Source organism: Dermacentor silvarum, chromosome 3 (genome assembly GCF_013339745.2).
Source record: "Dermacentor silvarum isolate Dsil-2018 chromosome 3, BIME_Dsil_1.4, whole genome shotgun sequence".
NCBI lineage: Eukaryota > Metazoa > Arthropoda > Arachnida > Ixodida > Ixodidae > Dermacentor > Dermacentor silvarum.
In genome coordinates, this window is record NC_051156.1 from 60,494,415 (window position 1) to 60,638,593 (window position 144,179).

Below are 144,179 nucleotides of genomic sequence, written 5' to 3' on the forward strand. Positions count from 1 at the left end.
CTTAAGTTTTGACGAAGCTGCGGCGACTGGGTTTGCCAGCGTTGCGATTGGCTGGTGGCACATGTATGTCTTGCAGTACAGATCTGTGTTTGGCGCAATCACGAAAGTACCTAAAGAGTTTCCTATAGCGCCAGCAAACAATGACACGGAGAACACGTAGTCGCAAGGTTGCGCTAGCTTCAACAGTTTCTTCTGAGAAATTTCACACAAATTGCTATGTATCATGCACACTTGCACTATTTTCGCTCAAAATGTTGCGCTGCTCCTTGAAAGAAGGCCGTCTCTTTGTCAGGTATATCAATAGATTCTGCGCTAACAGAGATTTCGCCACTCTTCCTGTGACTGCAAAAAAGAAAGTTAAGCATTTTCATTATTTCGTCGCCAAGTCTCAAAAAGTGCAAAAAGCTTCGTAAATGGGCTCAATGTACTAGAAAACAATGGTTATGAGATGCTCATAGCAGCAGCATGGAGCCAGCGCGAGTGACCGCAAGGAGAGCTCAATCGAAGTACGATATTTTCCGAAGCGGCTTTCAGCATTTGTGAGTTAAGGTTAAACTTTACTGGAAGCTCTCTTCTAGCGCAAGGAATGTTATTTCGCGCAAGACCACGTGGTAATACACCTTGCATTCGCGCCACCAGCGCTCGTTTTTTCGGTAAACACTGATTTCCGGTAGTTGTCTGATGGTTTGAAAATTATGAGTCGCGTTCCTATAGGTGGCTTAGCGAACGTCTTCAGCGAGTGCGTCTTCTGCCCTGCGTACCTTCTAGCGTGCATTTTAAAGGTCTCCTCATCATCAACATCGTCATGATCTGCCTATTTCTTTGTCCACTGCAGGACGAATGCTTCTCCCTGTGATGTGATCTTCAATTATCACTGCCTTGCGCTAGCTGATTCCAACTTTCGCTTGCAAAGTTCTTAATTTCATCACCCCACCTTGTTTTCTGCCGTCCTCGACTGCGCTTCCCTTTCCTTGGCACCCGTTGTGTAACTATAATGGTCCACCGGTTATATGGCCTACGCATTACATGGCCTGCCCAGCTCTATTTTCTTCGCCTAATGTCAACTAGAATATCAGCTATCGCTGTTTGCTATCTGATCCACCCGGCTTTCTTCCTGTCTCTTAACGTTACGCCTAACATTTTAGTTCCATCGTTCTTTGCACCGAACCTTAACTTGTTCGCGAGCTTCTTTTTTGAACCTCCTAGTTTCCGCCCATTATGTTAGCACCAGTAGATTGCAATGATTGTACAATTTTCTTTTGAACGCCAGTGGCAAGTTCCCAGTGAGGATTTGGAAATGGCTCATGTATGCACTCCAACCCACTTTTATTCTTCAGTAAATGCCATTCTCAAGATCAGGGTCCCCGGTGAGTAATTGACCTAGATAAAAATACTCCTGCGCAGACTCTAACGGCTAACTAGTGCTAAGAAATTCTTGTTCCCCTGCCAATCATTGCACGTTACCTTTGTCTTCTGCATATGAATTTCCAAGCCTACTCATACACTTTCGTGGTTAATGTACTTAATTATTTGTTGCCATTCATCCCCAGCGTTGCTAAACAGGACATTATCATCTGCAGCCTGAAGGGTATTAAGATGTTCACCGTTGATCTTGTCCTCAGCCTTCCCACGCTAATAGCTAGGCATGCAGTGAATAGCATTGGAGAGATAGTCTCTCCTTGCCTGACCCCTTTCAGGATAGGTAATTTTCTACTTTAGGCGTGGAGAAGCAAGGTAGCTGTGGAATCTTTGCAGATATTTCCCAAAGGCCTGCTAGCTCACGTTTATTTTTGGCTCATGCTTGAAGTGCCAGAGAGTTCGTTTTGCTTGATTTACTGACATTTTTAGTCAGGAATGTGTGAACACTAAGAAACAGAGGAACCAGGCAGGGGTTATACTAGTCAGACAAGGGCTTCTCCTCCAAGCGCTGTCTGGCAGTTCAAATCCATGCGGGTGACAGAACAAAAATAGAGGAATAACACCAAAAATATGAACAAAAACAACGCATCGTGTAACAGACTGGCACATGTATCTAAAATGCAAATATAAACGGGAATAATAAAGCGATGACAATCAATCAACAGATACATCTGCGTTTTATTTCCATTGGACAATATATTATGAAAGATGCGAAGTAGCCTGCAACACAAATTTGTGCGAGAAGGCAAAGTAAAGAAACAGCATGCAAAGCATGGTTTTTACTATTGCATTTCTTAGTCTACGTGGACCTATATTATTGTGGCGATACACTATTGGCACCACTATCGCGTGGGTACGCCAAAGCACTCGTCCAATGATCGCTTCGTTCTGCGAGGGACCAGTTGAAATGCCTGCGCTCCGCACCGGCTTCCCCATTAAAGCCGCGCTTTTGCAGAGCTCCTTCACCGGTGAGAGGTCGATGTAAACATAAGCGGGCTGCGTGCGACCGCGACTCACAGCTCGCCACAAGGACGACTAAGAACTGCGATCGACTACGTCCGTTTAATCGTGTAGTTTATAGACGTAAACCTGCAATTTACACACAATGTCCCAACCCTATATGCTTGAACCACTTTGTTCCAAAGCGGTAACCGCGGTTAATTTTTTTTAATCAAATATAATTCTCTACAGGGCTCGTTTGTGACCAGACACGATGGAAGTAGCGTGAAGAGAAAAAGAAGGAAAATCTTGAAGAGAAATAGAGTACACATCACAAAACGATACGGTGTCGTTCTTTTCGTTTTCCTCAGTTTTTTTTCTTTTTTTCGTAAGTTCTAAAATTTCGTGTATTTGCGGTTTTAATTTGGGTCAGGTTCAGTCACTTTCCTATATAACGGATCGCGTTTGCGTTCAGTAGCGACTCAAAGTGCGGTTTAGACTAGAATTCGATTCAACGCCCTCGTTTTGGTATAACACTGTAGTTTCATTTGATTGAGGATCTGACGAGAAAAATCTAAGGTGTAAAAACTTTCAGCTCACTGAAGCGTAGTGTTGTGCCATTTCAGGGGATATCTTCGTCACGTTGTTGCCAGATGGCGTTGCAGCCTTTTGGAACATACAAAATGGAGGGCTTTGTAAGACCGTGGGCAATCAGGTATGCAATGAGAGAGGGCTTGAAGCAGTGTTGTGCAGCAGAAAACTGCGGAGGACAGGTTTATGGTTGGACTGCTAGTGGAATCGTAAGTCATATTGTTTTCTTGTTAGTAATTGTGTTTGTTCATTTGAGTAGCCCCTCTTCAAATAGATATCTTGTGCACTCCTAAAATCAACGTCTCCAGCAACATGATCAATTCAAAGGGTAAGTTTGACTATTATATGCAGAAACCCAAAGTAGCGTTCAGTATCCCGAGAGCGAAAAGCAGTTCGAGATGATTAGTCAGCCTTTTGAAACGGTGAAAGATATCTGCGTCAAAGCATAATTTTTTTTTAAATGCGACGCATTACTGGGCGAACATTTGCCACATTTACAGTATCTATCTAGCTAGCTAGCTAGCTGCCTACGTCTTGGTGCTCTCATAGTCGTTTCGTTAACTTGGTATGTACCAAAATTGGCATAGTTTGACAAAGAGCATATGAAGAACATAAATGATAGGTCATGACATGAATGTCATCACATGCGTGTCATGTAAGGTTATGAAACAGCCGCCTACAAGACTTGGTGCTCTCGTGGTCGTTTGGTTAACTTGGTAGGTACCAAAATTGGCATAGTATGACAAGAGTGTGTGACGAACATAAATGATAGGTCATGACATGCGTGTCATGAAGGTCATGAAACAGCCGCCTAAAATGACAATGACCCAGCGAAAAGTATTAACACTAAAAACCATTGTAATGGGTTCCGATGTGGTACTAACTGAAGGGACAGCCCAATACATAATCTATGCTGATGATACTAGTCTTTTCTTTTCAGGAACAAATATTCACGATCTCGTGAATCTAGCTAACGTGACACTAGCTAAAATATGTGGCTGGACATTTAAGAATTATTTACAAATTAACTGCTCAAAAACCGAAGCTGCTCTTTTTCGCTCTAAATCCCAGCTTTATGAGCCCACTCAGTCTTATAATCTCATGTTGAATAATAATGAAATTGAATTTTCTTCTACAGCAAAATCTCTAGGTGTAATGTTTCACGAATATATGAAATGCAATCACCATACGGAACTTTTACAAAACAAACTTTGCAAGGTCTTGGGCGTACTGAGAAATTGTCAGCGTATATTGCCAGTTCCTCAAAAGCTTTCTATATTTCAGGCACTCTTCTAATTACATCTACGTTATTGTAACTTAATTTGGGGTAACGCAACACAGCAATCCATAAATTATCTTTTTATCCTACAAAAAACGCCCTACGTTCTGTTGCAAACCTACCATATAATGCACACACTTCAGAACTATTCGTTAAATATAATGTAATTAAATTGAACGTGCTATACGAATACACTTTATTACTTTCCTTTAGATCTGATATTGTGAAAAATCGCGATTATATACACAGTGTAGCTAACTTGCAACTAAATCCTTCTTCGCGCCAAAACAGACACTCGGAACAATGCATGTGCCATGGCCGCGCACAAACTATGGCTTTCAAACATTACGGTATTGCTTGCCGAAGACATTAAATAAATTTAATATTTCTTATGAAAATGTTCGCACACTCTCTAACACTTCTGTTTTCAGCATGCTGTGTTACACATGTTCATAGTTAAATTTCACTTTTTGTAAATATGTTTTCTGTGGATATCATGTGTTGTTTTTATTGCGATAGCAATTATATGGACACTCAAAAGCAGATTTCTGCCGTCGGCGTCGCCGTCGCCGTCGCCGTGAGGTTCCGTATGACGTCAATGGAGATGAAATCGTCGCCGCGCGCCGCCGAACGCTGTATGTGCGAGTGAAAGGGCGCGAGGGACGCGCTCTTTCACGGGGAGTGAACGCACGGCGGAGAACAAACGCGCGTTCTGCGCCGTGCTTCCTTAAGGGCTGCAGAAGTAGGCGTCTCTTTCCTCCTTTACAATCACCATATATGTAGAGCAAACGCGCCTTCTTCTCACGCACGCAAGGCCGCGGGGGGGGGGGGGGGGGGGGAAGGGAGGCGACGTTTAGCTGCGGCACCAAGTGCCTATTTATATCAGAGGCTCCGGCAACAGTCACCAACGCCGCAGGCATTTTGAGCGAACGCGGGCAAAACGCCGACGGCGTCGACAACAGTTCTGCGTGTTGCCGATGCTGCTGCATGTCCAAGTTTATACAGCTGATAAAGCTAATATCATTACTCCGTATAGCTCTCTACAAATTTGCTATCGCAATTCATGCTTCGCCTTTCAGGTGAAACTGCGTCTTTTTTTATTTGACACCAATGTTGAAATGTACTTTTCGTTTACTGCCATGCTGCCATAGTGAACCGGGGACGTGGGGCTAGTCAAGCTGTTTTTAATGCAGCTTTTTTTCCCTCGTCCCAACCACTTATGTGAAACTCCATGTATACGGTAAATAAATGAACTTGAACTTGAAATAAAGGTTGAGGGTCGAATTCATAGTCATGAGCATGACTAAGGATTCCGCCTTAAGGTCTCTTAGGCGTAGCTAAAGGGACTCCTGAGGACTCATGGCATGAATGTCATGGCATGCGTGTCATGCAGGTCATGAAACGGCCGCCTACTTCTTGGTGCTTTCACGGTTGTTTCGTTAACTTGTTAGGCTCCCCGCACACTGCTTCGCATAACATCGATTCCCACAGGGCGTGGGATCTGCCGGTTTTTTTTTTAATCGGCATTCTTCTGAAAATTGTGTACATCGACATTCCGCGATAAAAGTTAGTTCGGTTCCATAACTATTATAACATTCCACAGCTGCAAAATGGCGAAAATATGTACTTACATATGATTGACTGAACAAGAGGCAAGTCACTTCTGCTATTAGTATCGAAAAGAAAACTTTCAAAAGATGCTCTACAACTGGCCATAAATATATACACGTAAAAAATAGGCTGGCAGATCCCACGCCCTGTGGGAATCGATGTTATGCGAAGCAGTGTGCTTCAATGCTAATCGCTTCAGGGGTGTAGCCAGAAATTTCTTTCGGGGGGGGGGGGGGGGGGAAGCAAGCGTGTGCTTTCCTCTACGTGACGTGATCGATAATAAATATCGGTAGTTTAAGGACTCTATACATGTATATCAAAGACATGGGACCCCCCCCCCCCCCCCTCGCGTGTGCTTGTGCAGAAATTAAGTAAAAAGTAAAGTAAGCTCAGTAAAATACAGTAAGTACGACAGGTACAGTGGGCGTTTGGAGCAACGGTCTCTGATCGCGCCACGGAATGGACCAGTCTTCGAAAACGCATCATTGAGACGACCCTTCCGATCGGAGAAGACATCATTAATTCTTAATCTTCGTTAAGCGTAGATGGCGTCGTGCTCGTCGGGCCCAAGTGCGTTTCACAAGTAAAGGCCGGATATACATGCGAAAATGCATGCGTGACCAGGCTATACCTACTCCGATAGCAATAGCTTGTTCGCTGCGTCTTTGCGCTAGAAAACTTAAATACGCGCAAAAGCGCGTAAGGCTTTTTTTTTTTCGAAGCTTTCGTCGCCCTCCCTCCCTCATACGAGAGGGTTGCATTTCCTGCGGCAAGTGCATGGGCCGCTGTGTCTTCCGCTGTGTGCGAGTGTGCAGCCGCCATTTGCCTTTACGTCAACAGGTTCAGAATTCTACAAAATATTTCACCGCACAGGATAGATATGGCATGTGTACGCATTTTAAGTAGTGCGTGCAACTCATTTCTGCTTCACTTACGCCGGTGCAAACAGGAACCTCACAGAATCTCGACTGGTTGGTGTACTAATGATGCAGGAGTGAACTCCGGTCTTGTTCAGTGCATAGTGCACATAATCAATTTCTCAGGACGCGTGAACTCCGACGAGAACTGTCAGCGCCTGCAACAAGAGTTTACTTACGCTGTACTGCGCACAGCAGTAATCCATGCTTGTCGGCTGTCTGTTTCGTGCAATCTGTTGCGAGTCGGTGGAATTTCGCTGCTGGCATCAACCCCTTCGTGTGTACATTGCTGGTTTGAGATTCCACAACACAACAGCAACTACCAGCCTTGCGTAATTGCTGGTTTGGGATTCAACACAACAGTAACTACCAGCCGTCCGTAGGGGCGCAATCGCAAACAAGATACATTTCGCGCGCAGACTATAAGATCCTGCGCGAGCGCGGCCTAACCGGCACCTGAAGGGAAGCGGCGGAAATGTATACCGGAAATTTCGACCTGGGGTCTTTAACGTGCACCTAAATCTAAGTAAACGGGCCTCGAGCATTTTCGCCTTCATCTAAAATGCGGCCGCCACATTCTCGCCCAAAACCTCAGAGAGTGTGAAAGCCTTCACAAATACCGTGACAGTTTTTTTTTCCATATGCAAAAATGATTCACTGTAAATTACCAACCCAAACGGAAACGCCCAGGAATGAAGTTGTGATAGTAGCACCGGTTCCTTGAATTATGTCAGCGCGAAGGGACGAGAACAAAGGGTGCGTAAGTGGGGCGTGGTGGAGGGGGGGGGTGTTGCGGAAAAAATTTCGGGGGGTTTGAGCCCCCCCCCCCCCTGGCTACGCCCCTGAATCGCATTACCGCAGGCACTCATCGTGCGATGGGTACTGCTTAATTTTTTTGCATCTATATAAACATTATGATTTCATATTTTATTCAATTCTTTACAAATGTTCTTATTTCATTCAGTTCAAAAAGATACATACGTACGTACATACATACATACATACATACATACATACATACATACATACATACATACATACATACATACATACATACATACATACATACATACATACATATATAATGTCGAAGTGGCAAATGTTCGCTAAGAAATGCTTCGCATTTAAAAGAACTTGCCGACATAAGGAGGGTATCTTGACCTGATAGCTTGCGTTGCAGTCTTCCTTACGTAGAGTAGCAGGCCAGATACTTTTAATTTTCCGGCCCTCTCCACATTTTCCAACCATAAACAACTTCTTTTAATATACGCGTTTAATGCAATAAGCATTCTTTGTCTACTTCAGGCGTTTTGAGCCTATCTATCTATCTATCTATCTATCTATCTATCTATCTATCTATCTATCTATCTATCTATCTATCTATCTATCTGTCTATCTAGCCTCTTACGCTGACGCATAAGCCCTAGTTGTCTCCCAGCTTGGCCCATTAGGCATGTGCTCGTGGTTGTGATGCCGTCGTGGTCGCTGAATCTTCGTCAGTATAGCTTCGTCATCCGATTCTAGTCTATGCCGTTGTCGTCACACCATGGTTGTCATACCGTCGTCATACATTCGCTGTTTTACCAACATCGTGATGCCACGTCGTCATTCCGTTGTCACTCCAGCTTCGTCTTCCAATTGTCGTCATGCTGTCGTCGACACGTCATCTTCATCATACAGTTGCCACGAATTCGCTGCCAAACCGCCATCGTGATGTCCTCGTGGTCTGTCCATTGCCGTCAGTCCAGCTTCGTCATTCGACTTTAATCATGCTAACGCCGTCACGCCAGCGTCGTGAGGCCAGCGTCGACATAGAGTCTTCCTGCAGAAGCATAGCAGAAGCACTGGAAGTCTACTAATAGCCACTGGAGGCTTTAAATACGCATGCGTTTAAAGACAGGGTGTGGCGCTACGCTGCTTCAATGCTAATCGCATTACCGCAGGCACTCATCGTGAGATGGGTGCTGCTTAATTTTTAAAATCTAATTAAATATTATGATTTCATGTTTTATGCAATTCTTTACAAATGTTCTTATTTCCTTCAGTTCAAAAATTCTGATATTTCAATTTTCCTACTGAAGTTTCAAGGAGTGAGTCAGACTTTAATAAGCTTGACAAAAATTGAAACCGCCGTATCAAGTACAAACAGCGGCCGCCGTTCTCCTCTGCCACTGCTTCACTGAAGTTTTGCTTTCGTTTCACCGGGCAGTTTACCATACAATGGACAACTGTTTCTCGATACATTACATAACGCTACCGTTGCATGTAACGATGGCTTTGTAGGACGTTAGCGCACTTATGCATGACTCGAAACAAAAAAACGGCATCTGCAGCGCAGAGGAGCGTTTAGTATGTACGTAGCAGCACAGTTTCGTAGCAGACCCCTAAGAATTTTGAAGATGGTACAGCAGGTAGCGCCATATTATATCCTCGCACCCCAAATCTCCCAGGCAGCAGCCAAAGCCATATCGCCTTACTGCTTGCCTTAATGAAGAAATGGCGACAGCCGGAGGCCAGCAAGTGGGCGCCACGTACAACTATTGTTCCCGCATCTGAAGCGCCGCGGGTGGCCATAGCTTCTTATTCTGGAACGAGCAGAAATCAAAACGTTGTGTCCAGATTCATGCGTGGCTCAGTTACAATAGGAAGCAATGATCGATATCCAGATGTGCCGACGCACAATGCATAAGCTTCCACAGCTGCAGAACTATGACGGCTGTGCTGGAGCCCCACCCCCTTACTTACGTTGTCCTCAGAGCACAATTGCATTTCAAGTCCCGACTCTTGACCACTTTAGGTTCATTTTTCGCTTTCTTTTCTTGCGGTAGACCACTTCATGAGGAATGTGAAGAACAGAACGCGCCAATAACATGCGCGGGATTTCTATTTTGGCAGCCCTGGTGGTATTTGCCACCCATGGTAAGTTCCCTGGACAACTGTGCGTACTACTGTTTGCGCTTTTGGTTATATGGCTAGGTTTGCCGTTACAATTTCACAGTTTCGCTTTGAGTTATGTCCATGTGAGTAGCTTCTCAATTAGGCCTTAACGCTCAGCACAGCATGATCGCCTCTCACTAACCAAACAAAATAAGTTGTCCCTGTGCCAATCGCGTAGCTCGAGTGGCTAGCCAGAGAGGACGCCAATCAGGCCACCACCGGGCTGCACCATCGCAACCGCCGCTTCGTTAAGGCTTCCGGAAAATCTATGGGACCTCGGCGAGCCATGTCGTCCTCAACTATGGTCTTTTAACGTTGATCAAAATGTTATTACACAACGATTTCCGCATCCAAGCTGTAGCGTTGACCGCCACGGCTGAGGATATAATCCGCGACTTCGTGGTCAGCAGCAACACGCCGTAGCCACTAAGCTTCGGAGAGCATTTCTTGTCCTTCTTTAAGGATGTTAGACTCACCGGATTGCCATCGTCGGACAAGCACCGACACTGTAGCACATGGCTGAGTTACAACTGCTACCGCACTTTAAGGAACCACGCAAAGCGCGTGACCTGTCACAAGTCATGTAAGTCACTGTGACTCACATTGGCTTGTGAGACTGGTAAAATTAATAATTTAATTGCTTTGATGTTCGCGGATATCACATCGCAGTTGCTCAGACTACTGTGCGAAATGAATTTCTTTCGAACAGCTGGATGAAGTTGTAGACACTTGGGCATTGCTTTCGATAGGTGCAGTTGTACCTCTTGGACTAAAATACTGTTCCACCTCGTCGGTACAGAGGCCTTGTAGTTGTATTGTAGTAGGAGCTTTTGAAGACATTGATTTATGACGGTTCCTAACGGTCCTTTTACATTTGAGCAGCATGATGCTAATTGCAAAAATATCGTTATTCTACAGCTTTCACATATGCTACGTCTTCTTCTTCTTTCTGGGGTTTTCCATGCCAGAACCAGATCTTATTATGAGGCACGCCGTAGTGGAGGGCTCCGGTATAATTTTGACCACCTGGGGTTCTTTAACGTGCACTACAACGCAAGCACACGGGCGTTTTTGCATTTCGCCGCCATCAAAATGCGGCCGCCGGGGTCGGGATTCGATCCCGCGACCTCATGCTCAGCAGCGCAACGCCTTAGCTGACTGAGCCACACCGGCGGGTCATATGCTACGTCGAGCACTCGCTCTAAATGTGGAAATACGGTACAAAGGGGTTGCTTGCAAAGGAGACACATACATCGTGTCTGAACGTGAGCGCAGTTACGAACTGCGCTTCTAAGGCGCCAAGACGCGGTTTCGGCTTTCCCCTGTGGAGATACAATGCAAAAGCAGCTAATTCAGTTTCAGTAGTACCTGCCGATATTACTCGTATACAACAGCTTTATTTGCTATTTTCCACAGTCTCCACAGTGCCACAGTCTCCTTTGTTTCTATATTATGTATCGCTGGACTAATTGTTCATGTACAGCTCTAACGCATGTGCACTACGACGAACGACAACGCCTATGACGGCACTGCATCCGGTTTTAGAAGATAAGGATGGCGAAATTTTTAAAAAATGACAGGGTGGCGTAAAATATTTCCCTGTCGAACATCATCAATCACCACACCAATTGAGCACGAAATACCAGTGCAGACTGACGCCTTTAAATGGGTGATGTGTACTGACCGCTTGCGATGGGTAGTGCACCTATAAAAGTGACATCAGCGCTGATGTCGACTACAGTATATTTGTTTTCAGTCTCTTCTCTTATTATACTTCGAAGTGGCACTGAAGTTGTACTTACAGACCACGCTTGTACCCACGAGGCAATTTTGTAGCCATTCAACTAAAAACAACGGAAATTGGCGTAGTTGGTGCTAGTTCATATTTAAGGGACGCGCGCACAACAGGGACAAAAGAAATCACACAGGACGAGCGCCCAACTTCACAAAATTTTATTCACAGAAAATGCTTGTTTAACTAGTACAGAAAATGCGTAGGCCCAGCTTATCCCACGTCAAGACGAGAGAAACAAAATTACAGGAGTACTCATCTTACGACGGCCGTTAAAGGTAATGCGATTGGCATTCGAGTAATGCAGCGGCATACCGTATTGCCGAAGTCGCGTTTATATAACATATTTTGAGGCTTGTTTCTTCGGTTATATGCGACATACTCCGGTATCGCCCCACTTTTCTATGGAACTCGCTTGCCAAGGTCGCCCATGAGCCTGGCTGCATGACGACTCTATGACGCTGACACAGTGATTCCATTCTGTACTTGCGCTGCTAGAAGCAATGGCTAGGAGAGATTCACTGATGCCGATTTAACTACCTTCTGCGGTGCCTGTGGAGTTCGAGCCAGGGAGATATCGGTTGGTCCACGTCGACGACGCTGGCATGACGGCTACAACATGACACGGCAGTTGGATGACAACGCTCGAGTGACAACAGTAGAACGAGCAGGACGACATTACGATGACGGAATGACAGCAAATACCACGACGATGGCGTGACGTCAATGGCATGACGAGAGTCGGGTGAAAAATATGGAATGACGACGACGCAACGACTGACCACGAGCACATACCTAGTGGTCCGAGCTATTAGATAACTTGGGCCACTGGGTCGGTGCAGATGGCATGATGGCGACGGTGTGAGGAGAGTCAGACGACGAAGCTGGCGTAATGATAGTAGAATGACCAAGACCGCATCACGAGCACACGCCTAGTGACCCAAGCTGATAGGCGACTAGGTTCACTGGGTCGGCGTGAGAGGCTATATATAATGTTACGACAAACCCCATCTCATGATGACTCTCTACGGCAATGCGATTAGCATTCAAGCAATGTAGCGCCACTCCTTATTCCTAAAGCCATGCTTATGTCTAGTTTCTAGTGGTCATTCTGCAGTCACGCAAATTTTGGGCTGTCCAGAGAGCCCACGATGCGATGCTGGAGCTTGGTCTCCCCCTCCCGACGTGGGTACGGCCCGCGGCTTCGTCGCCTCCCTGAGAGGGGGCAACGGAGCTTCTCAGGACCTTCATTAAAGTTCTTTGTCTGTCTGTCTGTCTGTCTGTCTGTCTGTCTGTCTGTCTGTCTGTCTGTCTGTCTGTCTGTCTGTCTGTCTGTCTGTCTGTCTGTCTGTCTGTCTGTCTGTCTGTCTGTCTGTCTGTCTGTCTGTCTGTCTGTCTGCGAATACCATTGCTTCGGCTATGTGCGACATACATTGTCCTTGGTTGCGGCATACTTCTCGAAGACACTTGCTGCCCAAAGATCGTCCATGAGTATGACGGCGACTATATGACGACGATGGAATGATTGAAGGACACAGGCGGTATGAGGACGACATGACGAGAATGAGATGGCGATTTCTGAAATGATGACAATGGTATAACGGGGATAGCGTGACGACGACGGCATGAGGATGTGATTGCGACCAGTGCTTACAGTCAGGAGGGCCGCACCCCTCCTCTCCTCCATTTTTTCAGGGGCTCGCCCCCCCCCCCCCCTCGGTAGATCAGCTGCAGCACTGCGGCACCCATTCGACAAGCGCTAGAGGTGATTTTATTACCACTTGCGCGGGGCCATTTTAAATCGCAAGATTTTCGAGGGATGACTTAACAGCGATTAATGGGTTGTTGTGGGCGGAGTGAAGGCCGGTCGCCAGCCGAAACGTCAGTAAAATCCTGGTATTGTGCCTATGTGCTACTATTCGTGGACCTGTTTCACTGCAGGATCCTGGTATTGAACGCCTCACTGATATATATATATATATATATATATATATATATATATATATATTGTAAAGACGACGTGAACTTAACAGCGGGCGCTCTCAAGGCGGTCGCTGGTAGCGAAGCCGACGAGAAAGAGAGTAGAACAGCTGGCCCAGGAACGGGTGCGGTGCCTGTCTTCTTTATTCCATTACAATGGCGCAGTCGACGAAAGCCCAGTCCAGGTGCCCCTTCGGAGTCACTGCGGCGCCCAAGGCATAGTGGCCACCGCAACGAAGCGACGCTTGAGAATGGCTCCAACGTGCCCTCCAGTCATTCAGAGCATCACCATTCTTGGACAGCCTCTCCAACTCTCTTCGAGTGATAGTCCTCGGAAACCTGAGGAGAAGCGCGGAAAACATGTAGCAGTCGTACCACTCGCAGTAATCAACGGAGCACCCTCTCGTCAACTTCAGCTGAAATTGACAACGCTGAGCGGCGGGATACTTGCGGCGTAGCCGAGTGTAAAGACGAAGTGAACTTGGCCGCGGGAGTTCGCAAGGCGGGCGCTGGGAGAGAAGACGACGAGAAAGAGAATAGAACAGCTGGCCCAGGAACGGGTGCTTTCTCTGTCTCCGTTATTCCATTACAATATATATATATATATATATATATATATATATATATATATATATATATATATATATATGTTGTAGCGAAGAAGACTGGCGCCCTGTGTGACTGGCGCGCCCTGTGGACGCACTATCATCATCGGCCCGCCGAGTAGACGGGCTCGCGCTCTCGGTGTCCGACGCTCAACTGAGACGGTCGCGTTTCTGAGTCGTCAATAAACCCCATTACATATTTGGTGGAGCTGTGCTGGGTTCTACTTCCCCAACCCTGGAACTACGCAATCTGACGCTGCCGGCCATCATGCCTGACGACGCCAGCCAAACAACACCTCCGGCACCGCCAACATTGATTTGTCCTGGCCCCGTGCGTCAACGCGATCCTCCCATCTTCAGCGGCTCCGACGAATACGACGTCGAAGATTGGCTCTCGATCTACGAGCGGGTGAGTGCCCCCAATAAATGGGACGATGCTACGAAGCTCAGCTACGCCAACTTCTATCTTACGGGTGTCGCTAGCGTGTGGTACCACAACCACGAATCCGACCTTCGCACCTGGTCAGATTTCAAGGCGCGCATTACGCAAGTGTTCGGTCGCCCTGCGGTGCGGAAGCTCCGTGCCGAAGAGCGCTTGCGCAGCCGTTCCCAGCAACCCGGTGAGAACTTCACCAAGTATATAGAAGATGTTGTAGACCTTTGTAAGCGCGTCGATCCATCGATCACTGAGTCTGACAAGATACGTCACGTGATGATGGGAATCGAAGACGACGCATTCCAAATGCTCCTCTCGAAAAGCCCGCGGACCGTGGTCGAGGTCGCTGAACTTTGTCAGAGTTACGACGAACTCAGGCGGCAACGTCTGCTCACTCGACGTTCTTCTGTTCCCGATGCTCCCGTTGCAAGTTTAGCTGCTGTCACTAACAACGACTATCTGCTCGGCGAAATCAAGGAATTTATACGCTCCGAAGTCGCCCGCCAGCTATCCCTACTCACCGCTGTCCCCGGACCTACGCCGTCCTTGGCTCCTCCGTTGCGTCAAATGCTCCAAGAAGAAGTGTCCGAAGCCATACAGTCTCCTCGTGCAGCGCCACCATTGTCTGCACCTCTAAGCTACGCCGAGGTTGCAGCACGGCCACCCCCATCGACTTTTTCAGCGCCACCGTTTGCTGCACCGCCACGTCCAATCCCTCCAGTGTACACCACCAGATCACCAGCTAGCACGGAACCCTGGCGTACACCCGACAATCGCCCCGTGTGCTTCTTCTGTGGTATCCCTGGTCACGTGGCACGGCTCTGTCGCCGTCGCTTATGGCTTCAAGGTCATGACCAACCTGCCTCCTCCTACGTTTCGCCAGTTTCGTCCTTCTGACCGCCACGTGATTCGCACTTACCGTCCACGCGCAACGTCATTCCTTCTGCCCGTGATCGTCGCTCGCCATCCCCTCGTCGCCGCTCACTTTCCCCCATGCGGCGGCGTCTGGCCCCATCGGAGCAGGAAAACTAGCTACCGCAGTTCAAGAGGCGAGAACTGCGTTCCAGTCGAACCACACAAGGCCTCGCAATCTTCCGACGAACGTAATCGAAGTATCTGTTGAAGGAGTCGTCACACTGGCTTTAGTCGACACAGGCACCGCCGTTTCAGTAGTTACGGAAGAAGTTTGCCGCAAGCTTCGAAAAGTAATGACGCCCTTATCTGCGCTGTCACTCCGGGCTGCAAGTTCCCAGTGCATTACCCCTGTTGCCGCATGTACCGCCCGCATCGTCATTCAAGGATACACGTATACAATCGAGTTCGTCGTCCTCTTATCCTGTTCATACGACGTCATCTTGGGGTGGGACTTCCTTTCCGATCATCAGGCCGTCATTGATTGTTCTCGCGCCGAAATTGAATTTTTTCCGCTTCCCGACACCCGCTCACATGAACTTGACGATCTCGGCGACAAACTGGTCGTTACAGAAGACACTACGATCCCTCCGCACTCTTCGGTGATTGCGCATGCCTCCTCTACTTTCGCCACTGACACTACTGCCCTGTTTGTCCCATCGGACATTTTTGTTCGCCGACAATGTTCCCTTCCCTTCGCTGTCCTAACTGTCAGTGGTGGCCTGCACGAGACTACTCGTTTCCAACGCTAAGGCCACGCCCCTCGTCTTACGTCGTGGCGAGTGCCTTGGACGTCTTCAGTCTGCCGACTCGGTTACCATCTTTGACGCGCCTCTTGACGACACCTGTTCAGACGTGAACTCGTTGACCTATAGCTTGCCTTGTTCCCAGCCTAGGCACGACGTCTTCCATAGTTCAGTGGATGCCCTCTTGAGCCCTACGCAGCGTTCGCAGCTTCTCAGCCTTCTACGGAAATACCAATCTACGTTCGACTGTCAACACGCCCCATTAGGCCTTACATCGACTGTACGTCACGAGTTCGACACCGGCACCCACGCACCACTGCGCCAGAGGCCTTATCGTGTATCACCCGCGGAGCGCCATGTTATTGAAAACCAAGTAAGCGAAATGCTTGAGCGTGGAGTGGTTCAACCTTCTAATAGTCCCTGGGCATCGCCTGTAGTCCTAGTTAAGAAAAAAGATGGCTCAATTCGATTTTGCGTCGACTACCGCCGTCTTAATAAGATAACTCGCAAAGACGTCTACCCTTTACCGCGCATCGACGATGCTCTGGATTGTTTGCAAGGCGCGGAGTATTTTTCTTCGCTCGATTTACGAAGTGCCTATGGATCCTGCCGATCGCCCGAAGACAGGCTTCGTGACCCCAGATGGCCTATATGAATTTAACGTTATGCCGTTTGGGCTTTGCAATGCCCCTGCTACATTCGAACGAATGATGGGCAATCTGCTTCGTGGGCTCAAATGGAAGACATGCCTATGTTACCTTGATGATGTCGTCGTCTTTTCTCCAGATTTTCCCACACATCTGTACCGTCTCGAACAAGTCCTGCAGTGCATCACCGAGGCAGGCCTCCAACTCAACTTGAAGAAATGTCGCTTTGGAGCCCAGCAGCTTGCTATACTCGGACACGTCGTATCCAAAGATGGCATACTTCCTGATCCTTCGAAATTTCACGCCGTCGCCGAGTTTCCGAAACCCACGTCCCTGAAAGAACTTCGTAGCTTTATCGGGCTCTGCTCCTACTTTCGTCGTTTTATCCGGAATTTCGATTCCATCATTGCTCCGTTGACTCAGCTGCTTCGCGGCGACACACGACTTTCTACTTGGACCACAGCTTGCGACGATGCTTTTGAAACTATGCGGCGTTTGCTCACTTCGCCTCCCGTACTGCGCCATTTCGACCCCACGGCCCCCACGGAAGTCCACACCGACGCCAGCGGCGTAGGACTTGGTGCCGTGCTTGCACAGCGAAAAAGTGGGCATGATGAATACGTAGTAGCCTACGCCAGCCGAACACTAACGAAAGCGGAATCTAACTACTACGTCACCGAAAAGGAGTGCCTGGCTATCATCTGGGCCCTTGGAAAATTCCGACCCTACCTGTACGGCCGCCCCTTCGACGTCGTTACAGATCACCATGCTCTATGTTGGTTATCGACTTTAAAGGATCCGTCAGGCCGCCTTGCGCGATGGTCTCTACGGTTACAAGACTTCGACATACGCGTCATTTACCGGTCTAGCCGTAAGCACACCGACGCGGATGCCCTCTCTCGGTCGCCTACACCAAGTGACATGACTTGCATTACAGCCATCGAATCGGCGTTTTCGTCGCCTGTGCCCGTCAACATGGCTGTGGAGCAACGCAAAGATCCCTGGATTGCGGCACTTATGGATTGCATTTCTGACACTTCAACAACACGCCCTTCACGTGCTATCCGCCGCCACGCTTCTCATTTCGAGTTTGGGGATGGTGTTCTCTATCGTCGACCCTACCCCGCTTCCGACGGCCGCAAATGGTTGATCGTCGTTCCCCGCCATCTGCGCACAGATGTATGCTCCGCTCTCCATTCAGACCCGCAATGCGCCCATGCCGGCCTCTTCAAGACTTACGCTAGGCTTCGCTCCCGCTTTTATTGGCGTGGCATGTATAATATTGTGCGACAGTACATTCGCTCGTGCACAGCGTGCCAACGACGCAAGCTTCCTGCTCCTCGTCCTTTTGGTCCTTTACAGCCCATTCCTTGTCCGTCCCGACCATTTGACCGCGTCGGCATCGATCTCTACGGCCCTCTTCCCTGCACATCAGCTGGCAATCGCTGGATTATTGTCGCTGTCGACCACCTCATCCGCTATGAAGAAACTGCGGCACTGCAAACAGCGACAGTCCGCGACATTGCGTCCTTCCTACTGCATCACTTCATACTGCGTCATGGGGCACCGCGGGAACTTCTTAGTGACAGAGGGCGTGCGTTTCTTTCCGAAGTTCTTAACGCCCTTCTGACCGCGTGCCATACCGTCCATCGCACCCGTACAGCTTATCATCCGCAAACGAACGGCATAACAGAACGGTTTAATCGTACTTTGGGCGACATGCTATCCATGTACATGGCATCGGATCATACCAACTGGGACCTCGTTTTGCCATATGTTACGTACGCCTATAATACCGCTTCACAGGCCACAACGGGATTTTCGCCATTCTTTCTCGTATATGGCCGTGAACCTACATGTACGCTCGACACCATTCTCCCCTACCGGCCTGACCCATCAGAGGGCACGCCTCTGTCTGAAGCCTCCAAGTATGCCGAGGAATGCCGTCAGCTGGCCCGTTCGTTCACGGCGGAAGACCAGAGTCTTCAAAAATTCCGTCGCGATGATGACCGACCTCCCTGCACCTACCAGCCGGACTCACTAGTCTGGCTGTGGATACCTTCAAGCACCCCTGGTCTATGCTCTAAACTCCTCGCTCAATACCACGGTCCCTACCGCGTCGTTGAACAGACGACGCCGGTCAACTACGTCGTCGAGCCGCTAACGCCATCTACTGACTTGAGGCGTCGTGGACGCGAGACAGTCCACGTGCAGAGACGTAAACCCTATTACGACCCCCTTGTCCTCTCCTCTCCTTGAGTCGCCAGGATGGCTCCTTCTTCTCCAGGGGGCAGTTGTAGCGAAGACTGGCGCCCTGTGTGACTGGCGCGCCCTGTGGACGCACTATCATCATCGGCTCGCCGACGAAGACGGGCTCGCGCTCTCGGTGTCCGACGCTCAACTGAGACGGTCGCGTTTCTGAGTCGTCAATAAACCCCATTACAATATATATATATATATATATATATATATATATATATATATATATATATATATATACCGGGTGTTCAAAATTAAGGTGCCTAGGGGTACACAAAGGGAGATGATAATTGTCGCTGTCAGCAGCTGAATGAACTAACGTTGAATAATTAACTTTTTATTCACTGTAGTAATGTGCATGTTTGTATTGAACAGTTAGAGGCAGTCGTGTTTCTACACAGTTTCACTTGGAAGAATTCTTCCAGCATGTCTGTGCTCCGAGATATCCGACTGCAAATTTTATATTGTCGTTGGCATGATTACGCATGCAAGAGAGTGAGGATCGACGCATAGCTTCTCCTTGATGTGACGCGGCTGTTGCGTGCGGCGTTTAGTCTGACAACAGGGCGGAGGCACAGGCAAAGATGATAACTGAGCCCCTTCCCCTCTCGGCTTCAAAATGTTACTGTGGCGCGCAGTTCAAATGTCGTTTTGAATGTTAACGTAGATGCCACGACTTCAGATTTTGGTTCTTACGACGCGCTAAACGTAAGCCAAACGCGGTTGTCCTCAGCGAGGTATCGTGGACGCCACGACTTCCGATTTCGGTGCCTACGAAGCGCTAAACGTAAGCCAAATGCGATACTCCTCAGCGAGCCGCAGTGCGCTTAGTCAGTGGACTCGTGGCGTTAATCTGCGGCGGCCGCTGGGTAGCCGACCGCAGCAACCAATAGCAGCCACGTATGGCAATGTGCTTTATTACGAAATAAAGCACACAGAAGCGAGTGAGGATCATGGCTTCTGTTGAAACGAGAGCGTTTGAGAGAAACGTGACTTTGCGCTCCGCTAGCGAGCTTCATGCACCGCGTAGGACAGCAAAGTTGGCTGAGATGTTCACAGCAGCCTATCCTACCCGCGGACTATAGTATTTCACCAAGCCCGAGGGGTGGTTCAGGGCCCCTTTAATATGTTTCGCTCCCCTGTCTGGCCGCTTCTGCTAATACGTTATGTGATCACGTAGCAGAGCAAAACTGATTGTCTAGGTTCTCATACTGTCGCAGTTACTCCTACTATCCACTGAAGATAGCACGCCAGAGACGTTTTCACTTGAAATGACGATGTATGCATAACTAGTTGCAAGTAGTCATGTACATACCTAAACAATGGAACCAACACACTCAGTATAGCTGAAGCTTCTGAGCATCGAGTTCACATTGATTACTTCGGTGAGGCGCTAGATTAGCAAAATTGAGAGGCTGCTCTTAAGCACACTGGCAATAAAAAAAATGACGTCGCAGTGAATTCATTCGCTCAACCGCAATATCGTATGCACACGTCAAAAGAGTTAACGCCTAACCACACCTTCTGAGTGCGCTTTCCACATTTCACGGTACCCTACAAAAAAAAAAGCAGAAGAATGCGAGAAAAATGGCACCCATTTAGAGGCACCAAAATCGCTGACCACGGTAACGTAGATGCCGTCAGCTAAACATTGTCAAAAACATTGTCACTCCGACGACGGAGTACGCTTCTCGTAGCACTAGCGCATGCGCACCGCACAGAGCAAGCAGGGCTTAGCTCAGCTTCAAGCATTAGAGCACATCGAAACCTGAGCAGGCGGAAAGTCTAAAATTGGTGCTTGATGCGAATAACTCTTGGTGACAGTGGCGATATTAGTGAATACTGAGGGCCAGCCCGAATAGCTCGTACAAATGGATATATTGAAAATCAAGCGTCTGTATAACAGATCAACGTTCCGTAGGAAAAATCTTATCGGGCGCAAGCTCTATTATAAGCAAAAGTTAGAAAGAAAAAAACGTAGAGCAAGAAAAGCTAAGGAGGGAACACGGTAACCAACTATCTGTAAAAAAATGCTTTTCGAATTCTGCTGCGCACAATAAAACGTCCTCTTAAATTGCCTAGCGGTTTTGGTTTTCATAGTATTTCTTTTTTTTTTACAGCATACGGTGGACCTCTGAACAGACTGTTTTGCCCTCCATTATGCAACCCACGACCGGTGAGCAATTCCGCACATTACATTTCTTTACACTCTGTTTTCTTAGTCTAGCGTGCGACGTAATATTGTGTGCGACGTAATATGATCTCGCGATGGGGTTACACACAAAATAAAGCGGCCAACGAAAACAAATACCCCCAAAAAAGCACAGTAAATGTCAACGTTCGTATTTCTTTATTACTGTCCTTAGTTTAGCTAGTCGTTCTTTCCTCTTGCTTCCGTAAACTCTCTGCTGCTGAAACTTGCTTTAATTATTCGTACAAAATTTTGATCTTTAATTCCTAACTCGTGTTCTTGTAGTAACATTTTGTGACAAAATTAAGGCAGTGATTAACCGACGTTTTGAAATCTGACTGCTTGCTAGATCGCAACGGTGCAGGAAATTCCAGTCAATTTTTCTTTTTTTAAAGCCATCTTTTCTTACAACTTCTGCACTCTGATCTCTGTCCCTTCCTCTAACCTCTATCCACCGCGCAAGTGAATACTGGCGTCATACATACAAGGCAAATTCACATAGGTCGCGAATGCGAGGCTGAAATGTGGTTCCAAACCAATGGGCAGCGTCATCAATCATGGTCGTGCTTTGAAGCGTGACTACATCTCTCGGGACAAAACACCAGTTGCTGAAAATTATGCAGCCGATTCATCACAAATGGAAACAATTGAAAAAAAAGCACAGACAATTTCATTAGAATGACAAAATCTGAGGTCGCAGGCTGTTTGCGTTCATCCAGGAATAATTATGATTGCAATTGCAACATATATAGTATTACCCAAAGGAGATTTGATCAGTAACTTGATCTTTTAACTGCCTTTTCACTAATTAATATATTTCAGCTACGCCTTCTGTGCCACAGAAATCCTTCACGTGGCACGCACGCTGTTTTAATGATGATGAAAGTGCGGTTTTTGTGAATTACTTCAATGTAGTGTTGATTTTGTCTCGACACCGAACGAATGAAAGTGCGGATTTTGTGAATTACTTCAATGTAGTGTTGATTTTGTCTCGACACCGAACGAACGAATGTGCGTTGGTACTAGAGACATATGCATGTGGTACTTAGTCCAAAATCTGGGTAAACTCGCTCCTCTGCATTCGTGCAAAAGTCTTAAGGCTCACCGGTGTAATGCCTGCCGTTACGGAATGCGGGCTATAAGTACAGATGTGTCCGTAAGTGTATTCGTGTTGGATTAAGGCGCAATGTTGTGGCGAATATTGCCACTACTTACGCTTCATCTGTGCAGTTGTGCTCTCTGTGCATGTAGTAAATGCGATGTGATGTGAGCTGGAGCAGTAGACGACTTGGGCAACAAGCCTCGAACGGCAAGCGTTCATTTTTTTCCCACCGAGAAGTTCTCCCTGCGAAAGGAAGATGGTGGTACTGTACCTCCACAAGCCTGTTCTTTATATTTGCTGTATATTTTAAGTCTGTCAGACATTTATTGCTTATGAAAAAACATTGTACATAAATTATTTGTGGCAATTTAAGGATTTAGGTTCTGAGTGTATCTGCTTTTGTTCGCCGTTAAGTGCTCTGAATGGTCCGGTGTTAGCATTAGAGAAAAGCTAAATACAACATATGACAAGAAAGGCGGTAAGCATGCAGCGTGCGGGAGGGGGGGGGGGGGTCCCTCAAGGTAGACGAGGTGAAGGATGGGAATGAAGAGTAAATCGAGTCGATCTGCAGGACACTGTGATGTCGATGCGAGTCTAAAGGAAATAAAGGACGTTTAGGGGGAGCTTGTAATAAAGCGGGTCGAGGAGCTAGAAAATGAGTTCGATATGGAGACTGCACGGAAGGCAGTGGAAGAAAGACTTCGAGCAGCCGAAAAACTGCACCAGGCCGTCATCATGAACGAACGCGTAGACGAGTGGTTTGGCCAGCTGGAAAGAGGTTCGCCTACCTTGACGCTACCCCAATGAGAACGGATGAACGATGGGGTCAGTGCTCCATGTCAAATCCAAGTAAAGCGGAAAAGGATGACGTGGATGGGTCTTAGCCGCCACTCATCGCTTCTCGGCTACCCGCTGTTGCTGCCGTGCCGGCCCGCGCTCATACGAAGCGTCCCGCTATGGACCCTGTGTTGCGCGCACGTCTAGAAAGGCCACCACTTTCGGACTCTGTTCACGCAGCTAATGAGACCGCTAAGCGCGACTGCGTTGGAAGGCGAGCGATTTGGCACTTGCGTTGCGGGCTGTAATTACCGATTCACAAGTGGGCACAAGCGAGCAACCCGACGAGGAAGAACAGGGAGCCCGCGTCCCTGCTAGCAGACTAACCGGAGTCGTAGGTACTTACTCGACCTATCGGCATCGTCTCCCCCGTTGACATCACCAGATGCACCCCGGTGACATCCTGACGACCGCTGGAATGCTGGAAAAGCTCGGAGAGGAGCGTGGCATTGTTTTTTGATTTTATAGCGCTGCAGCGTTTGGCATCGTTGTACGTGATGGCATTCTGAACTAGATTCTCGTGTTTACTTGAAATCGTTGAAAAATATTGGATGTGGTTTAAGGGCCCTATAACGCGCCCCTAAATTTCAGTTACGCGAGGGGCTTCGCATTTCGCCCCGTGGAAATAAGGTCGCCGCGGCTGGGGTCGAATGAGTTACCTCGAGCTTAGCAGCGTAACGCCATAGCCACTGGGCTACCAAATCGGGTGGTGCTATTGGTAGATACATCAAGTATACGACGTTTGCTGTCTTCATAATGCGGTCAATTATAGAACAAAAACTAGAAAAACTGCAGACAGAAAAGCGAGAGCGCCATGCAACGCGAGACGCAGTCAGAGCTCCAAAAAAACGCATGAAAATGAAGCTGTTCTATAGCCGGAGCGTAGCAGACGACAAAGGCGGGTCTCCACACTGACGTCACCGGAACGCCGTTCGCAGCGCCGCCATCGGTCGCGCACGATGCTAATAACAACGCAACGTATTGGCCTGTACTGCTGCGGGACTCGTCTTTTGTGCTTCTCAAAAAACACTCCGCGTGGTTTCCGAAATGCCTGGCGCGCCGGTGCGTGCGAACGCTTAGAAACACGTCATGCGGCAACTGGACAGCTCTCTCGCGCTTCTTTCTAGGCACGCTGCGCCATCTGGAGGCATGTATTTGAGTCCCTCATTACTTAAACTAACCTAAATAAATTTGAGGGGAAACCCACACCACAAATGGTATAGCAGGATAATAGCCAATTAAACGGAAAATGATGGAGGGAGGGGGTAAAAAACCCAGAAGGACATTTAGTGAGTAAAAAAAACAACTGTATATAAAAGACTAAAGCGAAAAAACCAGCGATAACCAAGACGCATGACCAGAAGGAGGCAAACACATACACACAGTCGCCGGAATTCTGCGTCTTGGTTATCGCTGGTTTTTTTTCGCTTTAGAACATGAACCAACCATCCCAGAAATTCACGCTTCTTATATCAAAGACACGACAAAGCATAAAAGTGAGACACGACAAAGCATAAAAATGTCCAACTAAGGAGATCAGATAGAATTCGCTGAACAGTCAAAACTGACCAACAAGAAGATGGTAAGGAATATTCCAAGTTATAACGTGGGAAAGATTGAGAAGCCGTAATATATGGATGCAGCATGCAATCAGTGAGAAGAAAACTTAGCATAGGCCAAGGCAAGATACATGCGCTGAAAGATAAGCAGGCTAATATCAGCAATTTCGATGGCATAGTAAAACCAGCGGAAGAATTCTATACTGACCTGTACAGTGCCCAAAACAGCCAAGCTACTTTCATTCGAAATAGTGGTGAACCGGATGCAGAGGCTCCTTCTATAACTAGCGATGAAGTTAGAAGGGCCTTGAAAGACATGACCAGGGGAAAAGCTGCTGGAGAAGATGGAATAACAGTAGATTTAATTAAAGATGGAAGAGATATCATGCTTGAAAAGCTTGCGGCCCTGTATACGCAATGCCTCACAACTTCAAGTGTACCAGAGAACTGGACCAACATTCGTACTAATCCAAAACAAGGGAGACGTTAAAGAATAGAATAATTATAGACCCATTATCTTGCTTTCAGTATTGTATAAAATATTTACCAGGATAATTTCCAATAGAATCAGAGCAACAGTAGACTTCAATCAAACAAGAGAACAGGCTGGCTTCAGGAAGGGATATTCTACAATGGATCACATCCATGCCATCCATCAGGTAATCGAGAAATCGGCGGAGTACAATCAACCTGTCTACATGGCTTTCATAGATTATGAAAAGGCATTTAATTCAGTAGAGATACCAGGAGTCATATAGGTATTGCGTAATCAAGGGGTACAGAAGGCATACGTGAATATCTTGGGAAATATCTGCAAAGATTGCACAGCTACATTGGTTCTCCACAAGAAAAGTGGAAAGATACCTATCAAGAAAGGGGTCAGGCAACGAGACACAATCTCTCCAATGCTATTCACTGCATGCTTAGAAGAAGTATTCAAGCTCTTAGACTGGGAAGGCTTAGGAGGGATGATAAACGGCGAATATATCAGGAACCTTCGGTTTGCAGATTACATTGCCCTGTTCAGCAACAATGGGAGCGAATTACAACAAATGATTGAGGACCGTAAGCGAGAAAGTGTTAGAGTGGGGTCGAAGATTAATATCTAGAAGGCAAAGTTAATGTTCAATACCCTGGCAAGGGAGCAAGAATTCAGGATCCCCTGGTCAGCCTCTAGAGTCTGTAAAGGAGTACGTTTATCTAGGTCAATTACTCACAGGGGCCCCTGATCATGAGAAGAAAATTTACAGTAGAATGAAATTGGGTTGGAGTGCATACGGCAGGTATTGCCAAATCCTGACTAGGAGCTTGCCACTGTGGTTGAAAAGAAAAGTGTACAATCATTGCGTTCTACCGGTTCTAACATATGGGGCAGAAGTTTCGAGGTTAACAAAGAAGCTCGAGAACAAGTTAAGGATCGCACAAAGAGCGATGGAACGAAAAATGTTAGTGCTAACGTTAAGAGACAGGAAGAGAGCGGTGTGGAGCAGAGAACAAACGGGGTTAGCCGATATTCTAATTTACATTAGGAGAAAAAAAAAGTAGCTGGGAAGGATATGTAACCGGTGGACCATTAGAGTTACGGAATGGGTACCAAGAAAAGGGAAGCGCAGTCGAGGACTGGCAGAAAACTAGGTGGGGTGATGAAGTTAGGAAATTTGCAGGCGCAAGTTGGAATCAGCTAGCGCAAGACAGGGGTAATTGGAGATCGCAGGGAGAGGCGTTCGTCCTGCAGTGGACATAAAAATGAAGGCTGATGATGATGATGATACAAAGGAAAAATACCGAGGTGTAACCGAAATGCAAAAGTAGAAAGTAAAAAGGTTCAAATTAGACGATGACATGCGAGAAAATGGCGTGTAATGCAATGGCATGTATAGTCTCGACAACTCCGTCGTTTGTTTTATTGGTGATATTGTCGAATTATGAGATGTGAAAAAAAGGAACGAACCACTTCAGTTTGCGAGTTGTTCAGCTGTGATAGGGCCCGATCAGGGTTCGGCATGGCGGTGAGACGGGTGACGCAAGTGTACGATCCTTCTTGGCTGTACTCGCCGAGGTTTGTACTGTATAGCTGTAATTGGGCGAAACACGATTATTCCGAGAACAAGAATACAGATAGAAATGATCAGCAGAAAAGGTGTGGGTGAAAAGGAGTGGGAGGGTATCTGGAGTGAATGTGCAAATGTGCGGGTTTATGTGAAGGACAGGAAGTATAGTATGGGTGATGATAAGTCAGGCATTCCGTCTGTCGAGCCCTCGGAGACAACCTCTACCTTTGTTGGAATAATCAAAGCAACTGAACGAAAGCTGAGAAGATAACTAAAAAATTGGAAGAGACAAATATGAGGATGGAAAGACTCGGATGTTACTGGTTCAGGAAGCAGGAGACGTGAATGAGGCAATTTCACGGCATAATCGAATTAATAGTGCTCTCTCCGTCTGTCTGTAAATAATGATTTATAGTGGGTATCCGTTATTGCAGTGTCGTGGTCTCTGATCAGACAGGCAATCTGATGAGTTAAAGCGCATTCATTGAAGTTGTGTAGAGTATCGGTGCATGTTGCACCGCATGCACAATTTGCGGCGAAAGATGCAATCTGCAATAATAAAATGGCAATCGGGCGTGAGCTGTAATGAGATGCGCTATTGGTTTTTCGGTTGCGAAAAGGGGCGGGGGATGCTATTGGTATTTGGAACCCATTTAAAAATGTCTCTGTCTGAGTTATCCCTCGTCCATGCCACACAACATTGATCATAGGATGTGGCACGCATCTTTGCTTTGATTGAAGTGAGTGAAGCTAGAATTACGCGGGATATACCTTTAGATACGGCGTATTTTGCAATGTTTTCCGCGAGCTCATTTCGATCCACACCCTGATGTGCAGGCACAGGATATAGTGCTACGTGTCTCAAAAATGTGATGGATGTGAGAAGGTGTTTGGTCTGCTGAACGCAGACATTGACTGTGGTAAGCTTAGCTAGCGCGGTGAGTAACGATAAACAGTCTGTGTAAATGTGTATGGTTTGAGGTACCGCATAGGTCGAGTGGGAATATAGGTCGACCCCCTAAGTTAAGGTGAAAAAAATAGAAAAAAAATAAAGAACACAACCAAAAATCGCCGAAACGCAATTATTTGCTAGACGGTACCGCTCACCCACCACCGGAGCCGTAGTTTCATTCGTCGGAAGTAGCAGCACTGTCCTTGGAAGCCGACCGTTTGTCGAAGGCCGCTTCGAGTCCAGCTTCTCGTACGAGCTCGACGGCTTCGCAGAGCATTGTACGCACGATCACTGGCAGCGAACGCGCACGAAGTTCCCGCACAAGCTGCGAATGCATCGCTCTACGCCCACGAAATGACGTTCTGCGCGGGTCGCATTTCAGCAGCTTTCCTTTCTGCATTCTCCTATACCGCACACTCTTTTCCGAAACGCCAAACTGGCGCTGAGCGGCCAAGCTGCCGTTCGCTTCGGCAAGGTTGCCACAGGTTGCGAGACGACTCACATTCGGCTAAGGACTATATAAGACGATTGCTGACCAACTTGTTTATTTTTTCATGAAAAAATCTCGACTTATATTCCGGTTTACACGGTAATGTATGGGCGTACACAAGGACTTCTAATAACGCGATGATTTCTGTGGAGTATGAGCTAGTAGCGCCAAGTATTTTGCATTTGCCGAATTTCAAAGCGAAAGCCTCATATGTCTCGTTTTGAGGTGACCTTGAAAAAGTGGAGCCATAACTCGGACGAAAATCGGTAAAAAATTATGTACTAAATTTAACAACTTAATAAGATCATTGCAAAACCCATAAAATTATATATCAATCAATATGTGATTACATGAGGAATATAACTAATAAATGATTGTGATAGTCATTACATTAATTACGACAATGAGCATAAGATAGCGGAAAACGGGTAGAAAGAACCCCCAAGGTGGCAAAGAATGGAGAATTAATGATAAGAATCATTCTTAGAATCTCTCCCAATTAAGCAAGCCACAGTTTCTACCAGCAAACTATATTGCTATATTGTCGCACTCACTACTCCTATGTTCTCATAATACGTTTTAGATGACGCCTGCGAGCCGTATGACCAAGAAATTTGAACAGCTTCGAAACAATATATTGACATGCGTACTTTCTGAGTGATCGCCGCAACTTCTTCATTATGTTACTTCATAACCCAAGCTTTCGTCAGACCTTTTTCTATACAGTCAAACGCCTTTGTAACGAAGTGCTCGGCACCTCCGAAATAATTCGTTATGCAGGTCACTTATTTGTCAATGTGCCGCGCGCTACGACTCACAGTAGAGTAGGCTGAAGAAGTTTAAAAAATACCTTCGTTCCCCTTGAATTCAAGCCGAATCATTGAAGTAACTCGCGCTTTTTTTTGCGCACTTCGTCTGAGAGAATGTCCAACTGAAGCCAACTTATCGTAATGACCATAATAGCCTGCTCCGCGGAGAAACGCAGGAGCTACGCAAAGTAAAGCTGAGATTGTCGAATGCCAATATTGGCTCCCTTGCCGTCCAAATTCATGGTTCATTCTGAAGATGTCCACCAATGTTGCTTTTGTTGATATTCGGGTCCTTTCCGCCCTAGATGGCTTTGAAGACATCGTCGGTCCTCAGTTAGAATTCAATCGTCCCGTTATGATCAACTGCGACGTATCAACATCCGTCGCACAAGCGCATGCATTACAGCAAGCAGCGCGCGAGTTGAGGTATTCCTGGAGCAGTGCAGGACTACTTGTGGCGCCGAAACATTCGCCATGTGCGTCCCTCATGTTAGCGGTAGCGTAGAGCGCATCTCGGTGATGTCACTGGCACTGGCGGCAACGCTACATGCTTTCGGTGTAAAGGAATAAATTAGCTGAAGCAGACGCCTAAATTTCCTTGTTGTACAGGCAAATTCGCTGTAGTCGTCTTCGTTGTAGAGGCATTCACAATACATATGAAAGATGGGAAATGGCCGGGACGTAATCAACCCTTCGTCACAGATGTCATTTCACTGTAGAGTCGTTCGTTGTAGATCGCGTTCGACTCTATGCCGTATAAACCAGAATATAGCTCGACCCCCTTACCTTGTAGAGACATCAAGCATGTCCCCGTTCGTGGCATGCCTGAGAGCACCAATGCCGCTGCGCGCAGCGCTTATTGACGTCGTACTTCTTTCAAATCTTCTTTATAGCGCGGAAAGGTTAAAAGTACAGCAGCTATCATCACGAAAAAAATTATTTTGACATTTCTTAATCAGCTCTACAGCTGCTACATTGAAGATTTCGAGTTTATATTATTATTTTTAAAGTTACCCAATTAATTATCGTAAAAAGTACCCAAGCTCATGGTAAAAATACGTTGGGTTGCTCAAGAGGGCCGCTAACAAGAGTAAGTTTGCATTCTCGTTACTCTCACGTAGATATTTTGAAGTACCACCTTCAGCTGCAGTTCGCTCCTCGAATAGGCAGTGCGCGTGCTGAGTCAGCTCATGTAGTGAACGCGATTGAAATCATGTATCCGGGACCTCGAAGATGTGCGGCGTCATCCTAACATTTCTCTCGCATTTACAGTTTATTGGCTACTGATTTTGTTTAAATAAATGAAGCCTTACCTATCCAAGAAGTGTTAAATAACTTCACCGGCCTTTGTGGAGCACTTCACCTCCCTTTGTGGAGCACCTGCCTTTGTGGACAATCCTTCTGTCCCGCGATGGTAGCCTGCACGGCAAAGGTCGCGTCACGCGGACGCGCGCCAGCAGGTTGGGGAGTGGGAGAGCCCTCTGTGCACGAAAGCGCAAACGCTATGAGCGCTAGCAGCCGAACAACATGAGTTCCCGTGGACATCGGCCAGCAAGCGGTGAGCGCGGATGTCTCCTTCTCCGCTTCTTGTTTGCGCACGTGGTTAGGGAACCATGTTTCCGCCGCGGCTACTCGTACAACCCAGCTAGCTATTAACTTGGAAAAGCCTCTTTGCGTATCGTATTCTCTTTGGGAAAACCCTCAAGGATGTAAACAGGCCTACTCGAAGTGCTGGTCGCCACCGTAATAAATTCTTTTCGAGTGAACACGTGCTTGTCGTCCATTGTTCCCTCGACCTCGCAACGTACTACGGTTTTGGAACAGTCGTGAGCCAACCACGGCGCGCGGTGTGCCGAGGCACGGCCGCTCGATGAAAAACACACGGTGCGGCCTGCCGCGTGGAGCGGATACTGCGTGGCGCGCCTAGTGCTCCGGGCTGCCGCCGCGGCGCCACCAGTAGGGGAACCTCTGGGGAGACCGAAAGCGAGAGCGCCGGAATTATTGCAGCGCATCGCTGCTTGACATGCAGCGCAGCTGCTATGCGCTTGTTGGTTTTTAAAGGGTTACAATAAACTTGCTATAGCGTTATCTATATTGGTAATCGTCCTACCGAATGTGCGCCGGCGATGCTTCAACCTAAATGTAGCAAGTGTTAGTTTTATCTGAAGTGGTTGCTCATGCGAGTTGCGATTTTTCGCGTCATGTTTTCTCTCTTTTGTTGCCGTTGCGCTGTTCACCCTCTATAATGTATGTTTGTGCTACAGTTATTTTTGCAACAGAAGAGTCGCTCATTGACAGGTGCGGTTGTATTTCCGGAATGATTGTTGCTCACACCTTAGAAACAAAAGCATTGTGAACATCAGGGGAGTCATAATTGCTTTATTGCACGTGCGTGAATAAAGGATCACTGTGTTATTGGAATCACAGGCGCAGCACTTTCCTGGCCAGAGGTTTTTGAGCCAAGCGTATGAGACGCTCAACAGATATATTAACATTTCCTGCCCAGTTGGCAAGAAGCGCTCGTAAGAGTGAGACCAGTGAGACCCTTGAATTCGATGCACAGCCGCTCCTTTATCAACGAAGTGACGCCGATTTCACCTGTTTAATGGCCTAAATATTTCTGGAGCGTTGAGCGACAAGGGAGCTTAAAGAGATTTCTGGACCTTGCATGCTCATAACCTTTGTTGGAGCATGCCTTCCAAATTACACATTCCCTTAGAATGGCGTCACTGTAGTGGGGCTTCTTCGTCGAGAAACTGCGGACTTGGTTTCTAACGAACTCGGCAGTCTTGTCGCCTTGCGCAGCACCATTGAGCACCTTCAAAAAGCAGGCAATGTCCGTGTTATTTTCATAAAACTGTGCGCGCTCCTAAGCCTCATCCACTTTTTCTTGAAGGGCCTGCAGTGCTCCTTTCATACGAGCGATCTTCGCTTGGAAGCAGCGCGTTTCTTTTTTTTTGAGCTTATTCTGTCCGCTTAACAAGGTTGAATGTAGTTTTACATGATGCATCTGAGAATGATGCAGTTTCCACACACGTTTCATTCCCTAGTTCGGAGTTGTTGGGCGTCGTGGCTTCAGTGCTGTCACTTGACGAGCCGTTTTGGCTAATGGCAGGCTTGTCTTTTGAAGCAGCATTGCCCGAGCACTCGGCACGCGAATGCGCATTATCGTCTTCTATTTCCAAGCGTGGCCGCTTCTTCCTCGGAGCAGGCGTGCTCCTCGTGCTCATGTAGCTTGGATAACCGGGGAACAATGTCGGCACAGCCGTTGGCAAAAGTATCCTCAACTTCTCGGTCTTCTTGTAGTCCTGCTCCCTAAAATGCAAGGCGCACACCAGGGACCTGTCATTCGGCTGCCATATTGTTCCCTTCCCGCCGGGTCCTTCACGGGAAATGTTTCGCAGCCATGCTGCCCTGCGTTCTGCGTTACTGGGAAACTCGTGGTAGCGTATTTGCGGGTCCTTCGATGCATTCGTGGAACACAACGGCACATAACAGTTGCGCGGAATTTTGCCTAACGCATAAAATATCACACATGTGCAAACTGTCTTGAGTGACCCTCAGTGCGAGCGATTCATGTGGAGAAAAACAACCACTATCTCGACCTACCCGCTGAACGCGCGCTCCTTCCCGCCCGCGCGTTGCGTGGAGCCCTCCCCTACCACTGGCGCCCTCCTAGCGAAATGCGGCGACAACTGTCAACTCCACTTCCACGCTCTCGCCCATTGCCTGCGCCGGGACGCGGCAGGCCGCACCGTGTGTTTTTCATCGAGCGGCCGTGGCCGAGGCATAGTACCATTGGCTCCCTACTCGTATCTACAATATCGCGCCAAACGTGGGGAATTTAGGCTCTTCGAACGAACGACGACGGTCGCTTCGGTGCGAGGAAGGCTTCTGAGTCAAAGTTAAGCCTCACCCAATGTCCTGATTGGTAGCTTGGTTGGGCATGGGCTTTTTGGAATGCTAGTTGACGATGCGGCAGTGTCACCGTCGCGCACCCTCACGTGTAGGGTGCGCGACGCCGGAACGAAGAACACGCTAGTAAAGAGTGTGTGCACAAGTCGGCGCAGTGGCGGAATTTTCAAGAACATGTGTGAATCGTCTGTCATGTCTTTAATCTTTGTCTCTGGGATCCGTGAACAGGAATCTGCTAGCTGGTATCGCATCGAGGCATAGTCCGCTCGGAAGTTGCTTGTAGTGCAGCGAGCGGCGACTACTTATCTAGGCCTGTAGCGCCGCGCTGGAAGCTCCACCCGGGGCGTAGCGTCGCTTATCCACTCGCGAACGCGAAAAGCGCCGTAAGACATCAAGAAAAGGCATTGCTAAAAATGGCGGCCTTGGTTCCGCCGTCAGAGACGATTGAGTGAAGCGTGAGGTTGTGTCTATGTTGATTCCTCGTTTTTACAGCGCAGCAGTTCTTAGTCGAGAGTGCGCCGGCGATGACGGCTGCCGTCACGCAGGAGCAGAGCCGGAGAGGTCACGTGACCAGGAGAGGATGAGAGCCGCGGCGGGGGAGGGCAGGTCACGTGGACAGCAGAGGAGAGGTGCGCTGGAAGAGGCGGCGACCAATCAGGGGGCGCGCTGGGCGGAGGCGACCACAGCGATGTTGACATTCGCGACCGCTTCGCTGGCCCGAACTTGGCGGGATGGGACGCGTCGGCGTCCATGGGCGACGGCGTTCCTAGCGCGTTGCGAGAGATGGGACGCGATCTGGCGAAACAGCGGAGATGTGGTCATTCCTTCGGTCTAAAAGGAAGACTACCACAGCGAAGAAAAGAAACATACGCAAGAATCACAGAAACACAACGAGCACAGCTTTGCTGTTTCGACAGATTTCACTTCGTGGAACTGGCCGCATTCTTTTTGTATGTAAAACAGCTCATGTCTTTTGCATGTCTAGAGATTTTCCAACCCGGCATGCCCGAGCCGCGCTTGCACCTTCAATAAGACAGCAACGCGACGGTGACTGTGGCGTGAAGGCGTCTCGAGTGTCCGTATATTAACGCGAGAGCGGTAAGGGCCCCGTGTGGCAGATAATCCCGTGTCGGCGTCTTCGGAGTTTTCGTGAGCGAAAATTTCTGTATATATTTAGGTATATGTATATGCCACGCCTTGGCATATGACATGCGTTGCGGTTTATATTGCAACCTCATTTTGCCTGTCGCAACAAACACAGAACTCATGAGCTTCACTCTTAATCTGGATCCACATAAGTCCACTTAGTAGCTGGAACTTTTCTGGAAAAAACTTCCAGTTATATATTTGGAACCACGTGCCGCATATGTTATGCGCCGTTCCAGGTACTTTCAGACCTGCTTTTTATATAAAACAATGTTCTAATAAACAGTTAGGAATATGCGTATGAGTTCCCGCTTCTGGAATATTTTTGCTTCCCCTGTCAGTACAAACTGAGGTCATATGCCAAGCTGGCTTGGCATGTGGCCTGCGGTGATACCAACACTTCGAAAGTAGAAATTTTAGCAGCAGTGTGGCCCCGACAGTTCCCAACAGTTGCCTATTAGAGCACAGTTATATATAAAAGTAGGTTTGAGGTACCTGGAATGGCACAGTGGAAACCTTGGATTCGCCTGCCGGATCCTGTTCTGGACTTTAGCTGCATGTAAAAGAAACAAGGTACCTAAATTAAAACACCTATGAAATGAATTATTTACACTGCTTTTCAAAATGAGTAAACTTCATTGAGTGGCTGTATTGCATACACTGAAGACATGTTCGTCTCAAATTTCATAGAAAATGACTAGTCAACAAGAACATATACAAAATAGAATAGAGACTAGACATTAAGTGGCATTCACGCGTATGCCCCTATATTAAAAAACTGGGTAATAAAAATGGCCCAAAAGTGCATCGCATGCAAATAAACTTTCACATCGGCTATGGAAAAATAAACATTAAACAAGGCTATAAAATATGCTGGCTTATCACAGGAAATAAGGTAACTCAAATGCGCAAGTACCCAACTGCCATTCACCGAGTTTACGCATCCCCGTTCGAAAAGAATTCCGTACTCTAAGAATTATACGAGAAAGGCAGAAAACAATGGGCTTACAGAGTTGAATTAAGACAAGACCAATGAAGAATGTAGTGGATGAGTTATTAAAGAGAAGAAAGACAGTGCAAGCCAAAATAAACAATGAAACATTTGCACACGAAAACTTGCCAGAATCATGTGGCAAATATCGCAACAAAAACTGAACACTAGAAACACTACAGTTGGCATATCACAGATGTACGTATAATACAAAGCTAATCGTGACCAAAACACTTTATAAGCCACTAAAAAAGCCTGCCACTCCGGGCAGGTTACTTGCCCCAGCATTGTGTAGTTTGGGATACCTCATCCCAAACACTACCATGAAAGCTAGTGTAAATGTTTATAAACTTTTACGCCCCAAATATATCTGGAAGCATGTTCTACATTTTAAAAAAGTCAACAAAGCAACAGCAAAATATAAAGGTAAGAGACTCTGGAAAACAACTCAGAAATCTTTCAGTAACCAAACAACTCAGCCTTGAAAAATACAAGTGAGCTACCTTAAATAAACAAAAAAAACAAGCCAGCCTTGAAACCTTCAGCCAGCGCTTTGCCTTGGTGATAAAAAAATCATAAAGGAAGGCACGACTTCAGTGTTGCAGCTGACATGCTGCTTCTACCTACCAAACATTTAGCACGTCAATATTAGGCCTGACCGCTTCAGTTTTTTCAACAGAGACTTTACCTTAAACGGCATCGAGTCACTGTCTGAATGGTTCATCCTTCACAACAACTGCCTGCACAAGTGCCAGAAACTGTCCAGAAGCTTAGGGGCATGACAGGTTTAAAATAAAATGTACAGTCAACAGGAGGATGACCGCCTTCTCAGGTGATGATGCAGGTGGTAAAGCCACAATGTTTTCCTTGCAGGCAATCTTGAAGTTACAATTCTCTTTCAAAATGCATGGGCCTGGTGGAGACCTGTTGCCAAGTTGTTGTGCCTTTAAAGAAAAGAGAAGCAGCAAATTTTAACTACACAATGGCTTTAAATTGTGGTGTTCGTGATGACACCCTTTTTTATAAACCTAATAATTTATTTCACTATGATTTCTTGGTTTACTTTCTGTCAAACCTGCAAAAGGAGCCAGTGTGACAAAAATTTTGTTAGCTTGCCGCATCGACGATTGCTTAGTGTGAATGGAATCGCTGCTTTATTTCTGGAAAAACCAGTACGCTTTTCTGGTTGAATGACCTGAACATCAATCAGCTTTTCCAGCCTTCAGGGATTTTTTAGTTAGCAACCAATATATTAATCTTTGCGCACTTCATACTTCATGCCCACTTTCCCACTACAAATAAATGTCCTCTTTACTTCATTATGTGCTTTCCAGTGCTGTTATGATTCTTAACAAAACTTACAGGTAAAACATGATTTTTTTAAGTCTGATTTAAAATCCACCTTTCGATACTTTTTTAGGTATTTGGTGTACTGAACTACAGCCCTGAAGTTCTTTTTTTATCCGAACTATTGCATTCAAGAGATCAGAAAGTGCCGTCTTACCTTAGTAAAAACTGCAGTATCAGCCTTCTTGGGTCGAACAAATTCTTCAAGTCCCATGAGACTTCCTTGGTCGAAAAATCTCTTGCATTTTGCTGAGCTTCCACTTAGCTTCCACAGCCTCCACTGTGTCTCTAAACCTTATTTCTGCTTCAAAGGCAAGCTGAAAGAAATGCACATTGACTGACATTTTATGGCCCACTCAGACAAAAACAGGCCCTAGGATAGCTTCAATTACTTTGATTCTGCTGAATGAAACGATGAGAGAAAATATCACCTTCACACAACTACTCAAGCAGCGGAGTTGATTCTATATTCATATTGACTTAGATGAGATCTTTAAACATACATTCGTATAACAATGCCTTTTCACCCGTGTTAAAGGTTATAAAATGTGAGCCGGTCTGGGCAAATGACCACTCACTTTTTATCACTTATCAAATGGTACAGACAGAGCACAGCTGACTAAACATAAATCCCAGCTTCCAAAATAAAACACTTAACTTTACAGAGCATACTAACACGATTTGAAAAACAATAGTTATCTTACCACGTCAGGATTGAAAAAGTATGACGGCAAATCATCTGGTGCATTGGAGCTGTGGGCTTCTGCAGTTGCGGCCAAAAGCTTTTTCATTCGCCCAAGGTCCATACAAAAGGGGTCTGTGACCATGTCCTCAATTGCCTAGGCAAAAAAGCAAAGCAGATAAATAAGGAACTGTACACATCAACAAAGCATAGATTATAAAATAAGCTATGTTTTTGTGCTTCTGACAAACCACACACAGTAACGTCCATGAAAAAACGCCTGATGTTAACACCTAAAATGGCAAAATGCATTCCACCTGATCGCAGAAAATGTATGCACATAAATGAAAATTGATAGCGTAGTTGAAGAGATGGCAAGCAGCTCATCAACAAAATAAATACAAAATCCTCCTGGAAGCTAGAGCCTAAGGAAATGATGCCGGGGCACAACACAGGAAGTAAAGGCAGTGATCCAATAAAGCGTTTTCATTTGAGAATCTCAAATTGTTTTACACAAGTGCAGCTTCCAAATTGAGGAGGAGCACAGGCATTCCTTACATTCCTTGTCTGCCACAGCTGCGGTCAATAGGCACAAATGCTTGGACTGACAGCCAGCACAACCCTCAATACCTGTTAACCTCTAGTAGTTCCACGAAATATCTCAATTTGCCTGCCGAAAAATGGTTTACCAATGCAAGAAGTAGCAGGTGGTTGCTTATAAGCGTAATATCGTTAGCTGGCACTTTCGCCATAGAGGTAAATAACATGTCAGGCAACGTTTGAACAAGGCCTTTGAATACTGAAATTCTCACCTTCAGTTAAAGCAGTGCGCCAGGACAAGGGATTGGGTTGCTGGAAGCGTGGCCAATTTCTGTAGGCTTCTCAGATACTTTTTCCATCCGAAGCAGACGCGTTTTCCTAGTTGCACTCACAGATCGCATGAATGCTTTATGAAATAGCATGAGTCAATGTTGAAATACATGGCGGTATACACCTCACATGGTACTGGCCTCTCCAAAGTATGCGGGAATCGAGTGCTCAATAAGGAATTGTTATAAATATGCTATTATGCATCTAACATAACAAAATACATAACAAATGTATTTGGAATGTGTTTTTAATGCTGCTACTACATATAAACATTAGTCCTCAAGTCACAGGATGTGATAAATTTTGTGTTGCGGAGCAAAACTTATGTTACAAAGGTGTGTCCACATCAAATCTTATCCTCTAGGTATATACCCTGCGTGGTGGCATGAGCCAAACTATAACTGCTGGTGGGTTAGGCTGCTGCATAAGATTCTCACAAATCATAACTACATGCCTATTACATGTGTTCTCGATAAAGATTTTATCGTTGCATCACATTCTGTGCTCTGGCAAATCTGAAAAGAGGAATTAAACCTTATTTATCCGTCCAATACAAATCTAAAGTTAGCGTTGCTTATGAGCTCCACCTTTTGCTCCAAGCTAATTTGCTTGGAAGTTGCTAAGCGTGTGAGCGCGAGGAGATCGCGAGCGGCAAACACGCGGTCGCACGTTGTGAAGATTCACACCCGCTGTCAGCTAAAGCGACCGTCAATATCCTACTAAGCAACATACTGTAAGGGGGCATGCAGATTACTGGGAAACTAACACGCGAACCAGCAACGTGGTCAGAGTCATAAGTGTTGAGCGGATTCCGGCCCACGAGCACGCAAATTTCGTAAGCGTTGAAAACTGTGCACGTACTAGACCATAGCGAGCAAATGGCTGAACGTTGAACCAAAGCCGCTGTTTCTATGGTGCTACTTGTTAGTCAAATGCACAACACGTGATATCCTCAACAATTATTTCGTAACCAAGTGTCCCGAAAAGCGCGATGTCCACCAGAAATGCTTGAGCCCAGGAAGTTATGGGCTTCGTCCAGAGAGCAGAGTGGGCACCGAAAGACACCATACCTTGTAGAATTCAAGTTATTGATGATTTTAGACGCACTGAAGTAAAATGGGGAGATAAGCTCGCTGGCGAACATTCGTCATTGAAACGTAAGCGCAAACTGAGACAAGCACAAGAGAGGGCAACGAAACCAACGCTTTGGTGTACTGCGCGTCTGAAATTAGTGACAGCGAGACCAGGTTCACAAAAGGCCGTTTGAGCGCCGCAGCCAACCTAACAAGAGGTTCCTTCAAGTTCTGCTTTTCGCTAAGATATATCCTTTGATTGCGTCTTTTAACCTTTTTACGGCGCTGTTGAGCAGGGATTTTTTAAAATGTAAAATGACATCACTAAAAATCCTCCTTAGCAGTTTATAAATGTCAACTGCTGTAAGATAACTTCACAGATACAGCCTAAGTTTCTGCTATTTTATATGCCATGTGTGTATGGGTCAAGGGCATCTTCGCCCACAAAGCGCCAAATTTATATGTGGTGCAATGCACACTTCACTGCAGCGCACCAGTAATGTGGAACAATACACTAGCAAAAAATATACAAGCGCACTGTCTATAAGTTTTACTGGAACCTAAGTGGAACGATAACTCGATCATACAACACCGCCCCCCTTTTTACTGCCTTCCAGATAAGAACGATAAACGTACAGAAAACAGAACGAAGGTTCCACAAGATCCACTTATATGTCTCGTTCCGCTTATTAACAGTTCGGATCTAGATAAAAATATGTGGATCACATTTTTAACTGGAACTTATATGGAACCAGATTAAAAGTATTGGCTGGCCTTCAACTGATAGTAATGACTTAGGTGACAGTAGCACTGAAAGTGATCTCTAAAAAAGCATCGTCCGTTAAATAAAATTTACCTTTGTTCCACAAGGTAGGCCGCCGTGCCGTGGCTAATGACCGTTAGAGGACGCGTTCGTCGCCGAAATCAGCTGCGTGTATCTCATGCACCGTTATTATTGTGCGGTTCATCAAAGCTTCGTTTACACTGATTCATGGAATACGTGCTAACGAAGCTATTTGTCGAATATATGCTTCAGCCAACTTAGCATTCGATTTTTTATAAAATGTAAATATTGAATGCTAGCCTTCCCACTTTTTACGATAAGAATTGTTCGAGACGTCACAAAATTTATGGGAGAGCGCTGTTCCGACGCCGCAGAAACGTTGTAGTCCCTACATGAAGTACCTTAAAAACGTATGCTGATTTCCAAATCAGGCTTACAGAATGTACGTAATTGACGTGCGAAATTTGCCGTTACGTGCACTCAGTAAAAGGAAGTAGTTTGCCCTAAATGAAACCCGTTTGTGTTTTGCGCTTTCTCATTTCCTTTGCAGGAGACGCCCCTGAGAAGTTGCGTACACAGTTGTGGCTTTCTAAGATACGGCAAATACTATGATGGCAGCCGTTGTTGGGTATGTACGACATACACTGTTACTCCACGTGGTAATAATGGCGTAGATAGCATATAACTGCACGATAGCGGGTTCGCTCGGCAGCCGCTGGTGCCACATACTAGTGGGGGGCGAAATGCAAAACCTCCGCTAAGCGTATTAAAATTCCCAATTGGTTGAAATTGTACGTATTATTGTGTAGTAGTGCACAGCAGCGTCATTATATCCCGCTTGGAACCCTCCCTGCGTTAAGCCCTATTATTATTATTATTATTATTATTATTATTATTATTATTATTATTATTATTATTATTATTATTATTATTATTGCTGTTCTTCTGCTTACGGTCATCCGTCGTCGCCTCTGTATCTTGTTTGAGCGCGCGATGCAACTGCACTCTTCACGTCAGGCAAATTTCTAGCCTGTCGCCGTTCTCTCACGTTGTCCTGTGATATCCTCGATATCCGTGCTGTCGTGTGCATATGCTAATGCGTCTTCCCTGCCATTTACGTCGCATTTTGGAGAATTCTTCGTCAACGTCCAACCAGTGAATTCCTTAATCATCACCGATACTCCCGACGACGCAAGCACTGTGTTCCTCGCTGTACTAGACATTCCAACTCGACCGCCATCGGAATCCTTCTTCCATCCGTCAGTCGCAGCGACTGTTCTGCACCCGCAGACAAGTATTTTACTGCTGAGGCCTATGCACCATTGTCGGCTGTGAAAGAGAAAGCGATTACAACTACCAAAGGTAATTCCATATGTAGACTTTCTGAGCTTCGTCAAAGCTTTATAACGCTAAAAACAAAGAAAAATGTAACTGATGGCCTTTGTTCAATTGTACTCATTACCTAGGAGGTTTTTAGGCGTTCCGTATAAAAAGAAATTCCTTGAAAATTTTACGCACTTGTACTTGCACCTGCACTGCGAATAATTTATATGCAGCTTATATCTACCCTCTTAATTCATCGCTTCATTGACAACACGATCACTTCCACTTGAGTGCCGCTCTTAGGCGATATGTGGCTAGTCCTTGCACCACTAAATCTTATTACGCTCATCTTTAGGCTCAGCCAGCGGAATATCTAATCCTTATAGACGCTCTAAACGACACACATTCTCTGCCCCTCTATTCACTCGACAGTGTGATTGGACCAAAATAGGAATCCTTGTTCCATCTGTGAGTCGCCGGTGACCGTATAACGGTCACCGGCGACTCACGGTCTTTCCATCTCGTATAATTCTTGCAGCGCGAACTTTCTCGCGATCGAGGCGGACACCGGAAGAATCGACGAGGCGTCCGAGCACAATAAGTTGCCGTAGGCCTAAGTGGCATTTTGATGAATTGAGCTGAAGCCGAGCCTTGCGGAAAACAGAAATAATTGTTGAAAGACGCTTGCGGTGTGTGGAAAAAGTTGGTGAAAAGACAATAACATTATGAGGTAGCACAGGCAGATTGACCACTTAAAACCGTGAAGGAGAGCGTCTATCATATGTTCAAATGTAGCCGGCGCATTACATAACCCGAACGGCATCACTTTAAACTGATAGAGGCCATCAGGTGTAATAAATGCGGTCTTTTCACGGTCCATGTCGTCAACTGCAATCTGCCAGTACCCGGAGCGAAGGTCTATCGAAGAAAAAATATTTTGCACCATGTAAACAATCGAGAGAGTCATCTATTCGCGGCAGTGGATACACGTCTTTTTTGTTGTTACTTTGTTGAGATGGCGGTAGTCGACACAGAAGCGCCAGCTGTCATCCTTCTTTCTCACGAGTACGACCGGGAAAGCCCAACGGCTACCAGAAGGCTCAATGATATCTCGTGAAAACATCTTGTCGACTTCCTTCTGTATGACTTGGCGCTCAGTAGGGGAGATGCGGTAGGGCCTTCGTTGGATCGGGCTGGCGTCGTCGGTGTGTATCTGGTGTTTCACAACGGACGTTTGACCCAGTGCCCGGCCACCGAGATCGAATATCTCCCGGTACGAGACGACAAGGCAATGACAGTGCGTCCGCATGGTGGGAGGTCAGGAGCGATCATTGACGTGAGAGGTTCTAATACCTGGGTTGTAGGGCCCAAACGAGCAGAGGTAGAGGACGCAGTATCACCAGTCAAGGCAGAAATGTGGTAATCGGAAGCTGGGGTCTAGGTTGCAAAAGATAAGCCCTGAGGTAGCACTTGAGGACAGGCCGAAATTCACTACAGGAAGACAGGTGGCATTTTCTTTTATTCGGACTACCGTGTGGGGGAATGCGACGGTCTACGACAGGAGGACAGTGGCTTTGGGCGACATGACGTAATCGCCGTCGGCGACAGGTGGATCGGGTGAAAGGGAAGTAAGTCACGGCTCGGTGAGGTAGGCGAACGTAATCGGTGGAACATAGTGGACTGGGCGTAGGATTAGGAAGGTCAACGGGACACGATAGGGCGAGTTGGACAACACCCGCAAGCAGTCAATAACGGCCGAACGTGCGGACAGAAAATCAAAGCCTAAGATGATTTCGTGTGGGCACAGCTCCAAGACGTAAAACAAAACAGAAATCTTGTGTCCGGCTAGAGTTTGCTTCCCGATTAGAGGCGGGAAGCAAGCATGACCATGTTCTTTGTGTGGTGCTGTTCTTGTTTTGTTGAGGATGTCAAGACAGTTGCTTGTGGTCTGGAATGCGATGAATGCGAACACTTTATAAAACACTAAAGGGCCAACATGGCGCAGCGCAACACTGGAACAGCTAGTGTCAGGGAGTTGAAATACACACACTAAACACTCACACGCAACTAACTAGGCACCATACCTTACAATATCGTTCTGTTATGGATAATAATTGAGTGTAAATGAGGGTGCTGTGCGGAGGGATAAACTTAGTTGCAAGTCAGTGGTTATTGTCTGCATGTCAATGTGTGCAATTACATTCGAAGTAAAAGAGAAAAGCGTTCATGCCTGAATCTTCGGAGAGCCTTGTCTGATGCCTTCGCAAAGGCGCTTAGCATTCAGTGAGTCAAAAAGGTCATTTACTATTCTGGTGAACGCTTATGTTCCAGAAGATTCCTTGATCTCTTCCATCCCCGATTGCCTATAGAGTTTCAGGCCAATCGCTATGCTTCGGCTGAACAGCTGCAAATCAATTTGCCAAGATAAATATTAACAAATTCCTGGTTGCCCCACTTCCAAATGTGAAAAAACAAAAGAAATCCACTGACTGTTCCAGACTTACCTAAAAAGCCAAACGCACATAATTTTTTTACAAATTATTGGGCTGCAGATGCGGTGTTGCCGATATAGACACTGCCTTTAAATGGCTTTCTTGCTCTTCATGATAGAGCGCCTTGTAGCGAGAGAAATTGACAAGGTGTTCGCCTGCCTGAAATGCATGTGAAGAGAAGTCACTCTATTTGATCTTCTAATCTCAGTGATTTCCTACACAAATGTAAGCTGACTATACTAATGCCTTAGGAGGTGATTCCTGATGCACTTTATCATGTGGCACGTCGCATACAAAATACAGGTAACTTCCATCAGGAAGACAAGGGGTGCTGAATTTTGTGCGTCGCACTGACCATGCTGCCACTCACTCCAAACTGTTGCCACATAGATTTGTTATTTCCTGCACCGTCACTTACTACCGTGATGACCAACGTTCCATGCTTGTGCTGCTGCACAACCGCTTCGAGGACAAGCACTGCCAGGATCCGGCTAGGTTCTGCACCCCTCGTCGCAAAACTTGCGATTGGTTGTACGCATGCCTCAAAGAGAGCCACAAACATGAACACGAATGCATCGTCAGCTTGTTCGTCTAAGCCTTCCCTTGACAAACCGCCGTAGTCAACAAATCAGTCAACATTGTATTTAGCCTTGTTAAATGTATACTACTTCTTCAGTTTAATCTCATCCAAGACAAGAGTCCCACATCTTTGACGGTGAGCTTTGTCATGCATTTGCCTTTGTACAGCTTCCAAAGAAATAGCATTGAAACCGTATTTGCAAGGTATGCCTTTCAGTATCTGCGTCAAACGGCTCATGCTTGGCAATGGAAGCATTCCATGGTCAGCTAACAACTTGTGTGCCTTTGAGCTTGATATTTTAACAAGCATGCAGTTGAGGAGCCATTCTGCACTGTACCTCATGCCAGATGGCGATTTTGCCTTTATCTGGCCAAATGACGTCGTAAGTTACAGTCACTGAAGCACTACTTAAGTAGTCCACACTTTCCTCCGAAAATTTTCGAGCCTCTCTTTTAGCTCGAACACTTCTTCCTTCGTTGTCTCACGGGCCACTGCATCACGGAGAAATGCCCTTTTTAGGTGGCGTATTTTCATTTTGCCAGCGTTTGCCAACTGGCAGCTTCTGTTGTAGCCTTCTACCAAGCCTCAAACAATGAGGACACACTTGCCGCGGTGATAGGACGGCGCAATTCGTTTGGTGTACTTTCACGAATTGTTGGTACACCTTGACTCCTTCGCATATCTTGAACTCATCCACTTGCTTTAAGTGTATTTCAAGATCACCCACACATTTAATGGTGTATGACAGCTGCTTCTTCACTTTGTTGTAGCCGTTCACTACACAACTGAAACCTTCCGTAACGACAACGCTATTCTGTAACAGCAATTGTCTTTCTGCCTGGCTACGTGTGTAAAACACTGCGCATTTTTTCCCAGTCACTTCGTCATCAAGTAATTCAAAGACCCACTGCACTCACGGCAACGTTACCGTAGCTAGGTCCTTCATGGTGAATACTACATCGGCAACAGGACTGCGACTTAGGTCTTATCGGTCAATTTCGCTTACTGCGTCGGAAGTTGCTTTTGACGTATTCGCCTTCACACAAGGCGTCACGCGTTTTCTCGGCGATCTTCGTTTCCCACCTGGGGCTTATGGTTTGGAAATGTGTGCTGGCAATATCGGGAAAAAGCGGCTTGTGTGACGCGAGCAGGAGGTTGCGGACGGAAACAAACATGGCCGTCCGAACACTGCCTTTATTCTTCGTCTTCCTCTTTCCCCGCTATTGCACCGCACTGCTAATTCCCATTTTCCACGTGGTATCATTGCCTCTTTAGCGTTGATGACATGACGGTAGTGCTTACGAACGTCTTCCTCATCAAAGTGCACATCGCACACACTACATTTCTCAATCAGTCTTCTATCTTTCCTGTGTAGAGCATGTTACCACCTCTTGAATTTACTCTTGAACTCTTACCACCTCTTGAACGCGGTTGGCTCTTTCGGCGGCGAAAGCCGCCGAAAGACCCAACCGCGTTCATGAAAGGTTTTTTAGCCGCTCTTACAACCGGAGCAAAACACGTTGGCATATTGCATGCTCGACACAAGCCAGGCTTCACACCTCCGAAGAACAGCGTGAGCTCCGAATACTCAAACCTCCGAATGAACTTCTGCACGACGCAACAAAAGCGTAGCCACAAAACAACCACACGGGACGCAGCCGTACCGCAAAAGGCGCGTAACCGAAAGTGCTGCCGGTAGCGCGACTCGATCGCAGCGCCGTTAGTTCTGGCGACCGCCACGCGGCCCACGTTTTCAGCGGAGCTGTGAAACTGAGTTGGTTCTATTAACGTTTATCGACACTGGGAGTCATGCATCCATTCGGCAGTGTCCATACCGCGTATCAGCGAGCGAAAGACGCGTTATCGATGACCAGGTGAACGATATGCTCGAACGCAGTGTCATCTGCCCTTCTAGTAGTCCCTGGGCATCACCAGTCGCCCTAGTTTAAAAAAAGACAGCACTATACGATTTTGCGTTCATTGTGGAAGGCTTAACAAGATTACTCGAAAGGGTGTATACCCGTTGCCTCATATAGACGACGCCCTTGACTGTTTGCAAGAAGCATAGTTATTTCCCTCCTTAGATCTCCGCTCTGGCTACTGGCAGGTGCCCATGACTGACGTTGACTTGAAAAACCGCGTTTGTAACTCCAGACGGCTCGTACTAATTTACTGTAATGCCGTTCGGTCTCTGCAACGCGCCCGCCACCTTTGAAGGCATTAAGGACGGCATCCAGCGCTGCCTCGATGACGTTGTCTTCTTTTCCCCAGATTTACGCCCCATCTTCGACGTTTACATCAAGTTTTGACCTGTCTACGGAATGCTGGTCTCCAGCCTAACTTGAAAAAGTGCCTATTTGCAGCTCGGAAGCTCACTACACTAGACCACGTTGTCTCCAAAGAAGGCATTCTTCCTGATCCTGCTAAACTTCGTGCCGTATCCGAATTCCCGAAGCCTACTAACTGAAAGCACTACGTAGCTTCATTGGACTATGCTAGCATTTTCGACGACGCGTTCGCAATTTCGTTACTGTGATCGCACCTAGAGCACTGCACGGGCTCGGGCTTACTGCAAGCCCGGGCCCGGCCCGGCCTGTGGGCCGGGCCGGGTAGGGCAGTTTTTTCACGGGCTTGGGCCGGGCTTGGGCACGGCATGTGCTTTTTGACCCGGGCCCGGGCCGGGCTCGGACTTTCTGGTGGTGTGATGTAACGTGCAGCAAGTTATCCTCGCGGGTCTCGACTCTGAAAAACATGTCTTTTTCGGTCTCGGGCCGGGTTCGAGCCCGGCTCGAACCCGGCCGGGCCGAGCCGGGCTGGGCGGGTAACGTAGATTATTTCCGGGCCCTTGTCTCGCCATAAAACTTTTGTTCGGGCTCGGGCAAGCAGCCCAACGTCAAAACGGGCCAGGGCCGGGCTGAAAAAATGGGCCCGTGCAGTGCTCGAATCGCACCCCAAAGCTTCTTCAAGGCGACAATAAACTTTCAACTTGGAAGCCTCTGATGATGCGTTTACCATTTTTCGCCGCCCACTTACGTCTCCGCCAATCTTGCGCCATTTTGATCCAAGCGCACCTACAGAACTTAACACTGACGCCAGTGGTGTAGGCCTTGGTGCGGTGCTCGCGCAACGTTGAACTCTAGTGCGGAATACGTGGTTGCTAATGCCAGTCGTGCCATCACAATACCTGAGCCCAAGTACTCAGGAACAGAAAAAGAGTGCCTGGCCATCGTATGGGCTGTTCAAAATCTCACCCATATCTCTACGGTCGGCCCGTGGACGTGGTGACGGATCATCATGCTCTTTGCTAGTTGTCTAACCCCAAAGACCCATCGGGTCGCCTCGCTCGGTGGGCCCTCCCAATCTAGAAATATGATATCCGTGTCGTCTATCGCTCTGGACGCCGATGCCCTCTCGCGCCTCCCAGCTACTTCAGATGGCTTTACTTCTATTACCTACAGTCATGATGTCTAATCACTTGACATCCTGGACATGGCCTCGGAGCAATGAAAAGACCTATGCGTCGTCTTGATATTAGATGTTTTATCAAACACTGCGGCAGCTTCGGCAACTCCAGCGTTACGCCGACAGGCTCAGCATTTCGCCATCCGCGACGGATTTCTGTACCACCGCAACTACCACAATGACGGCCGCACATGGCTTAGTCGCGCCCTGCCACCTTCGAAACGATTTATGTTCTGCTTTTCACTCCAAGCCCCAGTGTGGTCACGGCGGAGTGTCTAAGACCTACTACACACGGCTTCGCCTACGATACCATTGGCGCGGGGATATACACCTTCATTCGCAAATACGTACACTCCTGCATTGCCTGCCAACGACGGAAATGTGTCTCGCATCTCTCCACGGTATCTCTCCGGCCACTTCCCTGCCCAGTTCACCCATTTGACCGTGTGGGCATTGATGTATACGGGCCTCTTCCATCTACTCGCGCTGGCAACCGATGGATTGTCGTCGCCGTAGGTCATTTGACACGATATGGTGAAACCACCGCCTTACTGTCGCATAAGTAATAGAGGTCGCCTCATTCATTCTAAACAACTTTGTTCTTCGCCATGGCGCACCTCGTAAACTGTTGAGCGATCAGGGTCGCCTATTCCTCTCGGACGTGCTGCAATCACTCCTATCGGAATGCCAAATTATTGACCGCACCACTACAGATTATCATCCACAGACCGATGGCTTAACAGAATGATTCAACAGAACTCTTGGCAGTAGCGCACCCAGGATCTCTACCAGACGGGGTAACAATTTGCACGGTAACATAAAGCCTGCACTCACCCCTTCTCCCAATGAATGCCGTGCGCAACGTCACACAAAATTTCGAGTGAAGCGCACGCCGCACCTGGAACAAGCATGCAAGAAAAAAAAAAAAAAAGCTCGGACGAAACCGCAGCGTTGATATCAGCAACGCCATTCCACACGACATACTAGCTAGTTTGCGCAGTCTTGCTAAGTCTTGCACCAGAATCATTGGTTGGTAGGGGTCACCAAGAACGAACTAATAAATTGCGAAATAGAAAAAAATAACATTTGTTGTTTTAGTACAGCAAAAATATTTGATACGGAATATTTGCTCGTATGACAATATTCTGATTAAAAAGTTTCGATTTTTTCTAGTTTCGGTGTTTGTCCTCTCCTCACTTAGTCGCACTTCAATCGTGCACGATTAACTGATATCTCTGGCCATAGGTTTTTTCACGCTTTTCGTTCCAAGCTTCGCGACCTATTTAGATGGACCTTGTCTGCAACTACCCACATACGCAGCGCGCAAGGTCGTGCGCACGTAGCGAAGCGCTAGCACGAAAAGCCAATGGCTGGCCGCACGCAATAGTTGAGAAGTGGATTGCTAACTTGCATGGTAGTGTTTCTCAGGGTCGCCATACGCCAGATTCTGAAACTGTGCAGCCAATAGACAGTTTTAGTTTCACGTACGCAGAAGCTTTGCGCTCCCTACCATGCAGAACACTCATGTTCGTAGAACTCTCATGTTTGCGTGCGCAACGCTTCTGCGTACGTGATATTAAAACTCTCCAATATCAGCCACCACAAAGTCAAACGACAAGCAATTGAAGCAACAATTGCCTATCTGCCAAGAGAATTGCAATGCAATCAAGGCCGGAGCCATATCGAAAAACGCGCTCTCGTGGACACGCGAGAGCGTCCCGCAGAGCCCGCAGCGGACGCCACATAGCTTTTGGTGCATGTAATAGACCCTGCGTGCTCCTTCGTACTGCACATACGCACTGTCGCCTCCGAGGGTTTCCTGCGTATGAAGAGAGCTGTTGCGGACGCCCAACTAAATCTTGGCATCTTCGATTTTCGGAGTTTTCGCACTGTACTGGCAGACCGCTGACAGCCAGATGGCAGCCAGCTAGTTCCGGTCCTGATAGGAAGTTACGTGGGGTGAGATCTCAAGACAACCCGACGCTACGCGAACTTTGCAAAATCGAACGCCGCCACAGCGTTGACCGCGAGATAAATGTAAACATGCTACCAGCATGGCAGCGACTAGCGTGGGCGGCGCGCGCTCCGCGTAGTCGGCCCATTTCTGCGTTGCCAGCTTGAAAGTATTATATAGTAGCATCCGGGAATACGATAATTTTTGCGAGATTTCGCGCGACTAGGCACAGGACGCGCACTGGGCACCTCACTTTGTACAGTATACCACAACCGGCGTGCGACGCGTCCGATACCAAGATGCGAAATCGCACCTAAGTCATCGCGAAAGCAATGGATGCCTGCTCGAGGATGCCTGCTCGCAGCGATCACGTCAGCCACCGGCAACATTTGACAACACACGAAAAAGCAGGATATTGGGTACTTTTTATATGCATAAATGTTCGTGCCGCCATGCTTGAATTTGATTTTAGAAAGTTGGTTTCGGCTGGTGGTTCTTCTCCTAATTCTGCCCCTACGCTGAACGAACTGGGTCCGCGGCTGGCGCATGAAAATCGACGCGGCCTGTGACCGCAGCGCAATGTTTCACACGAAAAATAGTATTGGTCGATCATGAGAGCAATAATTAAGCTAATGCACGTGTGGCCATTACTCATCTCAACCAGTGCATTCCTTTAACATCAACGACCTATGTTAAAACACATCGGTTCCAGACTGCCACGCAAGCATACGACAGAGAGACGGCAGGAAGAACGCGGCGCTAGCTGCGACGCCTACGATAACTGCACAAAAGGGAAGTATCATCGCATATACGCGAGAGATGTGAAAAGGGATACCGCCAGAGAAAGATATGAACCGAAGAGGCACTGCAATGAGTGGGAATGAGCGGCTACAACTTCGCGGACAACCATTCAAGCATCTTCACAGCTGGAAAGAAGCATTTACGGGGAAAAAAGATTCAAATGGTTCGCCGCCGCTCGTATGGCACCGACTCGCAAGGCGGTGCCATCTTTAGAACATTAGAAGATAACGCTAGAAGTAATAATACCAGAAAATGACCGTAGCCAGTTGGCTGCGCGAGGTAAAAGTCGAGCGCCCGCGTTGCAATCCGTCAAGTCCCCAAAAAGATGGCAGCGAGCGCTCATCGCCTCGTTTTGTCGTCTGCTAGCCACAAAACTTCCAGAGAGCAGCCAGAGCAAAATCGTCCTGGCTTGTTATTGCAGCCCGCGGGTAGCCAGAACCGTCCAGCCCGAGTAAAACGAACGCGCGGCGGAAGTGCGTCGCGCGGTGGGCAGAGCAAACCGAGAAAAACGAAGGCGCTCTGACTGGCTCTGGCAGCCCGCGGGTAGCCAGAAGCGGAAAATCAAAGAGGCCCACTGTCTATAATTGATTATATGTCATCATCATAATCATCAGCCTATATATATGTCCACTGCAGGACGAAGGCCTCTCCCTGCGATCTCCAATTACTCCCGTCTTGCGCTAACTGATATCACCCCACCTAGTTTTCTGCCGTCATCGACTGCGCTTCCATTCTCTTAGTATCCATTCAGTAACTCTAATACTCCACCGGTTATCCATGCTACGCATTACATTGCCTGCCCAGCTCCATTTGTTCATTTAATGTCAATCAAAATATCGGCTATCCCCGTTTGCGCTCTGATCCACACCGCTCTATTCCTATCTCTTAGCGTTAGGCCTAGCATTTTTCGTTTCATCGCTCCTTGTGCGGTCCTTAACTTGGCCTCGGGCGTCTATGTTAACCTCAAAGTTTCTGCCCCATATGTTAGTACCGGTAGAATGCAATGATTGTACATTTTGCTTTTCAACGACAGTGGTAAGCTCCCAGTCAGGATTTGGTAATGCCTGCCGTATGCACTCCAACCCAATTTTATTCTTCTGTAAATTTCCTTCTCATGATCAGGGTCACCTGTGAGTAATTGGCCTAGATATGCGTACTACTTTAGAGACTCTAGAGGCTGACTGCCGATCCTGAATTCTTGTTTCCTTGACAGGCTGCTTATACTAGAAGTAAATATTACTGCTGCAGTAATATTTGGACGCTGTCTGTAATGATTCGTGTTCCTCATGGTGAATAACGTACTGCTGGGGTCCTTTTTTCTAGCGCGTGAACACAGCCACGTGCATTTAGCAACCTCAGAAATAAGTAGGGCGTCTATACACTCGCATATATCAACACATTTCGTGCGCCATAGATGCCGCGTATAACTGACGTTAAGCGACGGTCCTGATCATGAGGTGATCGGTCCAGGCAGCAACTCTAGGTTGCCGTAGATAGAGTTTACGTGTTTCCTATCGGGAGACAATTAGAAGTTTAAGAACAGCTGGGAGGGGTGCCGTTGATATTGAAACGCTTGAAGTACGGAAGTTGCTGGCCACGAAGAAACAAATCTACCTTGGAAAACTTTATGCAGCAGTAGCTACAATTTGTCGCCAAGGTCCCACATAGAGTGCTCTTAAAGAAAAAAGGATCTGTCATGACCTACGTCAACAAATTGATTTTGCCAGACATATGTTTCTGGATTTCTTGAGTTATGTTAATGATGACAGATCTTTTCAAGTAGATTGACGCTATGCAAGTTATTAGGATTTGTAAAAAATTTTGTGTGTTACGTCTATCTGTTATCAACGGTTAGTAGGTGTAATCCGTAAATAAATATTGTCACAGGCGTCATGAAGTTGACGCCTTGTCACAGGCGTCAACTTCATTCATGGTCGAATACGTTTGAGTGCTTATACATGCAAAAGTAGGGACAGCTGGGCAGGTTGGTGTGATAATATAAATATGATTTACATGATCCAAGCAACGCTGATAACAGCTACATATTATCTAGGCATAAAATACCTGAGTAGAGAAACACGATTGTGCTATCGGGTAAACTTGAAGTGCATCAACAGAGATCATACGCGTGAGAAAAGAGGATAAATAAACCTGTGCTGCTGTGCTGCAATTACTACCTTGGAAGCTTTACGCACATTGGCGCTTGTTGTGGCATCAATTTTTCGTAAAATGAAACCTAACCTCACGAAAGAAGAGATCGTAGCAAAGGAGGACAAAAGAATTGTCGGGAATGCAGAAGTCGTACTGTACAAATAGACTGGGTGTCCGAGTGCTTGGCACAACCGTGGACAATTTACTGGATGTAAGAAAATTTATCCACAAAAAGCACACATGTGAACCTTTTTGATTAAGCGCCTTAAAGATTCATTGAACCAATGGACGACTAGTATGATTTAATGAGAGTTTACTAGCCCACAATTATTTCTGGAAAGCTTTCAGAATTATGGCACTTCCTTTTCAGTACTTTGGTCGATCCGGAAAATTCCTTAGGATCAAAGGCTACTGCAAGCAAGGGTTGTGCCTCAGAGTTTTAACTACAGGTTACGAAGGCTCTGATGCACAGACGTACTGCGGCGTTGACCAAACTAAAGTTGTCTTGCACAAAGCGACAGAGGGAAAAGGTAAAGTACATTCCAGTGACTCCTTTTGCCGCTTTATAAAATATGAGCCGACTGTGCGTTGTTCTGCTAAGTTAGATGAAAAAAATTTCTCATATTTTAACCCCTAGAATAGCTAAACACTCGTCACCACCGATATAGGGGCCTGTAGTGAAAGACAAACGCAAAAATTAAAGCCTTGGACTTACTGATAGCTGCATTATAACGTGCTGCACTATCATTTCAAGAATATTGTGCTTTGCGTATGGAAGCAAGGTAAAACCAAGCACACCAGTCGGAGAGCTCCGAGTTAGAATCCTTGGCATCTCAATCTAGGCACGATATTACATCGTGCCTAGACATGATATCGCCAGACTGGCGATATCATGTCTAATTCCACATTCAAGCTTTTACGGCGTTTTTTTCCAAGGTTAAACTCTTTCTTCTGTTCGTTCCAATGTGCTATTGCTGCTTTTTAAATATGGCTTTTACACCGAATACTGATCCATAGGAGTAAAAGCATCAATAGCGCATTACGGCAGCGAACAACGTGCAGTGTATGGCCCTCTTGTAGGGCAGAAGGGCGCTAAGTAAACATTCATCTGTGAAGGTGATACGTAACATGTAACATAACTAGTAGCATGCGAACGTAGCACGTACGTAATTTTTTTCCAGGCCTTCATAAAAAGCACTGCAATCCTCAAATTCATATTTTAACAATAAATCACGTTGATGTGTATCAAACCTGCACCTACTTTGCGGGTAGCCAGCAGAATAAATGACCCCCAAGTATTGCGATAAAATTTATTTACCACATATCCTGCTTCGGAGTTACAAAAGTAAATGTTAACCACAGAAGCCATGTGCCATTAAGTGGAATGTGACGCTACTAAACTGTTGCGGTCAAGGGACAGCAAGGCGACAAATATTCACACTGTAATTGTCAGCAACAGAAGAAATATTTACAGAAATGTTTGGACGGTTAGATACGTCTGTCCGAAAGCTTGTGAATTTTTGTTTTTAATGGAGAGCACAAACTTTGAGATATATCTATGTAGTCGCCATCAGTATACTCTACATTAAACTCAGTATACTGATTCCACCTTTTCTAAACTTGTAAGCATTGATATGCGTACACAACGCGGAAACCCGTCGGTCCGTCCGTCACATAAGACGACCGCTTTCAAGATAGGGCCCGCAGCAGTGAGCAAATCATCATCATCATCAGCCTATATTTTATGTCCACTGCAGTACGAAGGCCTCTCCCTGCGATCTCCAATTACCCCTGTTTTGCGCTAGCGTATTCCTACTTGCGCCTGCAAATTTCCTAACTTCATCATCCCATCTGGTTTTCTGCCGACCTGGACTGCGCTTCCCTTCTCTTGGTATCCATTCTGTAACCCTAATGGTCCACCGGTTATCCATCCTACGCATTACATGGCCTGTCCAGCTCCATTTCTTCCGCTTAATGTCAACTAGAATATCGGCTATCCCCGTTTGTTCTCTGATCCACACCGCTATTTTCCTGTCTCTTAAAGTTAGTCCTAAGATTTTTCGTTCCATCGCAAATAGGGGACCCGTAAAAGAGCGAGGGATTGTGGGATGCGCCGTCTGCTCGCTGTTTCAGGTTCGAGGAAGCGCAGCCGCCGCCACCGCTTCGCCGCTGAAGCCTATTGATGCGCTTGCAGTCCGGCTTTGTCACACACGAAGATTACCCGGCTGCAGGCGCCTAGCAAAACCATGATCGGCTGTTCAGGCGTTGGCTGCTCAAATTAAAGCGTTAAAGGTAAACTCATGTAACTACGGCCTTGCAGCGTCCGTTGCTGAGTCAGCTGTGCACAAGCATCAGAGGCATGACTGCATGCCACTTCCAAAACTGAACCATCAGTGAACAAATAGAAAATGAACGTACACTGGCACTTATCACGCGGCGATGAGCTGTGTAAGGGCCGACACGGAATGATTCCCCAAGATATTTGTTTCTCTAACATAAAACAATTTAATTATGGGGTTTTACGTGCCAAAACCACGACCTGATAATGAGGCGCGCCGTAGTGGGGGACTCCGGAAATTTGGACCACCGGGGGTTCTTTAACGTGCACTTAAATCTAAGTACACGGGTGTTTTCGCATTTCGCCCCCATCGAAATGCGGCCGCCGTGGCCGGGATTCGATCCCGCGACCTCGTGCTAAGCAGCCCAACACCATAGCCACTGAGCAAACACGGCGGGTCCTGATTTCTCGAACATTGACTCAAGCAATGATAACTATTTCAGTACACGCATGCACATATAGAGGTACTATGAAACATGGTTTTACGGCGGAAATTTATACGGGACACAGCGAGATACATGCATAATACTCGTAACCAACTAGCCCACCTTAGTTCCTTGAATACAGATAGATATAATGCGCAGCCGTAATATAACGGCGATACGGCCATTTGCCCATCTCGTTGACCAAAAAGCGAGAACTTCTAACAACGTACAACTTCAAGTAAACCTCGAGTTTTGACCAAGAAATGCCGTTGACAGCACGCAGTTTTCAAACATTTTCAGCACTTCATTTTCTAATTACGCTAGCTGCGCCGTTATTGACAATACCGGTTGCAGCGATGATCGCAGGGCAGTATTTACCAGGCTGCTATAGCCATCGCCTCAGCACCCGATTTTCTATGTAATGCTTCTGTACGATTGATAAAATGACTGATTCACAGGCAGAGCACTCAGTGACGGTGCGACCAAACAGCGGCAAATGTCGTAGAGCTAAACCTGGAAGAAACAAAAAAGGCTGCCGAAACGCAAACCAGAGTTCGTTTATGAATAAAAGCGTATCCTTGCCTTTATTGGCTCGTCATCGTCGCGCCCAGAGTGAACTGAAACCTAGAAATCAGCTGCATGAATGGTGCGACATTTGTGGTCGACAAAGCGGTCGGAAAGCTTCGCACGACTGACAGTTGAAACCGCGTAGAAAAACACGTGCGCCGGGCATGCCCCCGATGCCGCCGCGTCGTCCGTCGAACCGGAAGCTGCTAGCAGACGGCGGGCCCCACAATTCCCTGCGATTTCTCATTTTACGGGTCACCTATTCACATACGTGCTGCCTCTCGCTTCAATGCGAACTAAGCGGCCAAAACACACCTCACACGAAGCCGTCCGCACTCGGCGCACTCTGTCACCATCCCAGATCGTTTCAAGATAAGAGCCCACGCGTCTCGCTTCGACGCGACCTAGCTAAGCGGCGAGAACACAGCGCACACGAAGCCATCGGCAATCGGCGCACCCTGTCCCCATCGCAGATCGCTCTCAAGATAGGAGCCGCGCGGCCACGCCATACGCAGTCGCCGCCGCCGCCGCCGCCGGAGTACGGTTGATCACGGTTCACAATGGTTCCACGTCGATAAATACGGCGCTAAAGAGCGATAGCGGCTTATAATGATCAGAACGTCAGGAGCGCACATGGCGCCGCCACCTGCAGTAGTTTGCATGCGTCATCAATCCACCCTGCGCCGCCGTCCGCAGCAGTTCGTGTCGACGCAGCGCTGTCGTTTCTATTGGTCGCATCAAGTTTACTGCCTTACTGTGGTACAGCAGTCGTACGCCTACTAGAGTGACCTCTATAGAGTAGGCGTGACCTCTAGTAGTAGTGAGCTCTGTCTTTTTCAGTGGAGAAACCGGTGCCGCTACACCCTCTTCCACTTTATTGTGGACTCAGTGCTTGAAATCTTCGGACAGACTTCGTACATGGCTTGTTATTTGTACAGTGTAACACACAAGCACATTTAAGGCAGGTTAATGAGCGGCGCTGTAAGGAAGATTACTCGTCAGTGCGTATTATCATTAAACCAACAATGTAGCATTAAGTCACGAGAAAAAGGCAAATAGCACCAAACGCCATGACAAATGCTTACTCCAAATAACAGAAGCGTCCCACATTCACCTCAGTATTAAACATACAAAGCAAAATACAAATTGCAAGTACAGTCGACACAGTAAATCGTCGCGGTTGAAGATATTTTATTACAATGATAAAGCTCAAAGAACCTATACTATATAGTATTCATATTACTAGCTTATTTGGAACATGAATTGTTATTGAAAATATCATTTACATGAGAATTTAATGGTGCCTCCAAGTTTTCTTGCAAAAGAAACGGCGATCCAAATATTGGCGCCACTGATTTTAATTTTCTTTCACCATATACGCATCTGAAGGGAGCGACCGTTCTCTGCGTGCTTTGTGTTAGGTCTTGGCGAAGGAAACAAATTTAATGGTAATATAAACTTAGAGTAATTTATAGTGTTCATCAAAATCACAGCTTGATGAATTCGGTGATAAAAGAACGGTAAATTTGAGCATTTGTAAACAATTCGATGCTTGGACAATGAGGAGAAGAAAACGTTTTAGTTGCCAAAGCGTGTTTTTGTGATTGTACTATGGCAGCTGTGTACTTTTGTGTGTAAAGCGCGAAATTTCGCTACAAACTAATGTGTTATTCCTATAAAGAACATACTCAAATATAAAGTAGAAAGGCGCAAAACGCGCAGAAAAGTGAGCGATGGAACGCAAAAGGCAAGACAACCTCAATGCAGCTGCACGCACTAAAAAAAAGAGGAAAATTTCTTTTGTAATTGGAATAGAAACAAGCAGATTAGGCTAATTGTTATCGTGTCCCTTTATTTGGTGCCTTATCGTAGAACATGAACGGCGTTTTGCTATTAGAGACCGTTAAGTGCATAGATAACCAAAACGCAGATTTTCCTACCAACAAGGCCGAGCCTCCACGGTCACTCTGTTTTTAGTTCCACCGGATTTTCCGTAATCTGTTTTTTCATGCCAAATTGCATCATATTTCGCAATTCCTAGCTTAGTACACTATATATCAACGCTGGGGCATTGTGGGTGCTAAAACCTAATGTCGTGACTGTCAATGCGCTTCCTCTTTCGTCTAACGATAGTTACATTGCTGGATGTGTTTTTAGAGTCTTCGATTCTGCTCTTCTGGCCTATAGTTATGGTTTCCTTTAATGCTGCGGCTTACGACTGTGCGCGCATGTTCCTTTTAATGGCAGAGCCAGTTTGAAACCCGTCCTTGTCCACGTGCACCAGAGATTGGCAACATGAATTATTACAAATATAAATCTACTTCAAGCATCAATCTTTATTTTTAGAATTGCAGTTTTGATGAGGTAGAAGACGCAAATCCCGTGAATAGGTTTAGGAGGCCTTCCTATCGCTTTCCGATGCGGCAAGGACTTATGGCAGCAACATGATAAGAATGGCATTAAGTTGTAATGAAAATACCGAAGTGATACCAATATCAGAAAAACGTAGAGGCTGAACGTAGCGATAAATGCTGAAAACTTCTTGAAACAAATATACAAATACGGAACCCGGGCGACTAGTTTTAAATAGTTTTTTAGTGTTTCGCAATGCGAATCTTATCATTTCTGGTCTGTACCTTGTGTATGTTTGAGGTATTCCTCATTGGGTCACTATTTCACGGGTGAAACGGTATAGCTCTATATTTCAGAGCTGCGAGGTCCTTTATTTATATCGTTGTTCTTCGCGGTCACATTAGAGCGCTTTATCAGAAGGGCCAAATCTCAGCCTTTTATGAGCTGGAGCTTCAGGTTTTTGAAAATAGGGTTCCTATATGCGCATATACGTATAGTACTCAACGGTGGCGATTTCGGGAATTAAACGTAGATTATCTCTAACAGATGGGTTTTCTTTTTATTGTGGGAATTTCTGGTTACCCAAGCCTAGTGACTATCGGTGATTATAAAAAATAATAGAGCACTGCAATTTCTAAGTTTAACGTTTTTTTGGAAGCCCACAACAATCTTTGCACAGGAATCCAGAGGCTTGGGGTAACTTATGGATATGTTGAAAGCGGGAATCCCAGGACACGTTTTTCTGTAGCCTTACACCAAGGCTGTTACCACTACGAGAATAATTCTATCATACGCACAGGAATTACCATGCAACGGAACAACGTTGCTAACTGCATTTGGAGCATCTGATAGATCTTTTTCTTTTCGCAAATAGATACACAGTTTCATCCGCATAAATTCTGAACGTGGTGCCACTGTTTCCTACGTCTCTAATTCAAACAAACACACACACACACGGACGCACGCACACGCAAAGAAAGCGACCGTTAACTTCAGCTCGTGGTAGTGTATGTACTTTTTAATAATTGTCCCGACATTTATAGTATTATATTGTTAGTGTTTTAAAGTTATTTCAGTCAAAATCACTACTGTATTTGTTGTGTTCTGCAAAGACATAAAATTGATCATCGTCAGACTCGTGTTCAACTTGGCGCGTCTTCGGTCGTGAAAATAACGATCTTCGGTCGTGAAACGAGCTTCGGTCGTGAAACGAGTCGTGAAACGAGCTTCGGTCGTGAAAATAACGAATTTCAAAAGAATCCAATAAACATTCTGGTCGTATGGCCAGCTTCTTTCAGAAGAAGGCTTTACCATTTACGGTTAAAGTAGATAGGGTGTTTCTTGCGAAACCGCCATTGAAATGCTTTTTCTTCTGTGACCAGACAAAATATGATGTTTTGGTTTGCTCGCTGCCAGGCAAGCTAAAATAGCGAGAGTCGTGGCTCTTGCGCTGTAGTTTTTTCGGCTCGCTTGCTGCTTAATCTCCATGGGGACTTTCGGATCTTTCGCTTCTGAAAATCGCTCAAATAAGTTAATTTTGTTGTAGCGGCGCAGTTTCCTGGCACGATCCATAGTTCTGGTGCCTTACATGGTGTTCTTACTGTTTCCAATGAAACACAATGGCTGCGCGCAAGCCTAAATTTTCTTTTAAAAATGTGGGCCCCTGTTCAGCATCAATACTTTGAAACAGTTGACATTTGATAGGACTACGATAAAATATTTTAGCGTCACATCGCCTGTATAGCGCCAAGTTATCAACTGCTGAAAATGGGTCGTATGAGGCGCGACTCTCCGAACTGGACTTGGGAAGCCAATTGGCAAACCTCGACCAGGCCCGGCGTGCCACAAGTGCCAGTGGGGCCCTGGAAGAGGGGCTCCACCCGCAGTAACCAAACAGAATCTTTATTTCAATAAAGTTGCTTCTCTCTCTCTTTGCCATTTTGGACGAAGCTGTTGAAAATCGTTGCTACATAAATAGGTAGTTTATCGCTAACGTGTGCTGCTAGAATACCAGAGAATTCTGAATGCGCGTACTCGCGAGGGGGATAACAACCGGCAGCATGCTATATTCCTGAATAAGTATTTTTGTACCGTGGGTGTGTTTGTGTGTATGAATTCTGGCTTCGTATCAGTAGCCGTCGAATGTGAAATTTTCTCGGATGCACGATTATCACTCGGATAAAGATTTGAGCGCCTTCAGTGCATTTTCTTAGCACTCTGAACTGCAAGCTTGGTATGTTCTTTGATGAGTGTATTGTACCGTCTGCTGTATAATCATTTTACTTATTACTGCCTGTAGCTATGCTTTGCACTTTTTATTGATCACATTCAGCATTATATATCTGTGTTGTCGGCGTCCTGGGCGCAAAGGCGTTTTGGTGAGCGCTTGTGAATACATTTCCGTGTCGTGCCAATTTCCTGATGATGCAGAACTTCCGGCTCTATTTGAGTGCTTTTTAGCAGCAGCGTTTCAGCAGCCGTATCCTTAATGACCTGTGACGTAAGTGCTCAGGCAGACGGCCTCACTGGTTTTCAGTTTCATACGTTCGTCTTCAAGAAGCCGTAATAGCCCGGTGTAAGCAAGCTAAGTCTTGTTTCCTTAGTGTGAGGGCCCTAATAATGCCTTAAAACCGCGCTATTTCTTGAGAATTTCGGCACGGTGTCTCGTTTTTGGGTTCAGTCACGATTCTCAAACGCTAATGGATGAATTTGTTGTGGAGTCACTGAAACAAATTTCAAGGGGGGACTTACGCTTTCAATCAATGGGCACTTACGCTTATTTAGCAGAAAACCCATTATGACACAATATTCTAGCGGACACTGAATTATTTTACTAGCTTATGCTACTTACAGCCAAAACATGGTGACCCGAAGAACATCCGAAGACGCGCCGGCGTTCCATATGTTCCTGGGGTCAGCGAAGCTCTAAGCCGTATCTTTTCAAGGTATGACCTTCGCGTTGCGCACATGCCCTCCAACAAACTGAGAAATCAGCTTGTTAACGTGAAAGATCGATTAGACAGCAAGAGCTACCCTGGTGTTGTCTACAAGATACCATGCGCAGACTGCAGCTGCAGTTACATCGGTGAAACTGGCAACTTCACCAGAAGATTAAAGGAACATCGGAGGGACGTCTGCAACAACAAGAAAGCGTCGAACGCACTGGCAGAGCACGCCGATAATCACGGTCACTGCATCAATTGGGATAACGCCACTATAATAGCCAAGGAGAAGAATCCGGCCACAAGACTACTATTAGAATCAGTGTTTATTCAGACCACGGAGGACACTATCAACAGGACAGATGGCAATCTCCCTGCCAGCTACACCCGCTCATTACGTCACATTTTAGTATAAAAAGCGACTTACGGCTCTTGCCTGCTTAGTGTGAACAAGGAACCCGTACGGGTCCCGAAACGTCTCTGTGTATTACTTTGACTTGGTCAGTGACCGCATCTTCTTCCTCACCCTACGGTATATTTACCGTATTTCAACACCTTAGCGAGTAGCGGAATATTCAAGGCAATGTAATTTTTTGTGTGTTTTACGTATCAAACAATGCAAATGTTTGTAGTCGGTCTGCAACAGTCTGCATAACTGTATCAGTCTGCATAACGTCATAGAACACTGTTACAGTGTATAACACTATATAGGTCTGCATAACTGTATCAGACTACTGCGTAGTCTGATACAGTTATGATATGTTAGCAAGCTTTGGGCTAAAGGGTACCCGCACAATGGCGAATCAGCTATAATCACTTCGCATTTATGACTTAGACTCGTGGGCAAATTATGGTTTGCAAACCCAGAAGCCACCCAAACGACATTGCTATATAGACTGTACTGCTCGTGCGACAACGCCACCTTTGTCGTGGCTCCGTGCTTCGAAGACTTGTGCGGTATCTATTACAAAATAATGCATAAGGCTTCGAAGCTCCCTGCTGCAATTCGTTGCTGCCAGCATATTTTGCCGATATGTCCCCTGCGCAGTACGAGACACACAGTGGCTTTTCGGCCGATTTAGTTTTAAAGTGACGCTTTTCCTCCGTCGTAGTACATTCGGCGTCGCAAGCGGAATGTTTTACAACGCTTAACAAAAAATTACACCAACGAAAAAAACGCTACCTTAATATATTTAAGCTTATTGCTCTTGGGATGTTAGCATACATTTCCATACATAGGCAGGTGAGTTGCGCCATTTTAAAGATGTCATGAAGTGTCTTTTCTTACGGCCTCAGGCAATATTCACGAAGCGATATAAAGTGTCCCTTGCATGTGGTCTCACTCAACCTGGTATTAATGGACTGCTGCAAGGTTTAGGCTGAAGGCGAGGTCCGACAGTCTCATTGTGTGCTCAGTGCTTTTGGAGCGAACGTTTCTTTGCCCCTTCCTCCTTCATGTGAGGGTTGGCTGCTGGCTTTGGCTGCTAAATTCTGGCTGTTGTCTTGCCGAGTATATAACAACTTGGACCATTGGGTATGTACCACTGGGCATGTCACACTGCGTATACGCCCCCATAGACCATGCGGGTTAAAGGATATGTTCAGCTGGACATATTGAGACGGACTGAACCACACGTAACAATATGACGCTTGGTTTGCGAACAACCTTGGCTAATACGCGGGTATTTGCCACTGGGAAGGCGCCCGAAAAATACTAGTGGAACAACAAGCAACAAGTTGGTAACACAGCAACGAAGACGTCGGCTGCAGAGAAGTGATGAAAGCAGCAATTAAATCAGAGTGCAAAGGAAGAAGTAAACGGAACAAAATGGTACTACAGTGTGCATTGAGCGAGGAGCATAGAGATAAAGAGAAGTGAGAAAGTAGTCTACAGAAGAATCCGAGTGTGAAAAAAGAAGTTAAGTGAAGAAACCGGAATCATAGTGTGTATTAAGCGAGGAACACTGAGATCCAGAGATGTGAAGAAGGAAAATTGAAGATATTTCACAGTAAGTAAAAGGAAGCGTCGCTTTTCACCGATTTTCACATATACCTCAACTCCCTCTTTTTTTTAATTACGCGTAATGGGTTTTGGGGAGTGGAGAGATTTCAGATCATTTTAAGGTGGGCACACTCGAATGACTTGCTTGCGCGTGTTTTGATAACATGCTTAGCTTACATTGAGGCAACCAAGAACTTAAACTTCTTTAAAGCGATATGGAGATTTGATTCGGTAAATTGGGTTTAACATGACATACAAAACCAGGGGTTATGAAGACGATGCTGCGCGGGGTCCGGAACAATTTAGACCATCCGGATTTCGTTAACTTGTATCCGAGCCGCGGTACAACTGCACTATCGCATTTCGCCCAAGCTAAACGCAGCCCTACTTGACAAACTGCAACGATAACACAGACGAGGACGAAGAAGTAACGGCGCTCGTCTTGCGAACCTTATTTGTCCTCATCTGAGTTAGCGCTGCTGTTTGTCAAGTACAAACTTCCACCAACTAACCCAAGCTTCTCTACTATCGCAGCTCTACAGCTCAAAATTAGACCCACGACCTCCTGCTTAGCTTTAGAATTGCGTTGCCACTGGGTCACTGATATACAATGAATGATAGCACGAAGGGAAAATTTGTTTTTTGGAAAGTTTGGTCGCAACAGTGTCAAGAGAGGCCCGATGCGAAAACGTCCGCACAAACTGAAACGCACACGCATTTGCTTGTTGCCCGCTTGTTTACCTTCTGCGTTTGCATTGCTTTGCGTACGATATCATATGGCTTCATCCCACACCTACTAGGTGCGCGTGAGTTACTTGTAGTTCAGCAAAAGTCGTAGTGTTTTCATTGCCTTACAGCGATAGTTCACCTGTAACATCAAAATAACGGTTGAAAGGAACAATTCCATCATTTATTACGCTATGCACGAAATAAAAGCGGCTCGCTCAGAGCTTCAGTCTGATGTGTTGCAATGTACCGGAGCAGCAGTACAGGCGCTCTTCACCATTGTGCTCATCTCTTGAAGATCTGGAAGGCAGTGTTGTCTTGAATGCATTTATTTAGGCGATAGCCTCTTTGTCAATTCAATCAAATTCTGCGGTCGCTGGTTGATAAGAGCGCTTCTCACCAGCTAACAGGCCGAGAGAGAGAGAGAAAGTGATTTAATGAAAGGCAGGGAGGTTAACCAGGACTGAGCCCGGTTGGCATCCCACACTGGGGGAAGGGAAAAGGAGAGAGAGAGAGAGATTAAGAGAAGAATAGAAAGCCCGCTGTTGATATCGCCGACGTAGCAACAGATCTCTGTTCCATCACTGATGATCAATCAGTCCGGATCATAGACGGTCACTTAGTCCTGTAGTTTCCAAAAGCGCTTTTGTGACCTTTTGCAGCTGTGATATTCGAGGCCATGGTTCCAAGATCTTGCTCAAGGTGAACGGTCTTCTATCTAGCCTATTGAGAACGTTGCAGAGGTCATGTCTTTCGTTTTGAAAAGATGGGCAGTAGCACAGGCCAAGAAATTTGGTGAAGCTTGGGCGAGACTTGTTTATCAACGATTGTACGGCCGCGATTCTGACAAACCGTGAATAAGGCTGAGCGCAATTTTTAAATGTTTAGCCACATTGCTATCACTGTCACGGCTTGGCCCATTCAGTGAAACTGCGATAATTTTTTATCGCCACCGTGGTTTCGTTGTCCATGTCATACAGCAGCATCATTGGAGGTAATTCCTAGCAGTTGCTCTTATCTAAATTGTCGACGCACTACAAACTAAATTTTGATTTCAGTCTAAAGCAGATACAGGGAAGTAACCTTGCATTTATAGTTGCTCACTTAGTCGGAATAAACGTATCCTGCTGCGAATCGGGGGCCTAACCGCACAGTCGGTTAGACCTACGAAGGAAATTACATGTAGGAAACAGGCAATGAAGCCAGAAAAGCAAAATATAAATTACCTGTTTTTAACTCATGTGCAGTAATAGCAAAGAAGAAAATGGAAATAAAAGTGGTCGAAATAACCGCTCGCCGCAGGTGAGAACCAAACCCGCATCCTCCCAGTTGCTAACAATTGTTTTTTGCACACCACGGTTTAGTTATTTAATTTAGTTATAAATTGAATTGTCTGGATGTGCAAAGTGCCTGTGTCTGTACATACTCAACCAATTGTTTCGTGTAGCAGCAGTGTATTCATATCTACATGTGCCTGTTTCATGCAAATCGTCATGGCTGATATCGAAGCTCCAATACACGCCTTCCGCGTGTTTGTACAGCGTTGAGCGTCGATTCGTCTTCGTGGTGTTGATGAAGAGGACACATTTTATGTGGCCCTTGTTCTTTAGTTTTGTCTGTTCATAAATACGCCTTTAGTCCTTGTATAAAGTGAAGTTATCGTTCTCAGTCCTAGTTATGAATGTTAAAGTCATAAACGTAGCTATTCCTGTATACGCAACACATGAACAACACCAATAAAAACTAAAAATGACACCGCTTCTCGTATACCCTCAAGATCCCACCCCTAAATATTTTGATCCCCGCCCCCTCATTTTAATTCCTGGGGGAAACCTTGCATCTCCCGCATTACGCTTGCGCTACCGCATCCCGCACCATGCACTGTAAAAACATTTCTTCAGTTTACGGTGAAAGTTGAAGGTAAAACGTTGCCGGACACTTTTCTGTAAATGAACAACGAAGTTTCCGTAAAACGGACGGTCTGTAAAAATTTTTTTCCGTCGAATTCAAAACGCAGAGTTCCGTCGAATGGAAAACGGTCATTTCCGTCGAATGGAAAATGGGGATTTCCGTAGTTGTGATCACGGCATTGTCTGTATTTTCCAAATACAAAACGGTGAGCTCCGTACAACGGAAATTTTGTAAATTGAGGTCCGTACTTTCCTAATTAAAAACGGACAGGCCGTGGTGAGGAAAGGTATGCACATAAAACACACAAAAAGAACAAAAAGGAAGACAGAAACACCTTTTTTTGTTCTTGTGTCCATGTTTTCTATGCTTGCGTTCCTGTACCATGAATCCGTACGAACTTGTTCAGCTTTAGCTTGCTTCGTATCAACAGGTGCAAAATATGTTTTGTAAATATTGATGCGGGAGTATATCTCCAGCAAATGAGAAAATTGTTTGTTTCATTGAAATAAGTTATACCAAGTTGTACATTACAACGTGGCTAATATCACCTCTTCAATGCATATCCTCTATTTTCGTTCAACATATCAGTATACGCCTGATACATCACTGCCATACTTTTATTTAAACGTATATTTTACGCATTTTACAGCGAATGATTTTAGGCCACTTTACAGCCGCGTTACATATACCCCTTGACATTGACCACTACATTGAATACATCATATCATTTTCTGGCGCTTTTTGGCCTTCTGTGGCCCTTGCGCCATTAAACCACACTAATCATCATCATCATCACATCAGATATAGCTTGAAATGGGGCAGAAATCAATGCACATAAGCGGACATACACCACAGTGAACATGCTGTGTGTGCACGTTTTCTCCTTATGTAACTGCCTTCTACACCGCTTCATCTTCGTCTCAGTGTTGCCATGTTGCATTTGTGTTCTGTACATGACGTGTACAAAGCATACATACAAATTTGTGCCCAAAAAGCAACAAGCCACCCGAATCTGAACGAAACTGCGTGTTTATTGTGCTTTACTGAGAAAACTTGCAAGACACTAGAAATGGGCTGACTCGAAGAAGGATTGGTTGAGAATCGGAATGACTGGTTGCTTGCAGATGCCTCCTGCTTTGCCTGAAAAGGAAAAAAACACCAATCAATTAACACTCTTTATTAGTAGTAAAATCTCGTTACAAGAGACACTGTACAACAGGCACTCGGTTATGAGAGACGTTCGAAAATGGTTTGGTTGGTTTTCCTATGTTCACCATGGTGGTGTTATAATATGGCGTGGTATTGTAAAGGTACAGGCTCCATAGATGCGGCCGTATCCCTCTCTTGTGGCGCCCGGGTGGCATGAGCTCGGGCTACAGCGTGCGCACGCTGATTTCCACGGAGGTACTCGTGTCCTGGAGTCCATACTATTTGAACGTCGGGTAATTGAGAGGCTTGTTTGAGGAGTCGGATGGCGATGGAACATATTCTGCCTCTGGCATAGCTACGACAAGCTGCTTGACAGTCGGTAATAATTATAGCGTGTTCTTTGGTTTGACTAGAGGCGATGGCTAAGGCGACGGCTGTCTCCTCCGCTTCGAGGGTGTTGGCAGTGCGGACCGTCATCGAGACCACCTCTTGAAGGTTATGGTCGACAACACTGACTGCCATGGTTGCTAAGGTTTTCTGTGGTGAGCATCGTGCTGAATCTATGCCCCACACTCAAAAGTGTCTTGGCCTTTCCTATTAGCGCACTTGAACACTGAAGCGTGATGTTGCTACAGGAGCACAAGGACCCACTCTTAGCACCACCATGAAGTAGAGGGGAGCTTCCAGACCCAAGTACGGTTGCTTTTAACAGTGTGTTCGCACTGCCTTTCGCCATGCGTTGCCAAGAGAATATTTAACGGAGCTGAACATAGGTGAAGTCTCCAGTCGGAGTACTTCAAGGAAGCCAAGGCCTACCACTGCTATACAATAGGTACATAAAGGAAGCTGTCAATTCATGCAAATTGCTCGGGAGAATTGGAACTACCTTTTTATTTTAAGGGCCAAACGAACTGGGCAGGTACGAAAATGTCAACAGGACCAGGCCAAGACGTGAAGTTTGCATCAAGAAGTATGTGTTCGAGATCACAGGAAGTGCAGTTGGTGCTGTTTACAAGATCCTACTGCCCTGCAGCAGCAATTATGTAGGACAAACAGGACGATGACTCAAGGACTATCTTAGAAAACACGCACAGACCCTCGACACAAGATGGGGAAGCAACGTAGGTATTGATGTTGGTTTGTGCAGTTGTATATCAAGTTTTGAGCAATGAAGAATCCTCATGGCACATGTTCAGCACATGTTCAGCACATGTTCAAAACATACAAAACTCGCAGAATAATAGCCCCCACATATGCTAGTGTGTATACAGTTAATCTTCTAGACAAATTGAGGTATTCAGATGAACAGCGAGAGCGTTTTGAACTGGGCTAGTTTGTGCATGTTTAGGAAGGAACTGAATGGTGCCACAGACAGGATAAAGGGAATATGTTGCTGTGCCCGTTGTCTTCACTTCGTTCTGGCAGTAGTGCTGTTCATTCCCTTCAAAATATTCATATATAATGGTCACCTGACCACGTGACCCAGCTGCGTGCTCAGGCTATATTTTACCTTGTTATGATACCTTCCAATGTCACACGCAAATCCGTCGAGGCATCTTCACTTATTAGCTGAACAGTGGCTAACAGTGAGCTTACTAAGTGTAGCCACACCATGGAGCCCATGCATGACAGTCTTAGAGGTCAGTATGCAGGTGTTTTTGCGTACTCATAGAGGCAAACTAAACGAAGAATTTTTGTTGGTGCATGTTTTATCTGTTGCCTCAAATCCTGAATGCCTGCCGGTGCTATTAGTGTTTTTTGAACACCACTCATGTGCAACCTATACAATTATGAAACAATCCCACGTTCAAGTCGACGTCCTCATGCTGAACCAATTGGTTGCCCCAGGAAAAACAAAACATTTATTTTTTGGATGCACCCGCAACAATTATTATACTTGTATAGGCATTGTCATTCAACCAACATTTGCAATCAATGTCCATTAGGACTGCATATGCGTGACTGATCTACGATAGAATGGCACAGCTGCCCAGAACAAATAGCCCAATGCAAGACTGCTTTGCCACTGATGTTGCAAGCAGGCCCCCATGGCTGAGAAACTGAATTTAAGGCGGCACACAGACATCCTTCACTGTTGCAACAGCTGCAAATGAAATACTGATATCAGTTACTTTCTGACCGGTCATCCAAAGCAAAGCACAAACATTTTTATATACAATTACACTATTGCATATAAGCTCGTCACTGAGTTAGTGTTATTGCTGTGAGATAGCTCATATTATTTTATAAAGTGCTAATGGCCTCGTTTAAGTTATTTGCAAAAAAACTTTATGAAGCACCTTTTATTCGAAAAACGAGTTGACAAAATATTTTGCCCTGCATAATTTACAACACATGCACGCATTTTAAAATCATTGCTGTGATACATGTAAGCTGTGCAGAGAGTCTATGCAACTCGAGACAGTAAGTGTGAACCTCCCTTCAACATCAGTGTTGACATATATATTTTGCTTTGTTTTTACACTTGTTGTAAATGTATATAACTTTGGAATGTTCATAATGCACGTTTCGGCACCGCTATTCAATGTCAAGGTTACGTTAAAAATTACTTTTCGCATTCATTTGTTTTACAATTACGGCCGCATATGGGCAGTAGTACTTAAGCGGCAATCCTCCCTCCCCGAACACGTGATACGTTGACGTACGGCGTCAGAACGTTAATCGTCACCCTGGTAGCTGTAAAAAAAACGAATACAGATTGCCAGGTAGAAAATAATCCGTTTCCTTTGCCATGACCCTTAACGGGTATCACGCGGACAACTTTCAATTGCGATCGTGCACGATTGCTCGGGCTCTACTACTAACGAAAGGGCACCGTGTGACACCCGTGTTACCTAACACTACAGATGGCACAAGGTTCCGGCAGTAAGCGCGCTCCACCGTCATTTTATTGTAATGAAGGGGCATGCACATCGAACATGATCTATAAGGTCTTCACACATGAGCAATCTTCCAATCCCGGGTGTGAACACAGCGATTATGCACGACCAGCTAAAGCACTGCGGCCGAAGCTTATAATAATGGCTAAAAATTCACTGTGATGCAATGCCTCACCGAATATTGGTAACATAGCGTTGCACCGCGTCGAGAGAGATACTAACGGATACAACGCCTTCACTTAATTTCGGAAAGCCGAGCACATAGAACACAGTACTAACTGGAATGCTAACGTCAGTAAACCTGCGGCCACATACAGCCGACAAAGGAGCTGCTAGAGGCGTCAACGCCGCTAATATTGCCTACGCGTCTCAGTTGTAAATGCGACAGGAACACCGCCTCCACCGTCCGCCATTAGCGAGCACTCGTACGCCGTACGGTTGTTTGTGCTGGAGAAATGCAACCCAGCGTGTAGGCGCGATGAAGGGGTGATAAGCAGCGCCACCGCTCAAACCCTACCTGCTTCTTTTTGTGTGTGTACTATACTCGCTCGCGAATAATGTTCAAACAGCGTTATCTGTGGTGATATATGTACTGGCAGTGAGTGTAGACAGTGTATTTTCGTTATATTCTTTGCGTGTTCATTTTTCACTAGTAACATGTTCAATTGCCCTCCACATGAAATTACGGACGGCTCTCCGTATTTCAAACACTGAGCTCACGTCCATCTTTTTTACATAAAATCCCGCCGTTTTTCATAAACGGAGCTCACGTCCGTCTTTTTTACGTAGAATCCCGCCGTTTTTCATAAAACAGAATGGTCTACGTAAATTTTACGTGGGTTTTTGCTGTAAAATTACGGAAATTGTTTACAGTGTGGCCATCAGTGGCGCTAGCTAACGCTTTGACGGGTAGATATATAACGTATTGACCCTTTTCGCGGAGAAGTTTGTCCTCGGGAAACGAGATGGCGCTTTCGGAGGTGCGCCGCACGTTGCCTCAGCGAAAGCGCACGAATACGAAACCATTACCGCTTCTGCCCTGTTTCTGTGCAATCAGCTATCTGAAATGCAACTGGGTTTTCGCTCACGCACTGTGCTCCATTCATGCTGCATTGAAGACGTGCACTAGTTGACAGCAAAAATAGTGACTGGCATATTAAGCATTGGAATGAATATGTGTGACCAAGATCACGGACCGTTGCTAAATACGAACAGCCTAGGTTGTCGACCCTTCTCGATGCACGATTTTATTCGTGGACAAAAAATTCACTCACCCACCAGCGTTGCATTCGTCATCATCATCAGCCTATACTTATGTCCACTGCAGGACGAAGGCCTCTCCCTGCGATCTCCAATTACCCCTCTCTTGCGCTAGCGTATTCCAACAGCGTTGCATTGCTAACCTCTAAAGAAATGACTTCAACCCCGGAACTACGGGAAGATTGAGCACCGCTCGTTAAACAATGGCAAAGGGAGTAGCGCCGGTTCTTGGCATAGTAAGTTTCGCGCACATTATCTTCACACATCTACACAAACTCGCACGCTAACTTACACGCACTATAACGCCAACGTGTGAATGCGGGCACACTTGAATAAATGCGCCAAACCATGAGTGATGGTGACTAGGCCAGCAGCACACGAATGGTCGAGCCGAATGTTTCATGGCGGTTCACAGGAGTAAGTGAGTTACTAGCGATAATACACATTTACTACAAGCTATTGCAAAGTAAAGAACAGCTACTTTCCACAACTTGTGCGCAGCAAGAACAAATGTATTGCAACTGAGCAAACGCGTGAGCGATTAGGCAGAAAATCAGATAGTGACCACACTGACGAACTTTACTGAGTCAAAAACGTGACAAGCCGCTGCTTCAAAGAGCTTCAAAGAGCAAAACACACTGATCCTGGTTGAATTCATACGCAAAAAAAGCTTGATAGCTTGGAAAACATTCTTTAAAAATAATTAAATTCGAGGGTTTCACTTGCCAAACCCACGATCTGATTATGAGGCAGGCCGTAGTGAGGGATTCAGGAGTAATTTCGACCACCTGGGTTCCTTTACCATGCACTCAATGCCCCGGTACACGGGCGTTCTTGCATTTCGCCGTCGCCGAAATGCAGGCGCCGCGCCCGGGATTTGATCCCGCGACCTCGTGCTTAGTAGCGCAACACCAAATCCACTAAAGGTGGATACACACGCGAGGGCAAAATCCCGCCTGCTCCGCGGACAAACAGTGACGTCAGCACTTGAATCCGGCGCAGCCGAGTTAGGTCGCATTCGCACAGCCGGACCGCCGTTTGCGGAATCCGCGTGCTTACTCTCGACTCCAACGTTTATTAGCAGCTGCGCGTTTGCATACTCGGCGTGCCCTATATGCCATAGTGCTATGAATCCCTCAACAAGAACCAAAAGAGTGACGGTTGCCTCGTCACTTAGCGTTTTCTTGTGCACCTCACTCATGTTGAAGTCACGCAGGCTGCGCGGTCTGAGTAAACAGAAATGCGCGCGCAACCACGACTCGCCTTTCCCGCTGCATCACAACAAAATACACGCAGTCACTGTGCACAACGAAATCACACGTGGCTCCAAGCCGATAACACGCCATCGTAGCCACGCCAATGCGTCCGATGTTGACAGATTAGACGCTGACTACGCTAAATTGAGGTCAGACGACCGCCAAACGGACGGATGGAAATACCGGCGAGCATTTTCAATCCGGACCTCGAGCGGAGGAGCCCGCACTAAGCGAGGGTGGCACGTTTTGATGACGCGCGCGTCACGTGATACGCCATCCGCTGCGAAAATTCCTCCTCCGTCCGGTCGTGTGAATCCACCTTAAAGGTGGATACACACGCGAGGGCAAAATCCCGCCTGCTCCGCGGACAAACAGTGACGTCAGCACTTGAATCCGGCGCAGCCGAGTTAGGTCGTATTCGCACAGCCGGACCGCCGTTTGCGGAATCCACGAGCCTACTCTCGACTCCGTTTATTAGCAGCTGCGCGTTTGCATAATCGGCGTGCCCTGTATGCCATAGTGCTATGAATCTCTCAACAAGAACCAAAAGAGTGACGTTTGCATCGTCACTTAGCGTTTTCTTGTGCACCTCACTCATGTGGAAGTCACGCAGGCTGCGCGGTCTGAGTTAATAGAAATGCGCGCCCAACCACGACTCGGCTTTCCCGCTGCATCACAACAAAATACGCGCGGTCACTGCTGCACAACGAAATCACACGTGGCTCCAAGCCGATAACACGCCATCGTAGACACGCCAATGCGTCCGATGTTCACAGATTTGACGCTGACTACGCTAAATTGAGGTCAGACGACCGCCAAACGGACGGATGGAAATACCGGCGAGCATTTTCAATCCGGACCGCGAGCGGAGGAGCCCGGACTAGGCGAGGGCGGCACGTTTTGATGACGCGCGCGTCACGTGATACGCCATCCGCTGCGAAAATTCCTCCTCCGTCCGGTCATGTGAATCCACCTTAAGCAACCACGGCGGGTTGCCGCGAAAAGGGTCAATACAGCGATACACGAGAAGTCTGCGGTAGAACGCCGTAACGGTAGCTAATCTGGCAGAACATCGCACTCGTCATGCTAGAGATGTGGGCTCGGTTTCTACCTGCAGCAAGTTGTCTGTTCCTCCACTGTCACTTCCCTTTCTTATCAAAGCGAATAAATTTATTTGCCTCTTCCATCCCCTTTGTGGGTGCTGACTGCGGCTGTCTTGCCGATTGTGCAACTTAGGCCATTGCGTATGTGCAGATGGGCATACAGCTCTGGGTATGTGTAAATTCTTGGCCAGTACCTCAGAAAAAGTATGTCGGACTGGGTAGGTGCCGGTATATGCAAGCGGGACAATAGGCAGAAAAGAGCAATTGGTCACAGAAAATTCAAGTCTGCTACAGAAAAGTGAAGAAGTCTGCTTCGAAAGCAGCCGACTGCGGAGAAAGAAGCAAAGAGAATAAAGTGGGGGCCAAATTGTGCATTCAGCGAAAAGTGTTGAGATACGTATAAGTGAATAAGAAGTGAAGCGAAGTTATTCCACTGATGTCACGAATATGCATAGAGTTTGTCAATTTTAATTTCTCACGTGAATAAAATTAATAGTTCATATGCCCCTAAGCTAGTCTTGGCTTCATTGTTTGTTCCCTTGATGTGTTTGCGTAAAAAAAAAGAAAAAAAATACGGGATTCTTGGATCTCCTTATCCTTCACATCAATTCATTGGTCGCTTGGTAATTTTTTGTGCAACTGCGACAGAAAGAGCGAATAGCGTCGCTCGCAGTACGGCAAGGCCTTTTATGGCGATCTGCACTTAGGCCTTCGCCTCTGTCGTGCTGAGATGGTATTGATGCGCATGCGTGGGCCGCAGAGCAATAGCTACGTCTAGAGAGGTGCGTAGTGTTCTTGCACGGCCGCTACATAAAAAAAGAAAGGTGCGGCCTGCTGCGTGGCGCCGAAACGGCGTCTCGAGCCCAGTTCTCCTCGCGCCCGCTCTGGCACCACTGATCTGGTACAGCCGTTTACGGAGAAGCGCTTCCACAGCCGCGTTGGTACGCGCGACAGTGACTCTAATCAAGGGGTAAATAATGCGTTTTATAGTTGCACATATTGAAGTCGTTTTAGAAGTGCCGATTACCCCACATATGTGAAAAGTCTGCCGTAGGAGTGCCAATCTTTTGTAGAGTGGGCCTCAATGCCCTCCATGAAGGCTGCCCGCTCTACTCAACCGAAACGAAAAGAAGTGCTCTATTACGAATAATAGGGAGTGGATTTACGTGTTTCTTCAAGAAGAAGCAGTGAGTGATGCAGGCACTGAGGTGGGTGGCCAAAAGGCCCTTACGCATTTTCTCCTGAAATTTACCTTTTCCTCGATCTCTCTGTTCTCTGCAATCTGACAAGTGCGGCAGGTTGGGCAGGTTAGTAAAAATGCATGACTTGAAATCAGAAACGGTGGCAAAATAAGATATGCAAAAATGACAAGCGCTTGTTCTGTGTACGTTTCTGCCTTCTGCCTCTTTTTTTTCTCGTTTCTTTACGGGCTGCTCATGTTAGATCTTTCCCGCGTTTCTGATGGGCATGTCTCTCCCAACAGCTCCACTCAACCCCGCGCTTGGCATGAAACTCACCTTGTTAATCCTCTCGTGCACCCTCCTTCCCCCTCCCCCCCCCCAAAAAAAACTTTTTCGGCTACGTGCCTGTATGTACGTTATTAAATCACGAATTGGAAACGACACATGAATGTACGTGAAAAATTTATAACTGTATGGGCCGGCGACAGAAGTGTGAAATGATTCAACGAACACCTTAACACATTTACTGCCACTTTATTGTAAATAACGAATAGCTTACTCACAGGCGGAAAACCTTCCTTGACAGAGGTTTATGCGGCAGCGTCAACGTTCTACAGCGTTCTCAACGCTGTATATCGCAGATGAATTCGTGGTACTTCACAGTAGCGTCCCTTCTCGCGTTCGAGTTGCACAGCGGTAACGACAGCTTCGCGGCATCAAACCGCTAGAATAAACCGTCTGCTACACACGCGCACACCAAAGAACCCTACTCAGCACAGGAAACATGAGGCCCGCAGGGGCGTCTGCGTCAGCAGGCGTTTGGTGTGTTGCGACACCACGGACCCGAGCACACGAGGGTCGGACCCTCCCGCGTCTAACCGTGCGCGGCTTAGCCGTGTCCGGGGAAAAGAGGATCCTGGGGGTTGAGCCAATGCTGACTGCTTGGACCTTTATGGCCCCTCGGCGGAGGCAACACACCCCTTTGGCCTCGGCTTCACGTAGACGGCACCCCCGGACTGACCCACCCTGGGGAAATCGGTAGTTAGTTGCCTTTTCCTGTCTTTCTCTCTCTCTCCAATCTGCGTCTTTCCCTATTTCTTTCAATCTTTCCTGTCTTCTCCTGTCTTCTATTTACTTCCGACTTTCCAGGCAGCGAGGGTTAACCTTGTGTGGTGCAACCAACCTTGGCTGTACATATTTGGTTATAGCGGCAACGTACAGTTGGCGTCTGCATGACTTGCTTCCTATATGTCCTGCGGCGTCCCGTTGTTGGGCTCCATGGTGGGCGGCTGGCGTTTCTGCCGAAATTTAGATATACCTATGGATTGTGCTTTCCTCAAACTCCCTGATCGCCCCCAGAAACGGGGGCGCACCGAAGATGTTTTCAAACTTTTTGGCCACCAAATAGAGAATTTCCCGCGATACCATGTAGTACACAGTGAAAGACCAGAGAAGACTGAGGATTATCTCACCGTTCCTCGTTTCCAAATGTATAACAGAAGCTATAGGCCCAGGCTACAAAGCAACTAAGTTGGCCAGCGGTGACCTCCTCTTGGAGCTCCGCGACAAAAAACAGTATGAAAAGCTGCCTAAACTAGTCTCTTTCGGACAAATCCCAGTTACGGTAACCCATCACCGTACCATGAACACCCTCCGTGGTGTAATCTCAGACGATGACATGATGGAGCTCACTGAGGAAGAACTTTTGGAAAGACTCAAAGAACAGAACGTGGTTAACGTAAAGCGAATTAAGATGAGGCGCGATGGAAAGGAAAATCAAACGAAACATGTTATTCTTACCTTTGGTTCTAGTGTGCTACCCGAGACCATTGAGGCCGGGTATGTCAAGATCCGTGTCAGGCCATACGTGCCTAACCCGCTCCGATGTTTTAAGTGCCAGCGATTCGGGCACAGTTCACAGAACTGCCGAGGCCGTCAGGTTTGTGCAAAATGCAGTGCCAATGAACACCTTTCTGAAACATGTCAAAACACTCTCCACTGTGTGAACTGTGATGGGGAGCACGCCGCATATTCACGGTCCTGCCCATCCTGGAAGAAGGAAAAAGAAATCGTCACAATCAAAGTCAAAGAAAATATTTCGTTCAAAGAGGCACGCAGGCGGGTGTCATACCTGCCAAAGAACACCTTTGCCGAAGTGGCGCGTCAGGGGCAGCGTCGCAACGGCTTCCGGCGGCTGTCCGGCCCTCACACAGTGAGCCGGCGGTGACGCCATCCCCCCCCCCCCCCCCCCCTCGGCGGCTGCAGCTAGCGCTGCTCCGCCAACTCACAAGAAGCCCGGGGCCATCGACCTCCGGGCTGGTGGCCTCCAGGGCCTTGTCCCTCGAGGCGAGGCCTTCTCGTCAAACCAACCGCTCGCAAGAGCGCGTGTCCAGCGCCTCACAAGAGGCGGACAGAACAACCGGCCAGACGGCGCCACCAGCGCCTCAGGAGCGGCGAGAATCTCGCGATCGCTCCAAAAAAGAAAAAGCCCGCATCACAGGGTCCGACAAGGGCTCTGTAGCTTAAGTTAGTCTCCTTTACACACAGCACAAAAAACACTTTCAACATGAATACACAAATAATACAGTGGAACATCAGAGGACTCCTACACAACCTCGATGACGTCAAAGAAATCCTACACAAGTTTAATCAGAAGGTGCTGGTGTTCAGGAGACACACCTTAAATCCACACAATGCAACTTTCTCCGGCAATACGCCATCTTTCGCAAAGACCGCGATGACACTGTTGTGTCATCCGGTGGTGTTGCTATCATAGTTGACAGAGGTGTTGCCTGTCGGGAAATAAAACATCGTACGCCCCTGGAGGCAGTTGCTGTCCAAGGGGTGCTGTTTGACAAGCTAGTCACTATCAGTTCTATATATATCCCTCCAAGTTATCAAATTAATAAAACCGAATTTCAAAACTACATAGATGAACCTCCGGCTCCATACATAGTTGTCGGAGATTTAAACGCACATGACTCATTGTGGGGAGACTCTCGTTGCGATGCAAGAGGTCGCCTAATCGAAAACTTTCTCTTTTCCTCAGGAGCATGTATACTCAATAAGAGCCAACATACTACAGTGTGGCGCATAATACATACTCCTCCACAGATATAACTATAGTATCGAGCACACTAATGCCGTACCTGGAGTGGTCCGTTCTCAAGAACCCTTTTGGGAGCGACCACTTCCCTATTATATTAAACTTAACAAAACAAGATATAAGCTCACCACACATTCCCCGATGGAAGGTTGACACAGCTAACTGGGAACGTTTCCGAGAACTTACGTATTTAAGCACGGATGATATTGCCTCCTTTAATATAGAAGACGCTGTGGCGTATATTACAGGCTTTATAATTGACGCTGCCACGAAATGCATCCGTCAAACTAATGGACTGGCTAATAAACGTCGCATCCCGTGGTGGAACGAAGAATGCAAGGAAGCACGGAAGAATCAAAACAAAGCTTGGGGACGACTTCGCGACTCTCTAACCGCCGAAAACTTGATAAGTTTCAAACAAATAAAGTCCCAGGCTAGAAGAACACGTCGACGTGCTAAAAGGGAGAGTTGGGATAAGTACATCTCCAGTATAAATTCTTACACGGATGAGACAAAAGTGTGGAATCGAGTAAATAAATTAAAAGGCCGGGAGGTACACCCTTTACCGTTAGTCAGTACACAAGGTGAGAGCCTGGAAGATCAGGCTGGTTGTCTGGGCGAACGCTTTGAATATATCGCCAGTGCCGTCCCACTACACACAAGCATTTCTGAGAGTCAAAGAACGCGAAGAGCGACAGCCCCTGAAACGTAAAGATTCATCGAGTGAGACCTACAACTATCCATTTACTTTAACTGAACTGAAAGCATCCCTCGCTTGCTGCAATAACTCGGCGCCAGGCGGTGATCGTGTCATATATGAAATGATTAAGCACCTGAATCCTGAAGCGCTGAAAGCACTCCTGTATCTTTTCAATGTCATGTGGGCGCATGGATATATCCCGTCCTCCGTCCTCGTGGAAGGAAGCTATAGTCATTCCCGTGCTTAAACAAGGCAAATACCCGTCCCTAGCCAGCAGCTACAGGCCAATAGCGCTAACAAGCTGTCTGTGCAAACTGTTTGGAAAAATGATCAACAGGCGCTTAATCTGTTTCCTTGAAAATAACAAATTACTAGACCCCTTCCAATGTGGTTTCAGGGAAGGTATGTCCACAACAGACCACCTTGTTCGATTTGAGTCTTACATTAGAGACGCTTTTATACATAAGCAGTTCTGTCTTTCAGTGTTCCTCGACATAGAAAAACCTTACGACACGACATGGCGCTACGGCATTCTCCGAGATCTCTCTGCGATGGGTGTCCGTGGCAACATGTTAAACACAATCGAAAGTTACCTCTCGAATCGCACATTCGGCGTAAGAGTAGGTAACGCTTTTTCTAAGTCATTCACCCAAGCGACCGGTGTGCCACAAGGGGGCGCGCTTAGTTGCACACTATTTATTGTAAAAATGAGTTCCCTGCACACAGTCATCCCACGCACTACGTTTTATTCTGTTTATGTCGACGGTGTGCATATCGCCTTCAAGTCATGCAATATTGCCATCTGCGAACGACAAGTGCAGCTGGGAATAAACAGATTGTCCCAATGGGCAGATGAGAACGGTTTTTAAAGTAAACGCCCAGAAGAGCACTTGCGTACTCTTTACAAACAAGAGAGGCATAACGCCTGTCCCCAGTATAGAAATCAAAGGAGATGCGCTCTCTGTGAGCAGCGAGCATAAGTTTCTAGGCATTATTTTAGATTCGAAGCTTACATTTATTCCTCATATTAAGTATCTGAGGGCAAAATTCCTGAAGACAATGAACCTTTTAAAGCTTCTGTCGCGTACGACTTGGGGTAGTGATCGAAAGTGTTTGCTTAACTTGTATAATAGTCTTGTCCTCTCACGCCTTGATTACGCGTCTATAATTTTTAACTCTGCAACGCCAAGTGCATTAAAAATTCTAGACCCCGTTCACCACTTGGGTATCCGTCTCGCTACTGGTGCTTTCAGGACAAGTCCAATCCAGAGCCGCTACGTAGAGTCAAATCAGTGGTCACTTCATCTGCAGCGGTCATACAGCAGTTTTACATATTTTCTGAAAGTACAAGCAAACATTGAACATCCCTCTTATTCAACTATAAATGACGTGAAAGCTGCCACACTCTTCCATAATCGACCTGCAGCGAGAAAGCCGTTCTCTTTGCGTGTGAGGAATCTTAGTGAGGAAATGGGTTTTCCGCTGCTTGAACAATGTCCTATGGCTCCAGCGAAACTGTTGCCGCCGTGGCACTGGCAACTCATAGAGTGTGACACATCGTTCGTAGAGGTCACTAAGCACGCGCCAGAGGCACACATTAAAATGCATTTCTTAGAACTCCAATCTAAATACTCGTGTACACAGTTTTACACAGATGCTTCCAAGTCACATGCCGGGGTATCTTATGCAGCCATCGGCCCATCCTTTTCGGAATCCGGTGTACTCCACCAGGAAACGAGTATCGTTACGGCTGAGGCCTATGCAGTATTGTCGGCTGTGAATCATATAAGGGCATCAAAACTTCAAAAAGCAATTATATTTACAGACTCCCTAAGCGTGGTGAAAGCTATGATGTCACTCTGCAAAAACAAAAATCGTGTACTTACTGAGCTCTATTCTAGTTTATGCAGAGCGTATATATTTAACCAGCATGTGACTATATGCTGGGTGCCTGGCCATAGAGGCATTGAGGGTAATGTGCTTGCAGACCAGTTGGCCACATCAACTACATCGCAAGCTATTAATCCTGCGGCTACTATTCCTCCCGCAGATCTGAAGCCTTTTCTGCGAAGAAAACTGCGAGACCACTGGCAGCGCTTGTGGGACGCTGAAACAAATAATAAGCTTCACTTAATTAAGCCACAATTAGGTTTCTGGTCACCCGCAACGAAAACACGACGAACTGATGTCCTGTTCTGTCGTCTAAGAATAGGACACACATATGGTACTCACAATTTTCTGTTGAATGGAAATGATCCTCCAACCTGTGGTAGATGTAGTGAGAGGCTGACCGTCCTCCATGTCCTCGTGCAGTGCCGGGAAGCCGAAACAGAAAGAAAGATATATTTTCCACAAGCGTACCGATATCATGTCCCGCTTCACCCCATTATATTTCTTGGCGAAGAACTGTTTTTTAATGCCAAAGCAGTCGTCGATTTTTTGAACGATGTGGTCCTGCATGTTATTAGCCCAACTAGTTCGTAGCGCATCCTCTCTCCAGAGGATGCCGCTGTGATAGTTTTTTATGGCACATGCCTCCAGGCACTTGTGGTTCAAGGGCTCTGTTTAGGCAGTAGTGCTTCTTGCCAATTACTGCATCTTAAATATTTTAAATATCGTGTCATTACCTCTCAATGCATTCTTCATTTCATAGTACACCTCATGTCATTGCCATGATTTTAGTACATGTATATTTTATGCACTTTACAGCGATTATTTTTAGGCCCTTTCACAGCCACGCTTCATCTACTTCTCAGAAGTCATCGCTCCACTGCACACTCACAAACACTGGCATGGCGCTCTTTGGCCATACCTGGCCCTTGCGCCATAAAACACCACAAATCATCATCATCACAGGAAACATGAGGCAAGCTATTCACACACACGATCACACAAAAAAGCACACGAGAATGCGCACGAAAAAGCACACCAACACGCACAAATCCTAAGGCAACGACATTGTAGCACGAACCGGCGTTTGCCTTGCGTACCGGAGCAGTGGCGTCCTCACCATAAACGGTGGCACCGCATATCCACGAAGTGAATGATGATGAGTGGGCGAAGCACCGGGGGATCATTCGGGTAACCTTGAATCACCCGTATATTACCCACTCGAACATGCAAATGAGTGACAACACATGTGTACAGTATATACAATGTTGTTTTATTGGTCGTATATGGTATTGAGGTGCGGACTTCGTTTTCCCTTTATTAAGACTGCCTTGTGATCAGTGCAGCAGCACGGCGACGCCGGCAAGCAGACACAGAGGCGGCGAGAGTGCGGGAAGCGGCGGCAAAACGTCGGAAGCGTACTCTACCTGAGGTTGGTGGCGCCAATGCTCGGTTCAAGCGCGAGCTTCGCGAACCCTCAGCTCCGGGTCCGCTTGCCGGCGCTGCCGTACTGCTGCAGCTTTGCGAGCCCTCAGGTTCGGGTCCGCAAGCCGGCGTTGCCGCTTTGCTGCAGCTTCCCGTGCCCTAGCCCGCAGGGGCGTCTGCGAAAGCAGGCGTTTGGTGTGTTGCGACACCACGGACCCGAGCACATGGGGGTTGGACCCTCCCACGTTTATCCGTGCGTGGCTTAGCCGTGTCCGGGGAAAAGGGGATCCTGGGGGTTGAGCCGAAGCCGGGTGTTTGGACCTTTAAGGCCCCTCGGCGGAGGCAACACACCCCTTTGGCCTCTGCTTCACGTAGACGGCACCCCCGGACTGACCCGCCCGGGGGAAACCGGTAGTCGTCTTTTCCTATCTCTCTCTACCATCATCTTCGTCTTTCCCTTCCACTTTTAATCTGTCCTGTCCTCTCATCTTTTCCATTCACTTCGAGTTTTCCTGGCGGCAAGGGTTAACCTGGTGTGGCTGTCCTACCTTGGGTATACCATATTGGGTTATAGCAACGGCATACTGCTGGCGCTGTGCAGACTTGTCTTATGTTCTGCCACGTCCCCTTGTTGGGCTCCGCGGTGGGTGGCAGACGCCGTTGCCGAACATGTAGTTTCTTTCCATGGGATCCCCGAACCCTTTCTCAACTGATCGTGCCTCGAAAAGGGTACGCACCGATGCAACATCACTATTCTTGCCCAAAAACAGCGAACGTTTCCCGAAATTCCACGTCCTCCACTGCGAACAGTCATCTACAAAAGCTAGAACAATTTCACCATTTCTTGTGGCCAAGTGCCTAAGAGAAACCATTGGAACTGGTTATAAGGTAACAAAGATGGCAAGTGGAGATTTGCTCCTGGAACTAAAAGACAAGGAACAATACAACAGACTAGCACACCTCGTAGCCTTTGGTAATATCCCTGTTTCTGTGAGCGCGCATCGAACTATGAACACAGTCAAAGGCGTAGTATCAGATGAAGACTTAATGACAATGAATGAAGAAGAACTCCTGGATGGATGGAAGGACCAAGGCGTAATCCACGTGCAGCGCATCACAATCAGAAGGAATAACAACGAAATCCCAACAAAGCATTTAATTCTCACTTTCAGTTCAACCACATTACCCGAGACACTTGAAACCGGCTATGTAAAACTTCATGTTCGACCTTATATCCCAAACCCGCGACGTTGCTTCAAATGCCAAAGGTTTGGTCACGCATCCCAAAGCTGCCGAGGGCAGCTTATGTGCGCAAAGTGCGGCACAACTGGTCACTCTTCTGACGATTGCAATAATGACGAGGTACATTGTGCGAACTGCGACGGCAGTCACCCGGCATACTCCAGAGCTTGTCCAGCCTGGAAGAAAGAAAAAGAAATAATTACTGTAAAAGTGAAGGAGAATACCACATTCCGCGAAGCACGTCAACGTATCTCCTCGTTGTTCTTGCTTAAAACATCTTTCGCCGAAGTGGTGCAACGGGGGGCGGAACCACAACGGCCTCTGGCGGTAGCCCGGACCACGCCTAGCGTGCCGAGGCTAACGCCACCCGCCCCTAAGGTGGGAGCAGCCAACGCTGCCCTGCCATCTCTCAAAATGTCCACACCAGTGGCCTCTACAAGCTCCGGCAGCAGCCAGGGCACCGCAGAGGCCACAGGGGTCCTTTCGACCTCCGGCCCGGTGGGGACAAAGACTTCGTCGCTCGAGGTGAAGTCTACGCGACGCACACATCGCTCTCTGGAGCGGGTGTCCAGTGCCTCGCAAGAGGCTATGGACACCAGTCCAAGCCAAACGGCGCAGGTAGCGTCGAAGGAGCGGCGAGGTTCTCTCGACCGCTCCAAAAAAGACAAAACACCAATTACAGGGCCTGACAAAGGCCTTGTAAAGTAAAGTCACTCTCCTCCCTTTTGAGACACACAGCGCCTTTTATTTTCCTCCAACATGAACACAATAATGCAGTGGAATGTTAGAGGACTAATCCACAACCTAGACGACATCCAAGAACTTATCAATAAATTTAATCCAAAGGTGCTGTGTGTTCAAGAAACACACCTAAACTCCAGAAACACCAACTTCCTACGTCAGAATATTGTTTTCCGAAGAGATCGCGAGGATTCTGCCGCATCATCTGGTGGTGTGGCCATCATACTCCACAGAAGTGTAGCCTGTCAGCAACTTCCACTCAAAACGGCACTAGAGGCGGTAGCCGTTCGTGCTGTACTTCTGGGTAAGCTGATAACCATTTGCTCGCTCTACATACCCCCACACCATTCTTTACACAAGCATGAATTTCAGTCATTTATAGATGAATTACCAGAACCCTACCTCGTTCTTGGCGATTTCAATGCACACAGCAGCTTGTGGGGCGACACACGTATCGATGCGCGAGGACGCCTAATTGAACAATTTCTTTTCTCCTCTGGTGCGTGTCTCCTGAATAAGAAGGAACCCACCTACTACAATCTCGCAAACAAAACTTTTTCTTCCATTGATCTCAGTATAGTTTCCCCGTCTATATTTGCTGAACTTAAATGGGAAGTTATAAAAAATCCTTACGGGAGTGACCACTTCCCGATACTGCTGAGATCACCACTACAAAACGAACCTCTACCACAGGCACCCCGCTGGAAGTTGGATATGGCAGATTGGGAGAAATTCAAAAGTCTTACAAGTGGTATCTCGTGGCCTGACATATCTTTGCTGGGAATTGATGCTGCGGTTGAGTATCTTGCATCTTTCATAATCAATGCCGCTACTGAATGTATACCAGAAATTAATGGTGCGACCTGCAAACGCCGTGTCCCATGGTGGAACGAGGAATGTCAGAACGCTCGTAGGAAACAGAACAAAGCGTGGGGGTTGCTACGCGACTCCCCAACTGCGGAAAATCTCGTTAATTTTAAGAAAATTAAATCGGAGGGCAGAAGAACGCGCCGACACGCCAGGAGAGAAAGTTGGAAAAAGTTTTTATCAGACATAAACTCATATACAGACGAGGGCAGAGTCTGGAAGAAAGTTAATAAGATAAAAGGGCTACAAACCTATTCACTGCCGTTGGTAAACACACAAGGCCACAGTCTGGAAGACCAAGCTAACTGCCTGGGAGCACATTTTGAACATGTGGCCAGCTCATCTCATTATTCCCAAACATTTAAAAGGCACAAAGCTACAATAGAAAAACAGAAACTAGAAAGAAAAGGTACGGGAAACGAGGCATACAACCAGCCATTCTGCATTGCTGAGCTGTATGCATCGCTTAGTTGTTGCAATAAGTCTGCGCCAGGCTCTGACCGCATAGCTTATCAAATGCTGAAACACCTTCCTCTTGAAACAAAGAAAACTCTCCTCTCCCTATACAATGCTATATGGACCTCCGGCAAGATCCCCTCTGCCTGGAAAGAGGCCATTGTCGTTCCTATACTGAAGCAGGGCAAGGACCCATCGTCTGCTTCGAGTTACCGCCCTATAGCACTAACAAGCTGCCTCTGCAAACTGTTCGAAAAAATGATTAACCGCCGACTAATACATTTTCTCGAATCAAACAAATTGCTTGACCCGTACCAATGCGGGTTTCGAGAAGGTCGATCCACCGCCGACCATTTGATACGTATTGAGACGCAAATTCGTGAAGCTTTCATCCATAAACAGTTCTTTCTCTCTGTATTCCTTGATATAGAAAAAGCCTACGATACCACGTGGCGGTTTGGAATACTTAGAGACCTCTCGCACGTTGGTATACGTGGTAACATGTTAAATGTCATAGAAAGTTATTTATCTAATCGCACTTTCCGTGTTCGTGTGGGAAATGCTGTATCAAGACCTTTTGTGCAGGAAACTGGAGTGCCACAGGGTGGGGAGCTCAGTTGCACTCTCTTTATCGTAAAAATATGTTCTTTTCGTCTGTATATCCCAAGAAACATGTTTTATTTTGCATACGTCGATGATGTACAGATAGGTTTCGCCTCGTGCAATCTCGCAGTCTGTGAGCGGCAGATTCAGCTTGGTCTGAACAAGGTGTCTAAGTGGGCAGACGAGAATGGATTTAGCCTTAACCCACAAAAGACCACCTGCGTCCTGTTCTCCAGAAAGAGGGGTCTGCACTCCGATCCTGACATTGTGTTGCAGGGAGAACGCGTGCACGTAAAAACAGAACATAAATTTTTAGGTATGATTCTAGATACGAAGCTTACATTTGTGGCACACATACGGTATCTAAGAAACAAGTGTATGAAAACAATGAATATTCTAAAAGTGTTGTGTTTCTGAATATTCTAAAAGTGTTTAAAAGCAGCAAATTCCACTTCATCCTCTAATGATCTTAGGTATAGAACCTCTGTTTATCAATCCCGATACAGATGTTTATCAATCATTGTTGGAATTCTTAAAAGATGTACACAGTTTTCATGTTATAGCCCCAGGCATTCCGTAGCACGACCTCTTAACAGAGGTTTCTGCTGCGGTAGCTGCGTTAAAGAAAGCACCTGCCTCACAGCCTTTGGGCTCAAAGGCCTTAAGGAGGCATACGTGCTATTTTCATTCTCTTGCATTTTAGCCTCATGATCACTTGTCATTCGTACTGTACCCATAGACCACCCCACATATCACTATCATATTTTTATACTATATATCGTTTTACGCTACTACGATAGCGATTGATTTTAGGCCACTTTACAGCCATGTTACATCCTATCATCGCAACTAATCAATCAGCGCTTAACACAACATTATCAGTCATGGCGCTCTTTGGCCATACCTGGCCCTTGCGCCACAAAAAACCACATATCATCATCATTAAAAGTGTTGTCACGCACCGCTTGGGGTAGTGGCACACAGTGTCTTTTAAATTTGTACAAGAGCCTCATACTTACAAGATTAGATTACGGCGCCATAGTGTACCATTCCGCTACGCCAAGCGCCCTAAGGATTCTGGATCCTGTACACCATCTAGGCATCCGCCTAGCCACTGGTGCCTTCAGGACAAGTCCTGTGGCAAGCCTGTATGTAGAGGCGGACATGTGGTCGCTTGATATGCAACGTTCATCCTTAAGCCTCACCTATTTCCTGAAAGTAAATTCAAACCCGGAACATCCGTCCTTCTCAACCGTAAATGATATGACCAGTTCCACACTCTTTAATAACCGGCCGACAGCAAGAGAACCCTTTTCACTACGTGTAAGAAAAATTAGTGAAGAAATGGACATCCCACTACTTGAAAATACTCTGATGGCCCCAGCAAAGCCAGTGCCACCGTGGCAGTGGCAACTCATAGAGTGTGACACTTCGTTTGTAGAGGTCACAAAAGATGCTCCAGAGGCACATATCCGGATGCATTTTCTGGAAATCCAGTTCAAGTACTCGTCCTGCACTCAGTTTTACACCGACGCTTCCAAGTCACATGCAGGGGTATGTTATGCAGTAGTCGGCCCATCGTTCTCCGAGTCCGATGTACTGCACCCGGAAACAAGCATTTTTACGGCTGAGGCCTATGCACTTTTATCGGCTGTGAAGAGTATAGGCAAATCGAAACTCAAAAGCTCAATAATATTTGCAGACTCCCTAAGCGTCGTAAAAGCCATCATGACTCTACATAGACACACAAACCCTGTACTTATTGAACTGTATTCTGCTCTGTGCAAGGCATACATGTCTAACCAGCATATTATTATATGCTGGGTGCCTGGCCATAGAGGCATCGAGGGGAATGTTCTGGCTGATCAAATGGCCACATCAACTACATCGCGAGCCCTTAACCCTACCGCTTCTATCCCTGCCAGCGATATCAAGCCCTACTTGAGAAAGAAACTTCGAAGCCACTGGCAGCGCTTGTGGGATGCCGAAGCGAACAATAAGCCCCACTTAGTTAAGCCACAAATAGGTCCCTGGCATCCCGTTACGAAAATACGAAGAACAAATGTCCTATTCTCTCGTCTGAGAATAGGACATACATACGGCACCCACAATTTCCTTCTAACTGGAAATGACCCGCCAACCTGTGGTAGATGTGGAGAGAGGCTTACCGTGCTCCACGTCATCGTGGAGTGCAGGGAAGCCGAAACAGAGAGAAAAAGGCACTTTCCCCTAGCGTACCGGTACTGTCTTCCACTCCATCCCGCTATGTTTCTGGGCGACAAACCTCTCTTTAGCACTAAAGCTGTCCTGGATTTTCTGAGCGATGTAGTATTGCACGTTATTTGCCCAATAGTTTCGTAGCGCATCCTCTCTCCAGAGGATGTCGCCGCGATAGTAGTTTTGCATAGCACGCGCCTCCAGGCCCTTGCGTTTCAAAGGGTCTGTCAAGGCAGCAGTGCTGTTTGAAAAGTTTATCAGTGATAAATTTTCGTTTATCTTCATTATCTTGCAATTTGTTCTTTCGTGTTCATAGTGCACCTCATCAGCCATTGCCATAATTTTATTACATATATATTTTACGCATTTTACAGCGATTGTTTTTAGGCCCTTTTACAGCCACGACACATCTACCTTTCGTAATTCATTGCTCCATTGTCAACTCATGAACACACTGGCCTGGCGCTCTTTGGCCATACCTGGCCCTTGCGCCATTAAGCACCATACATCATCATCCCGTGCCCTAGACTGCGGGTCCGCTTGCTGTCTGTGGCACCGTGCTGCAGCAGCTTTGCGAGCCCTCGACTCCGCTTGCAGTTGAACCGCCACTCGCCTTTTCATTCATAGCGGGCGCGCCGTTATCACAAGCGACCATTATCATCCATAGCTGAAGAGAAAAAAAAGAGCGCGCGTCGAGAATGAGCGCTTATATAGCCCTTGTGCACCGCAGCGCACCTAGCAGACTCCATGGAAACCAGAGCTACGGACGACGACGACGAGGGGGGGACAAGGCTCGGCCCTAAGGTGTTTCGCCCCTACAGCGGCCGCAACTGTCAACTCAGCCGAGACGCGCTCGCCCATTGACGGTGACGCGACGCAGCAGGCCGCACCTTTTTTCTATGTAGCGGCCGTGGTTCTGTCTTCCGCCTCTGGCATGAGCGCTGTGAACACATGCATTAGCTTTCCTGCTCAGCAGCTGTATCCAAACAACACCAGGATTCATACATTTGTATAAGCGCAACGGGCAGTAAACGTCAAGGTAAATCTATCCAATGCTTTTTTTTTTTTGGGGGGGGGGGGGGGGCTGCAGACAAACGCCGTTGCTTTAACTTCGGTCTCATGTCGTGCCCAAAGAGTGTGCGACGCCTGCAACGCCGTTGGCGATGCAAGCCATCACGCCAGCTTTCCGAGGCGCTTTCGGCGCTACGCTAAACCTTCTTATTGCTTTGAATGACAAAACTGCCAATTTTTCTGGCATTCTGCTGAACCACGCTGCATGCGTCTGAAACGCATTTGCCTGATAGCGCACGCTCGCGCTTCCACGATGCTCACATATTACTGCGGTCAAAATCCAAAACAAACAGTTTCACTGAAATGAATAACACGTTGTGGAATAAGGAATGTCAGTGAAGCCAACGTTTTAACAACGGGATTTTCATTCACGAGAGCAGCAACTGATATCCACGGCATCGTCTATGTACACGGAGCTCTTTGCCACCATGTCAGCGGAAGTCAAATTGTTCAAAAAAGGCGGAAGGAAGATATGTGAGAGAGAGAAAGAGAGAAAAATGTATTTACAGAAAGGCAGAGAGGTCGGCCTGTGCTGTAATTTTCTGGCCTGCTACTCAACACTGGAGAAAAGGGACGGGGAGGAAAATGGTTAATGAATGATGATGACGATATGAGGAGGAAGCGCGTATATACAAGTTCAGAACGTTGTGGCATCTCTAAAGTCGTGCGCCCCGCAGGGGCGTCTGCGTAAGCAGGCGTTTGGTGAGTTGCGCCACCACGTACCCGAGCACATGGGGGTTGGACCCTCCTGCGTGTAGCCGTGCGCGGCTTAGCCGTGTCTGGGGAAAGGGGGATCCTGGAGGTTGAGCCGATGCCGGGTGTTTGGACCTTTAAGGCCCCCCGGCAGAGGCAACACACCTCTTCGGCCTCTGCTTCACATAGACGGCACCTCCAGACTGACCCACCTGGAGGAAATCGGCAGTCGCCCTTTCCTGTCCCCCTCTTCAATCTTTTGTCTTTCTCGCTTTTCTATCTTTCCTGTCTTCTAGTCACTTCTTCTCACTTCTGAATTTCTGGGCGGCAAGGGTTAACCTAGTGTACTTATCCAACCTTGGGTATTTCATATTAGGTTATAGCGGCGATGCATGGCTGGCGTCTGCAAGTATTCCAACCTTGTAGCGTCCCCTTGTTGGGCTCGGTGGTGGGTGGCTACCATCGCCGCCGAATTTTGCAATTTTATATGGCTAACGCTTTTCCCTCACTACCTGATCGCTCCCTGAAAAGGGGGCGCACCGATGAAATTTTCAATCTTTTTTTGCAACCTAAAGAAATATTTCCCAAGTACCATGTAATACATAGTCAACACGATACTAAGACAGTCCGAATGATTTCACCCTTTGTTGTAGCAAAATCTCTCAAGGAAGCAATCGGCCCAGGCTATAAGGTAACAAAGATGGGAAGTGGCGACCTTCTTCTTGAAGTCCGCGACAAACTACAGTACGATAAACTTTCTAAACTTGTGGCATTTGGAGACATTCCTGTTTCAGTGGGTCCACACAGGTCGATGAACACAGTGCGCGGTGTCGTCTCGGAAGATGACCTCCTTGAACTGAGTGAAAGTGAATTACTTGAAGGATGGCAAGACCAGAACGTAGTCAAGGTGCAGAGGATAACACTAAGGCGAGATGATAAGCAAATACCTACCAAGCATATTATCATTACTTTCGGAACTAGCGACCTACCAGAATCAATTGAAACTGGCTACTGCAAGCTACGTGTCAGACCATACATCCCGAATCCCCGCCGATGCTTCAAGTGTCAGCGTTTTGGGCATGGGTCGCAAAACTGCCGAGGGCGCGCTACTTGTGCTAAGTGTAGTTCAAATGAACACGCTTCTGACATTTGCACTTCAGCGACCCGTTGTGCCAACTGTGAAGGAGATCATCCCGCCTACTCGCGATCGTGCCCCTCGTGGAAAAAAGAGAAGCAAATTATAGAACTGAAAGTTAAACTAAACCTATCTTTCCCAGAGGCACGTAAGCGTTTCCATCTCCACAATCAGTCTAGTCCTTCATACACCGATGTGGCGCGCCGGGGGGCAGCACCACATCATCCGGCGGCCGCCCAAGTCACACGGAGTGTGACGGCGGTCACGTCACCAGCCCCCCCGGCTGGAGCAGCCAGCGCTGTTCCGCCCCCTGCCAAGGAGGGCCAGCAGACCCGCGGGCTTGCTGGACCCAGGGCCACTGCCCGTGCAGTAAGGCCCGAAATCCCCGCGAATGTCCCCGCTGAGCGGGCACTATCCACCGCCTCAGACGAGGTGATGGACACAAGCAAACCACCGGCGTCTCAGACGCCCAAAGAACGGCGCAGCTCCCTCGAGCGCGTCGGGAAGAAAGGCAAAACCCCCATCACGGGGCCTGGAAAGGTCCCGTGAAGTAACTTCTATTTCTCTTTGCACACATCACTAACTTCTCTTCCAATATGGATACCCAAGTGTTACAGTGGAACGTGAGAGGACTTCTACGTAATCTTGATGATGTAAAAGAACTCCTCCGCAAATTCAATCCAAAGGTGATGTGTGTACAAGAAACACACTTAAAATTAACACAGAAAAACTTTCTAAGGCAATATGTCACTTTCCGCAAAGACCGCGACGACGCTCTCGCCTCATCGGGGGGTGTAGCCGTAATGGTCAGTAAGGGCGTTGCATGTCAGCAATTAAGCCTCCGAACGTCCCTTGAGGCAGTTGCTGTCCGAGCATTGTTGTTTGGTAAGCTAGTCACCATTAGCTCTGTCTACATCCCACCTTCCTATCAGCTTTCCAAAACGCAGTTTCAGAGCTTCATCGATGAACTTCCTCCACCATACATAGTCGTAGGTGATCTTAATGCCCATAGCCCCCTGTGGGGCGACTCTCGTTGCGATGCGCGAGGGCGCCTTATAGAAAATTTTCTGTTTTCTTCAGGTGAATGTTTATTGAACAAGAAAGAACCTACATACTACAGCATTACACACAACACATACTCGTCCATAGACTTAAGCATAGTGTCGAGCACACTAATGCCTTACCTGGAGTGGTCCGTCGTTAAGAACCCCTATGGAAGCGACCACTTCCCAATTATGTTAAACTCAACGAAACAAGATGGATGCTTGCCACGATCACCTCGATGGAGCGTAGACTCGGCCAACTGGGAACTGTTCCGAGAGCTGACACACCTAGGCCGTCATGACATTGTTGCTCTTAACGTAGACGACGCCGTAACATATCTAACAGGTTTTATTATTGATGCTGCTACGAAATGTATTACACAAACTAACGGACTGACTAAGAAACGCCGCATTCCTTGGTGGAACGAAGAATGTCGTAAAGCGCGCAAAAATCAAAACAAAGCATGGGGATTACTTCGCGATTCTCCTACTGCCGAAAACCTTATTAATTTTAAACAGGTTAAATCGCAAGGCAGAAGGACACGTAGACGTGCAAAGAGAGAGAGTTGGGAGAGGTACATTTCTGGTATAAACTCTTACACAGATGAGGCAAAGGTATGGAATAGGGTTAATAAATTAAAGGGCCGTGAGACGAACCCGCCGCCCTTAGTGAATATCCAAGGAGACTGCCTGGAGGATCAGGCAGATTGTCTGGGCGAATACTTTGAATATGTCTCCAGTGCATCTCATTACACACAAACATTCCTTAGGTTCAAAGAGCGTGCAGAGCGACAGCCCGTTAATCGGAAATGTGCTCGAAATGAAGATTACAACCGCCCGTTTAGTTTAGCTGAATTTAAAACTGCTCTCGCTTGTTGCAACACCTCAGCACCAGGTGCTGACCGTATAATGTATGAAATGATCAAGCACCTACACCCTGAAACACAAGAGACCCTCCTCTCTCTTTTTAATGTCATGTGGGCCGCTGGTTACATTCCATCTTCTTGGAAAGAGGCTATAGTAATCCCCATACTTAAACAGGGCAAGGACCCGTCCTTGCCCAGTAGCTACAGACCCATTGCTTTGACAAGCTGTCTGTGCAAGCTCTTTGAAAAGATGATTAACCGGCGTCTAATTTTTGTCCTAGAAAGCAACGGCATACTAGATCCTCACCAATGCGGCTTCCGAGAAGGTAGGTCGACTACAGACCACCTTGTCCGCATGGAGACAATCATAAGGGATGCCTTTATACACAAACAGTTTTTTCTCTCCGTATTTCTTGACTTAGAGAAAGCGTATGACACCACATGGCGCTTTGGTATTATCCGAGACCTTTCCGCTATGGGTATCCGCGGCAACATGTTGAGTACTATCCAAAGTTACCTTTCTAACCGTACCTTTCGTGTAAGGGTGGGCCAAGCCTTGTCTAGGTCTTTCACCCAGGAAACTGGTGTCCCGCAAGGCGGTGTGCTTAGCTGTACACTGTTTATTGTGAAAATGAATTCTCTACGCACGGCTATTCCACGAACGATGTTCTACTCTGTATATGTAGATGATGTCCAGATTGGTTTTAAATCGTGCAACTTTGCTGTCTGCGAACGACATGTCCAGCATGGCTTAAATAAAGTGGCTAAATGGGCTGATGAAAACGGTTTTAGGTTGAGCCCACAGAAAAGCACATGCGTCCTTTTCACTAATAAGAGAGGAATAGTACCAGACCCTGCTATTGAGCTGTCTGGTACCACATTACCTGTAAGCAAAGAGCACAAGTTTCTAGGCATCATATTGGACTCAAAACTCACATTCGTTCCGCACATCAAATATTTGAAGGCTAAGTGCCTGAAAACAATGAACTTACTGAAGCTGCTGTCGCGTACGACATGGGGCAGTGACAGGAAATGCATCTTGAACTTGTACAGGTGCCTTGTCGGCTCACGACTTGACTACGGGGCGATAGTTTACCAGTCTGCTGCACCCAGCGCTTTAAAAATGTTGGATCCTGTTCACCATTTAGGAATCCGCCTCGCGACTGGGGCCTTCAGGACAAGCCCCGTACAAAGCCTTTATGTGGAAGCGAACGTGTGGTCGCTCCACCTACAGAGGACTTATGCCAGCTTTAAATATTTCCTTAAAATAAATTCAAACCGTACACATCCTACCTATTTTACCATAAACGATACCACATCTGCCACACTATTTAATAATCGACCAACAGCGAAGCAGCCCTTCTCGCTACGCGTGAGAAAGCTCAGTGAAGAAATGGGTGCTGCACTACTTGAACATTGCCTAATGCCTCCAGCGAAGCTGCTACCGCCGTGGCAGTGGCAGCTGGTTGAATGTGACACATCGTTTATTGAAGTCACAAAACACGCGCCAGATGCACACATTCAAATGCACTTTTTAGAACTAAAGTCAACATACTCTTGCCCTGAATTTTACACAGACGCATCAAAGTCACATGCTGGTGTTTCCTATGCGGCAGTCGGTCCGTCTTTCTCGGAATCCGATGTACTTTATCCCCACACAAGCATCTTTACGGCAGAGGCCTATGCAGTACTATCGGCGGTGAAACACATTGATAGATTGAAACTCCAAAAGGCTGTAATATTTACCGACTCTTTAAGCGTTGTTAAAGCGTTAATGATGCCGCAAAAACATAAACACCCTGTAATTATGAACCTCTACTCACTGATCTGCTCTGTTTATGCATCTAAACAACAAATCATAATATGCTGGGTGCCTGGGCATAGAGACATCGAGGGTAATGTTCTTGCCGACCAAATGGCCACATCAATAACATCACACGCTATTAATCCTACCGTTGCTGTCCCTGTAACAGATTTGAAACCTTTCTTGCGGAAGAAACTGCGAAGCTACTGGCAACGCTTGTGGGATGCGCAAACAAATAATAAGCTTCACTTGATTAAGCCACAGTTAGGTTTCTGGCCCGCTGCATCAAAAACACGGCGAACTGATGTCCTATTCTGTCGCCTCAGAATAGGACACACATATGGTACCCACAATTTTCTATTGAATGGTAATGATCCTCCAACCTGTGGTAGATGTGGCGAGAGGCTCACCGTTCTTCACGTCCTCCTGGAATGTAGGGAAGCCGAGAGAGAGAGGAAGAAACATTTTCCTCTGGCATACCGCTGTTCTATCCCTCTTCATCCCGCTATGTTTCTTGGCAAAGAACCGCTTTTCATTACCAAAGCAGTCCTCGCCTTTTTGAATGATGTTGTCTTGCATGTTATAAGCCCAAGAAATACGTAATGCATCCTCTCTCAAGAGGATGCCACTGTGAGAATATAGCACATGCCTCCAGGCCCTTACATCTCAAGGGCTCTGTTAAGGCATTAGTGTTTTTCAAACTTTTAGCCTCTGACATATCTTAGTATATCATCAATCTTTCACAATGCATACCTCGTATCCATAGCACACTTCATTAGTCATTGCCATATTCTTAGTACCTATAGATTTTACGCATTTTACAGCGACTATTTTAGGCCTCTTTACAGCCATGCCACATCTGTTTTATCCAAACCTTCTAATTCACCATTCATGTACCACTGACAAGTCATTATCATCGCCTTGGCGCTCTTTGGCCACATCTGGCCCTTGCGCCAAAAAACTCCAACAATCATCAAAGTCGTGCGCCCAGCCAAGCGGCTTGTAGAAAGGCTATAGCGGGACTGATTGTGAGTGCTGTGCTGTTTGCATTGGGCCAAGGACCTAAATGAAATTCGTCTGATAACGGCCTTTTATCGACGTTTGCAATGGAAGAGACCAGTTTCTGTCGTTCTTGGGCGTACGCGGGACAAACGCAAAATATATGATCAAGTGTTTCTGCTATCTGGAGCGGGTGTCCAGTGCCTCTCAAGAGGCTATGGACACCAGTCCAAGCTAAACGGCGCTAGGAGCGTCGATGGAGCGGCGAGGTTCCCTTGACCGCTCGAAAAAAGACAAAACACAAATTACAGGGCCTAACAAAGGCTCTGTAAAGTAAGTCACTCTCCTCCCTTTTGAGCCACACAGCACGTTTGTGATGTTTGGGACTATTCGGCACTTTCGCTAGTGCGCAGTGATGCGGAAGAAAGACAGAGAGTCGTTTTGGAGCATTTATCAAAATGGAAAAGAACTCTAAAAATATATATACAGATATAGCTGATGATCTGCGTAACGGCAGTCAGTGTGTCCACACACGCACAGCACGCGAGTATAAGCGGGCTGTGACAGTCCCGTGTTTCGAGGCTCACGCTTCCGTCGTCCAAGGCGCTGCGGATTCACCCGTGCTCGAGCCGACTGCGACGACGACACGTTCAGGCCCCGTCCAGCACGATTCTCGGGCTCGGCACGCTCAGGGGCAGCAACGGCAGCAGCCAGGGAACGCCTTGTCCAGCACGCCCTCGGTGGCCAGCTCGTACGCCGCTCGCAATCCACGTGCGGCGGTCGCACGTGAGGACCGCGTCTAGCACAGCAACATCTGTGCCAGACGAACGCTGCTGGGCACAGCTCAGGTGCAGCAGCTCAGGGACCGGCGGCACTCGGGTCAGCCAGCGCCTCGAGCACTGGCAGCAGGAGCCCTGTTTCCTCGGACGCCCTCGTCCACGCCCGGCTCCGCGATCCTCCGCACCTTGCCACGGACGTCTCGCCAGGCAGGTCCTCTCGCCTCGTTCACCCCAGGAGCTCGGCAGTGCTGCCCGCCTGGCTCGAACACTGCGAGAGCTCGCCTCGTGCCGCCGCGCTCGTGCACCCGTTCACTTCTTCCCAAAGCTTGGGTGGCCGCTCCGATCCTCCAGCGGCACCTCGCGGCACTTACATATGACATTATACCCCCCCCCCCCCACTTTAGAAAGTTGTTTCATTTAAACAACTTTTCAAAGCACATGCATGGGTAAAGTTCGCAGTCCGTAAGGCACAAAGTGTTCACATGTAAGAGTTTTTCCACATGTACATAAGTAGTTGATGAAGTGGTCACAAACGCAGTAAATTAAGTAGGCGCACTTCACTCTGTAAATTGACAATCTGCTCATTTAGTCCGTGCCTACACATTCGCTACCCGTTGTATATTCTACCAATTTTTGTAGGCGAGTGGTAGGTCACCCCTCTGAAGTACAAACTGGTTGCGGGGCATTTCTGGAGAGCGCACAAGAGGACAAGGGCTTCTCGTTCCACAGACCTCTCGCTCCATAGTCCAAGGTGTCCATAGTCCAAGGTCACGGTAGGTATCGCGCTGATTAAGTGAGAGGAACGGTTGTTCCGTTTCCTCTTCCTGTTGTTCTGTCTTCAAGGTGACAGCTGCGCGTCCCACTGTGTCCGTCGAAGGTTGTGTCTCCTCATACGTTTTCAGGAGGTTGATGTGGAACAGACTGGTGTGGGTTCCAAGATCAACAACATAGTCTATTGCACTATGTTTCGCTAATACAGGTAATGGGCCTTGCCACGTTAGAGTTAGCTTGTTGTTTTCCGAGGGTTGCAGTAATAGAACCTTGTCTCCGGCGCAGAACTGACGTGGCTTGGCTTTGCGATCGTAACATTTCTTCTGTGGCAGCTTGACTTTCTGCAGCTCCTCGTGAGCAATTCTGCACGTTTCTGGTAAATGTTCGCGAAGTTCCATAACATAACCATAGGTGGTCCTTGTTTCTGCATCAAGAGTGTCTCGTGTCCATATTTCCTTCAGTATGGCCATTGGGCCTCTAATGTATCGACCATACAGTAGGTCAAAAGCAGAAAAGCCGAGACCGGACGGAGGCACCTCTCAATAAGCAAATAATAATGGCGCCAAGTAACTGTCCCAATTATTTGGACTTTCCTGGCACATGCGCCGTATCATTTGCTTTAACAGGCCTATAAAGTGCTCAACACGGCCATTTGCCAAAGGGTGCTTTGGTATTGTAGGCAAATGCCGGAAGGACAATAGCCTGCTCAGTTTTTGCATCAAACTTGAAGGGAACGGTCGACCTCGGTCGCTCATGATTTCCCGTGGAATTCCCACACGCGAGAACATTTCCACCAGCGCTTCTGCTATCCTCTCCGTTTCAATGCTTGGTAATGCAACGGCGTCAGGATAGCGTGTTGCGCAGTCCACCACTGTTAGTATATAGCGATTTCCTTTTGCCGATGTTGGTGAGAGTGGCCCGATTACATCAATCGCCACACGTTGGAACGGCGTGTCAATCACCGGCATGTTCCCTAGGGGGACGCGTCCGACTAGGTGCTTCGGAACAGTATGCTGACAGTTGCCACACGAGCACACAAATCGTGTCACCTCAGCCTGAACGCCTGGCCAATAGCACTCTTCTAGTATTCTGTCAGTGGTGCGTTTGATACCTTGGTGGCCGGCCAAAACTCCTTCGTGCGCCATCTTAAGGACGAACTGGCGCAGGCTTTGGGGAATAACCAGTTGGTCTACTTCCTTTCTCGTAAGAGATCTGTAGCGTCGGTAAAGAATCCCCTTGGTCAAAACAAATTCTACGTTTTCTGATCGCTTTGTCGTTGCCTTCCCGATCAACGTAAAACAACCCTCCAAGGTATGGTCGGCTCGCTGCAACTCTCCCAGAACTTGTGGACTCACATCTAGTGCGTTCGAAGCAGCAGGTAACTTCGTTTCCTTGGTTCCCCTTGTTGTAGCTGCGCTCCAGGTCGCCCTATCTTGGGGCACGCTGTGGTGTCGAACAGGCTCCTCTGCTGGTGCCGACTCTTTATGCACTCTTAAAACACCCGACGGGTCACGTGACATGTCAAAACCAGTGGGGTGGAGCACCCCATTGATGTTCCCAAGAACAACGTCATAGAGTGGCTTTTCCATGCAGAGTGCCAGCGTCGTTCCTCGGAAGAAAGGAGAGTCTACGTAGACCTTCGATTCTGGAAGCTGCTTAGACGAACCGTCCAGAAGGTAAACAGTACGCATGTTACCGGTGAAATTCTTTTCCGGTACCAGTGAACGCCTGACGACCACAGTATTGCAACCGGAATCTCTCAGCAGCGTCACCGGATGTCCATCGAGATATCCGGTTGCTTTCGGCATCTCTTGCGTCATAAGACCAATAACAAATATATTTTCCATCAGATGGGCTTGATTTCTCTTCTGTTTTGATGGTAGAAGCCGGGTATTCGTCATTCCTGGTGGCAGGCATCCGGTCGCAGTCAGCAATAGCACTTGCCGCCTCCTTGTTTCTGCTCTTTGTGTTTGGGCATTCGTCAGCTTTATGGCCATGCTTCCTGCATTTCCAGCAAGACGAGGACGACTTCGGTCCTTTTGACCGCGTCCAGCAATCTGCCGCACGGTGTCCTTGCTTGCCACATAGAAAGCACCGAACTTTTTCTTTTTCGGCCTCTCTTTCACAGTTCATGCTCTGCAAGGCTGCTTTACTAGCTTCTCTTGCTTCTTTTCCTCTGGCTAGGTTTGATAAGCCTTGCGCTTCCAAATAATGGTCAGCGGCTTCGGCTAGCTTGTCGAGGTCACGGCATCCTCGCTCTTTCAGGAAGATGGCAAGCCTCTCATCGCAACGTAGCAAAAACTGTTCTGAAACAATCTTATCTCTTAAGGCTTCATAAGTTTTCTCTGTTTTCGCCATCTGCTCCCAATGATCAAAGTAGCCGAGCAGTCGACCAGCAAACTGCCGGCCTGTCTCGGAATTCTCCGGTTTAACCTCGCGAAACTTTTGGCGGTATCCTTCTTCGGTATACCGGAACCTTTGCAATAAAGTTTTGCTTCAGCTTTTGGTAGTCTGTGGCATCCTCCGCAGACATGCGTCCGACCACGCTCAAAGCTTCGCCTGACAGGCTTAATGATAGCGCCCACTTGTCGCTTGGCCATCCCTGGCTGGTGGCTACCCGCTCGAAGCGCTGTATGTAGGCATCGAGTTCGTCGCGGCCCTCGTTGTAGGGTGGAATAAGCTTGTGGGGGCTTCTAAATGCTTCACCGCTGTTGTCCCCGCGTTCTCTAACGGTTTCGACCGTTCCAGCCGCGTGCTCTGCAAGACGACATCTAGTCTCTAGCAGAGTTCGTTCCGCCGTCAGTCGAGCGATCTCCTGTTCATGCGCGACTCGCGCTGCTTCCTTGTCCTCGGCTCGTTTATCTCGCTCTCGGTTATGCTGCTCGTCAATCCACTCTTTTAGTTCTTTGCCTGACAAGCCAAGCTCCTTGCCTATCGGAATAAACTTCTCCCAGTCCATTTCCGACCACTGCACACAAGCGAAGTGCGGCTCTTACGGATGGAAATCGAGCTTAGTCCTGTCGTGGACGCCAGAAATTGTGACGTTTGGGACTATTCGGCACTTTCGCTAGTGCGCAGTGATGCGGAAGAAAGACAGAGAGTCGTTTTGGAGCATTTATCAAAATGGAAAAGAACCCTAAAAATATATATACAGAGATAGCTGATGATCTGCGTAACGGCAGTCAGTGTGTCCACACACGCACAGCACACTAGTATAAGCGGGCTGTGACAGTCCCGTGTTTTGAGGCTCACGCTTCCGTCGTCCAAGGCGCTGCGGATTCACCCGTGCTCGAGCCGACTGCGACGACGACACGTTCAGGCCCCAACCAGCACGATTCTCGGGCTCGGCACGCTCAGGGGCAGCAACGGCAGCAGCCAGGGAACGCCTTGTCCAGCACGCCCTCGGTGGCCAGCTCGTACGCCGCTCGCAATCCACGTGCGGCGTTCGCACGTGAGGACCGCGTCTAGCACAGCAACATCTGTGCCAGACGAACGCTGCTGGGCACAGCTCAGGTGCAGCAGCTCAGGGACCGGCGGCACTCGGGTCAGCCAGCGCCTCGAGCACTGGCAGCAGGAGCCCTGTTTCCTCGGACGCCCTCGTCCACGCCCGGCTCCGCGATCCTCCGCACCTTGCCACGGACGTCTCGCCAGGCAGGTCCTCTCGCCTCGTTCGACCCAGGAGCTCGGCAGTGCTGCCCGCCTGGCTCGAACACTGCGAGCTCGCCTCGTGCCGCCGCGCTCGTGCACCCGTTCACTTCTTCTTCCCAAAGCTTGGGTGGCCGCTCCGATCCTCCGCGGCACCTCGCGGCACTTACATATGACAACGTTCTTTTTTTCAACATGGACAACATCATACAGAGGAATATTAGAGGACTATTAAGAAACCTAGATGACGTCCAAGAAATTATCTGTAAGTTTAATCCTAAAGTGCTGTGTGTGCAAGAAACACATCTAAATTCCAAACACACCAACTTCCTCCGACAATACTTGACTTTCAGGAAAGACCGCGAGGATGCTGTCGCATCATCTGGCGGTGTAGCCATCATTGCTGATAGAAGTGTAGCGTGTCAGCATTTGAAGCTCCAAACGGCCCTTGAGGCAGTGGCTGTTCGAGCCGTTCTTTTAAATAAACTCATAACCATCTGCTCGTTGTATATACCACCACATTATCAGCTTCATAGACGCGACCTAGAATCATTAATAGATGAGCTCCCAGAGCCATATCTGATTCTTGATGATTTTAATGCACACAGTAGTTTGTGGGGCGATTCACGCTGTGATGCTCGAGGTCGCGTTATTGAAAAGCTACTTTTTTTCCTCTGGAGCGTGTCTCTTGAATACGAAGGAGCCCACGTATTTTAACCTAGCTAACAAGTCATACTCTGCCATAGATATTAGCATTTTATCGCCGACGCTTTTACCCTATTTTAAATGGAATGTGCTTAATAACCCGTATGGAAGTGACCACTTCCCAATAATCCTGAGTACGCCGAAACAAGATCAACTTCCCCCGCAGGTCCCTCGGTGGAAGATTGACTCAGCCGATTGGGAGCGGTACCGAACTCTTACTCACATGACATGGACTGAGATGTCCGGTCGAACCATAGATGATGCGGTTACATATTTTACAGCTTTTATACTTGATGCCGCCTGTAAATGTATTACTCAAGCGAGCGGCATAGGCTCCAAGCGGCGTGTTCCCTGGTGGAACGATGCATGCAGGCAAGCACGGAGGAACCAGAACAAAGCGTGGGCGCTGCTTCAACAACAGCAGAAAACCTGGAAAACTTTAAGCATGTCAAATCCCAGGCAAGGAGAACGCGCCGACAAGCAAGACGAGAGAGTTGGTCAAAGTTTATATCAAGCATAAACTCGTACACAGATGAGAGAAAAGTCTGGAATAGAGTGAAGAAAGTTAACAGGCAACGAACGCATTACTGCCTTTAGTAAACAGTCACGGAGAAAGCCTGGAAGATCAAGCAAACTTTCTTGGTGCACATTTTGAACACATATCGAGCTCCTCACACTACTCTGAAACCTTCCGAAAGTACAAAACGCGAATAGAACAAAAGTTAGAAACTAAATGTGCAAGGAGTGAGGCGTACAATGAACCATTCTGCATAGCAGAACTGCAGGCAGCACTGAACGATTGTAATACATGCGCCCGAGGTTCAGAGCGCATAATATATGATATGCTGAAACAACTACCCGCCGAAACACAACAAACCATCCTTTCCCTCTACAACGTTATATGGTTTTCCGGCGAGATCCCCTCTGTTTGGAAGGAGGCTATTATAATTCCAATTCTGAAGCACGGAAAGGATCCTTCCTCTGTATCAAGTTACAGACCTATAGCGCTAACAAGCTGCCTCTGCAAAGTATTTGAAAAAATGATTAACTCTTGCTTACTACACTTCCTCGAATCAAACAAATTGCTGGACCCATACCACTGCGGATTTCGGGAGGGCCGATCCACCAGTGACCACCTCATACCTATCGAGGCACGTATCCGTGAAGCTTTTGTTCATAAGCAGTTTTTCTTATCTGTATTCCTTGATATGGAGAAATCCTATGATACTACGTGGCGGTTTGGGATAGTGAGAGACCTCTCACACTTAGGTATACGCGGTAATATGTTCAATGTTATCGAAAGTTATCTGTCTAACCGCGCATTCCGTGTTCGAGTGGGCAATGTGTTGTCACGGAAATTTCTACAGGAAACTGGAGTGCCGCAGGGCGGGGTGCTCAGCTGCACGCTCTTTATAGTAAAAATGAATTCTCTTCGCATCTGCATACCACGTAACATCTTCCATTCAACATATGTTGACGATGTGCAGATAGGTTTTCAATCACGTTCTCTCGCAATCTGTGAGCGACAGGTCCAGCTTGGTCTCAACAAGGTCTCTAAATGGGCTGATGAGAACGGGTTCAGACTGAACCCACAAAAAAGCACCTGTGTAATTTTTTCTAGAAAAAGAGGCCTGCACCCTGATCCTGAAATTGTGCTACATGGTGAGCGTCTGCCTGTAAACAGGGAACATAAATTTTAGGCATAATTTTAGAGGGGAAATTAACCTTTGTACAGCACATAAAGTATTTAAAAACAATTGTATGAAAACAATGAATATCTTAAAGGTGCTGCCACGCACAACCTGGGGTAGTGATATAAAATGTCTTATGAACTTGTATAAAAGCCTCATACGCACACGACTACATTATGGAGCCATAGTGTACCAGTCGGCTACTCCAACTGCTCTGAAGATGCTGGACCCTGTCCACCACTTAGGCATTCGCCTGTCCACAGGCGCCTTTAGAACAAGCCCAGTAGAAAGCCTTTACGTTGAATCGGATGAGTGGTCACTTCATCTGCAGCGAACATATTCGTCTTTTATGTATTTTCTGAGAGTGAATGCAAACAGTGAGCAGCCCGCATATTCCACCATAAATTATTTGTCCAGTTCTCAACTTTTTCGCAACCGGCCCAGAGTGGCAGAGCCTTTCTCACTGCGCGTTAGAGACATAGCTGAAGAAACAAGGGTTCCACTGTTTGAATACCACCTTATGCCCCGTGCTATAGGGCCCCCGCCGTGGCAGTGGCAACTTATACACTGTGACACATCTTTCGTAGCTATTACAAAGCGTGCACCTGTCGCGCATATCCGAATGTACTTCCTTGAACTACAGCACAAATACTCCTCTCCTGAATTTTTTACAGATGCATCGAAGTGTAATTACGGCGTGTCTTACGCAGCGGTCGGTCCGTCCTTTTCGGATGCCGGTGTTCTGCACCCTAACACAAGTATTTTCACAGCAGAGGCCCACGCGATATTGGCCGCCGTTAAACACATTAAAGAATCTAATATCCCAAAGTCAGTTACATACACAGACTCCTTGAACGCCGTAAACGCTTTAAAAACTGTCAAAAATATAGAAACCCTGTAATTCTATCCCTTTACTCAGTACTATGCACCACCTATACGTCCAAGCAACATAGCGTGGTATGCTGGGTGCCGGGGCACCGAGAGATAGAAGGTAACGTGTTGGCTGACCAGCTAGCCACATCCGCCCACGCGAACGTTTCGAACTCTTCCACGACTGTCCTTGTAATGGACCTCAAGCCCACCCTAAAGAAAAAGCTGAGGGCTTATTGGCAGTGGTTGTGGGATAAAGCAACAGAAAACAAACTACATGTTATCAAGCCGTATCTTGGCAACTGGCCGCCGGTATCAAAGAACCGTCGCACAGAAGTAACACTTTGCAGACTTAGGATAGGACACATATTCAGTACACACGCTTACCTCTTGTGCGGTGGTGATCGACCCACGTGTGGTAAGTGTGGTGAGCCACTTACCGTGCTTCACATCCTGCTGCAATGCACTGAATTGAACGCTAATTGGAAAAAGCATTTTCCATTACCACACCGGCAGCAAATTCTACTTCATCCTCTAATGATCTTAGGTATAGAACCTCTCTTTAAATATCAAACATTGTTGGAATTCTTAAAATATGTGCAGTTTTCATGTTGTAGCCCCAGGCAATCCGTTGCACGGCCTCTTAACAGAGGTTTCTGCTGCGGTAGCTGCGCTAAAGAAAGCACCTGCCTCACCGCCTTTGGGCTCAAAGGCCTTAAGGAGGCATACGTGCTATTTCCATTCTCTTGCATTTTAGCTCCATGATCACTTGTCATTCGTACTGTACCCATAGACCACTCCACATATCACTATCATAATTTTATACTATATATCGTTTTACGCTTCTACGATAGCGATTGATTTTAGGCCACTTTACAGCCATGTTACATCCTATCATCGCAACTAATCAAGCAGCGCTTAACACTACATTATCAGCGATGGCGCTCTTTGGCCATACCTGGCCCTTGCGCCACAAAAAACCACATATCATCATCATCATCGGGCAGTGTTCACAATTTGGGCTAGTGTCACTGCAAGCAATCATATATATATATATATATATATATATATATATATATATATATATATATATATAAGGCTTTGGGAATGTGACACCAAGGCGAATCCTGTGCACCATGCTTCTTTGGCTTCTTTAGAGCTTTTGAAGCATGGGGGGGGGATTCAATTTCTGGGTCCCATTTATGCACTCGCTTGTGTCCTCGATATGGTTGTTCCAGTGCTCCAACGAACAATTGCGTATAACGCAACGAAGTAGGGCGTTTGTGTCTGTTCGTGAGAGCGGGATGCGTACTTCAGTATGATTATCTAAAGCAGCTTTCGCTTCAGCGTCTGCCTGTTCGTTCCCTATCACGCCACAGTGTGAAGGTATCCTCACTGGAAGGTGATATTGTGGCCATTTTCATTTGCATGGTCGAGATGCTCTACCCTTTTGTATAGCCATTGAATAAAACGGGCCCCCTCTGAGGACACAGTCAAGAGTTTGAAGAGCTGGCTTGGAATCCCAGAATATCGTCCATGCACGAGGAGGCGGCTCCTCGGAGAGAAATCTAAGTGCCTCCCGGATAGCAACAAATTCTGTGGCAGTTGATGTTGACCTATGGTCCAGTTTAAACTGCCGTGAGACGATCATATGTGGGATGACGAAGGCTGCAGTGGAGGCATAAGGTGTGACAGAGCCATCTGCATACACATGTAGAGTATCTCTGTACTCTACATAAATGTGACACAGAGTAAGCTGCTTGAGGCCAATGGATGCAATGGATGACTTTTTTTGTAATTCCGGGGATCTGCAGAGTAACCAACGGTTCAGGCAGAACCCACGGGCTTATTCTCAGAATACAGTCGGGAGGAAGACTTCACGGTAGAATATTTTGATGACGCGATAGAGTCCTTGAAAAGCTGCAACCTGGGTGTGTGAGAGGAAGCGATGACAAAAGATGGTGTCTGTGTCGCGTCAGCACGCGGAGGTGCAGTCGAAGAGACTCGCAGAGCAAGTATACAGCAATAGGAGAAGCACGAGCTTCCGCTGTTGTTCCATTGGTTAACGTGCATCGCGGTAGGCCCAAGCATGTGCGCAATGCTTGAGCTTGAATGCTCCCCAGCGTGCGCACACAACTAAGTCCCATGCTTGGCAGCGCCGGCATGCTGTACCGTATATACCTTTTGACTAGCGCTTGGTACAATTGGAATAAAGACGACTCCGAGGGTCTTGTAACTGCATCGACGCGAATGACGCCAACGAAACTTCTCAGCTTTGACTTCAGTGCGGCGACGTGTCTTGACCAAGATAGCCCGCGGTCTATGATTACGCCAAGGAATATGTGGTGTGTTACTTGAGGTATCGCTGTTTGATTCACAATTATGGGATGCCCGGTCATTCGTTTCCGCGTGAATGCAATCACGGAACCTTTTCCTGTTGAGAGCTGAAGGCCTTGACGCCGCAGATACTTAGCTGTGATTGTCACTGCACGTTGAAGTCTAGCACGCATTTGGGGACGCGTGGCTCCAGATGCCCATATGCACATGTCATCCTCATATGGGCTAATAATTACCGTGTTAGAAAGTTCGCATGCAAGACTAGTGAATGTAACATTGAAGGCAGTTGGACTGAGAACTCCAACCTGTACAACACCTTGGTGGATACTGTACTGGCCGGTGTCGCCATCACTTGTCATATTTTTGCCCTTGTACTTTTGCAAATTCAGAATGTATTCAAATGTTTTCAGCATTTCTCTGCGTTTGTCATAACTAAGCTGTTTCCTCGCCATACTGTCATGTGGGGCGTAATGGGGTCTCTCAAGCCGCTGCATGCGGCTTTTATCCTTACTTCCGCTCTCATTCTGTATTCTGTGGAAAGAGAGAAATCAAGATTATTATTATATTATTGTTGACATATACACGGTGCGGCCACTGAGATAGCTGACTATCCATGCATACAGCTGGCCACTGACGTCTAAATCTTCCAGCGCATCAAGGAAGAGATGTGATTAGATATCATACAGAGGCAACCGGTAAGATTGCCGTTGTTGGCTTAGAAGAGGGGCTGGTAAAAACAGAAGCGGATTCACATATGCAAGAAGGCGCTGACTATACGGCAAGCCCATCTTCCCGCAAAACAGGAAATAAGGAGACATGCTATTTCAACATGTGATTAGCAAATGAAATACATAGAAAAGAAACAGAAAAGATTTAAAGCACAAATATACAGCTTCTCAAAACCTGTTAGAAAGTGAAGCAAGATTGAGAAAATAAACGTATACCGAGTAGGATGGTAAATTTAAAAAAATAATTTGCGTGCGCGCGCGCGTGTGTGTGACACGATTGTGTTCGTACTTGCACTCCTTACCAAACGCATCTTCATAAAACTATTTCGTACTGGTCTCCTTTTTTGTTTCATTTTTGTTTTTTACTTGTTACAAGTTCAAACTGCGCGTCTTATTTTCTGTTTTGCAGCCAGATGGGCTCGCCGTATTCACAGCGCCTGCTTGGATGTGTACATCCGTTTGTCTTTCCAAGCCCTGGTTCTGAACTAACATCGGGCTGCTGTGCTGTGGGACCGAGGCAGGAAAGCCCTCTCTCACAATGTTTTTTGTTCACGCTATGTCAAAAGACGATGGTTAACTTGATGTACTCTACGGAGCGAAGGAGTTTGGGCGACAAACACATGCCGCATGCGTGTATAAAGTTGCATTCACACGACGCACCGCCGGTTTTATACACCCATCCATAAGTTTGACTCGAATCACTCCTCATATAAGGAAGTCGCTTGCGACCTTCTTGCGGCACCATTCGATGCAGCTCACCCACGTGACACTCATCTGCGGACTGATTAAGCGATCCGTTCCGCAATGCGAATCCAACCTGAATGTAGATTCGACTGCTGACCGGTGATAGGTCTACGCTTGATGAACTATGGACCAGAGGGATGAGACAGGAGGTGGCGAGAAACACCTAGCAGTGTATTTACAAGGAGTTTACGCAACAGTCAACATTAAAAAAAAAGAACGCACAAAGATTTTGCTAAAGGTAAAACAAAAACAAACTAGCCCACCACGTGTAGATTTGCTATTGACAAAAAAGTAAAAATTGTGAGCAAATGAACAAGTGCAGACGGAAAGAAACGCGACAGACATACATGGGAATGAATCACAGCAAACGAATATGTAATAATCAACGCACAAACGATTCAAGGGGATAGAAAAGAAAGTTCGACGGAAGCTCGGAGAGTTTTGGAACACTTGCGCTTATCGGCGGAATGCAAGTCCAGAATCGGGTCTGAATAGCACCCCCCTGCTAGTTCCTCGTGGCGCTGTTAGCTGCCGAAGATGGCGGTGGTCTCCGACCACGCGTCGTTCTTCTTGTCGAGAATCCCGGTTTGTGGTAACTAGCCTGCTGGTTGACTGGCCGCAAGGCACGTACAATCTCCAAGGCTTACAAAACAATTACGACTGTATATTGGACTAACTTTATATTTGATTCATCATTTGAAGCGAAAATCACGAGTGAAATTTATATTCTGATCACCGCAAACCAGTTCTTCCCTCGCTGCGCGCGGACAGTTAAGTCAAGAACCGGTAGGTTGCGTTGCGGGACAAAGGGATGGATGTTTGTTCTTGCGCAGCCTTTATGGCAAATTTAAGCCATAAGTTAGGCTTTAGTGCTGTAAATAAGACATGACGTCTCCCTTTATATTTAACAGTGAATACCAGTGGCGGTGTTGCAAGTTGGTGTGAGGGGTCAGCAGTTGTCCTTGTGGGCAACGAACGATAACTTTATTTATAATCCGGCGAGTTATTCGGGGATTTGGGCGAATACCCCTGCCTAGGTGTCGGCTACAAGTCCTTGAGCTCTGGCGGCTTCTTCGGCCCGCTGGACGGCCCAGAGTTGGTCTTCGAGGGCGGCCTTGTGAGCAAAAAAATATTTTCCTGTTGGACTTGCACTATAAATGATTTTTTTTTATTATGACTAAACGAAAAAGAAAGCGAGGTGAAGCTGCGGTCTAACTCCCTCAGTTGCTGTCAAGCAGCTTATCAATTTAAGCCCGTTCTTCGGCTTAGTGACAGTCAGAAAGGTTGTCAGAATTGTCAGGAACAAAACTGCAGACGAGGTCAAATAAAGAATTAAAATTTTCGGTCGGCAAAAGAACGTATGTGCGACGATAGCGGCGTGCACGATTGGCTGTCGTCGAGTGGAAAGTTGCAAAGGAAGTTTTTCCACTATCTTTACACGCGTACATTCGCGAGCAGTCCCTAATATCCTCGAGCATTGCACTTCGTAGCATAAGGCTATCGTCACGCGTGGAACCTGAATAGACTCGCTTGTGTATCGAATTGGCCAAACGTTTGCAAGTATTTCGCATACTGCTAAAGCACGTGTCGCAAAACAGCGACGACATCGTGACAATTACAAGTTTCTTAAATGAAATGAGTACCGCGTCTCCAACGGCAAAATGTGGAGTGAGGAAAAATATGCTTATTGACAGCTTAACAAAGCCTCGTCCCCCGAAGTTCAGTACGACTGCAATAAATAAATACCAAAAAGGATTGACAAAAATCTAGTCAAACACGTCGACCGCAAGTGCTGCGCTTTTATATGTGACACCAAAGAAAAAATACTGTATTTCCTATATCAAGCCAGATAGGCGATCGTATCAATAATTTCAACGGCGCTCCTACAAAACAAGCAATTATTCAAAATATTAACGCATGCGTAGCAATATTTGCTCTCATAGTGATACTTGCTGTCTCGAAAAAGGTAATTTTAGCTTGTGCATACTAATGTAAGTGTAGAGAAACACTCATATTTGTTTCTGCAGTTTATTAGTTTTTGTTTTCTTTCGTAGAGGCTTTCGTAGTCACACGTCTCCGTTTTCTGAGCCTGTCGCGCTGCTCCGGGAGTAAATGCGATACCTTGCTTCCGTCTCTACAGTGCCAAAGTGCTGAAGCGCTACCAAGCATTTCTTTTTCAAGGTTCTTGAGCAAGGTTAGCCGTACTAAGTTATGCCAGAAACATTGCTGCATAAGGGAAAGCTTCAGAGCTCGGGGCCAACTCAGATGTTCCTATTGGATAATATGTAAAACGCAGAAATGCTTTCATGAAACAACCGCCAGGCCAACTTGTTACAGAATTGCCTCAAATTCCTTATTTAAAACGTAAATTCTTAACAAACATTTTCGGAAATCCGTAACTTAAATAGATGCAACAAATTTAACAATCCGTGACATTCGAATAAGAACGGGTATCGCAGATCCGCAAACTCCATGTGTTAAAGCACCTAAAGTAGACAAACTAGAATGTTGGAAATTACAGCTTACACGTGATTATCACAATATATATAGAGTTTCTGCGAAAGTACTTCTAAAAAGCCTGTCGTATATGTTAGAGCAGCTTATGGCGCATGAATTTTGTGGGCTCTAGGTGTCTCAGTAGGTGAGTTTGCAGAACTCCGGCATCATTATTCACAGATGATTTACACAGTTGCAAACACATCACATTATTTGTTAACAATTTAAAAATATTAGAACTATACTTAGGAGAACACTGCGGGCCAAAATAAAATATCGGCTTAATAGAGTAACTAGATTTATTGTAGTTGAAATGCAACAAACCTCATCCAAATCGCACAGTGGATGCGGGGAAAACATCTTTCTTCGTTCCCATGTATTTATATCGGAACTCCCGAACTAAAGCTTCCTCTCAAGGGACGCATATAGCTTACTTCCAAATACTAAGGATACACTGCAACGCAGTGCAGGTTATCCGTGGCGATTTCGACATTTACTCCACTGTAATGAGTTCGAACAGGAGTACTGTTGGCTAACGCTCGCAATAATAAATATCGGCAGTGAGGTCCAATATGACGTTTACAGCAGGCTTAATATTACCGTGCAAAAATCAGCATTATATTCTCTTCAAAAACAACAAGGGTGCGCCCGCAGTCCTATGTAAGATATCGAGAATAGGTTATATGTTTTTCTTACAGACTCCTCACGGTACTTAATAACGAAAATAGACTATCTCTGCGGTATTAATTAAACTTACTATTTCATTTCGGAACACTGTTGCAGGGTCCCTGTTGAGTGTTACTCAAACCAATGGGCATACATCGACCGAAAAGACCAACGCAGTCACCGCTGAAGACCCACACCTGTCAGAGTTCAAGTCTACAAACACTACTAGACTGGAAGCCACTGTACTTGCCCACACCGACAACTCGACAAAGGGAACAAATTATGGAAACGGTAGTTTAGAAGACAGCACGGTAGGGTCCACAAATGTCGCTGTAACGAAACTAGGGAGGAGTGGTATCCATGGTACACACATAGAAGAGAGCACAGCTGCAGAAACAACAGTTCTGAATAAGACAGCCAGTGGCTTGCCCCACAGGGAAATAAAAACTGTGCAACCATCACATCCCCAAGAAAAACGTGCGAAACAAGGTTCCACATATATAAACAAGCACACTAACACACAACCAGCGCTTACCTCAAGCGCACATGATCAAAACACGACCACCACAGGTCTCAGACCGCCACCCTTTCCGTTCGAAAGGTCTAGCGACAACGCTAAAACTGATAAGCTTCTTCTTAATTTCAAGGACGAAACGCCTGTGAGTTCTACAGCACTAACACCTGTAGAAAAAGCACAAGAAGGCATGTTAGAAACAAAAATGAGCACAAATGCCAGTGGTTATCCAGTCCCGACACCCGCGCACAGTCCAGAGGACACAAAAACAGGCGTTCCATCTTCAGTCCTCGGTGTTACACCACCTACCGAACTAATTCACACTGCAGGTAATAATCCTCACGAAAGCACGAAAGAGTCGGCTGTCCCCACTGCCGTGACGACTCTAGTAACGACTCCTGACACTCTTACCGAAACAGCTACGCTCCGGAATCTCCCTCACGTTGCACATCCAGATAATGCAACGGAGACGCTTAACGGCACCAGCACGCACAGTCCTCTGAGTTCCATACAACACGAGCCGAACCAAGAAGAAGTTGCTCCAGCAATTCAAGGCAGTCAGGTAGGAGGCGTCAATGAAACAAAAACGCCAATCGGCACAGATACCAGTGACCGTCCGGCCCCGAAACAAGCATCCGGTCCCGATGAAACAAAAACAAGCATTCCAACTTTAGTTCACGCTGTTACACCCCCTACCGAACTAAGTCACACTAGAGGCACTTCTCACGAAAGTACGACAGAGTCGGCCGTACCCACTGCAGCGACGAATCTTGTAACGACTCCCGGCCCTCTCACAGAACCTGCTCGGTTCATGAATCCCCCAGACATTGCACATGTGCATAATGCAACGGAGACGCTTAACCGCAGCGACACGCACAGAACTCTAAGTTCCATACCACACGAGCAGAATTTAGAAGTTGCTCCAGCGATTCAAGGCAGTGATGTAGGAGCTAGCAATGAAACAAAGACGCCACTCGGCACACATACCAGGGATCAACCGGTCCAGAAAACAGCATCCACTCCCGATGAAACAAAAACAGGCCTTCCACCTTCAGTCCTATCTGGTATACCACCTACCCAACTGAGTCACACCGCAGGTACTTTTCCTCATGAAAGCACGGCAAAGTCGGCCGTCCCCACTCCAGTGACCACTCCAGTAACGACTCCTGAACCTCTCACAAAACCTGATCCGCTCACGAACCCACCAGACGTTGCACATGCAGATAATGCAACGGAAACGCTTAACCGCACCGACACGCACAGACCTCGAAGTTCCATACAACATGAGCCGAACGTTGAAGTTGCTCCAGCGATTCAAGTCAGTGACGTAGGAGTCGGCAATGAAACAAAGACGCCACTCGGCACAGATACCAGTGATCAACCGGTCCCTAAACCAGCATCCGCTACCAATGAAACAAAAACAGGCTTTCCACCTTATGTCCTCGCTGTTCCACCACCTGCCGAACTAAGTCACACTGCAGGTACTAATCCTCATGAAAATACGAAAGAGTCGGCTGTCCCCACTGCCGTGACGGCTCTAGTAACGACTCCTGACACTCTTAGCGAAACAGCTACGCTCCGGAATCTCCCTAACGTTCCACATCCAGATAATGCAACGGAGACGCTTAACCAGACCAGCACACACAGACCTCTAAGTTCCACACAACACGAGCCGATCCTGGAAGTTGCTCCAGCGATTCAAGGCGGTCAGGTAGGAGGCGGCAATAAAACAAAAACGCCAATCGGCACAGATACCAGTGACCGTCCGGCCCTGAAACAAGCATCCGGCGGACCCGATGAAACAAAAACAAGCATTCCAACTTTAGTCCACGCTGTTACACCACCTACCGAACCAAGTCACACTACAGGCACATCTCACAAAAGTACGACAGAGTCGGCCGTACCCACTGCAGCGACCAATCTTGTAACGACTCCCGGCCCTCTCACAATACCTCATCCGCTCATGAATCCCCCAGACATCGCACATGTGCATAATGCAACGGAGACGCTTAACCGCGACGACACGCACAGAACTCTAAGTTCCATACCAAACGAGCAGAATTTAGAAGTTGCTCCAGCGATTCAAGGCAGTGATGTAGAAGGCGGCAAAGAAACAAAGACGCCATTCGGCACAGATACCAGTGATCAACCGGTCCCTAAACCAGCATCCACTCCCGATGAAACAAAAACAGGCGTTTCACCTTCTGTCCTATCTGGTACAACACCTACCGAACTGAGTCACACTGCAGGCACTTTTCCTCATGAAAGTACGACAGAGTCGGCCGTCCCCACTCCAATGACCACTCCAGTAACGGCTCCTGAACCTCTGACAAAACCTGAGCCGCTCACGAATCCTCCAGACGTTGCACATGCAGATAATGCAACGGAGATACTTAACCGCACCGGCACGCACACACCACTAAGTTCCATACGACACGAGCAGAATTTAGAAGTTCCTCCATCGATTCAAGGCAGTGATGTAGGAGCTAGCAAAGAAACACAGACGCCACTCGGCACAGATACCAGTGATCAACCGGTCCCTAAACCAGCATCCACTCCCGATGGAACAAAAACAGTCATTCCACCTTCAGTCCTACCTGGTACACCACCCATCGAACTAAATCACACTGCAGGTACTAATCCTCATGAAAGTACGAAAGAGTCGGCTGTCCCCACTGCAATGACGACTCTAGTAACGACTCCTGACACTCTTACGGAAACAGCTACGCTCCTGAATCCCCCAGACGTTGCACACGCAGATAATGTAACGGAGACCCTTAATCGCACCGACACGCACATAACTGTAAGTTCCATACAACATGAGCCGAACGTTGAAGTTGCTCCAGCGATTCAAGTCAGTGATGTAGGAGGCGGCAATGAAACAAAGACGCCACTCGGCACAGATACCAGTGATCAACCGGTCCCTAAACCAGCATCCGCTACCGATGAAACAAAAACAGGCTTTCCACCTTATGTCCTCGCTGTTCCACCACCTGGCGAACTAAGTCACACTGCAGGTACTAATCCTCACGAAAATACGAAAGAGTCGGCTGTCCCCACTGTCGTGACGGCTCTAGTAACGACTCCTGACACTCTTAGCGAAACAGCTACGCTCCGGTATCTCCCTCACGTTGCACATCCAGATAATGCAACGGAGACGCTTAACCGCACCAGCACGCACAGACCTCTAAGTTCCACACAACACGAGCCGAACCTAGAAGTTGCTCCAGCGATTCAAGGCGGTCAGGTAGGAGGCGTCAATGAAACAAAAACGCCAATCGGCACAGATACCAGTGACCGTCCGGCCCCGAAACAAGCATCCGGTCCCGATGAAACAAAAACAAGCATTCCAACTTTAGTTCACGCTGTTACACCCCCTACCGAACTAAGTCACACTAGAGGCACTTCTCACGAAAGTACGACAGAGTCGGCCGTACCCACTGCAGCGACGAATCTTGTAACGACTCCCGGCCCTCTCACAGAACCTGCTCGGTTCATGAATCCCCCAGACATTGCACATGTGCATAATGCAACGGAGACGCTTAACCGCAGCGACACGCACAGAACTCTAAGTTCCATACCACACGAGCAGAATTTAGAAGTTCCTCCATCGATTCAAGGCAGTGATGTAGGAGGCAGCAAAGAAACAAAGACGCCACTCGGCACAGATACCAGTGATCAACCGGTCCCTAAACCAGCATACACTCCCGATGGAACAAAAATAGTACTTCCACCTTCAGTCCTACCTGGTACACCACCCATCGAACTAAGTCACACTGCAGGTACTTCTCACGAAAGTACGACAGGGTCGGCCGTCCCCACTGTAGCGACCAATCTAGTAACGACTCCCGGCCCTCTCACAAAACCTGATCCGCTCATGAATCCCCCAGAAGTTGCACATGCACATGATACAACGGAGACGCTTAACCGCACCGGCACGCACAGTCCTCTTAGTTCCATACAACACGAGCCGAACCTAGATGTTGCTCCAGCGATTCAAACCAGTAAGGTAGGAGTTGGCAATGAAACAAAGACGCCACTCGGCAGCAGTGATCAACCGGTCCCGAAGACAGCATCCGCTCCCGATGAAACAAAAACGGGCGTTCCGCCTTCAGTCCTCGCTGTTACACCACCTACGGAAGTAAGTCACACTGCAGGTACTAATCCTCACGAAAGTACGAAAGAGTCGGCTGTCCCCACTGCAGTGACGACTCTAGTAACGTCCCCCGACTCTCTTACCGAAAACCCTACGCTCCTGAATCCCCTAGACGTTGCACATGCAGATAATGCAACGGTGACGCTTAACCGCACCGGAACGCACAGACCTCTAAGTTCTATACAACACGAGCCGAACCTAGAAGTCACTCCAGCGATTCAAGGCAATGAGGTAGGAGGCGGCAATGCAACACAGACGCCAATCGGCACAGATACCAGTGAACGTCCGGCCCCGATACCAGCATCCGGTCCAGATGAAACAAAAACAGGCCTTCCACCTGCAGTCTTATCTGGTACACCACCTACCGAACTAAGTCACACTGCAGGTACTTCTCACGGAAGTACGACAGAGTCGGCCGTGCCCACTGCAGCGACCAATCTTGTAATGACTCCCGGCCCTCTCACAAAACCTCGTCCGCTCATGAATCTCCCAGACGTTGCACATGTGGATAATGCAACGGAGACGCTTAATCCCACCGACACGCGCAGACCTCGAAGTTCGATACAACACGAGCCGAACGTTGAAGTTGCTTCAGTGATTCAAGTCAGTGATGTAGGAGGCGGCAATGAAACAAACACGCCACTCGGCACAGATACCAGTGATCAACCGGTCCCTAAACCAGCATCCGCTACCGATGAAACGAAAACAGGCGTTCCACCTTCAGTCCTCGCTGTTACACCACCTACGGAACTAAGTCACACTCCAGGTACTAACCCTCACCAAAGTACGAAAGAGTCGACTGTACCCACTGCAGTGACGCCACTAGTAACGTCTCCTGACACTCTTACCGAAAAACCTACGCTCATGAATGCCCCAGACGTTGCACATGCAGGTAATGCAACGGAGACGCTTAACCGCACCGGCACGCACAGTCCTCTTAGTTCTATACAACACGAGCCGAACCTAGAAGTTGCTTCAGCGATTCAAGGCAGTGAGGTAGGAGGCGGCAATGCAACAAAGACGCCAATCGGCACAGATACCAGTGAGCGTCCGGCCCCGATACCAGCATCCGGTCCCGATGAAACAAAAACAGGCGTTCCACCTTCAGTCCTCGCTGTTACACCACCTACGGAACTAAGTCATACTGCAGGTACTAATCCTCACGAAAGTACGAAAGAGTCGGCTGTCCCCACTGCAGTGACGACTCTAGTAACGTCTCCTAACGCTCTTACCGAAAAACCTACGCTACTCAATCCCCCAGACGTTTCACATGCAGCTAATGCGACGGAGACGCTTAACCGCACCGGCACGCACATTCCTCTGAGTTCCATACAACACGAGCCGAACGTTGAAGTTGCTCCAGCGATTCAAGTCAGTTATGCAGGAGGCGGCAATGAAACAAAGACGCCGCTCGGCACAGATACCAGTGATCAACCGGTCCCTAAACCAGCATCCACTCCCGATGAAGGAAAAACAGGCGTTCCACCTTCAGTCCTCGCTGTTACACCACCGACCGAACTAAGTCACACTACAGGTACTTCTGACGAAAGTATGACAATGTCGGCCGTCCCCACTGCAGCGACCAATGTAATAACAACTCCCGGCCCTCACACAAAACCTGATCCGCTCATGAATCCTCCAGACGTTGCACATGCAGATAATTCAACGGAGACACTTAACCGCACGGACACGCACATACCTCTAAGTTCCATACGATACGAGCCGAACCTAGAAGTTGCTCCAGCGATTCAAAGCAGTGATGTAGGAGGCGGCATTGAAACAAAGACGCCACTCGGCACAAATACGACTGATCAACCGGTCCCGAAAACAGCATCCACTCCCGACGAAACAAATACACGCCTCCCTTCTGCAGTCCTATCTGGTACACCACCTACCGAACTAAGTCACAATGCAGGTACTTCTCACGAAAGTACGACAGGGTCGGCCGTCCCCACTGCAGCGACCAATCTGGTAACGACTCCCGGCCCTCTCACAGAACCTGCTCGGTTCATGAATCCCCCAGACATTGCGCTCGTAGATAAGGCAACGGAGACGCTTAACCGCACCGGCACGCACAGACCTCTAAGTTCCACACACCAGGAGGTGAACGTTGAAGTTGCTCCATCGAATCAAGGCAGTGAAGTAGGAGGCGGCAATGAAATAAAGACGTCAATCGGCACAGATGCCAGTGATCATCCGGTCCCAAAACGAGCAACCGCTCCCAATGAAACAAAAACAAGCATTCCATCTTCAGTCCTAGCTGGTACACTACCTACAGAACTAAATCAAACTGCGGTTGGGTCCCTTCATGGAAGTGCGACGAATAAAGACAAAAGAAACGACTTAGGGTCAAGCGTTGCGGTCATATCAGTCGGCAATAATTTGATGTTAATATTCCTAACTAGTCTTGCGATAGCATACTCAATGTGTTTTTCGGATATGTTGTGTCTGGTTATCCACAGTTCAGGCATCCATTGAAATCAATATATCCAGTATATTCAATATATCGGCCTATTAAGTAAACGCGCTATTTCACAATTCGATGCGTAAAGAAATAATGCTTCACTGAGGTATTACGGGCACTCGAAAACATGCGCAGTAGTTGTTGCGGTGAGCGATGTGATAATTGTAAAAAATCGTACTAACTCTTCGCTGTCAATCCAACCGCAAGAAATGGCAATAAGATCACCTTTACAATTGCGACAGCTCATATCTTTTAACTTCAAGAAAAAAGAGGTAGTTCTATAATATCAAAATAAACAGGCGTTTTTAAATTATACCAAGTCCTGTTTTCTTTGCCCTCCGAATGTACCATTGTTGTCAAATGAAACGCGAACCGCTCTCTGTTCAAGATTGCAGAGTAGAGTGAGAAAAGAGAACAGAATAAAAATAAATATAAAATGCGAGTAAGTTTAGGCTTTTCTATAAGAAATGGTGGAAGCTTTCCGATTAGAATAATTTCTGACAGGTATTTGAACTATAAATCCAAAAGTCGCCGTTTTTTTTTTTTTTTTGATGGGCCGGGCATTGGACCTAAGATGCTGTGTAACGTTACGGGATCGTGGCAAATCATGTGCATTTGTCGCTCAAAAAATTGTCTCTAGTCGTGGGACGCGGGGAATTCAAGAATATGCGCTCCGCTGTCTCTAAGCTGCCACAGTTTGTTGAAAAGATTTGATTGTCAAGAAAAAGACCTCCTCAGGAACCTGCTACTTCACCAGGATCGATTTCTGCGCTGTATTGACCCAGAAGTGAGATCTAAAATTCCACGTACATTTCCTCGACACTTAGAGGCATTGTACCATTGTCTTCGACTTACCGTGGCATAGACGAACAATTATGTGCACCGCATAGGGCGTACCACGAGTAGGGATTTACGGTGCGCCATATGCGCTACAGATAATAAATACTGCTAGGAGCTGTAGTCATAGTTATTTTTATTTGTGTCCTTGACTCCAACACTCGCGATAAAGATTGCGAACAGTTTATTCACTTTACCCAAGGACGAAATTCTGATTTCTCAACAGGCAAAATTAAAGAAGAACGACTGCGTAAAACGTGTCGAGAAACTACACGGCAGTTCAGACTACTTGCGACAGAACTTACGAAATCCAGTTGCTAAATCCCACTCGCGGAACGCAGACGTGAAAAATGCTGTAAAACGCGTGCGCTTATGCACTGGGCTTAACATATCAACTCTTAATTAAGTACACACAACAGGAAGTCAAATCTATGCTGAACACTGTAGGCACACGGGTATATGGGAGCTTCGATATCGGCCACGATGACATGCATGACATTGACATCACAAGATATGAATTTACGACTGCTGCACACAATTCGGTGAATATGTATGTACATGCACAGTCAGTGTGCACATCCCGACCATTAACTTCATAACTAAACTAATAAAAGAATTATAAACCAAGAAGTGAGCATCAATGTCCTTCGTACCAATAAGACTAAACTGCCACAAATATATAAAGGCATTCGCAACCACACGTAGAAAGATCGCGGGGTTGAGGCGGTTGAGTGTGTCCAAAGTTACGGCTTTGTACTTGTTTAACTCACGCGTGAGGTTGCTCTTCTCGCCTGTTAATACCTCAACAAAAGTGCCATTTTCAAGGAGCTTCTCTGCTGACGTTCTCACTTCTTGGAGCACTGCTTCCGCAGAAATCGCTGCAATAGGTTCTGTGGTTGCTTCAATCACAGGGCAAAGATCTACCGCTGTCCTTGTAGTTGCCTGGATGGCATTCTTTAGAGACGGCAATGGCCCCAGGAAACGATCGACAAGTGTAATAATAGCGATCGTTTTTTCTTAACTTTGCTGTAACAATAGTCCACCAGCTTCACTGCTCATGTCAGCACCATCTTGGTAAAGGCTTTCCAAAGCGAGTATCAGCGCCTGAAGTACTTTCAGTATGACACCCAGCGATCGCTCATGAGAGCCACTGAGTTTTGTCTCGCTGCACGAGTTTCCGCTTCAACTCGGCAGCATCTTCAATGTTTTCAAGAACAGTCAAGCATTTAGGACTCTTAATGAAGAAACAGTAGAGTGACGAGACGAGATTAAGAGTAATTTTGATTTCTTTCGACGACGCTGCAGCACGCACTAGGGCAAGATGGAGTAAATGACCTCTACAGTGAATGTAACAGAGATGTGGGTTGCATTTCTGCTTAAGTAAAGCCTGCACCCCTCCGTGCCTTCCAGAGTAGTTCGCAGCCCCATCAAATAAAGAAGCCATCTTGGTTGCGTCGAGTCCAGATTTGTTCAACTCGTGCAGGATATGCGTGGTCACAGAAGAAGCCGATGCGTCGGAGCTTCGACGTCGAGGAACCCCTCCGTCAGTTGGCCATTGACATCAAGATAGCGTATGCACAGAGTCAGGATTTGGCGTCCATTGAAATCGGTACACTCGTAGGCCATGTAGGAAAACTTCTTGAACGTAACAGAACTTTTTTGCTTATAGCTGACATCATTAGTCATTATCATTGTTTTAATACTCGTATATTCTACGTGCCACAAAAGAGCGCGTAATCAAAACGCGCGCCGCGTGTCACGTAAGCCAGCGAAAGAAACACGCTGGGCCCACGGCAGCTTCAACAGAGGAGGATAGCGCATACGCCTCAAACAGGCGACGCGACCAACAGCGTCTAGACGTCTAGAAGCATAGACGAAGCGACGGTAACCAGTGAGAGAGAGAGAGAGAGCACGGGCGCCGAGACACCTTCTCACCCGGCTAGTTGAGACAGAGAGATGACTATAACGTGACCGTGCGCCAACAGGATGAGTCATCAACCCCCCCCCCCCCCTCGACGACGCTCCGACGGCGGCGGTCGAAGATGCGAGAATTGACTAGAAAATTCCCAGGCTATGGCCATGCTACGGGATCATAACTCCGATACTGGAAGGTTCGAGAACCCCGGCGGAGAGAGCGGTCTGATCCCCTCCGGGAATCGGAGGGGATCAGACCGCTCCGGTCAAGAGATGTAACGTGTAGACTGACCGTCTGCGGAAGAAAGGGGATTCCCCGGCAAGCTAGTCGACGAGTTCATCGAGCGTCTGCGTTTTCAGAAGAAGTTCCTTCTTCGAGATGTGCCCCGAGCTACGCCGAGATCGTCTGACTCCAAGACCACCACGGGTGAATACTATTGGACACTTAGTGTTCCTATTCATTTTGTAGTTTACGTGTTGGACTCTTAGTGCTTGTCGTTAATTATTTTCCTGTGTCTTGTGAATACCCATCTGATTTGTATCGTGTTCTGTCAAGCCTAAGTGTGCAAGTGTGTGTAACTGCCTTGTGTGACTATACTTTGTTGTGTTTTGACAACTCTGGGCTCCGATTCGGTCTTTGGACAGCAACCGGCGTTTGTTGGCGCACCAGAGGGCCCATTCTTAATTGTCCTTGCTTTCGTGGGATTACTTTCGGAAGCTGATAACTCGGCTTTGGAATTTGGTACGGCGTGTGCGCCTCGTTCACGGGGTCTGTGACACTACGCAATTTACAGCGACTTGTTTTACGCCTTTTTACAGCAATGTTGCATCTACCATTTGCAACTCCTGTCCACTCCATAATATATTGAGGACCCATCACCATATGTCATGGCGCTCTTTGGCCATATTTGGGCCTTGCGCCAATAAAAACCACATATTAAATTTCTTGAACGCGGAAACAGATGTTTTGACCTTTTCAAGAGTTAATTTCTTCACAGTCACCCCACATGCTTCCAACCAGCCAGTTAATTCCTTGCAGAAAGGTAATGCGCATTTATGGGTCTTCCCCTGAACTGCTCGATTTCGTGATTCATAATGAAAAACGTACTCAGCAAGGATCTCCAGTTCGTAGTGTGGGCTACTTCGTGCTTGAAAAGAAAGTAGGTTGCTACCGCTATGTTCTTTCTTATAACCTTAGTTTGATCGTCGGCACTTTTGTAACCTCATTTAGACCTCTGAAATTGTCTGCGACTGGCTCAAAATGTTTACAGCATGGTTGTTTTGTCCTGTGGCGTCGTGCTTCGCGCCCTTTTCACCCAGCTTGGATGCACTGGACTTGCTTACTGGCGTGATGATCCATGCACCGCCCGACCCGAGCACATGAGGGTTGGCCCCTTAACGCGTTTTAATCGTACGTGGCTTAGCCGTGTCCGGGGAAAGGGGGATCCTGGGGGTTGAGCCGATGCCGGGTGCTTGGACCTTTACGGCTCCCCGGCGGAGGCAACACACCTCTTTGGCCTCTGCTTCACGTAGACGGCACCCCCGGACTGACCCACCCTGGGGAAATCGGTAGTTAGTTGCCTTTTCCTGTCTTTCTCTCTCTCTGCAATCTTCGTCTTTCCCTCTCACTTTCAATCTTTCCTGTCACCTCCTCACTTCTTTTACTTCCGGTATTCTTGGCAGCGAGGGTTAACCTTGTGTGGCACAACCAACCTTGGCTGTACATATTTGGTTATAGCGGCAACGTACAGTTGGCGACCGCTGGGTTTTTTTTTCTTATAAGACCTGCGGCGTCCCCTTGTTGGGCTCCACGGTGGGTGACTGGCGTTGCTGCCGAAAACTGACTACTTTCTATGGAGAATTGTTTCCCCAAACTCCCTGATCGCCCTCATAAGCCAGGGCGCACCGAAGTATTCCAGTTTTATGGCCTTCAACGTGAAAACTTTCCAAAGTATCACGTGGTACATTCTGAAAAACCAGAAAAGAACGTCAGAGTCATCTCACCTTTCCTTGTAGCGAAATGTCTGTGCGATTCTATAGGCCCCGGTTACAAAGCCACGAAGCAAGCTAGTGGTGACCTCCTTTTGGAAGTGCATGATAAGAAGCAATATGAAAAGCTACAGAAGCTTGTCTCTTTTGGGAACATTCCAGTGATCGTGACCCCACACCGAACTATGAACACTATCCGCGGCGTTATTTCAGATAAAGACATGATGGAGCTAACCGAGGCCGAACTTTTAGAAGGATGGAAAGAGCAAAATGTGATCAATGTGAAACGAATTATGATAAGACGCGATGGGAAAGAAATTCAAACAGTGCATGGCGACACCACGGACCTGAGCCAACGGGGGGGTTTCGACCCCCTCCCACGTGTCGCCGTGCGTGGCTTAGCCGTGTCCGCGGAAAAGGGGATCCTGGGGGTTGAGCCGAAGCCGGGTGTTTGGACCCTTACGGCCCCTCGGCAGAGGCAACACACCTCTTCGGCCTCTGCTTCACGTAGACGGCCCCCCTGTGCTGACCCACCCAGGGGAAACCGGCTGGTCGCCTTTTCCTATCCCCCTCTCTGCCCTTTTTTTCTTCCCTATCTCCTTTCTTTACTGTCCTGTCTCCTATTTCTCTTCTGTTACTTCCATGTTTTCATAGGCGGCTCGGGTTAACCTTGTGTATGTGCCCTCTCTTGGGTATCTTATATTGGGTTATAGCAGCAATTCACCGCTGGCGTCTGCAGCCTTACACCTTAAGTGCTGCAGCGTCCCCTAGTTGGGCTCCGTGGTGGGTGGCCGCCATTGCCGCCGAAATAAACCGAACTAATATGGGAACACCTGCATTTCCCCGTCTACTTGATCGTCACCCTCACAAGAGGGGGCGCACCGATGAAATATTAAACCTATTCAGACCGAAAGAAATTTTTCCCCGATTCCAAGTTGTGCACAGTGAGAAAACTGAAAAACCAGCTAGAACCGTCTCCCGTTTTCTTTTTGCGAAAGGCTTGACTGACGCCCTTGGCCCAGGTTACAAGGTCACCAAAATGGCGAGCGGGGACCTCCTGCTTGAGATCCGTGACAAAGCGCAGCACAATAAATTGAACAAGCTTGTGGCATTTGGAGACATACCTGTTACCGTCTCACCTCATCGGTCTATGAACACAGCACGTGGAGTAGTGTCTGATGCAGATCTAATCGACTTGTCCGAAACCGAACTATTGGAAGGCTGGAAAGAACAAAACGTAACAAACGTACAGCGCATCATTATCAGAAGAGAAAATAAGGAAATTTCCACTAAACACCTGATCCTGACTTTTGCCACTTGCGATCTGCCACAAACCATAGAAACCGGATACACAAAGTTAGCTGTCAGGCCATACATCCCCAATCCCAGAAGATGCTTCCAATGTCAAAGATTTGGCCACGGCTCGCAGAGCTGCCGTGGTAGACTCACATGTGCGAAATGTGGAACGCAAGGTCATTCCTCAGACAACTGTGAAGCGACACCTCACTGTGTAAACTGTGATGGTGAGCATCCAGCCTACTCCCGGTCTTGTCCGAACTGGAAAAAAGAAAAAGAAATTATCACTCTCAAAGTTCGTGAGAACATCTCCTTCAAGGAAGCACGTAAAAGGTGCTTGCCATTCCACAGCACAACATATGCCGAGGCGACGCGTCAGGGGGCAACGTCGCACCGGCTTCCGCCACCTGCCCGGCCCGCGCGCAGCGAGCCGCCGGCTGTGGCAGCCGCCCCTATGGTGGGAGCAGCCAAGGCTGCCTTGCCATCAACGAACTTGGCCACACCAGTGGCCCCTGCTAGCTCTGGCAGCAGCCAGGATAGCACGGAGGCTAAGGAGGTACCGTCAACCTCCGCACTGGTGGGGACAAAGGCTTCGTCTTCCGAGGCGAAGCCAAACCGACGTACACATCGCTCGTTAGAGCGAGTGTCCAACGCCTCGCAAGAGGCAATGGACACAACTTCTCAGACGGCACACGGAGTGCCTAGGGAGAGGCGACTCTCCCAAGAACGCTCCAAAAAAGACAAGACACCAGTTACAGCGCCTGTAAAAGGCTGTGTAAAATAGGCTGTACACACCCCTTGAAACACACAGCACCTTTTATTTTCCTCCAACATGAATAAAATAATGCAGTGGAATGTTAGGGGACTAATCCACAACCTAGACGATATCCAAGAACTTCTCAGTAAATTTAACCCAAAGGTGCTGTGTGTTCAAGAAACACATCTAAACTCCAGAAACACCAACTTCCTACGTCAGAATATTGTTTTCCGAAAAGATCGCGAGGATTCTGCCGCATCATCTGGTGGTGTGGCCATCATACTCGATAGAAGTGTAGCCTGTCAGCAACTTCCACTTAATACGGCACTTGAGGCGGCAGCCGTTGGTGCTGTACTTCTGGGTAAACTCGTTACCATTTGCTCGCTCTACAAACCCCCACATTATCCTTTACACAAGCATGAATTTCAGTCACTTATAGATGAATTACCAGAACCTTACCTCGTTCTTGGTGATTTTAATGCACACCGCAGCTTGTCGGGCGACACGCGTATCGATGCGCGAGGACGCCTAATCGAACAATTTCTTTTCTCCTCTGGTGCGTGTCTCCTGAATAAGAAGGAACCCACCTACTACAATCTCGCAAACAAAACGTTTTCTTCCATTGATCTCAGTGTAGCTTCCCCGTCTATATTTGCTGAACTTAAATGGGAAGTTATAAAAAATCCTTACGGGAGTGACCACTTCCCGATACTGCTGAGATCACCACTACAAAACGAACCTCCACCACAGGCAACCCGCTGGAAGTTGGATATGGCAGATTGGGGAGAAATTCCAAAGTTTTACAAGTAGTATCTCGTCGTCTGAAATATCTTCGCTGGGAAGTGATGCTGCTGTCGAGTATTTTACATGTTTTATAATTGATGCCGCTTCTGAAGTACACCTGAAATAAGTGGTGCGACCTGCAAACGCCGTGTCCCATGGTGGAACGAGGAATGTCGGAACGCTCCTAGGAAACAGAACAAAGCGTGGGGGTTGCTACGCGACTCCCCAACTGCGGAGAATCTTGTCAATTTTAAGAAGATAAAATCGCAGGGGAGAAGAACGCGTCGACAGGCCAGGAGAGAGAGTTGGGAGAAGTTTTTATCAGGCATCAACTCGTATACAGACGAGGGCAGAATCTGGAAGAAAGTTAATACGATAAAAGGGCTACAAACTTATTCACTCCCGTTGGTAAACACACAAGGCGACAGTCTGGAAGACCAAGCTAACTGCCTGGGAGCACATTTTGAACATGTGGCAAGCTCAACCCATTATTCGCCAACATTTAAAAGACACAAGGCTACCATAGAAAAACAGAAAATAGAAAGAAAATGCACCGGAGACGAGGCATACAACCGGCCATTTTGCATCGCTGAGCTGTATGCGTCGCTTAGTTGTTGTAACAAGTCTGCCCCAGGCTCTGACCGCATAGTTTATCAAATGCTAAAACACCTTCCCCGTGAAACAAAGAAAACTCTCCTCTGCCTTTACAACGCTATATGATCCTCCGGCAAGATCCCCTCCCCCTGGAAAGAGGCCATTGTCGTCCCTATACTGAAGCAGGGCAAGGACCCATCGTCTGTTTCGAGTTACCGGCCTATAGCACTAACAAGCTGTCTCTGCAAACTGTTCGAAAAATTGTTAAACCGCCGACTAATACATTTCCACGAATCAAACAAACTGCTTGACCCGTACCAATGCGGATTTCGAGAGGGTCGATCCACCGCCGACCATTTGATACGTATTGAAACGCAAATTCGTAAAGCTTTCGTCCATAAGCAGTTCTTTCTGTCTGTATTCCTTGATATGGAAAAAGCCTACGACACCACGTGGCGGTTTGGAATACTTAGAGACCTCTCACACGTTGGTATACGTGGTAACATGTTAAATGTCATAGAAAGTTATTTATCTAATCGCACATTCCGTGTTCGTGTGCAAAATGCTGTATCAAGACCATTTCTGCAGGAAACTGGAGTGCCACAGGGCGGGGTGCTGAGTTGCACTCTCTTTATCGCAAAAATGAGTTCTTTGCGTCTGTATATCCCAAGAAACATGTTTTACTCTGCATACGTCGATGATGTACAGTTAGGTTTCGCCTCGTGCAATCTTACAGTCTGTGAGCGGCAGATTCAGCTTGGTCTGAACAAGGTGTCTAAGTGGGCAGACGAGAATGGATTTAGCCTTAACCCACAAAAGACCACCTGCGTCCTGTTCTCCAGGAAGAAGGGTCTGCACCCTGATCCTGACATTGAGTTGCAGGGACAACGTGTGGCCGTAAAAACAGAACATAAATTTTTAGGTGTGATTCTAGATACGAAACTTACATTTATGGCACACATACAGTATATAAGAAACAAGTGCATGAAAACAATGAATATTCTAAAAGTGTTGTCACGCACCGTTTGGGGTAGTGACACAAAGTGTCTTTTAAATTTGTACAAGAGCCTCATACTTACAAGATTAGATTACGGCGCCATAGTGTACCATTCCGCTACGCCAAGCGCCCTAAGGATTCTGGATCCTGTACACCATCTAGGCATCCGCCTAGCCACTGGTGCCTTCAGGACAAGTCCTGTGTCAACCTTGTACGTAGAAGCGGACGTGTGGTCGCTTGACATGCAACGTTCATACTTAAGCCTTACCTATTTCCTGAAAGTAAATTCGAACTCGGAACATCCGTCCTTCTCAAGCATAAATGATATGACCAGTGCCACACTCTTTAATAACCGGCCGACAGTAAGAGAACCCTTCTCACTACGTATAAGAAAAATTAGTGCAGAAATGGATATCCCACTACTTGAAAATAATTTGATGACTCCAGCAAATCCAGTGCCACCTTGGCAGTGGCAACTCATAGAGTGTGATACTTCGTTTGTAGAGGTCACAAAAGACGCTCCAGAGGCACATATCCAGATGCATTTTCTAGAAATCCAATTCAAGTACTCGTCCTGCACTCAGTTTTACACTGACGCTTCCAAGTCACATGCAGGGGTTTCTTATGCAGTAGTCGGCCCATCGTTCTCCGAGTCCGATGTACTGCACCCGGAAACAAGCATTTTTACGGCTGAAGCCTATGCACTTTTATCAGCCGTGAAGAATATAGGCAAGTCAAAACTCAAACGACCAATAATACTTAAAGACTCCCTAAGCATTGTAAAAGCTATCATGACTCTACATAGACACAAAAACCCTGTACTCATTGAACTGTATTCTGCTCTGTGCAAAGCATGTATGTCTAACCAGCATATTATGTTGTGCGGGGTGCCTGGCCATAGAGGCATCGAGGGCAATGTTCTGGCTGATCAAATGGCCTCATCAACTACATCGCGAGCCCTTAACCCTACCGCTTCTATCCCTGCCGCAGACCTCAAGCTCCTCTTAGTTAAGCCACAGATAGGTCCCTGGCATCCCGTTACGAAAATACGAAGAACTAATGTCCTATTCTCTCGTTTGAGAATAGGACATACATACGGCACCCACAATTTTCTTTTAACTGGAAATGACCCACCAACCTGTGGTAGATGTGGAGAGAGGCTTACCGTGCTCCACGCCCTCGTGGAGTGCAGGGAAGCCGAAACAGAGAGAAAAAGGCACTTTCCTCTAGCGTACCTGTACTGTCTCCCTCTCCATCCCGCTATGTTTCTGGGTGACAAACCCCTCTTTAACACCAAAGCTGTCCTGGGTTTTCTTAGCGATGTTACATTCCATGTTATTTGCCCAATAGTTTCATAGCGCATCCTCTCTCCAGAGGATGCCGCTGCGATAGTAGTTTTGTAAAGCACGCGTCTCCAGGCCCTTGCATTTCAAAGGGCCTGTCAAGACAGTAGTGCTTTTTGAAAGGCTTAGCAGTGATAAATTCTCATTTATCATCATTACCTTGCAATTGGTTCTTTCGTCTGATAGTGCACCTCTTTAGCCATTGCCATAATTTTGTTACATATATATTTTACGCATTTTACAGCGATTGTTTTTAGGCCCTTTTACAGCCACGACACATCTACCTTTCGCAATTCATTGCTCCATTGTCAACTTATTAACACAGGCCTGGCGCTCTTTGGCCATACCTGGCCCTTGCGCCATTAAACACCATACATCATCAAAGAAATTCAAACAAAGCATCTTATTGTCACCTTCGGCTCAAGCGTCCTCCCCGAGACAATCGAGGCAGGATACGTCAAGCTCCGGGTCAAACCGTACATACCAAACCCTCTGCGATGCTTTGAATGCCAGCGATTCGTGCACAGTTCACAGAACTGCCGAGGTCGGCAAACTTGTGCAAAATGCAGTGCTACTGAACACCTCGCTGAGTCATGTGAAAACACCCTTCACTGTGTGAACTGTGATGGAGAGCACGCCGCGTACTCGCGGTCGTGCCCATCATGGAAAAAAGAAAAAGAAATCGTAACCATGAAAGTGAAAGAGAATATTTCGTTTAAAGAAGCACGCAGGCGGGTATCCTACCTCCCAAAGAACAGCTTTGCCGAAGTGGTGCGTCAGGGGGCAGCGCCACAACGGCTCCCGGCGGCCGTCCGGCCCACGCAGAGTGAGCCGGCGGTGACGCCACCTGCCCCCTTGGCGGCTGCAGCCAGCGCTGCTCCGCCGCCTCAGAAGAAGGGGCCATCGACCTCTGGGCTGATGGCCTCAAGGGTTATCGTCTCTTGAGACGAAGCCCTCTCGTCAAACACAGCGCTCGCAAGAGCGTACGTCCAGCGGCTCGGAAGAGGCGATGGACGTAACACCGACCGTGACGCCGCATCCAGCGCCTAAGGAGCGGCGCGATTCTATCGACCGCTCCAAAAAAGACAAACTTCGTGTCATGGCGCCTGGGAAAGGCCCCATGAGCTAATTTTCGTTTCTCCAACGCACAGCACAATTAACACGTTTCTTATTATGCAAACACAAATACTCCTATGGAACGTTAGAGGACCTCTCCCTAACCTCGACGATATCAAAGAACTCCTCCATAAATACAATCCAATGGTGCTGTGTGTTCAAGAGACTCACTTGAAGCCCACACATACAAATTTTCTCTGACAATACACCATTTTTCGGAAAGATCGTGACGATGCTAACGCCTCGTCCGGTGGTGTAGCCATCATAGTTGATAAGTGTGAACTTTGAACTTCGGACGCCTCTTGAGGCAGTCGCCGCGCAAGCACTCTTATTTGACAAGTTAGTTACAATCTCCTCGTTATACTTGCCGCCCAATCAACACCTCAAAAAACAGATTTCTATTGCCTAGTGGACCAGCTTCCTGAACCCTACATGATCGTAGGTGATTTCAATGCCCACAACAGTCTGTGGGGAGATTCCAGATGTGACGCTAGAGGGCGACTCGTCGAACATTTTCTTATAAGCTCTGTTGCATGCCTTTTTAATAAAAAAGAACCCACATATTTTAACTTCACGCATAACTCGTACTCATCCATTGATCTAGCCATTGGCTCTGCTTCACTCATTCCTGACCTGAAATGGGAGGTAATCAAAAATCCACTAGGGAGTGACCATTTCCCTATAATACTTAAACTAGTAGATCAACATGACCGTCCACCAAAAACGCCTCGATGGAAGCTTGCAATGGCTGATTGGACGCAGTTTAATGAATCAACTCAATTAACACAACATTTTATCAACGATTTTAGCATTGACGATGCAGTACGGTATTTTACAGCGTTTATTATCAATGCAGCAGAAAAGTGCATACCTCAAACAAATGGCCGTTCATGTAAACGATGCGTTCCATGGTGGAATGAGCAGTGCAGACAGGCACGAAAGAAGCAAAATAAGGCATGGAACACACTTTGTCGATCACCAACGGCAGAAAATCTAGAAGAATTTAAACGCATCAAATCGCAGGGAAGGCGGACAAGGCGACAGGCAAGGAGAACGAGCTGGGAGAGATTCCTCTCAGGCATAAATTCCTACACACAGGAGGCGAAAGTTTGGAATAGGCTTTGGAGACTTAACGGGCAACAGACCCAGTCATTACCGTTGGTCGATGATCAAGGGAATACCTTGGAAGAGCAGGCAGACGCCCTTGGGGAGCACTTCGAGGCCGTCTCCAGCTCAAGTAATTATTCTAGGTCATTCCTTAGATATAAAGAAATAGCTGAACGTAAAACACTAGATCGGAAATGCCGACCGAATGAACCTTATAACCGTCCTTTCAGCGTTGCTGAGCTGAAAGCCTCATTAAACGCATGTCAGAGCTCCGCACCCGGAGCTGACAGGATTGTATATGACATGATAAAAAAACTTGCACCAAGACAAACAAATAACACTTCTTGCACTTTTTAACACCATTTGGGCTTCTGGATACGTGCCTTCAACATGGAGAGAGGCTATTATAATTTCTATATTGAAACAAGGTAAAGATCCATTTTCAGTTAAAAGTTACCGTCCGATAGCGCTTACAAGTTGTCTTTGCAAGCTATTTGAGATGATAAATCGGCGTTTGTTACATGTCCTCGAGTCTAAAAAAATGCTTGATCCTTATCAATGTGGTTTCAGAGAAGGTCGCTCTACAACCGACCATCTAGTACGCATCGAGTCGCACATACGTGATGCCTTCATTCATAAGCAGTACTTCTTGTCCATATTTCTCGACATGGAAAAGGCGTACGAAACGACGTGGCGCTACGTGATATTGCCAGATTTGTCGGAAATGGGTATTCGCGGAAACATGCTTCTTAACGTTATAGAAAGCTATTTCTCAAACCGCATATTCCGTGTCAAAATTGGAAATGCTCTCTCCAGGCCATTTCTCCAGGAAACTGGGGTGCCACAAGGTGGTGTACTGAGCTGTACTCTTTTTATAGTAAAAATGAATTCTTTGCGCTCATCAATTCCGCCTACCATGTTTTATTCAGTTTACGTTGATGATGTGCAAATAGGTTACAAATCGTGTAATCTCGCAATTTGCGAGCGACAGGTTCAGCTTGGCCTGAACAAGGTATCAAAATGGGCTAATGAAAACGGGTTTAAGCTAAATCCCCAGAAAAGCTCTTGCATCCTTTTTACAAGGAGGAGAGGCCTGGTACCAGATGTTGATATTGCACTTGATGGACACCGCATACCTCTGCACACGGAGCACAAATTTTTGGGTGTCATACTTGACTCCAAGCTATCCTTTATAGCCCACATTAAATATATTAAGAATAAATGCTTAAAAACAATGAATATTCTTAAAGTTTTGTCACATACAACATGAGGTAGTGATAGGAAGTGTCTAATAAACCTGTATAAGAGCCTCATACTATCCGGTTTGGATTATGGCGCTGTAGTCTATCACTCTGCCACGCCCAGCTCATTAAAGATACTGGATGCCGTACACCACTCAGGCCTCCGCCTGGCCACAGGTGCCTTCAGGACAAGTCCTGCACCAAGTCTTACGTGGAATCTAATGAGTGGTCACTTAACCTGCAAAGGTCATACACTAGTTTTACGTACTTCCTCAAAGTTCTTTCTAACCCAGAACATCCTTGTTACGCAACTGTATATGACACGACGTGTGCTACACTGTTTCATAATCGCCCAACGTTCAGAGAACCCTTCTCGCTGCGTGTTAGAAGGCTTAGTGAAGAAATGGGTGTCTCGCTTCTAGAACATAGTCTAAAGACTCCAGCAAAGTTTTTACCGCCGTGGCACTGGGAAATCATAAAATGTGACACGTCAATTGTGCAAGTCTCAAAGCACGCTCCACAAGAACACATTCAAATGCACTTTCTAGAACTGCAAGCGAAATACTCCTGCATGGAATTTTACACAGATGCATCAAAGTCGCATGCGGGCGTGTCCTATGCAGCAGTTGGACCATCATTTTCGGAATCAGATGTTCTGCACCCTCTAACGAGCATTTTTACGGCTGAGGCCTATGCATTATTGTCGGCTGTAAAACATATCATGCATATAAATTTAGAGAAGGCAATTATATTACAGATTCATTAAGCGTAGTCAAGGCTTTAATGTCGCTACAAAAGCACAGAAATCCTGTAGTAAATGAACTCTATTCGCTTCTTTGCACTAGTTTTCTGCTGAACAGCGTATCATAATATGCTGGGTTCCTGGCCACAGAGGTATTCAGGGGAATGTGCAGGCTGATGAACTCGCTACATCTACAGCAACGAAACCTCGCAACGCTCCTATGGCTGTCACAGCTATAGATTTGAAACCTTTCCTGCGCAGAAAACTAAGAAGCTATTGGCAACGCCTTTGGGATTCTGAAACGTCTAATAAGCTTCACCTAATTAAACCTCAATTCGGGTTTTGGCCATCAACAACGAAATCACGGGCAGCTGATGTCCTCTTAACTAGGTTGAGAATCGGACACACGTACGGCACACACAACCACTTGTTGACCGGCGAGGAATCTCCAATCTGTGGGAAATGTAGTGAGAGGTTGACCGTCATTCATGTACTACTGGAGTGTCGGGAAGCAGACGCTGAAAGGAAAAAACACTTCCCCCTAGCTTACAGACATTTTCCTCTGCATCCAGCAATGTTTCTTGGTAAGGAACCACTGTTCAACACGAAAACAGTATTAGATTTTTTCAATGAAGTCCGCTTGCTACACGTTACCAGTCCCAAGAACACGTAGCGCGGCCTCTCTTGCGAAGCCGCTGCTGCGATGGTAGCGTTTAGTACAGCGCACGCCTCCAGGCCCTTACTCTCGAAGGGCCCTGATGAGGCAGTAGTGCTAGTGATAGCCCCATATTTTAGAGTATCACCTCTTCACAGCATATCCTTATTTTCCTTAAACATATCAGTGTACGCCTCATACATCACTGCCATAATTTTATTTAAACGTATATTTTACGCATTTTACAGCGAATGATTTTAGGCCACTTTACAGCCGCGTTACATATACCCCTTGACATTGACCACTACATCGAATACATCATACCATTGTCTGGCGCTCTTTGGCCTTCTGTGGCCCTTGCGCCATTAAACCACACTAATCATCATCATGCACCGCCCGTTGTTCCATCAACAAGAAGCTTCCTTTCATTACATGCCCGTTTGCAAATTTTGCACCAGTAGCCGCCACTAGTAACCTCAGCGAAGGAGAATCTCGTGACTGATGAACACCGGGAATGTCATTTCGGCTGAGCGCACTCTTGGGTGGTCGGTTTTGGGCCTTCTGGCGAAAAACTACGCTCAGATGCACTAGCGGAAGCGTTCCACGGTTTTACACGTTCATATTGCTTCGACGTGTTCAAAGAAAGGAAGAAGCCTCAGGTTTGTTGCTGCCACTTAATTGCTGGCGTAACCTACACAACAACAGCAACAACAAAAAATGTAATTGCCTGAAGGTGGAGACCATCTTCTGTTCCGTTCTTTGAGTGCATAGCGTTTCGCCAAAGCTGGACCCTCACTCTTTGTGAAAAACACTATATAAATTTTATGGAATCAAAGCCTTTTCAAGCTGCCTCATCCACCTTTCACTGCCTATTATACCGCAAAGGCCTGGAAGCTAAGGAAATGTTATCAATTTGTCGAGAGTTAGATTTCAAGTAGGGTAGGTATGTTATGACCTGGACCAAAATGTAATTCCATGATCCAGTGCTTTTCGTACAAAGGCTTTGAAATGATGCTTTCGAGTATGTGAAAAATCTCCGTTTTTGTTGAAGTTGCAGCAGTACGTATTTCGTCGCCTGTTTCATTGCGTACAGCTTAGGCGATGTTGATGACGTTAGTCTCTCTGCACGCCACGAGAATGTCTCCGCTGTGAAAAAAAAACGAAAAGAACGCAGGAAGAGCTGTGTTATGTAGAGGCGCCGTCAGTAAATCTGTACCCCATAGTAAAGTACTTCACGCACCGTAGGCCAGTGCTGTCTGTAAAATAGCTGCTTGAGGCATGTTCGTATTCCACGAATATACCGTACTTACGAATGTGCAGAGGGCGCCGCGCAAAGTACGGTAGTAGTAGTGATTTTATTGAAGCGTCATTTTCTTCAATAAAATCACTACTACTACTGTACTTTGCGCGGCGCCGGGCGGTCGCGCGCATCGTATCTTGAAAGCGATCTGCAACACGGCTCCTACCTGTGTATGCGCTGTGCTTTCGCCGCTCAGTTTCCGTTTAAGCGATAGACCGCATGAACCTTCGCTCGCTGCTGCTGGCGCGCTTGCTCTCAGCATTTTGACAGCTGTTGTGTGCGGTCACACAAACAACGCGCAGAACTGTTTTCGACGGCCGCAGCGTTTTTCCCGCGTTCGCACCGAACGCGCGCGCCGTTGGCGACGTGTTTATGAAGAGCGTGCCAACCTTTGCCGTAGATCCTATGGCGGTGTACCGTAGCCACCATAAGGCCATTGTCCCTATGGTCACTAAATAAATGAAAACCACCGGATTGTATATATTTCTCATTCTTTAATAGTTCAAATAACCAGTTACACCATTATTAGTCATAATTGTAAATACATAATTCCCACCATAGTACAGCTTCGCTGGTCTTCCATTACCACCCCAGTGGAAGGGCTGACAGTTTTTAGATGAGAGTTTCTGTCCGCAAGAACACATAATTCGCTTGGAGCCATCCTCTTCTTGACATCAGCTGAAACCGTTCTCGTCTTTCCCGCCGACGGCCACCGCTATGCTGAGGATGTTCACGGGAGAGGGCGTGGCAGTATCTTCCGTAGGCGAATATAAAAAATCACCGCCCCTTCCAATCCGTGAAGATGGTCGAACAGGGAAGCTGTGTTACACCGAGTGTTACGAGTGTGCATGTGTTGCGCGTGATGCAATTGCGTAAGCACAAGTAAACACAGATCTACATCAGAAACTAGTATTGAAACATTGCGAGGCGAGAAGAGGCAGCGACTTCCGACGCTACTCAATGAGTATCCAGTTTTCTGGTCGAAACCTGCCGAGCCGCCTCCAGAGGCATCGGCTGCAGTCACGGACACCGCGCGCGTTCGGCGCAAACACGGGGGAACGCGGACGGCTTCGGCAGCAGCCCTACCCGTTGCGCGTTATCCGAAAGGGCGCTCGGCACAGAAACACCTTCATTTATCGCCTCTCCTCCTCACACCCAGCGCGGCCTCTCATTTGTCGCATACTCGCCCAGCGCGCCTATCGTCCTCTGCTTGTCACGTGACCTGCCCTCCGCCGGCACGGGTCTCATTCTCTCCTGGTCACGTGACCTGCGTGACGCCGGACAGACGGCGAAGGGTCGACTAAGTACAGCTCGGCAGTTGAAACTCACAGGATAACTAATAAATATTTAAATCAGTAGGTGCGGTTGGTGCTAGGTGTTCGAGCTCAACGAATAGCTCGGGGGCATGAAGTTCCTAATTTCTCTGTGACAATTATGGTAGTTAAATTACTACGTTCCTCTCCGATGCTCGGGTGCTCGCCGGCTTTCTAAGCATACATTGGTGAAGTCCAAGCGGCATGACGGAAACGGCATGACGATAATGGGATGACGATAATGAAATCATGATGGTATAACGATGACAGCGTGACTACGACGGCAAGAAGACAAAAGGGTGACGAGTGTATGATGACGATGATACGACGATGACTACGTGACGACGACGGTATGACGAAGATGTGACGTCTACGCCGTGGCGACGATGGTATGACTCGGATGGACAAGACTCGGATGACTAAGTTGGAATGACGACGAGAGAACGACCATCACAACGACACTATGACAACGATGCATGAGGACGACTGTTTGATGTCGACGGATTTATTATGATGGCATGACAACGATGTCATCAAGACAATTGAATAACATATAATTACGATAGAATGGCGAAGAATAATGACGTCGATGGAAAGACGAAGGCCGTATGACGATGACGGTAGCGGCAATTCGATTGCGACGACGGCATGACGAAGCTAGAGTGACGACGTTGGAACGACCACGACAGTATAACGACGATTAGGTATCGATCAGTCGTCGCTATCACGACGACTGCTTGAAAACGGTGCACTGCTTCTGAAACTATGACAGTGGTTTAACGAAGACAGCGTGACGACGAAACCACAAGGACAATGTGATGGCGACTAGTATATGACGACGATGGCGTGACAACGACTGTGGGACGGGATGCGCGTGAAGATAGCTGTATGACGCAGATAGCGTGATCCCCCCCCCCCCCCGAACACACACTACTAGAACACTCCCAGGGTTGCTCGAGTAATTAAACATAAATGCTCCAGAAAGTGCATGGGAAAACGGCGCCGCGGTAGCTCAGTGGTAAGAGCATCGCACCCGTAATGCGAAATATGGGATCGTTCCTCACCTGCGACAAGTAGTTTTTTCACCCACTTTCATTTCCATTAATTTATCATTTCTTTAATTCTATTAGTATATATACAAGTAATTTCCCCTACGTTGTCCTTGGCGTCTATGTTTGTTGGCTTCCTATGATATATATATATATATATATATATATATATATTCGTAGTGAGATCACCACGCTTTCATATATAAAAGGGAGACCCGTCTAGCTACTCATTCAGTTCATTCTAAGACTGCCATGGGTAGACCACGGAAAAAAAGACACCAGAAGAACAGCGTGAATACAATGCTCGACCATGTGTGGTGTTTGATACAGCTTCGCTGGACATTCACGTTCGCAGGGCAGGATGGCGGCAAATTTTTTAAATCTTGACTCACCAGAAATTGGGTTTTTGTTCTACGCATGCCAGTTTTAATGTCGCAAGCCGATAGTTCTGTCGGCTGGGTATTCTCGCAGTTTTTTACTATGTGCTTTCGAAAGCTTTTACAGCGATGCTGTAAAGGATGCCGTGAAATTTTCATGTGTGCGTGCATAACTCCGGTCTCGTGGGCCGATCCCGTAGATAGCGCAGAAAGGGCCAAAGCGCCACAGCACATAACCCCTGTGGACTCCGGGTGGTTGGGCTCCGGGACCTGCAATGCGCCCTTGAACTACCCTTTACATACCTGGGACCCAATTATATACTACGCACAATGGTAAGAACGATCTGATTTTAGCCCAAAAGGCCTATCCGCGTCGGCCATGCCTACTTTCGCACCGCCCTCTGTTTGTCAGCGTTCCAAGCGCTTACGTATCAAGCATCCTTCCGCTCTCCCGTGGTGCGGTGCTGTCGAAACGTCACGCGTCTCTAGTTTCGTTCGGCTCCTACGGGTGGTAGTCCCGTCGTTCGCTAGAATGTATATAAACAACCAGAAATACAAGTTGCTGTTCACTTGGCGTTTTGTGCACGATCTTCATCGGCGGTGTTTGCCGCCCGCCGGCGACGATTGCATTCTCGTCTCTGTTCTAGCCGTTCTTCGTCGTAGGCGCGTTGCTCCTCGGGAGTCCGGATTATATGCGAATATGATGGACCTAATATAATAATAACAGAGGTGATACGAAAATGTGTGTGCATACCTATCGTCACGATGACAACCGCTCAAGACAATAAATGTGTTCGTACCTTTGTTCAAAATTCTGTGCTGCCTGTGTGTCGTCTGCTAAGCAGCTTCGCTGGTCATCCACCTTCACAAAGTGGAATGGCTCACGAGTTTATATATATAGCTAGTTTTGGGAGTACTCCGTGTATCTATAGGATTTATGGTGTGTGAGATTACAGTGTTGTTCGTTTTTCGTAGTTGTAATTGTTTCGTGAGCTAATAGTTTTGCCGTAAAATGAAAGCCGCCACTAGTAAAACCCTGACCATTTTGTTCCTGGTCCGGAAAACCTTAATATAGTCATCGTTCAGTACGTGCACTCGGTGTCGCAGTGTCCTAAGAAGGTTCGTAGCAGGCACTGTGTCGACGTCGTTGTCTCTTGAAAAAAAAAATAAAAAAAAACGCTCGGCCGCATTTGTATCGTCATTCAGAGAAACGCCAAGGCTAGGGCGGCTCGTCAGGGTAATGTATACACAGTCAACCAAACCACCCGTTTTATTCAGCGTTCTTTTAAGGTGCCACTGTCTTAGGCAAAAACAAATCTATAGACCAATACAGGCGCTATGGTAATGTCCGCCTGAGGGATCCTTTCTATTCCTTAATAGGCACGACTAGCTCGCAGTTATGAAGCCAGTGCAGGTCGTGTGTCCGTTCCCCAGGTATGGTAACATTTACATTCTGACGTAGCACATGGATAAGCGCAGAAGTAAAATTACCGAAGATTTCGAAATTGAAATAACATATGCAATGTTGTTTTAGCCATCCATCAATCATCCTAATAAAGAGTTTGTTTTTATTGATAACATCATCTTGCCCTTGTGACCACTGTTTTGTACCACACTTTTAGGAGCTTTTTTTCTTTTTTACTTTGTATATGTAAACGGCAAACGTTTTCACTAACCCTGCAGTTAAAGCCAGCGCTCGTTCTATCCCGTCTTGTGCTTTTCAGTCATTTTGTGGTGCAAATAATGAATGTTTTCTTGATTACAAGAGATACTGACTTACAGAGAGACTCGATATTGATGGGGTCACAATTTGTTTTTCTATTCAAGCTACCTACAACTAAAGATTGACTTAACATAACCTATGCCGCGCTAGCGATGTTGGATGGACATGTTTTCCGGTGCTCTAGCGTCTGACTTGCTCTGACTTCAGGCTTGTACACCTTACAGAAAAAAGTAACCCGTTACAATACCTTCATTCAAAATTGTAGTTGATTGCAGTGACCAATTAGGGCCCCACGAAAGTAATGGAGCTATTACTACAAAGCAACTAATTACGTAGTTGTTGCTTCCTTCCCTACTTTTATTAACATTGCACAAATACAGCAACTAAGGAGCTGGCCTGGCTCTTTCAGTCCGTCCTCTGCTGCTCTGCGCATTCACCACAGAAGAGAGTGGAAATTTGGTCAATGTGCATACTGGAAGGAAGGTCGGTGTTCTAACGTGCGAGCAATTTGTGCAAAATATTGCGTTTACTAGATGGTGCGATGCTCACGTCTTGGTCCTCTATGCATTGCAGCACTTCATTGTTGCTCGGGCAAAGGGAAACGCGCTCCCAATAGGACCAGTGCAAAACTCAAAAATCGTTCATGGGTGATTTCGTGGCATTAATGCCTGAACTGGCCTTTGTTATCGACCCATAGAATGGCCGTTTCAATTCGTCGGCCAACATATGGTGGAGCTCGACCCTACCGGCGAACTTCACCCCCTAGCTACTCAGATTTAAACGATGAATAGTAACAGACCTGACCAGATGTTCAGGTTCCTCGAAAAGGTGGCCAAATGTGCAATGTAATTGGAAACGAAGCTGCATTGTATTGATCCCTAGAAATAGTGTTCCTGCGTTACAATTGCCAAATTAGTAGCATGCGAGTCGTACATCTGGCGTAAACAAGCACGTTCAACGGCCACAAGCTTCTGTCTATATCGGAGAAATCATAGACTGGACTAAGCGAATATTTGAGCCACACCTGCTACCGCCTATTAAGGCCACTGAAAAGCTCTTACCAGACAGGTGTGCAAACCTCAAAGATATTGACTGCTTTAAGCAGTTAACTTAGGTCCATGTTTTTATTGCCTTTTACGATGTGAATTGAAGACTAGGGTACTTCGCTATATCCCGCCATATTCCTGCAGACTTCCGCTCTACGTGATTTCAATATACGCTTTCCTGTCTGAAGTGTTAAAGCTTCTGTCACAACTTGTTGTGGTAGTTATGTAACCGATTACATATAATTAATCGCTTAAAGAAGTAATTGAATTACAGTGACATTTACCAGTTAAACAATGTAATCGTTTAATTACAAACCTACCAAAATGTACTGGATTAAAAGTAATTAACCGTATGTAATTTGTTACGTACAAGTGTGGCCTGTGAGCCAAAGTGCAGCACATAGACGGCGGCAGTCCACCGAAAATGGAACAAGTTTAACTGCGTCAAGACATAGTGCCGTTCTGTACCTGAGTAGTAAAGCTTAATCAGTCGAAGTGTATATGTATGCTCAAATGCAACCTAGCTAACTCCGCTTTCGACGATTAGTTAGAATTTACACGTTGAGAAAGGTAGCCTATATGTCACGAGTGCAGGTATTTGTTCTCAAAGCGACACTGCGCTGCCTGCCAAAAGCAACTTCTCAATAACGGTTATTTGCTTGCTGACAGGATAAATAATAAATTGTGGAAGTACCCTGTAATTGTTGTCTTGTTACTGTAACATATGCGTGAAAAGCCTCTTCTCCCCCAAGCACGCGGCCTCATGTTCGCATAAAAACCAGAATATACGAGTATAATTGCCCTCTCATGTACAAATTGAAATTGGTCTAGCGACAATTTTTGCGGTAATGAGGCCGCGCGTATTATTAGGTTCTCATAAGAGCACGAAGCTGACGAAAATTATATTTACACACCCATTCATTCAAGTTATCATTTCCTTTCGGTACATTATTGCAGGTCTCCACGTGAATGGTGCTCAAGACATCGAGCACACAACAGCCGAAAATTCCAGTGCAATTTCCACTACTCTCTCTCCGCAACTGAACTTGAAGCCAACGGTCCTTATTGAACTACCACATGCATCTCTCGCACACCCTAACAATTCTAAAGCACCTGCATATATTCCGACGATGTTATTAGGTAGCAGTGACGGATCTAGGCCTACTCATGATGGTCTACATGAGAAGATAGTAAAGCATGGAGAAAAACCAATGTTATTCAATAAAATAACAAACACCTCGTCACACATCCAAACGGTAACAGCGCAAAGTAAGTCTCCCGAAAGCAGTAGAGTAAAGAGCACCACAGAAACAGGGACACAGCCTGCAAGAGAAAACGGCACGTATTCAACAAAAACCCCGACAAGCCACATTCATAGCGTAGACGCAAACAGTGTTGAACTTCAACATCCACCTTTATTACAGCAGAGTGTTCAGCCGACTACCGGAGGAACTTTTCCGAACAAAAATGAAATCGACTATACACGTCCTGTAACAGCGACTGCTTCAACGTTGGTGTCAAGCATGCTAGGAATGCCACAGGGGAATAATGACACAGATGTGAAAACAACAAGCGGCAATCATACAACCATGCCAACCGAGAACAAGGGCCAATTTGGTGACAGCTCAGGGCAGCCGACCTTTCTCGACAACAAGTCAATAGAAACCTATGTGCCAAAGACTCAGGCTCTATTTCACCCCGATGTGCCAGCATCTGTTACTATTACAGGTGACAGCGAACTTTCATCGCCGAAAGTGGCCACCACGGGAGGTACGCCTACTTCAAACAATGAAACGACAGCAGCTAGTACAAATACAGGGCATTTAAGGCAAACAGAAAATACTAACGGAGGGGTCTCCACAGATTCTGTGAGGAAACCAACATCCAACGGAAATGTCCTCAGCCATTTCTCTGCGGCACAAGTTGGATCGATTATTCAGGCGCTGCGTAGTGCTGGAGAAAAATGGTTTCATAGAACCAAAGCCCCCGTGCCTGAGAGCACGGCGCCTCCTGAAGCCTCCACTACAAAATACCCTGAAAATCCTAGTACACCAAGTGAAATTCTAGTGTCCGTAGAGGTAACAAATGCTCCTCTCTCTGTTGCTGCAAATGAGACTCATCCTCCAACCGAAAATGGCAGTACGCTGGCTAAAATCACAGAAGGTCATTATGTTGTGCGTAACGCAAGCTTGAGTGCCGCTGACGTACCCGTCGGAAAATGTGCAATAATCGTAGCGCTGCTCACGGTTTTAGCCAGTTACTAGCTGCGTTTTTCAAATTTGCTGTAACTTACCGTCAGCAACAAATCTTTCAGAATAATTCGGGAGCAGCTTAAGTGGTAAATGTAATGCGGAGTCATCCGGATGCTTGTCCAAATGCATAATCTGTATAGCAAAGAGCAGTACGCGAAATAAATACCGTTCAGGTATCATGTCAACGTGACTCTGTTGTAGCACAAATGCCTTTAGTCTTGGAAGTTTCACCCCTTCTTTTGAATAATACAGCCTGTTTCTACTGCAGCGAAATAAAAACGACTTTTGAATCATAAGTAGTTTCGTGTTTTCAGTTGCTTTCCATGTGAATCCTACAAAATATTTAATTGGAAGTCCGCGTAAGTACACTTTAAATGAAACTACTTTGTTCTAAAATTTTTACGAAAACAGCTCACACAAAAACGGGAGGACATGCAGCTGAAGATGCCAGAGAGAAAGGCAGACCAGGACGCGGCAGCGCCGATACTCTGCCATGTTCAAGCACCAAATGAGGCTTATCTTTTTTCCGCGCATCTTTACTTTGCGATGTGCGCAGTTTAATAAAGGGGCACTGAAACATATTTATTGCAATCAGTGTTAGTAGACTGAGATAGGAGTCGGACGTCATTCTAAGGCCTCACTTGACTTGGCCGACAGGGTGGCGCAGTTGTAGCTGGCCTGCGCTAGCGATGCGTGCCACGCTTTAAGCTCACGCCGTCATCCGTCTCTTCATACAAAGATAGGTTAGCTAATGACAAGTTAGAAGTTGAGAGAAAAAAGCAACAGGACATTGTTTGTTTTACTTATGTACATGAGGTTTTCGGAGCGCCTAAATTAACAGGATCATTGTGGCGCACACAAACTTACACGATTATTCTGGAGTACTCAACAGTACGCCCAAGGTATCCTCTTAAATAGCTTTCGCCTACCCCATATATCTAGATCAGAGAAATCAGTGATACCATTTACGGTCAATAAGGTAGTCCGAAGCTGTCGTAAGACCCCGCTTTAAGCGGAAAGAGTCAGCCTATTAGCTTGCGTGCTCCTCGCGATCAGAAAATGAAAAGGGGGCACGAGACTCACTGTCTCAACGATTTGGGGGAAGCGGTCATTAATAGTATTGAATCGGCTAGGCTCCAAAAGCGTAAAAACCATGGATCACCTTTCGTGTATTGAAGCTAGTTAAAAAACGAAGGCATGAGTTTCAAAGATATAAAAGAACAAGACACACGCGCATTTTAAAAGGCTACAAGAATTAACACGCGAATACAAAAGCTTGTCGAAAAAAGCAAAAGAACAGTATCTTAAACGATTAAATGACAAAATGAAAACAAATCCTAAACCGTTCTGGCAGTATTTGAAGGGATGTGGGTCTGATCCTGTTGGAATAAATGAAATTATTTACAACGAACGCACTCTTTCTGACGATGCAGAAAAAGCGACATGCCTAAACAGATATTTCCAATCAGTCTTTCTTTCTCAATCTGCATGCAGCCCACAATCATCAAATAGCAACGTTCCCCTTATGCAACCAATCGAACTTAGCATTAGCGGCATTGAATCCCTGCTAAAGAACCTTG

The 144,179-nt window shown here is 46.9% G+C and overlaps 2 protein-coding genes across 2 annotated transcripts; both read left to right on the forward strand.

Moving 5' to 3' along the window:
- The first annotated feature begins 9,507 nt into the window (after nt 1-9,507).
- On the forward strand, nt 9,508-115,048 carry LOC119444411 (uncharacterized). The gene is made up of 7 exons (XM_049664583.1): nt 9,508-9,675; nt 21,191-21,246; nt 40,420-40,497; nt 53,003-53,162; nt 111,152-111,877; nt 114,182-114,351; nt 115,031-115,048. Exons 1-7 carry the CDS (start codon nt 9,627-9,629, stop codon nt 115,046-115,048), a joined length of 1,257 nt encoding a protein of 418 aa, XP_049520540.1. The 5' UTR covers nt 9,508-9,626.
- Nucleotides 115,049-115,282: 234 nt separating this feature from the next.
- LOC125943795 (mucin-3A-like) lies at nt 115,283-119,627 on the forward strand. Its single transcript, XM_049663316.1, has 3 exons — nt 115,283-116,470; nt 116,855-117,047; nt 117,810-119,627. Exons 1-3 carry the CDS (start codon nt 115,426-115,428, stop codon nt 118,180-118,182), a joined length of 1,611 nt encoding a protein of 536 aa, XP_049519273.1. The 5' UTR covers nt 115,283-115,425; the 3' UTR covers nt 118,183-119,627.
- The last annotated feature ends 24,552 nt before the right edge of the window (nt 119,628-144,179 follow it).

Bases quoted from the DNA above. Each gene is read 5' to 3' on its own strand.
- LOC119444411 (XM_049664583.1), top strand. From the start codon at position 9,627: ATGCGCGGGATTTCTATTTTGGCAGCCCTGGTGGTATTTGCCACCCAT. The intron at 53,163-111,151 runs GTAAAGTACATT...ACACTGTTGCAG, and splicing joins CAAAGCGACAGAGGGAAAAG to GGTCCCTGTTGAGTGTTACT. The intron at 111,878-114,181 runs GTAATAATCCTC...ATCACACTGCAG, and splicing joins CGAACTAATTCACACTGCAG to GTACTAATCCTCATGAAAGT.
- LOC125943795 (XM_049663316.1), top strand. From the start codon at position 115,426: ATGAATCCCCCAGAAGTTGCACATGCACATGATACAACGGAGACGCTT. The intron at 116,471-116,854 runs GTACTAACCCTC...GTCATACTGCAG, and splicing joins GGAACTAAGTCACACTCCAG to GTACTAATCCTCACGAAAGT. The intron at 117,048-117,809 runs GAACGTTGAAGT...ACACCAGGAGGT, and splicing joins AGTTCCATACAACACGAGCC to GAACGTTGAAGTTGCTCCAT.